The 136,306-nt window shown below is 39.4% G+C and overlaps 2 protein-coding genes across 2 annotated transcripts; both read left to right on the plus strand.

Moving 5' to 3' along the window:
- The first annotated feature begins 16,563 nt into the window (after window positions 1-16,563).
- DSG3 (desmoglein 3) lies at window positions 16,564-47,691 on the plus strand. The gene is given in 16 exon segments (XM_015542500.2): window positions 16,564-16,665; window positions 27,437-27,472; window positions 27,995-28,123; window positions 28,987-29,142; window positions 29,603-29,747; window positions 30,409-30,575; window positions 31,456-31,584; window positions 31,888-32,073; window positions 35,092-35,363; window positions 35,977-36,116; window positions 37,536-37,760; window positions 39,347-39,604; window positions 43,447-43,586; window positions 44,109-44,172; window positions 45,549-45,796; window positions 46,921-47,691. Coding segments are annotated over 16 exon segments (2,961 nt in total). The 5' UTR covers window positions 16,564-16,617; the 3' UTR covers window positions 47,539-47,691.
- A 20,953-nt stretch (window positions 47,692-68,644) lies between these two features.
- DSG2 (desmoglein 2) lies at window positions 68,645-118,657 on the plus strand. The gene is made up of 15 exons (XM_042962239.1): window positions 68,645-68,746; window positions 89,311-89,346; window positions 91,032-91,166; window positions 94,761-94,922; window positions 95,066-95,210; window positions 96,066-96,232; window positions 98,172-98,309; window positions 98,427-98,615; window positions 104,337-104,602; window positions 105,575-105,717; window positions 106,015-106,242; window positions 110,495-110,722; window positions 112,471-112,592; window positions 113,748-114,086; window positions 115,954-118,657. Exons 1-15 carry the CDS (start codon window positions 68,708-68,710, stop codon window positions 117,022-117,024), a joined length of 3,408 nt encoding a protein of 1,135 aa, XP_042818173.1. The 5' UTR covers window positions 68,645-68,707; the 3' UTR covers window positions 117,025-118,657.
- Window positions 118,658-136,306: the final 17,649 nt, after the last annotated feature.

Genomic DNA, 136,306 nt, shown 5'->3' on the forward strand with positions numbered 1-136,306 from the left:
TAATCTTCACAACGTGGCTAGAGCCAAGAGCTTCCACTGGATGCTAAAATTGAGCAGTACCTTAGGACCATATCACACAGCAAGTGCTACAAAAAATCAAGTGGAACCTTAACACTTTTCCACCACCCCAATTTCATAAAATGTATCAGTGAAAAATAAGTGATTATCTAAAGAAATGGAAAGGAAAAATCCATTACCATATTCTGGTAACCAACTGGTTTAAGTGCTTAGTGTCTTCCCTCAATCTTCAGATTTTCTGATGGTAGACTTGCTTTCTATTGGGAGGAAGCAAGCAGGAGAATCTGAAAGAGGGAGCAGTTCTTTAGTGGAACAGGAGGAAACAGGACACCTACCCTCCTGTAATTCAAGCCTCTCCCAGTCTCTCACCAAGTCAACAGTGCCTTTCTGCCCTACACCATGGGCTACTTCAGAAAGGAAAACCGAGAAGGTCAAGAAGGCAGCACACTCCTGTAGGATTCCTCTTTCCCCTAGAGAGCAGAAGAAAGGGAAGGGAGAAAAGACTACAGAAAATCCCACTGGTTTAGGAATGATGGTTTACATGGAATCAAAAGGGGTGTCCTTTCTCTGAAACAAGGGTGTGTTCAGTTCATTGCATGTTTTGGCAACTTATTTGTTAAGTGCCCTCAGCTAAGACAGAAAAGCATGTAGCTCAACAGGAAAAAGGCTGAGAAGTGAAATCTGAAGTTGGAACCACTAAGCTCCATGACAAACTGATGAGCAGTGACTACATAAAAGAGAAAAACGTCCATCCCATTGTCAACTGGAAAATCTGGCCAAAATAAAAACGGCTTTATAATGAGTTTTGTCATTTGAAGCAGTTGGCGATTCTTAGGGTTGGGTGCATAATTAATAGTAACCATACTTCCTGGATTTCCAGGATAGGTTCACAATTATTATCACCATCCCTTTCAGTCTTAATTAAAATCATTTCCCTGTTATCCACTGACATACTCATTCTTCTTAGACAAGCTGAGTTTTAGAAAATACAGTCACCATTGTAGGTATTCATTAAAATATTTGTCAATTTCACGTAACTAGTGAGTCATGTAAAATCCTTCACAACATGAAATGAACTAGTCATTTTCTTTCTTTGCCTATGTGCACACCCTGATTCAAGATTCCACCACTATTTCATTCATCTTTGTATCTCTAGGCTCAAACTGTGCCTCGTAGATATTACACACTCAAAAATGCCATGGAATGAATACTTGTTTATTAAATTACCTTCTTCAATCAATTCTTAATATTGTTTTCAAAATTATCTCTTCTACTAGCTGTAGATTATGGGAGAATCCTGCTTTCTAAAAGAAAAATCATAAAATCAAAAAACATGTATTAATAACTTACCAGGAGGTAAAAACAATTAGATATTCACCTTCTACCTATAAAGGCTTGCAGCTCTGAATAACTTTACTGAGAATTCACATTTAGGACAAATTCTTGGATAAGTCACTTACATCTATTTACCTTTCTTGGCTTATTTGTAAAACTAGAGAATTGGATTATACCACTGTTTTTCTATGGTATATACTCCCTATGACACTATGGGTCATACTCCCTAATGATGGGTCATTAAGTCAATTTAGTATACCTGTCTAGATGAACATCTTTAATGGAATTAAACAGAACAAAAAGGAAAAGGAAATAGAGTCCATCACACATAGTAAGAGTATGTGTGCATTGGTTGGTGACATACACCATATTTTTGACCATGGTTAAAAGAAGTTTGAAAACTACTAGACTAGATCATCTTAAATGTCCTCAGGTTCTCAAATGCTGAAAAAGTTGCAAGAGAAATAAGAAGGGTTTTAGTGCTAGAAATGAGGAAGCTCAGAGCAATAGACAGGGGCAGTGCCTCTTAGAGCAGAGCAAAAGCAGTGCAAGTGAGAGATACCTTAGTGCCCTTGATATTATTTGCATCACATGAAAATAAGCCCTGGGTAGATCTTTTACATAGAATACCTCTTCCTGGAAAACACTGGGAAAACAAGGAAGTTATCAGATCCTGGAAGACTACAGAAGAATTTGTAAAAATGAGCACTTGATCCTTACCTACCATAGACCTATTATAACTATTACTAACGAAAGATAGTTCGTCTACATGGAGAAAAGCCAGTGGGTTGTTGGTGCATCATATCTTCAATTAAATTGAACCTAGCAAACTCCACTGTGGGGAATAAGCTTAGGAATCCCCCAAGCTTGCATCGATGGGTTAACAAGGCATAAAGAATTAGAAAGCCATAGGATGTACACACCCATGTTTGGGTAAACAAGATTGGGTAAACGGGACAAAGGTCCCCAGTATAGGACAAAGATACAGGAATAGAGAATCTCAAGATGAAAATATCCAAGATTAAGCAAACCGCACAAAGGCCCCCAGTATAGGCCAAAGGTATAGGAATAGGGAATCTCAGGATGAAAACATCCAAGATGAGGTAAACAAGATTAGGTATTCAGGGCAGAAATGCCCCCCAACTTAATACAATGGCAGAAAGCTGCTTTCGCAGGAAGGAAGGACCAAAATAGGTAAACAGGAAAATGGGACTTTAGACCACAGCAGGGCAAAGTTGCCCAGAGCAGATCTAATTAGCAAAATAAAGGTGCCTTGTTGACCCTGAGGTAGCATGCTCTTTCTTATCCCCTAGACCAGTTCAGGTAAACAGAGGTAGCGCCTCATGTTTGCTGTAAACAACCTTCCACCCAGCACCAGAATCTTGTTTCGTACTGACCCAAACCCCTAACGCTGTAAATCTCCAAGACCCCCTTTTTCCATGCCCATGAGTTAATGTTCATGGTTTCATCATCTCTTTGTGCGCGTCCATCACACTGGTAAGCCTTCTGATCTTAATAAAAACAGAGCAAGGAGAAGCAAGAACCCTTACTTGGGGCTCTTGTCTCCTCTCGGATATTAGCCTTTCTCGCATTTTCAATCCTGCATCCCACTCTTTTGCTGGACAAGAGAGAACTTCAGACCCAGAATCTACAACACCCCACTTTTGACAATCTTTGCTTTGATCTTCATCTTTTAGAGTATGAAATAGATGGCACTTTATAGATGTTGAGACATGTGCCCATGATCTCTGCTCAGTAGCAATTTATCATCCTAACCTAGATGCTGGGGATGTGTTTCTTGCCTAATAGTAGGCAATGGTAGGCAAGTCCCTTACCTCTCTGGATTTCATGGCTACCACCTTCAAAATGTGAGTTTCTGGAACAACATACGTCCCTGGGTATGAAATTGTATTAACTGCTCTTGCTTAACAAGATAATCCCTATTAGACACTAAATCTTTCTTAAAATGAAAGTGACCTGAGGCATTCCAGGCATTCTGTTCAAGAAGAAACCAATTCTGGAGGATCCTCTGTGAGTAAAACTACATGTATATAATCCCCAGGAGGTCTTATGGTCAAGTGAGAAAGTTGGGGATGAAGCCTCTTGGGGAGCAGTGAACTATTGCACCCTGAGCAATAAGTTTTCTGAAAGAACCTCCAGAATTCCTTGAGATTTTTGTTTCCCTTTCCCTGTGCTATCTTTCTGGATGTGCTAGGGGCTGGGAGCTAGGCTCAATGCATCCACTGCCCCCACCCTCACCAGACATACACAATAGCTTGCTTTTCTTCATGCTCTAGTGGAATGGGGTTTAATAAAATTTAAAGGAACAGTAAGCAATTTTATTAGTGGGATCTTCCTTTTTGGTTGTTTCTTTAGTTGGCTCTTCTTGTAAGAGTGAGAAAACAATGCAGGGGTTTGTTCTAATGAAAAAACAACATAAAATTTCCTCTGATAAACAGACTAACACACATTTCAGAGCTACGTTCTGCCCAGAGGTTATGTAGAAGAGGGGAAAGAGAAAAGGGGGAAATAATGGAAAGAAAAGAAAGAACGGATAGTCAGAGAGAAGGGGAAAATCTAAAGAAGCAGGAGGGAGAAGGATTAGAAGGAGGGAAAGGAACAGGAAAGGAGAGAGTGGGCAGCATCCAGAGAGACAGGTTGGAGGAGGCACATATCCTGAAAAGGGATTTGGAGCCTGTCCTGGCTCACTAGCCCTAAGATGCCCGCTGTGCTCTGGAACCTGCCACACCTGCCCAACCTGATCTCTGACCTCACCAGGAAACCCACACAAGGGAGAGCAGATGTAGCCCTTGTTCTAGGAGAGACAGTCATTTCCTGGTTTGGAGCCAATGAACTGACTAGTTGCCTGATCTGATTCCTATTCCTACTTTCTACTCCATTCCTGTTGTTGTTGTTGTTGTTGTTGTTGTTGTTGTTGTTGTTGTTCCTGTTCCTGTTCCTCCTCCTCCTCCTCTTCTTCTTCTTCTTCTTCTTCTTCTTCTTCTCCTTCTCCTCCTTCTCCTTCTTCTCCTTCTCCTTCTTCTTTTTCCTCCTCCTCTTCCCCTTCCCCTTCCCTTTCCCCATCCCCTTCTCCTTCTTCTTAGTGTTGTTCTCATGCCAATCCTAAATGCCAAACTCAGCTTTTATTTAGACTGCTTGTCCCTCTCACCTGACTTGGATTTCTGACTGCTAACATAACAAGAACTTTGTCAGACACTGAAACTTGCCTGCATCCCACAGCCTGACCTGGAATCTCTGAACCTCATCTTAGCTTATCCCCCAGGACTCCGTAATCTGTCCTTTCAAGGTAACATTCAGATGCATGATTCCCAGCCCACATTTTGCTGACTTTCAGTCCACTGATTTCATTTTATCTCAACAAATATTTATTGAGTATCTTCCATAAACAGACAAGGCACCGGGGCTACAAAGAGGAACAAGACACAGTTCCACCCTTGGAGACACTACAGAATAGTAAGAGGGATCAACTCTTAAGCAAATACTTCAGCATAATCTTTAAGAAAGCTCTACCCAAGTGCTATGTACGGGCATGCAGACACAGAGCCCCAGCTAGTCTGGGAGGTCAGAGATGGTACCTGAAATACATAGGACAGGTTTTGGACAAAAATGTTTGGGTTGAATCTGACACACCTTTAGATACAGTACACAAGGGATTAGAAATTCAAGGATAGGGAGACAAGTTTAACACAAGACCAACCCAAAAGTGGGACATTTTATAAGATAACTGGCTCAGCCTATTCAACAAATTAGTGCCATTTTAAAAGAGTGGGGCATGCTACTAGAGTAAAATAAACTTAAGGTGGAAATGCAGTCCTGAGTTAGATTCTAATTTGGAAAGATCACCTCTAAAAGCTTTTTTTTTTTTTTTTTTTTTTGGCTTACTTGAGGAAATTTGAATATGGACTGAGTATTAGAAAAGATAATGCTTATTGACATGGAAAGGCAGAGAACACATAGGTAAAAAGCAAGTGACAAAAAGCATGCACAATAAACTTAAAAATGGTGGGGGCATGTGAGTGGCTCAGTCGGTTCAGCATCCAACTCTTGATCTCGGCTCAGGTCATGATCTCATGGTTCATGATTTCGAACCCCACATTGGGCTCTGCTCTGACCGTGCAGAGTCTGGTTGTCTCTTTCTCCCCATCTCTCTCTCCCCCTCCTTCTCTTTTTCTCTCTCTCTCTCTCAAAATAAATAAACTTAAAAAGAAAGCATGTACAGCTGAATCTCCTTTTGTCTAAAACAAAAAATCAAATTTATGTAAATAGAAAAGTAAGTGGAAGAATTTCAAGCAGGAAAGGAAACTTATATTTACCTTCTACCTACTTCTATGTTATGCTAGGAATTTGTTTATATCATTTGATTTTCCCAAACACCTGCAAAGAAAATGAAATTAGCCTCATTTTCCAAATGAGGCATGTATTTGAAAGCTGTTAATAGAACTAATCTCTTGGTGGTCAAAATTTGGTGACTTGATTTTCTTTTTGCTTGCTTGTATTTTCTAACTTTCTACAAAGTATGTTTACTACTTACATAATAATAAAAAGTTAGGTTTTTTTTATTAAGAAGAAAATGAAGACAAAATAGGCAAGTACAGTACCTTTCAACTTCTATGAAGTCACATTGCCTTACGTCCTTCTTTTTAGAGTCTTGGGGTTGTGGGAAAAGCATAAACTTTGAGGTCAGGCAGATCTGGTTCAAATCTCAGCTATAGTATTTAGGGTCTTGAAAAACTTACTGAGTTTTGGTTGTCTCTTCTGCAAAATGGGGTTAATAATATCTTCCTTGCAGGGTGTTTGGGTAAATAAAATAATTAAATAAACAATATAAAGAAAATAGTACCACATTTAAGCACATAGAGGGTACTCAGTAAATATCAGTTCCCCTGCTGCCTGAAATGAAAGTGTGTTTAGGCATTCAATGAGCTAGCCTCCTTAGGGATCCCTACTAGGTGCTGTTCATTCCCTACCAGGTCCTCCAGCTTTTATTTGGCTTTCCTGCTCAGTCTGGAGCTAAACTAAGAATCACAATTCAGGAGTGCAAGATGGTTTAGCGTTGATCTGGCTGCATTTCAGGGATGAGAGATGCAAAAACAACTTCCATGCTGTTCTGCCATCTTGGCCCCTCCCCTCAAGAATCACAATTCAATTCCTTTCATCTCTACCTCCTCATCCAATCATTCATCCATCCACTTACTTACTCAACAAGTGGCTATTGAGAGCCAAGCAGCAGACCAGGTGAGAAGCAGCCCCTGCCCTCTTGAAGCTTGTGGTCTAGACCTTGTGAAGAAGACCCACTCTCTTGAGCTATGTGTTGTTTCCTGGACTGCCTGTTGTTTCAGGACTTCCTTGAATTGCAATGGAGTCACCCACCTGAGGCCAACGCCTAGAGGCCCCACTGTCTACCCTTGTGAACCACTGAATGGAGATGCTGGCTCACAGCTGACTAGATGCTCCAAGAGTGTCCCCTTGGACTTGGTGATGAGGGCAGCTGCTCCCACTGTCATCTGCAAGGAGCTACCCACCTACTCCAGGCCAGACCCCCCCAACCAAGACACAAAGGATTACTTTTTTAAATCATTCGTGCTTCTAGAAATTGCCAATAAATCCCCATGCAACTAGTAACATCACTTTTTTTTTTTTTTTTTTTTAATTGATGCTCATTGCCAGAAAGGCAATGCTCTCCCTCTATCTTCAGCATTAGGAATGTTATATCCAAAATAATTAAATATGCTATTTGGGCTTTTCATTTCAAATTGCTACTAAAAATAATGGTTTTCCTTATTTTTGCCCCATCTCTTTCAATTCAAGTGCACATCTCTACCAGTAACACCAGAAAAAAATGCACACAGTTGGTCAATTCCCCAACACCTTCAACAGCATGTGCATAGCTGATTCATGTGTTTTCAGACCACATTGTTCTTATTTAGGGAAAAACGCATGACTCAAAAAAATTCAATAACTCAGTATTTCATGCTAATTTTGTTACTAGACAAAGCCCTAAAACAGTAATTATATATAACTCCTCATGTTTTTGGCCAGGTTTTTTTCCAAATGGTGTAAACATCAAATTGTAAAATCCCTACTTTCTTAATTTTTTTTTTAACGTTTATTTATTTTTGAGACAGAGAGAGACAGAGCATGAACAGGGGAGGGCTAGAGAGAGAGGGAGACACAGAATCCGAAACAGGCTCCAGGCTCTGAGCTGTCAGCACAGAGCCCGACGCGGGGCTCGAACTCACAGACCGCAAGATCATGACCTGAGCCGAGGTCTGACGCTTAACGACTGAGCCACCCAGGCTAGTATTCTCTTGCATGAAAATCCATTCTAACAGCGTAGTATTTGTGTGTCATATTTTTCCCTATGTTCAAATAATCATTTATAGTAATACGTACATACACACATACACACAGACATACACACATACACGTAACAATATTATACACACCATTTGATGTCTTGCTGTTTTCTTACCTCATACAAACATCTCTAAGTCAATAGGTATATCTTTAATTAGTCTTTTTATTGTCTGCAGAATATTCTATTTTCTGTATTCTATGTGTCTATTCCTAGAACACCCCATATTTGTTAAATTGTTAGGGAATCAACTTTAGTCACCTCCTTATATCAGAAGCAATTGAGAAATAAGGTAGAGGAGACACATACACAAAAATACGTACCAGTTTTATTATTTGTAACAACGTAGATGTGGATGATGTGGTTGAAATGAGCAGTCATGATGAGTACCCTAATATTTACTCCAGAATTAAACTTACCCACCCTGTCACAGACAACCCCCACCACCAGGACCAAAGGATGGAGCCTGCTCCTGTGAGCTTATAGCTAGGAAAAACAGAAAAGGTGTCGTGTCAATAGCTGGAAGTTTCTCCAAAAGAGGAAACCCTGGCTGGAAAGTCAAGAGGTAGGAGCGGGCGGTAGGCTGAATCCATTGTGTATAATTCTTTTTCCCAAGTTCATTAATCAGATTATGTGTTCTGCACCCACAAATAGGAGTACAGGAGAGATGCAGAATAAGGTCAGCTTTCCTGTAGCTGAATCCCCCTCATATAAAAACATGAGTCCAGAAGCAAGAACTGCATCTAACCGTTGTTTTTTGGTAATAAAAGCAGCATTATGGTTATTTTTGATATTTGATAAGACAAGACCCTTCAATATTCTTCCTAATCATTCTCTCATTAGCTGTTGAAGACATATTTTCTTCCATATGGACTTTAAGATTTTTTTTGTGAACTCCTCTGTCTTTATCCATCACATAAACTAAGAATCAAGCCTGAGAACTGCATTAATTTTTTTTCTTTGAGAAAAAGACATTTTATAACGAATTCTTTTCATCCAGGAACATAATACTGCCTTTCTATTTTCTTAGATCTTACTTTATGCCCTTCATTAATATTCTTTTGTGCATTCTTAAGAAAGTTTTTGCAGTTTCTGAGACTGTGATTGGATTATTGACCTCATTTTACTTGCTAGATCCTTATTATTAAGGTAAAGAATAGTTACTTATTTATTCTAGAAAAACCCACCTTAAAATTTCTTTTTAAAAAAGTGCTATGGACAAATGTGTGGTAATAAATTTGAAAATACTGAAAGATACCATTCCCTCTCAAAATACAGTCCCCCCCCCAAAAGTGGAAAGCCTCAACAGACCAACTGAATATTGAGGAACTTCAATATAGTGAAACTTGGAGTAATTTTCATAAGAAGAAATCACTTCCTTCAAGTGTAGGCTAACCAACCCAAAGTATTATAAATTGCATCACTTCAAAGTCTAAAGAAATCAAAAGGTGTTTCGAGAATCTGTCAATCCCGACTTCACATCGGAGAATCAGAGATTAATGCTAAATCACCACGTTTCACAAGTTAGTCAGCATGCACAAACATCTGTAAAATTGGCCTGTGTCTAACACATCAAAAATGAAGCCCAAAGTGACTCATAGAATAAGTCAGAGTTTTCTCTACCTTTAATGTCTTTCGGTGTGTTCTTTCAGAAATAAGCATACACCACAGCTGCGCCAGCACTGGATCAAAGAACATAAATGCATACTGCAAAGATGCTTTGAGAAATGTTCAACCTAAATGAACCCAAAGGAACCTTCGGAAAATTCACTAAAGGAAACTAAATTGAAACGATGTTCAAAAAAGTTAATGTGATACAACAGAAAAAAACAGAAAAAAATTCTATAGGCTAAACATTTTTATGTAAAACATGGATTTATTACCAGCTCAGGTACTGGTAATACCTGATCCTCTTCTTAACGTCAGTGAATAGAATAATGGTGTTTATTCAAAGGAGGGTCAATTAGACATGCCCAAAACTGAAGAAAAAGCATGTTCATGTGTTTGTACTGAAAGTTCAGTGCTTCCCTAAGTACTATGTGAACACAAAACTGATCCACGTGATACGAAAGTTATTCTGCCCCGGAGAAATGGCAGCAGGAAAATAAACTTGAAGTTTCTGTTCTCTTTAATTAATCTTTTCAGAAGGTTTTGTAGCTCATCAGGACACCAGTTGTAAAATGCACAGTACAGGAAGTTGTACAAGCTTTACAGGTTTTCCAAACTTTACTTGCAACTTACTAATCATAAAAATATCAGTGCATGATGCTTCACTAGGTAAAAAGCTGGTGAGACATGAGTGTAGTAGAGAAATGCACTGACCCTGAAGAATAAAAAGGCTGCTCATTTTTAGAAGCATCTCCCTTCCTTACCACACTAGAGCTAGTATTTCTCAGCTAGAGTCATTCCTGAAATCCTTGATCATTTTCCTAAATGTTCCATGCTGTTTTCAGATTCCATCTTTCTGCAGATTAGTGTCTGCAGCATAACTGGGAGCTTAGATGCAGTGTATCCATTTCCACTGGCAGTCACGCCCTGTGTGCGGCACGTGGTTCGGGAAGCTGGTGGAGCAGTCCCCACATTTCTTCCCACAGGTGGAGTGGCGGGTTGACATTTCAGCTAGAACAATCACAATTTTTTCCCTCCTTAGGAATTACCAATAATACCGGTACAATTTAATTGCTAGAAAAACAAAACATACAGCTCCCATGATACTTAAAAATACTTGAGGACAGGGGCACCTGGATGGCTCAGTAGGTTAGGCATCCAACTTCAGCTCAGGTCATGATCTTGTGGTTCATGAGTTCTAGCCCCACATCAGGCTCTGTGCTGACAGCTAGGACCCTGGAGCCTGCTTCAGATTCTGTGTCTCCCTCTCTCTGCCCTTTCCCCACTCACACTCTGTGTGTGTGTCTCTCTCTCTCAAAAATAAACATTTAAAAAAATGTAATAAAAAAAATACTTGAGGACAAGGGACCCTGGGTGGGTCAGTCAGTTAAGCATCCAACTCTTGGTTTTGGCTCAGGTCATGATCAAGTCCCACATCGGGCTCTGCACTAGGCATGAAGCCTGCTAAGGATTCTCTCTCTATCCCCCTTAGCCCGTCTCCCCTGCTCTCTCTCTCTAAAACAAAACAAAAATAAATAAATAAATAAAAATACTTGAGGACATATGTGAAATGTGCTATTTATCATCAAAAGGAAGATTAAAATATACAAATAAAGTGATCACAACAATACAACAGAGTATGGTAAATTAATATTTGACTGCATATTTGTTTTATCATTTCCTTTCCTATGTTATCATCATATCACTTGAGATAGTGAAAAGACAGGATGATGTTAGATCCAAGAAGGATGCCAAGTCCTCAGGATCTAACCAAGATCCAGAACTTACCTATCTCTGAATCCAATTCCCTAGATTGCTATATTCAGAATCTTAACTTTATTTTATTATAATGTAATAAATTATTAGAATTTAAATAAACAACATTTAAATATCTTAACAGAGATAAAAAAAATGTTTCTCCATAAGACTACTATTTTCTCATAAAAGAAGCAGAAAAGAATTATCTGTGACAAACTTTATGCCTGACAGGGAGGAAGGACCAGCATTTTCTTACACTGTCAGTAGGAATGCAAATTGGTATAGTGTTTTGGACGACGATCTATTAAAAAACTTGAATTGTATGTGTCCTTTGATCCAGCAGGTATACTTGCACAAAATTTTTAAAGATATATTCATTTGTTCACCCCGGAACGTCCTGGGGATATGCTATGAGATGAAACAGACATGATTCCTCCCTGATAGAGCTCACAGCCAAGTAGTGGAGAAAGGCAATAAAAGCAATCCAACCAATAAAAAGCAGCTTAACATATGGTGCTAAGACCGATACATGAAGCAAACTGGAATGGCTGATAAAAAAAAATAATAATAATAATAATAATGGGGAGAAGAGTGCCCAAGTGTGGGGAGTAGGAAGTAAAGACCTCTCTGAGAAGGTTGTATAAGCAACCACCCGATGAATGAGAAGAAGCCAGTCAGGAGAGAAAGAAACTGAGTGAAGGCCTAAGGCAGGAAGATAACTGAGGGTTTTTGGAGAACAGAAGAAGCCACAAGTGAGAGGGATGGAGTGTGGGGTGTGGTTGGAAGGGAAAACAAAATCAATCAGGCAGTTCCTTATAGGTCTTGCCAGGCAGTGTTGCTTCCGTTCCAAGTATACTGGAAGCCATGATCCTTTTACAAGTAGCAGCCGAGGGAGCCAAGGGAGAGGTGGATTGGGTGAGAGACAAGAAAGGAACAAGAGCTCAGCGACCAGTCCATTGCCTGAGCTACATGAGAGATGCGAGGAATTTCGCTAGTGCAGAAGCCCGTAGAGGTGGGAACTAGATGGATTCCAAATGCATTTTGTAAATAGATCCCATATTTTCAACTTTAGGAAAAACCACAGGAACCAAAGAAAAGCTATCCCTAAAGAAAACTCTTTGTTGGAGTGAGCATGCCGTGCATTTGGAAGATTCCTCCTTCAGGCTTATTACCTGACAGGAAAATTCCCACAAATAAGCAATTGCCTAATTAGATTAAATCAAAGCAAAAAGATGCTGACCCTAGTTACTTAACATACAGTGGGTGCAGTATTGGTCTCAGGAATAGAATTCAGTGATTCAGCACTTACATACCACACTCGGCGCTCATCGCAAGTACCCTCTTTAGTACCCATCACCCATCTAGCCCATCTGCGACCCACCTGTCCCCATGAACCCTCAGTTTGTTCTCCATTGTTAAGAGTCTCTTATGGTTTGTTTCCCCTGCTCTTTGTTTTTTCTCTTTTCCCCTTCCCATATATTCATCTGTTTTGTTTCTTAAATTCCACATATGAGTGAAACCATGTAGTATTTGTCTTTCTCTGACTGACTTAGTTCAAGTAGCATAATACACTCTAGCTCCATCCATGTCATTGCAAATGGCAAAATTTCATTTTTGATGGCTAATATTCCATTACACACACACACACACACACACACACACACACACACACACCAACATACCACATCTTCTTTATCCATTCATCGGTCGATGGACATTTGGACTCTCTCCATAGTTTGGCTATTGTTGATAATGCTGTTGTAAACCTCGGAGTGCATGTACCCCTTCAAATCTGTATTTTTGTGTCCTTTGGGTAAATACCTAGTAGTGCAATTGCTGGACCGTATGGTAGTTCTACTTTAAAGTTTTTAGAAATCTCCATACTGTTCTCCACAGTGGCCGTACCAGTTTGCATTCCCACTAACAGTGCAAGAGGGTTCCCCTTTCTCAGCATCCTCACCAACACCTGTTGTTTTCTTGTGGTGTTAATTTAACCATTCTGACAGGTGGGAGGTGGTATCTCATTGTGGTTTTGATCTGTATTTCCCTGCTGAGGAGTGACGTTGAGCATCTTTTCATTACACAGATCTTTTTAAAGAAATAATTCTAGGAAATCACAGAAGCATGGTGAACCACATTACACACTATCTAATAGGAAATTGGATTAGCAGTTCTGTTTTCACTAATTCTTAAAGTGCAGACCGCTCTTTACTGATGCACATTTATTACATTCTCTGACATTTCTGCAAGGCTTCAAGTATGATCGTAATGGAAGAGGTCTGATTTGCATTACCTTGAACAACAAAGAGTGACAGACCACAACTTCCACAGGCCATTTTGGGATGTATGTATACTTTTGTTCATGCATTATTTGTGGCACTAATATCTCAATTCATGAATTTGTAAATATTCAAGAACAATTAAATATCAAAAAGTAGTGATGTCTGACATATAAAACATATTACATACATGTTTCCAGTCAAAACAAACAAAAACCAGTGAAGGCCTGCCAGTGAAGGCAAAGTCTCATTAACATTCTCTACTTGGTGAATAATAGAACTGCTATAGTTAATGAGCAATGGAAACATCATGGAAACCTTGGAGGAAAGGTGTCATTGCCCACTTGAATAAATGTTCATTCTTATTGCTTCACTCCTTATGCCATGGTTCAATTTTTAACAAGTTGAGGAATGGTTTCTTTAGCTTCTTAACCTGTGGTGTGTCCTACCGTCCAACTTTTATACTTTCAACATGGCACATCAATTGAATCGCAACATACACATACAATGAAGCTCCCTTTTAATGATTATGATCATTATTGTTATGATCCTCATTTTTATTTCAGCTTCTTGAGTAAAAGCCAGTTTCAAGTTGGGCTTAGGTTTCCAAAGACATTATTCATAAAATAATAACATAACCACTCAATAGAAACCACTGGAAAATCCTCCCTTCTTTCCTTTTCACAAACAAATGAAATGGCAAGTGAAAATACTGCTTAATCCAAAGACATTGTGCAAATACACTCCCTAGCTGAAGTAACCTCCACTACCTTCCAATCACCATGCAAATCTGGCCCAAACGACACAATATTTTATTACCTTACTGAGGTCTCAAATCCTCCAAACAAAAGGAAGTGTTGGCTTAAAGCATGATCAAGAGCATATACAAGATGAGAGAGCGCTGCCTGCCTTTAGAGTGCACAATGGATTTGTCGTGGATTTCTACAATCCTCCTTGACTGGGACAAGTAGATGGAGCCAGCCTGCAACAGGCCAAGTCTGGTATTTTACTTTCTACAAGGGTGCCCACAGCTTTTATATACCACCTGATCAAGAATCTATAATTGGTATTTCAAAATACAAAAGTAAAACACTTCCTTATCTGTGTTCAGATGAATGACAATTAACATTTTTTAAGCCCTAATTAATTAAAGTTGTTGGGGCGCCTGCGTGGCTCAGTCGGTTAAGCATCCGGCTTCAGCTCAGGTCATGATCCCATGGTCCGTGGGTTCAAGCCCCACGTCAGGCTCTGTACTGACAGCTCAAGAGCCTGGAGCCTGCTTTGGATTCTGTGTCTCCCTCTCTCTCTGCCCCTCCCTGACTCATGCTCTGTGTCTCTCTCTCTCAAAAACAAACATTTTTAAAAAAATTTAAAAATAATTAAAAAAATAAAGTTGTCAAAGAACTGGAGTTGTAGAAAAGGTAAACCAGAACAAAGTCAATCATATCTAGAATTTAGATTCAATGCCACTTATGGGTATGCCTAAGAATATCATACTTCAGTGCTATCATCTTTTTAATCTTTTGTCTTTAGTCCAATACTTTGAAGAACTACACGATATTAAATTATGGGAAATAAAGAATTGAAAGTTCATTAAATTTTTGTCTTCTTCTCGGTGGCTCAGTCAGTTAAGCGTCTGACTTCGGCTCAGGCCATCTCGTAGTTCGTGAGTTCAAGCCCCACGTCAGGCTCTGTGCTGACAGCTCAGAGCCTGGAGCCTGCCTCAGATTCTGTGTCTCCCTCTCTCTCCGCCCCTTCCCTGCTCATGCTCTGTCTCTGTCTCTCAAAAATGAACAAATGTTAAAAAAAAATTTTTTTTTAATTGTTGTCTTCTTTTCTCTCTCAAAGTTTAGAATGTTATTCACAAAGGTTCTGCTCAACTCTTCAATAAAACTTTATTTACAAAAACTTTATTACAAAAACATTTTGCTGGAGATGGATGGTGGTAATGATTGCAAAATAATGTGAGTATACTTAATGCCACTCAGCTTTAAAAATGGTTTAAAGTAGTAAATTTCGTTATGTATATTTTAACACAATTAAGAAAAGAAACAAACAAAAAAACCAGAATATCTTGCTCACCAGGTGGGTTTTTTTCCCATCTTTTAGACTACAAAATTGTTTCTGCCTAAAATACTCTGATTAAGTGATTTTCCTGAAACTAAAAAGCCTCCAAAACCTGATGCATAAATACTTACAAAGATAAAATTGTTCTTCTACCAAACCTTTCTTTAAGTTGTCTGGAATGTTTAAAAGTGTTTTTAACTCTAGGGTCATAACCAAATTAAAGTGGTGTTAGTAGGTTGCCCCCTCCCCTAAGTTAGGTTGGAGTCCAAATATTTCGAAGTGCATAAAAATACAGCAGTAAGCAGGTTGACTGTTCTGGAGGAAATTTTTGAGTAATTAAAATTGCACAAAGATCATCTCTTTCACTAGACAAACCTACCTTTTAAAAAACTTATAAATGAAAAGGAATACAAGAGGAAAGGTGTCATCTGATTATTATCAAGGATCTGATTTTGCAATGCATTATTTATATATTTCAAATATCCAAAGGCACCAAGTAACTGTTTACTCCCATTTTATTCCTAATTATTTTCAATTACTTCTAATATTTTTTCGAATGTTTTTCAATTATTACTAATTGTTTTCCAAAACCTGTATTAATAGTTACTTAACTATTACTTAGGCTTTGTATTACTTTCAATGATATAAATTATTACTTAACACTCACGTTTTGCTGAACTTTCAATCTACCCACATATACTCAGACTAAAAATAAATGCTCTTCAACAAGTTAGGTTTTAGGGGATTTTTCTATGTTTTGTTTTGCTTTTCAGTTTTAATTGCAACCCTGAATAAAAGCTAACTAGATTCTTTTTCAGTGTAGTCAGGCCTAGCTTTTGCATTTCCACACCATGATTAATTTATTATTCATCTGGGACCTTCCTATTAAACCTGGTCTTTAGCCTGTGAACTTTTCTTTCAGCTTCCAACAAAGGATTTCATTGCTTTGGGAACTGAGGTGTGTCTAAGTTTTTACCTGGGAGCAAAAGTGATGCAAGCATTTCTGGTGAGACCAATCCTTGGTTTAGGGTGGGGAGGAGCCGCATAACAGGCCGGCTGTAGATTCCAGAAAGTAGAGAAGCGACCAAAGAGCTTTTCTTAGACATCCTATGCGGACAGTCGGAAGGACTGAAGCAGAAGCTCCCTTGGATTTGTCCACCAGGGAAATCAGAGACAATGACTTGGCTCCTTTTCAGAACATCAAGGGCTCTGGCCATGTTAATGGTAAGTCCTTTTTTTTTTTTTTCCCAAAATAATTGCCACTTTCCCTGTTTCCTTCCTTGTTTGATAATACAGTATTTGATTGCCGAATCCCTATTATAAATTCTAAAAAGAGTGCAGTAAAAATAAACACTTTAGAATGAAATCGTAAAGATTACCAATTTCCTCCTCTTGTGGGATTTTGATGTTGTATTTTATCTAGAAAATAAACCAGAGAGAAATAGAATGTGAAAGTCGACATTTAGCATTTCTTTAGTTAATGAGTTCATTAATCTGGATCTCAGATCTATTTTCTACCACACTTTCATTTTCTTCAAAGTAATGCTTTTATTCCTCTTTGTAATACACAAACTAAAACACTTGAAAGAGAACCAGGTCTGTTTTCCAAGGTTACATATCTCTTAAGCATATGGCTAAGAACGGTACATGTCTGGTCTTGATACCTGACTTGTTTTTAAAACAGTCAGACCGTTGAATTAAAATCAAAGCAATGCTTGACTCTAGAGAAGTTGAAAGAGTTATTAAGAAAACAATGTTTATGTTTAGCCATTATATGCAAAAAATATGCCAACTTTGGGCGACAAAAACATACAGCATTTTATAAGCCTTTTTTTTTTTTCAGGAGAACAATACTTTTGTTGGTTGAGAAAGATTTATATAATGTTATCTAAAAGAGAAGTGGAATCTGAAGAGCAAAGCACTAGCCTGGATATTACAGACTAGTTTGTTCCTTAACTATGTTGTTTCTCTGAAGAAAAAAAAAAAAAGCTCCAATTGTTTCAGTTACATTAGGATACCAAAATAGTGACATACACCATAAATGACTATTTTAAAATTCCTCATACAAATTCCCCACTTCACAATAAACCAAGTTGGCCTGGGCATAAGTTTCCCTCATCTCCTCATCTAAAACATTGAGGTGATAATTGGACTTCAAGAAGTTATAGGAAGATAGAGCTCAAGAAAGAACTTTCTAAAAATTAGAGGGGTCTAAAATTAGAATTGGCTGCCCTGTGAACCAGAGTTTCCAAGCCTTCCCTCTCACAATGCCCAATTGGAAAATAGGTATCTTTCCTTCTGTTAGGGTCTATTTTTATTATAACAGTGTAACTAATTGTTTTGGTTATCTAATGAGTTTATTTGACCCAAGAATGTTGTAAAGAGTAATGAGACAATTGTATGACTTTCCCACCTTTCCAGATGGTCATTTCTGGACTAAACTGCAAGTGGCCTGAAAATGCACATGTCTACACCGATGACCAACTCAGAAAGCTATGGGAAAGGCGGCAGGGGGTGTCAAAAGGTGTCATAAGGACACAGAACTAGAGCAGCAAAAGCTTAAGCAAGCTCTTTTCCCTGTTTTGACATAGACCATTCTCAAGTATCCCTCTGATTCTAGAGTGACCAATAAGATCCTTATACTAAGGGCTATTTCATTCATCTTTCTATCCCGAACGCCCACTATATAATGTCTCTCTTACAGTGGACACACAATTGTTTGAAAAATGGACAAATGAAAAATTAATGAAGCCTCTCTAAACTATAACTTCCCACGTGCCTCTATAATGCTAGTCATAAGGAAACTATGAAATGTAAGACATTTCCTTCCCCTCCAAAAAATTTCATACACACACACACACACACACACACACACACACACACACACACAAGCTATTTAAACAACAATGTAGGGGCTCCTGGATGGCTCACTCAGCTGAGCATCCAAATTTTGATTTCAGCTTGGGTCACGATCCCAGGATTGTGGGATCGCGCCCCATATCAGGCTCCACTCTGGGGGTAGAGTCTGCTTGGGATTCTCTCTCTCTCTCCCTCTGCCCCTCTCCTCCACTCGGGTGAGCTCTCTCTCTCCCTCTCTAAAATAAAATAAATAATTAATTAAAAATAACAACATTATAACTTCATAGACCTGCTCTGTCCAATATGGCAGCCACAGCCCATCTGTGGCTATTAACCACTTAAAATGTGGTTGGTCTGAACTGAGAATATACACCATATTTTGAAGACTTCGTATAAAAAAAAAAAGAATGTAAAATGTCAATTTTTATGTTACTATTAAAATGATAGTATTTTGGATTATTGGATAAAAGATATGTTGTTAAAATTAATTTCACCTTTTTAGGCTTTTTAAATATATTAGTATTAGAACATTGAAAATTATATATTTGGCTCACATTTGTGGTTCTTCCTACATTTCTATTGGACAGCGCTTATCTATTATTAATGCTGTTAGTGGAATTCAGTATCGGTCAAAAGTGAGGTCGGCAACCAAGGCTCCATAGACTAGGTGAGATTTAGCTGTTTTTTGATTAGTATAGATAGGTCAAGGGGGATTTCTTCAGTTGTCAGACTAGCATGAGCAAAGGAAAGAGTGATTACGGCATTTACCTAGAGGCAATGGACACACTGGTTTGGCTAGAATGACCGTTTGTGTTGGGCATGAGTTGGAAAGGTAGATGAGGGTCAGACTGAAAAGCTCACTCTGTGAAAACTAATAGAGTCCTTTTAGAACTGGGGAGCCACCCCAAGTTTCGAAATAGTGTGGTGAGAGGGAAAAAAATCCAGTGTTTTTAAAAGCATTATGGAGTGGGAATGTGCATCTTTTGTTGTAGAAGGGTGAGGTCTGAAAGCTGGAAGACATATTTGGAGGTGTTGAATTAATTCCACCACCCTATGACCATATATGGGTTGGCTAGAGAAGTGAGATATGACAGCAAAGTCACAGACTTCAGTCTACACCTGTACAACTGACTCACTCCAGGCCTTGTTTCCTCAACTGTCAAATGACGATAATCACAGCCCCCTGCCACAGTAAGAATAAAGCAGAAAGAAACATTTGCAAACAAGTGCTCTGGAAAATATAAAGTGCTTTGTAGGACTCGGATCACTTGTAATGTTTACATTAATAATACAGATGATTTTTGATAACTTGTTAAAATTCTACCTTACTATTTTACATAACCACCACCACCAGTTTTAATCAGTCAAGAAACAGTCCTTTGTTGAGTGAAAGATCCTATCAACCTATATCCTAAATTTGTATAATAGTGGGTAGGAGAAAACGGCATTTTCAAACTGGGAGCATTACTCAAAATTTCAACTGTTCAGTCTTCTAGATTAATTACTTGACAGGCAAAAGCATGGAGAACGCCTGCCCGTAGTCAAAGAAAAATGTAATAGTTATCAGTTTCCTGTGCATATTGGATCCATTTCACACAATACAAAATAAACATTTTGGGGGAAAGTCTGTGACTGAAAAACACTTATCTTCAGAGATTTAACCTTTTAAAAATAATGTCTGTTTTCAAAGGAGACCACTGTCCACAAAATCTGCATCGCAGTTTGTCATATAACACTTCTATTAGCATCTGGACAATAAGATGTTTAATTTCATGCTACTATATTACATAAAAATTTACTCACTACAAAATTAATAGCTGTGTTTGGAATCCAAAGATTTTTAAAGCACAAAGTTTTAAAGAAGTTAGTAGTATTAGCTCTGGAAAAAAAAGAAAGTAGTTTAAATATCAAGTTCTGCATTAAAATGTGTTCTAAATATAGCAGAACTATCTTCAACCACCTTCTTCTCTAGAACAAACAAAAAGCAAAATTTTAGAAAAAGAATTGTAAGTAAATGGCCCAAATGTTTTATTGAAGTTTAATTGACACACAACATCCTATTAGCTTCAGGTGTACCCCATATGATTCAGTAATTTTGTGCATTACAAAATGATCCCCATGATGAGTCTAGGTACCATACAAAGTTGTTACAATATCATTGATTATATTCCTTATGTTGTACATTACATTCCCATGACTTACTCATTTTATAACTAGAAGTCTGTACCTCTTAATATCCTTCACCTATTTCACTCATTCTCCAATCAGTCCTCCCTCTGGTAACCAGCAGTTTGTTTTCTGTATCTATAAGTCTGTTTCTTTTTTATTTTGTTTGTTCATTTGTTTTGCTGCTTAGATTCCACATATTAGTGAAATTGCATAGCATTTGTCTTTGCCTGACTTATTTCTCTTAGCATAATGCCTTCTAGGTCCATCTGTGTTGCAAATAGCAAGATTTCATTCCTTTTTACGGCTGAGTAATATTGCATTTTATCTATCCATCTATCATCTATCCCACATCTTCTTTATCCATTCATCTATTGGTGGACACTCAGGTTGATTCTATATCTTGGCCATTGTAAATAATGCTATGATGGATATAAGGGTTCACATATCTCTTTAAACCAATTTTTTCATTTTATTAGGATAAATATCCAGAAATGGAATCACTGGATCATACGGTAGTTCTATTTTTAACTTTGGGAGAACTGTCCATACTGTCTTCCACAGTGGCCATACCAATTTACATTCCCACAAACATGAGGGTTTCCTTTTCCCCATATCCTTGCAAACTTGTAATTTTTTGTTTTTTTGATTATAGCCAATCTGATGTGTGTGAGGTGTGATATAATATCGCATGCATTTCCCTGATGACTAGTGAGGCTGAGAATCTTTTCATGCCTGTTGGCTCTCTAGAGTCTTCTCTGGAAAAAAAAATCTACTCAAATGTTCTGCCTGTTTCTTAATTGAGTTTTTTAAATACTTAAGTTGTGTGAGTTGTAGAGGTTTTTTGTGTGTGAGTTTTGGATATTAACTTATCATATACATGATTTGCAAATATCTTCTTCCATTCAGTAAGCTGACTTTTCATTTCATTGGTTTCCTTCACTGTGCAAAAGCTTTTTCGTTTCATGTAGTCCCACTTGTTTTTGTTGCCCTTGCCTGAGGAGATTGTTCCAAAACAATATTGCTAAGACCAAAATCAAAGAGCCCGCTGCCTATGTTTTCTTCCAGGAGTTTTGTGGTTTCAGTTCTTACATTCAAGTCTTTAATCCATTTGAATTTATTTTTGCATATGGTATAAGTTGATGGTCCAGTTTCATTCTTTTGCAGGTAGCTGTCTAATTTTCCCCACACCATTTATGAAAGAGACTATTTTTTTTCCACATCATATATTTTTGCTTCCTTCATTACAGATTAATGAACCATATATGTGTGGGTTTATTTCTGGGCTTTATTCCATTTGATTGATCTGTGCATCTGTTTTTATGCCAGTACCATACTGTTTTAATTACTATAGTTTTGTAGTACAGTTTTAAATCAGGGAGTGTGATCCTCTAGCTTTGTTCTTTTTTCTCGAGATCACTTTGGCTATTTGGGGGCTTTTGTGTTTCCACAGAAATTTTAGGATTATTTGTTCTAGCCCATGAAAAATGTAAACGACCCAAGTTTTTAGCAGGAGGAAAATCTTTGAGGTATATTTCCTTCTCTTGATTGATGAAACAATCTAGTTTCCAGTGCTAATAAATATATGAAAATAAATTTCCTCCTGAACCTCTCCAAAAGTTAAGATTCTAAAATCAGAATAACCTTGCCAAGCAATTCTGGCCAGTCTTGCCTGACTTGGGCAAATGTCAGGAAAGATGTAATTACATCTACCAATTACCACTCCCACTTACTTAATACCTGAAACTGGTTTTCATTTGGAGCTAGAACACTTAATGCCCCATGTGGTTTCCCATAAATCTGCTAGCCTTTGGCTCTTCCTTTCCAGTTGAGAGGCAATCTGATAGCCTAAGGTAAGGGCTTGTTTTGAGAAGTTCATCATAAGAAAATTATATGGGCAATTGGTTACTATCTGTAATTATACTGTGAATAATTGAATCCATCTAATATGCACATTTTTCTTACGTGGCCTCTGCACAGTTGGCTAGGCTATACACTGCACAACTCCAGGAGGTAAACTACAATGTGAACAGTACCCCCTGAAGTTGTGCAAGGAGCAATTTACACAATTGTACAGTGGAACACTGGTTCTTGACTCTTTCTGATGCTCAAGAAAGTTTTTATGTGACCTGATGTGAATAATATAAGGTCACTTCATACTAAAGTGGATCCTTTACACCTTTTTTTTTTTTTTGAAGTTTGGTGACTGAAGTGATTAACACTTCTTAAGCACTTCCTGTGGGCTAGCACTCATCTATGTGCTTTCAACCTATTCATTTAATCTTCACAACAAACCTATAAGGTAACTAGAATTATTATCCCTATTTTACAGATGAGGAAATTGAAAGATTGAGTAATATTCCCAAGTTATACAACTGGTAAATGGTGAGACTAGGATTTTAATTCAGGGATTCAAGATCTGGTGTCCAATTTCATATTACTACACTTAACTGTATTTAAATTAAGCATTTGAGAATATCCAATTTGTTGAGAATATCTAGTATATGTTTTTCTTAGCATTTCTATCATGATACACAGCTTAACTTTTTAAATTAATTGAGTTTACTCTTTTAATCAGTTATTGAAAATTGAATTGTTCAAAATTAAATAGTAATTTCTAAATATTAAATATATACCATTTTTGTTCAATTAAGAAATTTGTCCTGATACATACCAAGTTTATTAGAATGTTTTGGGAGTTTTAAATTTTAATTTTAAACAGTGTGTGTCTGTATACACACACACACACACACACACACACATATATATGTATATGTATATAGAGAGGCTACATACCCATATATATGCTATGAGATATCGTAAAAGATAAATCACTCATTTTTTACTTATAGGAAATTTATTAATCAAACATGTATTGAATGACCTCTATGATTAAACTCATTAATAATCATTGTATATTGTATCTAACCAATTACAAGAATAATATCATCAGCCTATATATTGTTTTCCAAACATAATTAATAAATGTAAAAATTCATGTCTAAAACTTACAATAATTTCTTTGAACCACTTAATTCACTTTACAAATTTCCCAGAAGGGAGTGGATGTGATCCACTCTTATCCCATTCTAGAGGTGAGAGAGAGCTACCCTAGGTCAGCTAGCACTAACTCCCTGGATCCAATGCACAGTCTAACAGTCTATCCCTCCCCACACTAAAGTTTGACGTAACTCTAAACAAATTCTTGGCTACTCAGTAAATAACAGTTGTTATTATAAATGCCTTTTTAAAAACTAGTCACCCATATTCTCAAAACATATTTATTGTGTACCTATTATATTCAATAGGAACGTTAATGATTTAATTATATACATTTAATTAACAAATAGGGTATATGGATATTAAATTACTTTATTCCATATGCTATTTTATTAATTTAATAATCTGATTTTCTTTCAGCAAAATATTTCTAGTTTTTATCTATACCAAAGTATTTAGGCCATATTAATGCTTTAAAAATCATATAACTAAAATTATCAGGGTGCCTGGGTGGCTCAGTCAGTTAAGTGTCCGACTCTTGATTTCTGCCCAGGTCAGGATCTCACCATTGTGGGATAGAGCCAGAACCTGCTTAGGATTCTTTCTCTCCCTCTTGCTCTGCCCCTTCCCCACTCGCACACAATCATGTACACAGTCTTTCTCTCTCTCAAAATAAAATAATAAAATAAAAAAGAATAAAATAAAATAAAATACAATCATCAAGATAACCAGGAAACCAGAGGAAGGAAAAAAAAAAGTATAGGAATTCTCAAGGTAAGTAGTGCTTTCTCCACATTTGTCTTTCCAATCAAAGCCACCAGAAAAGACAGCTTAGTTGATTTATATTGTCAGAAAACTACTGAAATATTTATTAAATACTCAAAATAGTTATACTGAAGTAACTAAAACAACTAAGTAACTAATATGCATATTAATTATCTAAAATAAAGCACTATTCTAAGTAATATAAGGCTATGATTATATTTCTAAATATTTAAGAAACATTATAATATTCAGAAGTGGTTTTTACTAACTACCTCATATTCCTAAAAGCACAAATACTATCAGATTTCACAAAATTCCCTAAAATTAGAGAACATTCTTGGTGGTCTGACTTTCAATAAGAGAATGAGAAAGAGTGAAGGTTTGAGTAAATAACTTCTAAAGGCTCTGATTCAGTGAAAAGATTGAACAAATAAGAAACAACTGTCTGCAATGTTCATTCTCCATTGTTTTTAGTTTGTACTTCCTTTGCTTCCCAGGAAAACAGAAATTATGCCTTAATGTCTATTAGAAGAATCATTCTCTATGAGGCTAGTGCAAACATGATTCATATTTTCTGGATGACTCTTTCCAGTTTTCCTGTAAAGGGAAGTGTGCCTGGCCCAACCCTCCCCTCACATGTGGCTGAGTCGTCTTAATGAGCTGAGAAATTAGGGCAATTACGACAGTAATTGGGTCCCCTCTCCCAAGTAACTCATGATAGTGTTTCAGAAAAAGAAGCAAAACTGTAAAATCATTTTGAGGCCTATTATAGCCATATGTAATAGTCCCTTTTGACAACAACTTGCATACCCTTTCAAATAAGGATTTCAGTGAAATTTTTAGAATGGAAGGGTCCTGGCATCCTATGTCTGATATGGTTACTTCTTTGGTTCAGAGTTCAACCTGCCTCTTTATTATAACTTTCCAAAATCAACAATACAATAAATCTACATTGTTTCAGGAGTAACCTCAGCCTCTACCAAGAAGAAATCTAAATTGACTATCCTATAACTTTCTTTCCACCACCAGTTTTTCTATTTATTTATGCCAAGTTTGGTTAAAATCTAGTGTAGTGATGATCTACACACTTCAGAGTCAAGCTGCAGAGGCTCACATCCTGACTCTGCCAGGGCTGTTGGGGGAGGTGAGTACTCATTGTCTCCTGTCTCCATTTCTTCATCCATAAGATAGACTATAAGAATAGTGTCTCCATCAGATGGCTACTCTAAGAATTAAGTGAGATAATAAAGATCTATAAATAGCAACTGACACAAAATCCATAATAAACCTTAACTACTAATATTACTCTAATTCTTTTTCTTCTTACTTATTTTTCACAATATTTTCCCTACCAGATTCTTCTCACATAAGATAATCAGCGGGTCAGAAAATACTTGTTAAATATCTGCTGAGGGAAAGGTATTATAACAATTGTGAGAAAAAAATAAACATAGGAGCATTGCAAAGTTTACAATTCTCTTGGCTCAACATCATAATGCACCCAAAACAATAAGAAATAGTAAATCATGGCAAATCCTTATGGATTAAACTGCATGGTACAAAATATGTGTTGAAAAAACTCAGAAACAAGACATCAGTAAGGACAGTTTCATGGAGATTGTTGGAACTTGAATTGATCTTAAAGGATTAGTAATATTAAAGTGGGTAAAGGGGAGATGTCACTTTACACCAGTGAGAATAGTTAAAATTAAAGTGACAAGAAATAAAAAGTTTTGGCAAGGATGTGGGGAACAAAACCTTTGTACACTATTGTTGGGAATTGAAATTGGTACAGCCTCTATGGAAAACAGTATGGAGGTTCCTCAAAAAATTAAAAATAGAATTATCATGTGATCCAATAACTCCACTATTAGGTATTTACCAAAAGAAAACAAAAACACTAAGTCACAAAGATATATGCATCCCTATGTTTATTTCAGCATCATTTGTAACAGCCATAATATGGAAGCAACCTAAGTGTCCATCAATAGACGAATGGAGAAGGAAGATGTAGTGGAATACCATGCAGCCATAAAAACACGAGATCATGTCATCTGAGACAACATGGATGGACCTAGAGAGTATTATGCTAAGTGAAACAAGTCAGACTGAGAAAGCCCAATACCATATGATTCCACTCATAAGCAGAATCAAAAAGAGAAAGGAATAAACAAACAAAAAGCAGAATCGGAGCTGTCAATACAGAGAACAAACTGATAATTGCCAGAGAGGAGAATGGTGGGGGTTGAGCAAAATGAATGAAGGGAAGTGGGAGACACAGGCTTCCAGGTATGGAATGAATAAGTCACAGGAATAAAAGGCACAGCATAAGGAATAGTCAGTGATGTTGTAAAAGCAATGTAACAGTACAGGTGGTAGCTACACTTGTGGTGAACACAGCATAATGTATAAACTTGTCAAATCGCTAAGTCGCACACCTGAAACTAATACAACATTGCACATCAACTATACTCACATTTTTTAAAAATTCATTCCGGGTAGAAAATAAGATAGAACAAAACACAAATGAGGTTTTCATACGTTCTTGAAAATGTAAAGACCCTAGCCTGCCTGACGTCATTCTATCCTCATCTGATTTTTTCATATCAGTACAAAAATTAAGTTCAACATTTAAGTTGAAGTAACAGGGCAGAGATAAGCAGATCTGTGTCCCACAGTAAAGAGTCCTTGTGATGGGAATAGTGTATCCCCATCTTTTACAAAGTATATCCCCGTCTTTTGTATCCCCATCCACTCTCTAAACTTTACTAGTTCTAGCCCATCCTCTCCACCCATGTACAACTGAGAAAATACCTTACCCTGTAAGTGCAGCCAGCTAATAGTTTATCACAATGATGCTTGCCACTGTTTGCCAAAGCAGTATCTCCCCCAGTTCCTGGAAAGTACAGAACAGCCAGGTAAGCAATGTCAGGTTGCTACAACTGGCTGTTTGTCAGAGTTCTGCACAGTTCCATAGGTTCTTCTGTATTTCCTTAAAATTGTGTAGTCAGATTAAAAAACTGGAAGAACTCGTTTCTATCTCGAGTATTTTCTTTTTCCTGGGAGCACTTTACCCTTTGAATACTGCTTCTCCAAATCTACTTCTTTTGAAACAAAAACAAATCACAACATGAATAAGATTATCTTATGCAATTACTTATTTGAAGAATTCACATTTAATTTGACTTTATTTAAATGTCTACAGGTGCTCCTATTGGTTCACGGAGAATTGCGAATAGAGGTAAAGTATGAAAAAGTTTTTTGTAGTTAAAATAAAATAATGGTTTAGTTTAAAAAATGAAAATTGTACTTGAGAAAAATAAGTATTTATTTACTTTTTAAACTGTTAAATAATTTAATTGTGAAAATAAAATTGAAACTAACCCAATTTTAAATACCAACAAGGTATAAATGTCATTATTGTACTTTTATCTCATGCATGCTTTCTTATTTTAAACAAACCAACAGAGTTTTATTAAACAAGTCCTAGGTGCCCAGAGCAGTGAGATATTATGGAATATTTAAAGGAAAGATAAAAAATGATTAAATCTTAATATTAAAAATCATATGGTTCTGTAATTGTTTTAGTTATTAAATGTTTCTTCTTTGCTTGACAAAATGTGAGGTCAAGCAAATTAGACATTTGACAGTCCAAGATACCATGAAACATAGGGGACTCCTCAACTTAGGTGTTAATAATTAATACTCAAAGCAAAACTTTCCAACAATGCGCATAATAAAATGGGATGCCTTTTCATGTAAGACAAAAGGTCAACATGGAGAAGATGAGACTGCGTTACAAGGCAAAAGGAGATATAAACGTGAATGGGTGAAATTTGCCAAACCCTGCAGAGAAAGAGAAGACAACTCGAAAAGAAACCCAATTGCCAAAGTAAGTCATATCAGCAGGGGGACGAAGTGAGTTTTTAGAATACATGTAATAGGTATAAATTAAAATGAGATGGCAACTGCATTTATCAAAATGCAGATTGGGGAGTCTACAGAAAAAATAACCTGATAGCTTCAGCCCCAAAAAATACAATAACAATAATATAGAGAAAGTTGAAGGAACTATGGCTTCTAGGGTAATAAAAAATAACTAAGAAACATGTGGACCAATTTCAGTGAATAAGCCTTATTTAGATCTGGACTGTAGCAAATGGCAAAAGAATATATGGATAAGACAATGAGAAAAATTCTTGGGAGTCCATGTGTTCATAATTACCAAAACTGGGTGATGAGAAATATCAGGTTCATTATATATTTGAAACTTTCCATTTTAAAAAGATTAAAAATTATAATAAAAAATAAAATAATAATAGTAAGCAATTTAATACCTATTTTTAACACTGTATAATCCCTTTCCTCTTTTTCTATCCAGCTCCTCCTATTTAAACTAAAATAAATGTCTTTGTTTTAATATTATCCATTAAGAAAGGGAACATTCAGAAGTAGTCTTGTCAATATTAAGTATCCATGACTTCCAGCCTTTTAACATCACCGTGGTGGCCACAACCTGAACAAACATTGTAAAGCCAAAATGATTAACGTATATTGGTCCGTGCTGGTCAACAGAAGCAACAATTTGAATTATTTCACATTTCCAGTATTTATCAAGGCAAAAAGTAACCATCGCAGTGTCAGAAAGAGTGAATAAAATAAACAGATGACTTTAGACTATGATGGTGGAGAAAAGGGGAAGGCAAAGGTCTGGTGAATGATCACATTAACATTTTTGGGTATTTTGGGCTACAGATTACTTCAGATTTCCAAGCAACCCAGAAAATAACCTACCGAATTTCTGGAATGGGAATTGATCAACCCCCTTTTGGAATCTTTGTTGTTGACAAAAACACTGGAGAAATTAACATAACGGCCATAGTTGATCGCGAGGAAACTCCAAGCTTCCAGGTAAGTTTGTGTCCTCAATATTAGGCACCCTCACATTTGTGCCTGGTGGCTTTAGAATGTAATACTCTTCTACTGGTTAATTTAGAAGAGAGATCAGCACATGAATCAATTCACCAACAAATCACAATGTTAGGCCCTCTATGAAGAGCCTCCATTTATGGTTGTGCCCCTGAAGGAATATGCCAGGAGGGTGCGTGAGTAGGCACTGAAATCCAACATGCATCCAGCAAAGTAGTTCACCTTGCCATGGGACAGGACCAGAGTGGAAGAAGGAGCAGCTTGCCTAACTGGCCTGCCCAAGGTGGCCACCTTTTCTTACTTTGTCTACTTGTTGGGGAAATATTTTTCTTCTTTGCACAAAAGGTCTGTACATGCCAGTAGAGGCCTTATTTCTACAAGTTTTAATAGTATGCAAACTGAGTTTGTAGAGTAATGAATCACTTTTCCCTCCTTTTTCTAGATCACCTGTCACGCTCTGAATGCCCTAGGACAAGACGTAGAGAAACCACTTATATTAACAGTTAAAATTTTAGATGTCAATGACAATCCTCCAGTATTTTCACAAAGTACATTCATGGGTGAAATTGAAGAAAACAGTGCTTCAAGTAAGTCTTTTATAATACATACCACTTCTAATCTTTTTTATTTTAAAAAACAAGGATCACTATAGTATATCACTTTTAGAAGCTAATTTATTGTCTTAGTTTCACCAGTAGTTGTGCAGAAAAATTCATCAAAATAACCTGGGTCTTCCTTTGTAATATTTTGTACTTTATCCACTGCCATTGTATTTCTAGGTTGTAGTCCTGTTATCAAGTCAATAGTATCTTATTCTATATATTTAAGTCACATGACTACTTGGCAGTAGTCATAAAGCTAAAAGGGTGGTTTTAGGTAGCCTGGCTGCATCACCTGGACTTTTTTAGATTATAAAGGACAGAGACACACAATTACTTGGATAATTTGAGAAAAGGAAAGAATGATAATGCCATCCATGAAGGGAAGAAATAAAGACAGAAAATAGTCTCAACTCCAATACAGCCAAGGCGTAAGTAAGGCCAATGAGAGGATTTTTACAGAAGGCAGCACAGTTCTACCTGATTGAGACAGTAAGAGATCTCGAAAAAGACATGTAATTCGTTTTTGAGTATATCGATAGACAAGATTTTTAAAAACAAAGGTCAATTTGAAATGCTGTTGAATATTTAATGTGAACAGAATGTCAGTCTTTAAATATTCTTCAGTGAACTACTTCTGTATTCCTAGACTCGCTGGTGATGATACTAAATGCCACAGACGCAGATGAGCCAAACCACCTGAACTCTAAAATTGCCTTCAAAATTGTCTCTCAGGAACCTGCAGGCACACCCATGTTCCTCCTAAGCAGACACACTGGCGAAGTCCGTACTTTAACCAATTCTCTTGATCGAGAGGTAAAGCAAGGCACTTGGGATTATTCAATAATAAAGGATTTGATTGTAAGAAAGCCAAGAGAGGTGACCCCATTTTACCTAAGGAGAAAGAAAAAGAAGTTCTCCATACTCAACTAGGCAATCTAGGGAAACTGTTTGCATTCCAGTGTGATTCTAGCGGGGTGAGATGTGTTCCTAAGACCTGTAGAATCAATTGTACCCTAAATAAGCAAGTATCAGCATCCCAGTGAGAGGTAAAGTGGAGAGTAAAAGAAGGCATCAAAGCATCCAGGGACAAAAACTGAACTGTGACTTATTCCTTATATGGTGCAGGAAAATGAAATTTCTCAGATGAAGGAAGAAATTTCTTTCTGGTATAAAGCTTTCTCTGATGTTACACTTTTACTACTGAATAGTTTTAATTTTGCCCCTTCTTCCAGAACACTAAGGAATCCCCTTCTTCTCTTCCCCATCGTCATACCACCATAACTACCATCACCACCACCACCACCATATTTATCACCACACAATACCCTGTCAGACTTTCTATTACTTTTATGCAAATGATTCTCTGAATAGACCAATAGGAAAGCTCTATAAGCGAACTTCCCTCAAATAAGCATCCCACCATCTTCAATGCCCAATCTTGCTCCAACTGTGTACTTTCTTGCCCTAAGAAGCTCACAAAAATGAAAACCTGTTTTAGCCCCATAAAAACTTACCCAACCATCCAGAGCCCCACATGCCTCCTCTACGATGGACAATGAACAGCTCATGTGATCCTTCTCGAGAATAAACTATGAACTTGAATATTTTCACCCCCATAGGAAGCAGGTAGGTGTTATTTGTATTCTTGGTGCTGGAGATTAATTATGTTTTTTTTATTTTTCTCCAAATTTAGCAAGTTAGCAGCTATCATCTTGTTGTGAGTGGTGCAGACAAAGACGGAGAAGGACTTTCAACTCAATGTGAATGTAGTATTAAAGTAAAAGATGTCAATGATAATTTCCCAATGTTCAGAGAATCTCAGGTACACCTTGCCTCTTGAAGAATAATTTATGATTTTTTCTTAATTTTATACTACAATACTACCATCCCATTGTATTTATACAATATATTGCCATCCTAATTCAGTATTTGCCTGCTTGCTGGCTTCTATTTACGCTGTCTGCATTTTTCTTAAAAAAGAAGCTTTTGTAAAATATAAGAATTTAGTAACAAGCAAGGGGCAATACATAATTTCAGAATTAATGATATATGCTATTCAGAATAAATATACTCTCTTTAGATAAAACCTGACAATAACTCAAAATTCTGCTTCTCTCCTTTTTAGTATTCAGTACAGATTGAGGAAAATACTTTAAGTTCTGAGTTGATTAGATTTCAAGTTACAGATTGGGATGAAGAATTCACAGATAATTGGCTTGCAGTGTATTTCTTTACCTCTGGAAATGAAGGGAATTGGTTTGAAATACAAACTGATCCCAGAACCAATGAAGGTATCCTGAAGGTGGTTAAGGTAAGTTCTATTTCTCTTCAGTGGTAAAAATATTCCATATTAGCCCAAACTCTATCATTTCTACAAATAAACTTTATTCACTTATTAATAATAAACCTCTTCTTTACAGAAAACAAAGAAAACACATAAAAGTAGAGAGAATTTTTTAAAGACACAAACATAGCCCCAATACCTAAGGACAGCTTTCTTTTTACTGTATTTTTTAAGTTTATTTATTTTGAGAGAGAAAAAGAGAGAGAGAGAATGGAAAAGGGAGGAGAGAGAGAGAGAGAGAGAGAGAGAGAGAGAGGAGAAGGAGGAGACAGAGAGAATCCCAAGTAGGCTCCATGCTGTCAGTGCAGAGCCGACATGGGGCTTAAACTCACAAACCATGAGATTATGACCTGAGCCGAAACCAAGAGTCAGAAGCTTAACCAACTGAGTCACCCAGGTGCCTCAGGACAGCTTTTTTTAAACATGTTGGTTTCTTTCTTTCCAAGCTATCATAGTTTCTATAGTAAGCACACACTAATATACATATATTCATAGGTGTGCCTGCTTTAAGCACCAGAATGTAAAACACATTTATTGACTTAATCCATTTACTCTCTACAATTAAAGTTAGGAAAAGATAAGAATACATGGTATTGTGGCTTGTGAATTTATCAATTTGTGTTAAGTGGATTAGTTACAGTCATAAGAGGGGAAAAATAACAACTTTTTGGAAAATGGGACTGTATAATTAAATCTGCAAGATAAAAAATAATAATTGAGTAAACCTTCCATTTAACATGCTTAGCTATAACAGACACTCCCCCTGCCCCACACACAGAATCCAATCTGGAATAATGTAAGGGTAAGGGTATTTCTGCCTGGACACTATATAGACTAGAAAAAATAACGACTATTTGAAGAACTTCTTTGGCACAGGACACCAGACTATCTGGGACCTTCCTTCTTTATTTCCTTGAGTCCAGTAGAGTGTCAGACCCATAATATGCCCTTAACAAGGGCATAACATTGCGGGAATGCCTGATTTCTGGAAGCTGTGGAAGCAGCTCCTATTACTCTGCTTTTCAGAGAGAGGGCTGAGGCCATCCTCACTTGCAAGGGTGTATTATAAACCCCCAGCAATCCCTTAAAATGAGGTATTCTCTCTCCTGTATCAGTGTCGTCTAGTTTCCACACTAGAAACCTGGGCCATATCTTTCCTCACAACAAACAGCCAGTCCTCCAATTCTGCCCTGGAAATTGTCCTTAAAGTCTGGCCCTGGTCTTCCTTCTGCTGGCCTGTGCTCTACCTGGCCTTGCCTCCTTACCCCTAAATGTCTATAATCCCTCCTGATTGATGTCCTTTATGCCTCCTTCATCCTCCTCCTGCCACCGGTCTACTAACATGCTTTTCTTAAAACCAATTTGGATCATTCTGTTCTTCAAAATCGTTCCTTGTTCTCCATTGGCTGTGAAAGTGGTCCTCAATTCTTTTTTTTTTTTAAGTTTCTTTATTTGTTTTGAGAGAGAGAGAGAGCGAACATGCTGTGCATGAGTGAGAGAGGCGCAGAGAGACACAGGGAGAGAGAGAATCCCAACCAGGCTCTGCATTCAGTGCAGAGCCCAATGTGGGGCTTAACCCCACAACTGTGAGATCATGACCTATAGTGAAATCAAGAGTCAGTCGCTTAACCAACTGAGCCACCCAGGTGCCCCAACCCTCAACTCTTAGTGCTCACTTGAATCACCTGCAACTCTTCTTCAGCCATGGCAATGTAGGAACTATGGGTTCCGTTAGTCTGTGGGGAAGCCCAGGCAAAGGAGGGTCTTAAACACTCCTCAGAGAACTCTAATCGCAGCCAGGATTGATGACCAGCTGCTGGCCTTCAAGATGACCTTCAGCCTCCTCAGAGTTATATATAAGGCCTCTCACCACCTGCAGCCAGCTCCCTGTCACTTTCTGTAACTCTGGGCATTTGAAAACGCTTCACCTCTGCCTGAAAAAATCCTCCTCATCCTTCAGTACTCAGCTCACTTGAAACATCTCAGGATTCCTAACTGTCCCAAGTAGAAGTATTCACTCACTTTTGCGCAAAGATTCTATAATTTCTCTTGTTATTTTCCCCTTGTATTATAATTACCTGTTTATACATTCTCCTCCACTCCCTTGGGGAATGCTTGAGCTCACAAAACTACTCATTACAGACTTAAAACTCAAATCCAGAACTCTGCCCTTAATTATTTTCAGTAATATACAAATGTATCCCCAATGAACATTTCCTTATCTCATCACACTCAAAAAAATGTATTAGTGAATGGAAGAAGCTTTCCTGGGATTCCTCAGTCCTTGATTTGGGCCACATCAATAGGACGGTCAAACAAATAGTTATCATGCAAGACCATCTGAAAATGGTTCTACAAAGAGTTGGTGGGCCACCCACCCACTGCTTTTCAGATGCATATTGGCCAACCAAGTTTATTATGATGGTCCACCTTTGCCACCTAGAAATTTTTAAATCAGGAAAGACGCTATTGCACACGAATCCAATAGCTATTCTCTGAATGGCTATAACTGCCATTTTTAGGAATGCGTTTGGGGACAAAATTTGTGAAGTCCTCACAACAATCTGATGAGGTAAGATTTGGGGGTTTTTTCAGAAGTGACAACTTGAGAATCAGAGAAATTAAATATTCTGCTATGAGTCACACAGCTATTAGGCCACAGAACCAGGAATCAAACCATGCTACTATATACAAATTTGGGATTCTTTCCATCGCACCACAGAGCCTAAAGGAGCTATAATGATGTTTTAGTAGTCTACAAAGAGGTACCCTGTTTTGTAAGCATCGGTTAAGAAGCTGAAGTCTTATAAGTTAAAAATTTTAATGATTTCTCTATCTCAACATTACAATGATTTCTGAAATTGTCTTGCTATGGAGAAATAAAAACAGCCACTCATAGCATGTAACATAAAGTTCTCTTTTCCTCTTCTGGTTTTGCCAGATTGTATTTCTGTGATACATCTTCCCTTCTATTTTTTACTCCAGGCTCTAGATTATGAGCAACTACAAAATGTGCAACTTGGTATTGCTGTCAAAAACAAAGCTGAATTTCACCAATCAGTAATCTCTCAGTATCGAGTCCAGTCAACCCCAGTCATGGTTAAAGTGTTGAATGTGAAAGAAGGAATTATGTTCCATCCGGCTTCCAAGACATTTACTGTGCAGAAAGGCATAAGTACTAAAAAATTGGTCAATTATGTCCTGGGAACATATCAAGCCATGGATGAAGACACCAGAAAAGCTGCCTCATACGTCAAGTAAGACTGTTTTTACATTATTCCTTGATGTCGTTTTCATTTACAAGCTACTACAAAATAACACCCCAACATTATATGCCAAGAATACAGAGATACAAAGTGCCAACTCAAACAACTGGGTAACTCAAGAAGAGACATGTAGCCAAATCACGGAACATACTACACTATGAGTAAAGATAACATGAGCGTAAGTTAAAGTGGAAATTAAGAGAATGTCTTAGCCTGTCAAGAGAAATCGGGAAAAAATTTCGCAGAAACTTTCAGTTGAGTCTTTAAAAAGAGTAGAAGTTCACCAGAAGACCTTGGTACACAGCACCTACAAAACATTCATGACCCAATATAAGAACACCATGCAGAGTAGTTATTGTAAGAGCAAGGACACAATTATTTTATTGCACAGTGTAGAAAACTGAAAAACCAGGCTAATACTTAAGGATTATGAAATACTGCTTGTCCATGCTAATATGCTGATTTTCTGCTGCCATTTCTAAAAGTATCTTTCAATGTCTTAAATTAAATATAAATATATTAAATATAAAATGAGTCATTTTCATTAAATAGGTAAACATTCCATACTTGAAAGAAAACTATCATCTTTTCTATCATAAAACAGGTACATCATGGGACGTAATGATGGTGGTTTGCTATTCATTGATCCAAAAACTGCTCAAATCAAATTTGTCAAAAACATCGATCGGGATTCTACTTTCATAGTTAACAAGACAATCACAGCTGAGGTTCTGGCCATAGATGGTAAGAATAATATTTCAAAATGGGGCATCTGGCTCCATAGAGCATGTGATTCTTGACCTTGGGATTGTGAGTTCGAACCCCACGTTGGGTGTCGAGATTACTTAAAAAATAAAAATTAAAAAATATATATTTCAATCACTTTTAGAGAAATGTTACTCCAATTGGCATTTCTTTATGAATAGATGATTATGATTACTTAACATATTAGCTCACCACTAAATACAGTTAATTATCTTCAGGCCCTTGGGTCTCAAATCTGAGGCAGTTGAATCCAAAAAACTGAGCATTCCACTTTCTCAATGGAGTTTGTAGTACCAGTGAATTCTGTGTTCAGTCCCTCTGGTTTGCTGTGTTGAGGCAGAATCTTTAGGCCTCCAGGAATTTCTGGTGTTTAGAGGATGGATAAAGACTGATACATAATGCCTGTCAGGAAAGCTCAGCTTGAATGTGAGATGCCTTTTTGAGTTACTTATAAAGGAAGCTACTGACAGAGACCTCATGTGACTATATCACTGAACAATAAAATCTTCTCGGATGTCTTAAAAATAGTATTCATTGAGTGTTTGTGTTCCATCAAGTATAAAGAAATTGATGCCCAGGCAATAAGCAAACACAGGAAAATAAAACAAGAATAAACACCAAAAATCATATCACCTGGAAAAACAGCAAAAAGCTACACAGGAAACAACAGAAATTATTCATATAATCCCACCACTGGCAAATTTGAGATTGTCAACATTGAAAGTTTTTTCTTCAATTAACTTCTATATCTTGGATGATAAAAATAAATCATTGTTTATTTCAAATACTTTGGATCAAGGTTTAGAAGCAAAAATCTTTCACCTAGTGCCAGGTCCATGCACTAGCATGGAGAAATTGAAGAAAACTATTGTTTCTATGTTGATTTTATTGGTAATCAGTGAATGCATCACCTCAGAGGTCTTGGTTTCAAGCATGTTAACTTAATAGCCAATGCTACTAATTACAGTCACCAGCTAAGTTGACAAATTTAAATTTGCTTTTTACAAGATGTGGAAATTAAATGACATCTTTTTACTTGTAAGAATAACAAACATAATTTCTCATGAGAAGACATATTAAAGTGGCTGCATGCAAGAGACATTTGAAAGGTTTTCTCGGGGCTCCTGAGTCACTCGGTTAAGCATCCGACTTTGGCTCAGGTCATGATCTCACGGTTCATGAGTTTAAGTCCCGTATCAGGTTCTGTGCTGATGGCTCAGAGCCTGAACCCTGCTTTCGGATTCCGTGTCTCCCTCTCTCTCTGCCCTTCCCCACTTGCACTCTGTCTGTCTCTCTCTCTCTCTTCAAAAATAAATAAACATTAAAAAAAAGTAAAAGATTTTCTTGGGTACCTCTTATTCTGTATATTCCTTTAACTCTAAAATGTTATTCTTACAGAAAACACAGGTAAAACTTCTACAGGCACCGTATATGTTGAAGTACCCAGTTTTAATGAAAACTGTCCAACAATCGTCCTTGAAAAGACAACAATTTGTAGTTCACGGCCTTCTGTGGTTGTCTCAGCTAGAGCACTAGACAATAAATATACTGGCCCCTACACATTTTCCCTGGAGGAGCAGCCTCTAAAATTGCCAGTTGTATGGAGTATCACAACACTCAATGGTGAGTAATAGGAAACTTGCTTCCATAAATGAAAGTTGCTGCTGCTTTCTATTTCCAGATGGATAAAAGAGCTCATTTGGGAGCAAGTCTTTTCCCAGAATTATTGAAAAAATTATTTGCAATGAAGATGTGGTCCTAGTCTCATGAATTTCTTCTCTCTTCATAAGAGAAAAGGAATGATACGATACAATGTTAGCGCCATTTATCATTTTCTGTTTTTCGGGTGCAGTCTGTTTTACATTTTCATGCTTTTAATGTTTTATTTCTACCTCCACAGCACACCATAAAAAGAAGAGAGTCGGGCATCTATTTTATTGCAGAGCTGTTTAAATTTCTAAATATATAAACTTTTCCTAACAGGGCAGATTGTGAACAGACATGAAGCACTAGACGAGTTGCCTGTTGAAGGCTCATTGGCGGTGCTACTTAGTCTGTCACTGGTCAGGAATTTTGAGAGCATGATGGACTGAAATTCCCATTAGCCCATTAGCCAGTGAGAAAGAGTTAATCCATCCTTCCGTTTCTCCTAACTTTTATCATGCTAAACTTACATTACCTATATTTTCTAGCAGTCTCGTAGAAATAGCCATTGGACTTAATAAGTATCTTCTCATGTTTCCCCAGCTCTTTTCTGAACCAGTCTTGCCCCCTTCCATGAATGTGCTCTATCGCGCCCTAGCCATAAGTATCAGCAATTGGGATCTTGTTCTCCACGGCCTTCTTTCCGAGGGCCTTACTGATCTTGGTAGAAGTCTCGAGCTCCAAATTACGCGTGTAGAATTTGGGTCCAAACGGGTTTACTGGCACATGGCACGTGGCCAATAAAAAGGCCACACACAAAACATCAGAGACAGAGGAGAGCCAGCACTAGGCACACCTGCTTGGGTGAGGCTGCACAAGGCAACAGTGTGGACTGGGTGGCTCGGGCACAGTACCAAAGGGCAGGGTAGGATCGAGAGTGATCCAGTTGACACAACTCTGCAGCTTGCAAGAGCTGCTGCTGGACCCCACTTAGAAAGGGACAACACAGCAATGGAGAATGGAGGGTGATCAATATTCACGAGACAGACAGGCAACAGGCCGTCACTTCAGAGAATCCCATACAACAACCAGCGTTTGGGCACAGGGGATGCAAACTATCAGGAACAGCTGACGTAGTGGAAGCCAAAGCAGAAACTCAGTCTTGATAAGTCAGGCATAAAACATGAACTCAGGGGGAAGGCATACGTTCTGAGGGCCACACACCAGAGTTCAGGGGGTTGGTGCAGACATACAGGAGAGTGGTTACGTCACAGAAGAGGGGGGCTTCGTGTCAACACGATACCTGCCTCCCATCATCTTTCAAGGGAAATATCAGGGTAGGACTGGGTCTTCATGAGTGACAATAACAGAGGCAGAAAGAAGGACAAGGAGGAAGTGCAGCCTGCTTTACCCAACTGAACCCCTTCAAATCTCACCTTACTATCAGTCTCACTATTTGTGACCATGATGTTTAAGGCACCCCTGGTTCTGTTAGCAAAAATAGGTAGTTTGAAGGGCAAAAGACACCTTGTCCTGCTGTTGATTTGTATGATGTTTGTCTGCAGCTACTTCCGCCCTCCTTAACGCCCAGCAGCAGGTGTCTCCTGGAACGTACACCATCTCGCTCACAGTTACCGACAGTCAGGACAGACAGTGTGAGACACCAGAGAGCCTGACTCTACAAGTCTGTCAGTGTGACAACAGGGACACCTGTGGAAATTCTAACGGGCACAAAGACCCTGAACGCATAGGTGGAGGCTCATCATGGAGGCTGGGACCTGCAGCCATTGGCCTGATCTTCCTTGGTCTTCTGCTGTTGCTATGTGAGTATGCCAAAGTTAAATTCTGTTTTGGATGAGGAATCAGTCTCTGCGGAGGCATGCTGCACAGGATGCCACATTTGCAACGTAGAGCCATTCCTTAACTGCGTTCTAGGCAAAGATAGAGGAAAGTGGCATTTTCAGGAAGAATCTGAGATATTTAAAGTTAACGTGTCATTTGCCAACAATCTATACTCATAATACAACAAAGCATGTCATACATGTTAGACATTTAGAAAACAGTGCAAGAGAATCAACAAGAAAAAATTAAAGCATGAACTTTCTACACACTGCCAGTAATGTTCATAATCAAAATAACGCCTTTATCCACAATGCACTACTTTCTAAAATGTCTTCTCCATATTAAAATCTCATGAGATTTTAAAATAGAAGGAGAACCCTGGCCAAATAAATCTAAGGAAAAACATAGAGAATATAGAGGTTTGAACTCTATAATGAACATTAATACATCAGGGGCCCTGAAAAATTATTGCTTAATCCAGCACTTCCTGAAAATAGCTTACCACCCATATACTCACCCTCTTAACGGCTTTTACTTAATAAGATTAAGTTTATTGAACACATGTGGGGAAACTACACATGTTTTGTTTTTCAATAAAAGCAAAATTTATTTTATTTAATGGTCAGGTTTCTAAAAAGCTGCATTTAAATCAAAATCTTGTGAACGAAATATTTTGAATGTAATAGGTCTCTATGTAAAAGAACTTCATGGCAAACTCTTATATAAGAAAAACCTTTGAAAAATTCACAATCCCTTCCCAAATTTATTACAGAACCATAGGCTTTTAGAATAAAATGACTGTGCGTGATAATCAAGTCTACTCCAACCCCTTCACTTAAACTTTTTAAAAATCTGTGAAATACTTTCAAACCACAAAGAAGTACAGAAAATTACATGACAGTCACACACATAGCCATCATTCGGACTTAATAGATATTAATGTTTGCTGTATTTGTTCATATCTCTTCTTATTAAAAAAAATAGTAAGTTGTTATATTTACAACTGTGGTGTGACCTCCAGAGTCGTCCAACACACGTATATTCTCCTTCCTCCTTCCTCAGAAGTGTTTCCTATTTTGCAGTTATCACGCACCATGTCATTTAACAGCTGAAATGGACGTACCTTTCAGTTTTTCAATATCATATTACTCGATTTCAAAACCAAATTTTTCAAGTGCATCTATGTGAGTCTTGACAAGCATCCAGCTGAAAAAGGGAACCTGATTCTGGTTTTCACGTAGTTCACAGATGTATGTGTGTCTCAGTCTATGGAAGAAACTATACCATGATACAGCTATCGAAGAATTTACTACCAAGGGCTATTACTGGGGCTTCACAGAATAGGAGAATCATCAAATTGTGGCTCGAAAAATGAGTCAGGTATAAGTACAAAAAGAGGGGAAAGTGTTTCCAAAGGGTAACAGCACTGGGCAAAAGCCAGAAAATGCTTCTCCTGTTTTAGGACTCATATGTTGGGAGGCTAACAAATGGGGAAACTGTGGACAGTAAAGGAGCTGAACCTGGAGAATGCACTGGCACCAATTTGAAAGGGCTTACATACACCTGTTACGGTGTTTGTTCCTTAAGTTATGAGAAAAAAGAGCTGCTGAACGTGTCTGAATAAAAACCTAGCATGTTCATATTTGTGTTTTGGAAAGATAACACGGGCAGTGGTGTGTGCGCTAAATTAGAAATGAAATTACAGTTAGGAGGTTATTGTGATACTTTCAAGGAGATGATCGAAGCCAGATTCAGAGCTGTGATATGAGAGTGGAAAAGAAAGGGTAAATGTGTGAGGCATTGTTATATTTACAATATAACAATTATATTTGTTATACGTGTAATGGAGATTTACACGTAATCTCCATTACGTGGAGATTTGGAGACTGGTGAATATGAAGAATGGATAAGAAACCCAGCTGAACCACTGAATTCACTTGTCACTTAAATCACTCAATGAAACTGGAAATATTAGATGAGGCACAGATACATAGGGTGGCACTGATGAGCTTAATTTTGAAATGCTGACTTTAAGGGTGTGGATAAATCATAGAGGCAGGCCATTGTACATTTGGGATTGGGCTCCAGATGGCAATCAGAGAAGACACACTGTGTTATATTCTCAGTGTTATATTTGCTTCCTGTGTTGCTACCATTTGAAAAAACGCCATGTTTTGATTTTTGCGCAGGACACAACACACATTTTTCAGACCGTAGAAATGCACTCAACACTTTGGAAAACTTTTTCTGGATACATATATAAAAACCAGATATATGTTGCAGATACAGTGACAAGCAAGATCACTAAAAGATTATTCATGCCCACCTAAAAATGCTCAGCGTACAGATGTACCTTCATCACCTTAAAAACTAATTTGTCAGGGCGCCTGGGTGGCTCAGTCGGTTAAGCGTCCAACTTCAGCTCATGATCTCACGGTCCGTGAGTTTGAGCCCCGAGTCGGGCTCTGTGCTGACGGCTCAGAGCCTGGAGCCTGTTTCCGATTCTGTGTCTCCCTCTCTCTCTGACCCTCCCCCATTCGTGTTCTGTCTCTCTCTGTCTCAAAAATAAATAAACATTAAAAAAAAAATTTTTTTTTTAAATAAAAAAAAATAAAACTAATTTGTCAACTCACAGGACTCAATCCCGCACACTAACAGTCATGAAATTGAGAATGGCAATTTAAAAAAGCCTGTAGTAGTATCATTTACATGAACATTATATTAGACCTTAAGAAAATACATCAATTATGCCCAACCTATTTTATTTATATACTTGGCCTTTTTTCATTTTGTACAGAGCTAATATACAGGACTGACCTAATTTGCATAACTGATGTAACCCATCCAAACAATACCAGCAAATCCTCATAGCACTCACTACCCTTTCTTAAACTACTAACTTATTTGATCCTCACGATAAGCTATGATATAGATAAAATGCATTCTCCCATTCTCTGGATGAACCCATAGAAATGAGAAAAGATGATATAACGTATCTAGCTGGTGAGGGTTGGAGCCAAAATACAAACCCTGCAAGTCTGGCTCCAGAGGCTGTGCTCTTAAACCCCTCACTAAACCACCTCTAAATGGACAGAATTCAAACGTGAGGATTCAAGAAGACCTGACAGGCCAGACGTGAGGGTGGGGTCACTGACTACCTAGCTTTCCAGGGCTTCTTTTCAAGAAAGAGTACATTTTTCTCTTGGTCCATTAGCATGAGAATGATGTTAATCTTTATTGCTGAGATGTGACAGATATGCACAGAAAGAATGAAAATTACCCTGACTGGAAGGCCCCTCCAAGCTAGAGATTCTTAAATCACAATTAAGAATGCATTGGTATTAGTTCATCATTCTACTTGTGGAGGGAGTTTGCCGGTTAATTGCTGTTTACTAGGAGATCTGTAGAGTCCTGATTACAGGAACGTTACCCCGCCCACCTGCCCAAAATCCTGACCAATCAGGTGTGTATTCACCTGACATAATATACATAGCTCAGCATATACAAATAAATGCAATAAAAATATATATCTACTACAGAAAAGGATTGAGGAATTGAACAACCACTTTTACCATTCATCAAACAATCCCTATTTTAAGAAAATACACATATCACAAGAATGATCTATCTCCTTCGGTTTCATAATTATATGAAATTTTAGGATGCTTACACTTTATTTTGTAGAAACTAATTTTTCTTTCTATTAGATGTTCCATGAGTACTGAAAATATTGTATTTTCTTTGTAACTTTTCAGACAACTGTCACGTCAAATTGTTTCCAAATGACTCAAATGTTGCCATATTTTTTTTCCTTTATAACCAGTGGCCCCTCTTTTGCTGCTGATCTGTGACTGCGGGATGGGTTCTATGGGGGGAGTGGCAGGAGGATTTATCCCAGTTCCTGATGGTTCCGAAGGAACAATTCATCCGTGGGGAATCGAAGGAGCTCAACCTGAAGACAAGGTGAGGACCCAGTTTCTAAAACATTTCAGGGCACCTGTTAGGCTCAGTCGGTTGGTCCGACTATTGATTTTGGCTCAGGTCTTGATCTCATGGGATCGAGCCCTGCTTGGAATTTTCCCTCGCCTCTCTCTCTGCCCCTCCCCTGCTCACAAATGCACTCTTTGTCTCTCTCTCTCAAAATAAATAAATAAACATTAAAAAAATATTAAAACATTTATTTCAATCACATAGAGCAAAATCAGATTTATATTCAGATAGGAAAAACAGTAGCGGGGTATAAAAATAAGACACTCCTCGATCTTTAAAGACCTCTGTGAGTCAATGTTGAAATAAATGGAACCTTTTAGGATCATAGCTCTTCAGATGTTACATCATAAAAATGGTTAGCCCTGCAATAATTTGGGCTTCTTATAAAGTCATCTTTTGCAAACAGCCCATTTCACCCATATTGCCATGAAATTTGGTTCATTTTTAAATATATTTATTTTGGGGACATTTAAATATATTTATTTTGGTTTGCAGGAAATCACAAATATTCGTGTGCCGCCTATAACTGCCAATGGAGCCGATTTCATGGAAAATTCTGGTAAGTGAACAACAAATGGATATTTTTAAGGCAATATTGGATTAAATAAGAAATACTGAAAAATAATAAGTGTTCTAAATCATTTTCTTAATAATTTGCACATATGTACACATGCTGGGGAGATGTTATCAGTGAACAATGGGTTTCAATGAAAAGATTTACTATTAGTATATCAGTCAATTCCATGACCTAGCTCAGGTTTCAGTAGGTTCGTTGAAGTTCATTGTCCAGTGATGCCGCCATTTTTAATGTCTGAAGATTTGTTATATATTTTCCAAACTCTGATAAACTGAAGTATAGCTCTCAGTCAATTACTATTTTTTTTAATTAGGAAAGAGTTCACATGTAGAAAATGTAAAGGAAAATATAGCAAATACTGTGTACCTACCACTCAACTCTGACTATTCTTAACGTTGGTAATATTTGCAGTTAAACCTCACATGTGCACATCTTCTATATTGTTGCCCTTCTTCCTTCCCCAGAACTAACAATACCCTGATTTGAGTTCAAGTAACAGTTTCATATTCAAGCATAATGGGACAAGATCGTTTATGTTGTGACATAGGCGAAATTATTTATTTCTTTGGCTTACCAAATGACCATTTTATTCATATTATCTCAATGCCACAACTAAGGCATACACTGGAGGAACAAGAACTAATGCCTAATATTAAAATTTTTTCTTAATTCCACACATAGCAACAGATTGTTTTTAAATATCTAGCCTGCAAAGTCTGCATGAGATCACCCAAAATGTCTGCCTTTATCAGCTACCCCAGATCCTCACCTGCTTCTCCCGTTTTATTTACATAGCAAAAACTATATTCAGAATTCTCTAGAAAAAATATAATTTTCCATGAAAGTGTAATGTAAAGGTAATAGAATAGTCATAACTCGTTAAATTTTCTTTAGGCTCCAAGACACTAAATTAGTGCCTGCTAATTTGCTTGATTATATTATGCATGTTCCCTCTTTAGTTTCCATACTACAGCAATATGACAGCTTAATTTCAATTTCTTTTTTTCCTGAAAACAAATAAGCATTGCCTTAGAAGCTTTCCATGGCTATGTGCTGAATATTCTGTTTTTACTTTATTATTTCTGGCTCTTGTCACTGAAAACCTATTTCCTGTGTATATTTTTCAATTACTATGTTTGCAGAGCTACTTCATCTGCTAAGGTCCTCTGTTACAGCCTCATCTCCTCTGTTACTCTCACATATCAGACCGTAGGATGTTCTGACCACCTCTAGTCATTTAATTGTAATTTCTCCCACTTACATACTTATTTGCTTTACTTGGCATCTGTTCAGGGATATCAAAAAACAATTTAAAAAATTACAGCATAAGATGCTACAGAATTTTCTCCCGTTTTTAGAAGTTTGTATGAATACATATGCTGGAGGGACAGTGGTGGAAGGAGCTTCGGGAATGGAACTGAGCACCAAGCTTGGAGCAGCTACAGGATCTGGGGCCGCTGCAGGATTCGGCACAGGCACCGGACTTGGCATTGGTTCTGCAGGACAGTCTGGAACGATGAGAACAAGGCATTCCACTGGAGGAACCAATAAGGACTATGGGGAAGGAGCAGTAAGCATGAATTTCCTGGACTCCTATTTTTCTCAGGTAATTGGGTCGAAAACTCTGTGGCTTTGTTATCTTTACATTAGATGTCTTTTCACTTGACTATACTTCAGTTTTGCAATTCGTTTTTGTTGTTGTTATTTTATTTACAGCTTGTTAAAATGTAAGAAAAAAATAGGGTTCTTTGCCAAAATAATACAGATGATGTAAGGTGGCTGCCACAATGGGGCTACTAGTCAAAAGGAAAAATGGTATTTAGACACAAAGGGAGATCATATAACAAGTGGAACTTCATCCCCCCAGCTGGAATAACAATGGAAAGCAAAATCTTTTGCATGTCAGGATCAGCAGCAACTTCTTTACTTTGTGTTTCCTATGCCATAAAGTATGCCAGAACACACATGCATAGTTTTCTGAGACAGGGTTGTAGTATTTTTCACATTTTCAAAGGAGTCTTTGCCCCCAAAAGTTGAAGAACCATTGAATAAATGACCCAAAAATCAAAGTGGGAAAAAAGAATATGATCGAAGATCGGATGAAGCGTGAGGAAGCATAGAACTGAAAGGAACAAGGGTTCAGGAACAGAGACTTTAAGAGGAAGGTCTCGCCTCTTGATTGGTGCATCATTAGAACAGATTTCACACACAGCTTCAGTATCAGAGCTGGTAAGTCCTGGGATGTGGCCTGTTGCTGAGAAAGCAGATCCTGACACAGTGACTGGCAGGGAGAACTTGTTTGGGATGAGGACTCTTGGGATTTTCTGAGGTGTGGTGTGAGCCTTAGTTAGGGGTCAGGCTCCCACAAGGTTTGGGGAGTCTAGCATTAACAGAGGTACACACAGGAAACCCCACACTTGTCCTAGTGAATAACCTCCCGGCTTTGAACACATTCGTTTTGTAGGCCTAAATCCACGTTAGTACCTTCAAAACCCAGGATTAAAACACGAGCCTAGGCCAGATTCAATTTTGAAAGAATGTCAACTATACCGTTCTCCAAACACCAGATAATTTCTGTAACAAGACTGTCGATATACAAAGCGTGCCTTTACTTCTATGGATTACCTAAATCACACATTCATGATCAAACCTTGAGTTCTGCGAACTGTACCGTATTCTTCAACTGACACGCTTTTAAAATTCATTTTTTCCACTCTTCTCCACCTTTAGAAAGCATTTGCCTGTGCAGAAGAAGACGACACCCAGGAAGCAAATGACTGCTTGCTGATCTATGATAACGAAGGAATGGGTGCCCCCAGTTCTCCCGTGGGCTCCGTGGGTTGTTGCAGTTTTATTGCTGATGAGCTGGATGACAGCTTCTTGGACTCGCTTGGCCCCAAATTCAAAAAGCTTGCTGAGATTAGCCTCGGGATTGATGATGAAGCCAAACAATCTCAGCCACCTACCCAAGAAGGCCATTCTAGGATTGAACCCTGTGGCTATTCCATAGACATCCAACAGTCAGAATCCGTTAGGGGCCAGCCTGTGCCAGGCAGTCAAGGAGCTTCCGCTTTGCCTGCTTCCAGCTCTGTTCTCCAGCCAGCCATTGCCATGCCTGACCCTTTGCAGCCTGGTAGCTATTTGGTAACAGAGACTTACTCGGCCTCTGGTTCTCTCGTGCAACCTTCCACTACAGTCTTTGAGCCGCGTCTCACGCAAAATGTGATAGTGACAGAAAGAGTGATTTGTCCCATTGCCAATGCTCCTGGCAACCTACAAACCCCGGCAGAGCTATGAGGGTCACATAATACAATCAGTACAGAAGATCCTTGTTCCCATCTGATATGACCAGAATGAACTGGAATAAACATAGCAGCTGAAGATAGATATTTGGACCAAACTGTTCAAAGTAGCATAGCAAAGCTCACAGTATTGGTCTAATTGGGCACTAATTTGGTACTCTCATAAACTGATCATGATTAGTTTAAATTTTCTAGTTAATATCCCCAAACCAAACATGTTGTCACTCTTACTTCTCAAATACCATTCAGGTGGTAGTAAATCTTGATGTTTCTCAAAAAACCTTAAGATCGTATTCAGTGGGAAAATTTTCACTTAACAATTAACAGCTTTTAAACTTCTATTTGGGCAGTGCCAATGAAAGGTATCTGTCGCTTTAAATAAAATGCAGTGTGTTTCAGTGGATTAGGCACTTGGTGTCAAGAGCCCCAGTTCTTGTCTCTGTCACCTTTTCTTATGTCACTAATAATGATGTAAGAGTCATAAGGTCTTTGCTAAAGCATTTCGAGCTGCTTGGAAAAAGGACGTAGGTGCAGCTGAGTTTTTGCCACCTTCTCGGTGTTGGGAGACTCTAAATGCATCTTTCGCTCAAGCTAAGGGCTATTGGCTTATGCGTTAAACTTGCTGTATGTATATTCCTCGATTCTCAAAATAAGACAGTTTTGAAATAGAAATATCATAGAACATTTAGGAAAAGTTTAGTATTGTGTAAATAATATTTTGTGTTCTTGTAAACTACTTTGAAATGATCCATCCAAAGAAAATAATTTACATCGAGCTCCTTCCTACACCCTTCTCGGTACAAATCTTGTGTTAATAGTTCTTGAACTTTACTCTATTTTTTTTAATGTCAGTAGGTAGATGTAGCTTACGTATGACATATAGCGATGTTTATTACATTAACAATGTCCACAGACTTTGTGAGAATACAAAACATGTTTCTTCTCATAAGCAAAAGAGGCGTCTGACCAGAATAGCATATGGTGAAATTTTTGAATATGTGTGATAAGCACCATTTCAAGTCAAAAATGGATATGGAAAGAGATTGTCAGTAACCTCTATTAAGCCTCACTCCTTTTAAACAGCTTCAGAAATTTAATTCTCTAGCATAACAATGTTAGATTTAGAAGTTATGACTTCATGCACATGGCCATGATGGCAATGCAGTTCTTCAAATCATTTCTGGTCATTCAAGATCTTCAGCCTTTAGCCCAGAGAGAACACTCTGTCTGCTCATCAACATTTTTGTCTTAGCTGAGTCTTTACAAGGTCATTGTTGAGCTCCATTATCTCTAATTGTACATAAAATACTCTTCTCTGGGTTTGTTTGTTTGTTTGCCATATTCAAAACGTATTTGTTTTTCCAGATGGAATGCAAAGTAATAAAGTGTGTTTTAACACAGAAGGATACAGTCCTGAGGCTACCTGGGTGGGTAGAGGCCTCCTAAATGTCCCTACATCTAACATTCTTCCCTCTCCCTGGCACCATGACTGACAGGAAGGTTATGTGCTAGGAAAGAAGTGTGGGCGATCTGTTCTGTCAAGACAATCCTGCTGCTTCAACAACAGCTGCAGTGTGCCCATCTTGAAGTGAGGGGACTCTGTGGAGGGAATTAGACTCTATGGAGGGAACTTGACTCTGTGGAGGGGAACTAGACTCTGTAGAGGGAACTAGACTCTGTGGGGGGAACTAGACTCTGTGGGGGGAACTTGACTCCGTGGAGGGAACTAGTCTCTGTGGCGGGAACTAGACTCTGTGGAGGAACTAGACTCGTGGAGGGAACAAGACTCTGTGGAGGGAACTAGACTCTGTGGAGGGAACTAGACTCTGTGGGGGGAACTAGACTCTGTGGGGGGAACTAGACTCTGTGAGGGGAACTAGACTCCGTGGGGGGAACTAGACTCCGTGGAGGGAACTAGACTCTGTGGAGGGAACTAGACTCTATAGAGGGAACTAGACTCTGTGGAGGGAACTAGACTCTGTGGAGGGAACTAGACTCTATGGAGGGAACTAGACTCTGTGGAGGGAACTAGACTCTGTGGAGGGAACTAGACTCTATAGAGGGAACTAGACTCTGTGGAGGGAACTAGACTCTGTGGAGGGAACTAGACTCTATAGAGGGAACTAGACTCTGTGGAGGGAACTAGACTCTGTGGAGGGAACTAGACTCTATGGAGGGAACTAGACTCTGTGGAGGGAACTAGACTCTGTGGAGGGAACTAGACTCTGTGGAGGGAACTAGACTCTATAGAGGGAACTAGACTCTGTGGAGGGAACAAGACTCTGTGGAGGGAACTAGACTCTGTGGGGGGAACTAGACTCTGTGGGGGGAACTAGACTCCGTGGGGGGAACTAGACTCCGTGGGGGGAACTAGACTCCGTGGAGGGAACTAGACTCTGTGGAGGGAACTAGACTCTATAGAGGGAACTAGACTCTGTGGAGGGAACTAGACTCTGTGGAGGGAACTAGACTCTGTGGGGGGAACTAGACTCTGTGGAGGGAACTAGACTCTGTGGGGGGAACTAGACTCTGTGGAGGGAACTAGACTCTATAGAGGGAACTAGACTCTGTGGAGGGAACTAGACTCTGTGGAGGGAACTAGACTCTGTGGAGGGAACTAGACTCTATGGAGGGAACTAGACTCTGTGGAGGGAACTAGACTCTGTAGAGGGAACTAGACTCTGTGGGGGGAACTAGACTCCGTGGGGGGAACTAGACTCTGTGGAGGGAACTAGACTCTGTGGGGGGAACTAGACTCTGTGGAGGGAACTAGTCTCTGTGGGGGGAACTAGACTCTGTGGAGGGAACTAGACTCTATAGAGGGAACTAGACTCTGTGGAGGGAACTAGACTCTGTGGAGGGAACTAGACTCTGTGGAGGGAACTAGACTCTGGGGGGGGCGGGGAACTAGACTCTGTGGGGGGAACTAGACTCTGTGGAGGGAAGTGGACTCTGCGGAGGGAACTAGACTCTGTGGAGGGAACTAGACTCTATAGAGGGAACTAGACTCTGTGGAGGGAACTAGACTCTGTGGAGGGAACTAGACTCTGTGGGGGGAACTAGACTCTGTGGAGGGAAGTGGACTCTGCGGAGGGAACTAGACTCTGTGGAGGGAAGTGGACTCTGCGGAGGGAACTAGACTCTGTGGAGGGAACTAGACTCTATGGAGGGAACTAGACTCTGTGGGGGGAACTAGACTCCGTGGGGGGAACTAGACTCTGTGGAGGGAACTAGACTCTGTGGGGGGAACTAGACTCTGTGGGGGGAACTAGACTCTGTGGAGGGAAGTGGACTCTGCGGAGGGAACTAGACTCTGTGGAGGGAAGTGGACTCTGCGGAGGGAACTAGACTCTGTGGAGGGAACTAGACTCTATGGAGGGAACTAGACTCTGTGGGGGGAACTAGACTCCGTGGGGGGAACTAGACTCTGTGGAGGGAACTAGACTCTGTGGGGGGAACTAGACTCTGTGGGGGGAACTAGACTCTGTGGAGGGAACTAGTCTCTGTGGGGGGAACTAGACTCTGTGGAGGGAACTAGACTCTGTAGAGGGAACTAGACTCTGTGGGGGGAACTAGACTCCGTGGGGGGAACTAGACTCTGTGGAGGGAACTAGACTCTGTGGGGGGAACTAGACTCTGTGGAGGGAACTAGTCTCTGTGGGGGGAACTAGACTCTGTGGAGGGAACTAGACTCTATAGAGGGAACTAGACTCTGTGGAGGGAACTAGACTCTGTGGAGGGAACTAGACTCTGGGGGGGCGGGGAACTAGACTCTGTGGGGGGAACTAGACTCTGTAGGGGGAACTAGACTCTGTGGAGGGAACTAGACTCTGTGGAGGGAACTAGACTCTGTAGAGGGAACTAGACACTGTGGAGGGAACTAGACTCTGTAGAGGGAACTAGACTCTGTGGGGGGAACTAGACTCCGTGGGGGGAACTAGACTCTGTGGAGGGAACTAGACTCTGTGGAGGGAACTAGACTCTGGGGGGGGCGGGGAACTAGACTCTGTGGGGGGAACTAGACTCTGTAGGGGGAACTAGACTCTGTGGAGGGAACTAGACTCTGTGGAGGGAACTAGACTCTGTGGAGGGAACAAGACACTGTGGAGGGAACTAGACTCTGTAGAGGGAACTAGACTCTGTGGGGGGAACTAGACTCCGTGGGGGGAACTAGACTCTGTGGAGGGAACTAGACTCTGTGGAGGGAACTAGACTCGGGGGGGGGGGCGGAGAACTAGACTCTGTGGGGGGAACTAGACTCTGTGGAGGGAAGTGGACTCTGCGGAGGGAACTAGACTCTGTGGAGGGAACTAGACTCTATAGAGGGAACTAGACTCTGTGGAGGGAACTAGACTCTGTGGAGGGAACTAGACTCTGTGGGGGGAACTAGACTCTGTGGAGGGAAGTGGACTCTGTGGAGGGAACTAGACTCTGTGGAGGGAACTAGACTCTATGGAGGGAACTAGACTCTGTGGGGGGAACTAGACTCCGTGGGGGGAACTAGACTCTGTGGAGGGAACTAGACTCTGTGGGGGGAACTAGACTCTGTGGGGGGAACTAGACTCTGTGGAGGGAACTAGTCTCTGTGGGGGGAACTAGACTCTGTGGAGGGAACTAGACTCTGTAGAGGGAACTAGACTCTGTGGGGGGAACTAGACTCCGTGGGGGGAACTAGACTCTGTGGAGGGAACTAGACTCTGTGGGGGGAACTAGACTCTGTGGAGGGAACTAGTCTCTGTGGGGGGAACTAGACTCTGTGGAGGGAACTAGACTCTATAGAGGGAACTAGACTCTGTGGAGGGAACTAGACTCTGTGGAGGGAACTAGACTCTGGGGGGGGCGGGGAACTAGACTCTGTGGGGGGAACTAGACTCTGTAGGGGGAACTAGACTCTGTGGAGGGAACTAGACTCTGTGGAGGGAACTAGACTCTGTGGAGGGAACAAGACACTGTGGAGGGAACTAGACTCTGTGGAGGGAACTAGACTCTGCGGAGCAGCTGCCAGGTCCTAAGCAAGTTGCCTTGCTGGTACCACTGGGAAGCTCGCTCTGGGGTCTAGATCACACATGGTTGATTTGTGCCTCTATTATGCGTGGGAATTAAATAATAATCATAATTATCCTTATCCCAAGTTCAAAAGTATTTTCGGAATCCTCAAAGTATTTTAATGTTGCCTCTTAAAACCCAACTTAGGTGAGTTGGAAACGTTGCTGCATTGCCAAACTGCAGAGGAATCTATGTCATGGCAGCAAAGGCTATGTGAGGGGGAAGTGGAAATAAATGTGTTTTCTAATAAAAATAGATTAATCTTGTCTAGGAGGTCCTAACATTGATTTGCTATGTAAAAGTAAACTCAAAGCAAAAATGTATCTGTATTTTTTCACCAAAAATAAAAATTGTTTTAAGCAAAAAAAAAAAAAAAAAAAAAATTTCAAACTGTCTTTTTATTTGATGTATTATAAATTTTAAACAGTACACCCTAAAACTTTAACAGTGTAACACTGTTACAATAAAACTGTTTGGCAACAAATTTATGGGTATTCCTTAACCATTTAGTAAAAGGGGAACTACTCTCTATAATTAATAGTTATTAAGAAATATAATGTAAATAACTGACTTACATATGTATTTGTATCACTAATTTACATCTTTTTCTAGTTGATACGTTTTTTCCATCCTCCCAGTCAGAAAGGAAATACCTGGGGACTCTGGATCTCTTCTTCATGCAGGAATGGGGCTAGCAGAGGTGCTGGATGAGGTGGGGCTGTCACTCGTTTATTATTTGTTTGGTAATTTGCAACGGTCCTTTAGACAAATGTTTTGACATTCTACAATGCTTCAGAGAGAAAAGCTGGAGTAAAGAGAAGGTAAGGTCTCCAACCTAACATAATGAAAAAGGTACCACGGCTCTGGTGACCATCAGGCCATCAGTCCCAGAAGCCTGGGTTTGTCTCCCAGGACACGCCTGTTATTTTTATGTCTTCCTTTAAAGGGATGCCACAGAATAAGTATCTTCAGAACTTTAGATCTTGCTTTGGCTGACCTTCCTCATCCTTTAACTGTACAATTCACCTTGGGTGCAGACTTGCACAGGTGCAGACTTGCGGAGCAGAAACTGGATTAGAGTGGATGTTCAGTGAAGAAAAGTGGATGGTTCGACTCAGACGTTCCAGATCAACCCCCAGAAGGCCATATAGGTAAATTCCAAAAATATCCCCAGATCCTCCTATTTATACAAAGTTTGAAGAATAAGAACAGCAAGGTCAATTTACCTTAACTTTCAAAAGTCAGGTGAGAGTGTGAAAAAAAAAAAAAAACACACTCAACTGACAAGCTTCAATGTATCTAACAATTAAGAAACAAATAAAAGTTAAAGATATTTCCTTCTGGTTATTGGCAATTCAGCACTTTCTCCACGTCTTCACTGGGTCTAAAAATGAGTAACTCTGAACCAGAGATGATATGTTTTTTGGTTTTTTTAATTTTTTTTAACGTTTATTTATTATTGAGAGACAGAGCATGAGCAGGGGAGGGGCAGAGAGAGAGGGAGACACAGAATCAGAAGCAGGCTCCAGGCCCTGAGCTGTCAGCACAGAGACCGACGCGGGGCTCAAACTCATGAACAGCGAGATCATGACCTGAGACGAAGTTGGACGCTTAACCGACTGAGCCACCCAGGCGCCCCCAGAGATGATATGTTTTAACACTTGTTCAACAACACAGTCTGAGATCATTTTTAATTAAGGGGAATCACTGATAAGAAGATAATTGTTTTGAATTCCAGGTGCCAGAAACCACGTTTTCCACAAGTGAAGACCGAGATTCCTTCTGTTCTGCCTGATCCCTCTGTGACAAGACATGGGCCATTCTAGGTTGGTGTCTTTGCTTTTTTTTTTTCTTTAACAAAAATGTAAAACAGAAAAATCTAAACACAACACAGACATGGTTAAAACTCAAGGGAATGACGTCTAAAAGAACAAGTGCAAATGGATTCAGTGACCAGAGTAGGAAGAAACTAGACACTGGTAAGAACAACCAGGTGGCCAGGAGAACTACACATTCTAATTTAATTCTTACAGAAACCCTGATTGTAGTCAGGCAAACAGAGACCTAGAGAAGCAACTTACTTCCTTAGGGTCATTCAATAAAGTGACATAATGTAAAGGTTTATCTATAGCAATTCGGTAGTAATAGTACGTAATTATTACTCTGTCAAAATACTCTGCTTGCGTTCAGCTCTAAGACGGGGAGAGCATGAAAAGTTGGAAAGAATACAAAGAAAACAGTGAAAATAATTTTTAAAAGGCTAGAAATCTAGATGTAATTCTTAAGATGAAAAATGTAGTACGTTGTAGGCAAATACATCTATTTGGACATAGAGGACAGAGCAATCTATATCCATCTCTATATAGCTAAGATTGGGAGATAGAGGGATAAAAAGGTAGAGACAAAGGAATAGATAGAAAGAATGCAAATACATGATTGGCTACTATTTTGAGGCATTTGTGAGGTTCTTTTTCAGGGCACAATGACATCTCTTCCACATTTAACAAGGAAAACAAGCTACCCGAAAGTCATGGAATCTCCTTTTTCGTGAACTCCTCAAAAAGGACTTTGATAGCACACTATTTAGAAGTTACGTGACATGTAGCGAGATACAAAAATAACTTTATGGAGAGAGATTTTGATTCAATATTTTATATTATGAAACGATCGCCATGATTAGTCTAGGTAACACCTGTCACCATACGTAGTTACAAAACATTTTTTTCTTGTGATAAGGGCTTTTAAGGTCTACTCTACAATTTTCAACTATGCAATTCAGTATTAACTGCAGTGACCGAACTGGATATGATATACCCATGACTTATTTATAACCGTAAGTTTGTACCTCTTGACCTCTTTTACCCATTTGTTCTACCTCCCACCCCCCACCTCTGGCAATCACCAATCTGTTCTCTGCATCTAAGAGCCTGATTTCTGCTTTATTTTGTTTCATTTTTTTTAAATCATAACGTTAAATGGATCCTTCCACCTCAGTTGTTTCCATGATTTGTGGAGAACAACACATCTGAACAACCACAACTTTTTTAGTCCTCAACACTATCTCGATTTCCACCTTCATTCCCATGAAGTGTGTGAGACCATCATATTTCAAAATTTATGCCTTGGAACATCTCTGATGTTTTCTTTGTGCTGAATTTCTCATTATTAAATTAGCCAACAGAAAATTCTATGTGGAAACACAGAGCATCAAATTATGATAATATAAGCAAAACAGTGACATTGAAAGAATAAGTATGTCCTCATTTCCTCAGAAGGCAAAGGAAGTATTTACGTTCCTTCATAATCAAGAGAGGATTGCAAAGAACTCTCTTAATTAGAAAGCAGCACAGAATCAGGTAATCTTGTATTTATGTAAAGGGATAATGACAGGTTTCCACTCCTGCAACAAGTCATTGCTACTAAGCCAAAAATGAGTATTTAAACACAAAATACAGGATTAACTTCAGTCATGTCTTCCCATATCCAACTGACTAGTGTTGATAGTAACATTTATAAGATTTATATGGTCCTAACCTGTAGGTAAAACACACACACACACACACGCACACACGCACACACGCACGCGCGCACACACACACACACACACACACACCACTCAAGTAAGCACATAGCTTGGCACAGCTGAAGGAGTGTCTTTCCATCATCAGACCCATGGACCAGACACTGATGCTTGGTTTGTCTTGCAGATAAAAGTTTCTGCATACAGAATTTATTATTAAATAAATAATAGATTTATTATTAAAAAGAAAAGAATCACCTAGGTTTTCCACCTAACTTTCTTGAGGTAAGGCATAATGAGAAGACCTTGTTTGGCCAAACTCTTAATTATTCTTATCCAGGGCTGACATCCACAACTTTAGATTAGTAGAAAAATGTGTCATAGGAAATGGAGGTATTAGTCAACGAGTACAGTTTTTTTTTATACAAGATGAATAAGTCCTAGAGGTCTACAGTACAGCACAAAATCTATAGTTAACAATACTGTATTGTATACTTAAAATTTTGCTAAGAGGGTAAAGCTTATACCAAATGTTCTTGTCAACAACAAAAATAATAATAAATAAAAGAAAGGGAGAAAACTTTTAGAGGTGATGAATAGGTTTATGGCATAGACTGTGGTGATGGTTTCATGAGTGTATACTTAGCTCCAAACTCATCAAGTTATACACATTAATTATGTACAACTTCTTGTATGACAAAAAAATCTTCAGTGTGTGACAAACACTTACATCTAATAAGTTCTGACAGTATTTCTTTCTGCGTCTTCCCTTTTCCTCTCACCTGTTATAAATTGCTATGAATTTTTCCTCATAAGTTATGGCTGCTACAGTAGAAATATAAATGGATTTTCTAACTTGCCACTCTTCCTGCATACACTTTCTTGGACCCTGCAACATCCTCTTTTGTGCTCCTCTCTGAAGATTCTTTCAAAGAGGCAAACCAACAACAAATGCTGCCAAGATGACAGAAGCTCTTCTTCTACTCTATGCAGCTCAGTTTCACAGCAGAGCCTCCAGAACAAGCCAACGCATGCTATTGCTACTTCTGCCAATCCTGGCTAGGAAAGGATGTCTCCACTGAAAGAACAAGTCAGGACATGTCGCTGGGTATTTTGATAGGAAACACTGAGTTTTTGGGCAAAGAAAACCTGCGAAAATTTGCACAAAATCAAAGCTACCATTCTAGGACCTATGAGAAAGTTCTAAAATTTCATTCCATCTATTAATCAATCAAAATGACTGCGTATTAGGTTGAATGATTAACAAAAGATAAATTTGAAAACTTTCTGATTTGGTTTATTTTTTAATTGTGTGTTTTAAGTTAGTGGCTAAGAGTTTAAGCTTTGGAGGGGCGCCTGGGTGGCTCAGTTGGTTAAAAGCATCCGACTTCAGCTCAGGTCATGATCTCACAGCTAGTGAGTTTCAGCCCCACGTCGGGCTCTGTGCCAACAGCTCAGAGCCTGGAGCCTGCTTCAGATTCTGTGTCCCTCTCCCACTCTGCCCATCCTCCACTCATGCGCGTGCTCTCACGCTCTCTCTCTCTCAAGAATAAATAAACATTTAAAAAAATTTTTAAAAAAGAGTTCAAGCTTTGGAGACAACTCCTTGAGTTCAAATCCCAGCTTCACTGCTTCCTTGGGCAAGTCACTTAACCTCTTTGCAACTCTCTGGACTATTATTATGGAAATAACAGTCCCTACATCATGAGGTTTCTGTAAAGAAGTTACAAGAATGCATTTAGGACATAGTGCTCAGGAAGATTACCATTTTTATTACTTTTATTATTATAATTTAAACCTTCAAAATGAACTCAATTCAAAGTTAGGAGTACTGACATACAAACTAATGATACCATACAAACTCAAAACATCTATATCATCTGATCATCACAAAGTCTTGTTTTACAGATGTTCAAACAGGCTGAAAAGTAACTTGTTTCTCAAAGATAGAGTTGGGAATTGACTAGGTTATTTCTCTTTCTGAGACTTCAAACTGCCACTGTAATAATTCTTTTTCACTAATCTTTTGCCTTAGTCACAAGGCTTGTCCTGCCTAGGCTACTCCACAGTGGAAATTCCTCGGAACACACAAGCAAAGAGAAACAAATTCATTCACATCAAATTGTTATCTCATGTAGCTGAAATGATGAGAATCACCAGATGATTGTGCTTCCTTGGAAAAGGGCAGAATGGAGGGCTTTTTCCCTAAGAGTTCTAATTCCATCATTTCCACCAAGTATAATAGGGCAACTAGGTGGCTTTGGGGCGGGGGAAGTCACTTGAAAATTAACATGAAAGGAACAGTGTTCTTTTTTTTTAATACCTTTTTTTTACATTTATTCATTTTCGAGAGAGAGAGAGACAGAGACAGAGCATGAGTAGGGGGAAGGGCAGAGAGAGAGAGAGGGAGACACAGAATCTGAAGCAGGCTCCAGGCTCAGCTGTCAGCACGGAGCCCGACAAGGGGCTCAAACTCACTAACTGTGAGATCATGACCTAAGCTGAAGTTGGACACGTAACCGACTGAGCCACCCAGGCTCCCTGAAAGGAATAGTGTTCTTTTTTTTTTTTTAATTTTTTTAACGTTTATTTATTTTTAAGACAGAGAGAGACACAGCACGAACGGGGTAGGGTCAGAGAGAGAGGGAGACACAGAATCTGAAACAGGCTCCAGGCTCTGAGCTGTCAGCACAGAGACCGACGCAGGGCTAGAACTCACGGACCGCGAGATCATGACCTGAGCCAAAGTCAGACACGTAACCGACTGAGCCACCCAGGCGCCCCAGGAATAGTGTTCTTAATCCAACCTCCAGCAGGATCCATATGGTAGGTAATATCAATAGAATAATAATTACTGCACACACACACGAGACCACACTTTACATTCAGTTTCTATATGAGTTATGGTGCCAAGTTGCTAGCCATGTGAAAAAGAGTTGTGTTTGCAAAAGTTAGCTGACCCAACATAAAATGGAAGAAAATGAAATTTATCTTTCCCTTTACATGTTTCTAAAACATGATATGCCTAAAGTTTTGATAATCACTACTTCCTGCTTCCTTTAAAAAGATGACCGTAACTAGTTGATAAATTTTTAAATTGTTTGATGAGTTAATTCATGATGAAGTATAAACCACAGAATCACTTTGTTATTCCTCCTTGGAGTATATATCTTTAATACATAGAATATCTGTTGACTTAGAAAGCAAGCAAAGTGATATTCCATTTTCATTAGGTTATAGATCAGGAGGTGAGACACTTTCCAGTGTCCCTCAAATCATATATCTGGCATCTGTCCATTTAGGACCACAGAGCACACCTAGGAATCAGGTTTCACATTTTGAGCAACTGACTTAATGTATCTGGTCTCTAAGAAATAAAAGTAAATAAAATGTTCTATAGAAGTGCCATCATCTTGTTATGCCTAAAACCTAGAAGCCATAATCTTCCTCCATTTTTTTTTTGTTTCAGATGGTTTATCCATACTTCTGAAGTGAAAATCCAACATAAAAAGAACAATAAAACATACTCTAGAGACTTAAAATCCCAATTATTGAAAATTGCGAAGTGTAGACTCATTCTCCCACAGTGCCACACAATGGAAACTCACAACGGCACTTTTATGACCCATAAAGCAATTCTTTACATCAGCTTTCACTTGGGTTTTACTTTGCTCACCGGTAAGTCTTCCCTGTAATACTACTCTGCTTAATTTGTTGAGTTGTCATCAAATTTGCTGATTACTTCAGATGAATACTCTAATCCTAAAGTCAAGAAAGAAGTATGATAATACACTCTCCTCCTCTTTCATACCCCTAGAAGAATTAGTCACAAGAAGTCTTTGTTGACTGACTTACCTCTACTGTAGCTGATTCTGCATGAAATGGGTGTGACTGTCCCCAAAGGTATGACATCATTCAGATATTGTTTCAGTAAAAGTTGAGAGGTCCACCTGAGAAAAAAGATGGCAAGTAAATTAGCAGACAATTAACTAGTCAAACAAGAGGTCTATAATAATGTTCATGATAATCATCATGAATAAAAAAAAAAAATCTTTAACTGCAAATGCCCTTAGACAAGTTTCTTTAAAGCCAAATTATCAAGAGCAATTTTTTCCCATTGGCTTCTTTGTATCAACATTTTGCTTAACTGGTTTGCTTAATGATTGAACATATTTCTGTCTAATAAAATCTCTAAGTGGGAACTAGATGGGGGGGGGATGAAATTCAAATTAGGTCCACTGCCAAAGCAAAAACAAAAAACAAAACAAAAAAAAAAAGTACAGTTCAAACAAAACAGGCTTAAAAACAAACATTTTCCTAAAATGCTCAGGCACTGGAGACATTTTGAATGTCTTTTCTTATTATCGGTATTGCTTCAACTCTCCAACTCCCTAGGTGTGTATAAATGTAACTGAATTAATGAAATTAGTATTTGTCATGTTAACAGATTTTCAATTACTTATGCCACAAAAGTATGCAGAAATAATCTGCCATTCATAGTATCTAATTTGGGATTCAAGAATAACAGCATTATAACTTTAAATCAGCACAGCTCATGTAAATGTGTCCTCCTAGTGGTTCCTGATATTGTTCTTCCGCATGACATGTGTGACAGACGGCATTTGGAAGCTCATATCCGTCTCTGGACAAGATCACCTTGTGATGATGTGGATGTCAAAATGGAAGTAAGTAACATCGTTACTGAATAACTTTAAATGTGCTCTAATAATTTTAACAAGTCATTTACAAATTACGGAATTTGATTATTAACAAATTACTACATCGACTGATATGGTACTGAAATAAAAAGCCACCACCACCAAGATTAGTTCTGAAAGTAAATCAAAATGAGTAATTTAATTTTCTCAAATCCTTTTCTTTAAAATCAAAATTGTTGGGATGCCTGGGTGGCTCAGTCAGTTAAGCGTCCAACTTTGGCTCAGGTCATGACCTCACGGTTCATGAGTTCAAGCCCTGTGTCAGGCTCAGTGCTGACAGTTCAGAGCCTGGAGCCTGCTTCGGATCCTGTGTCTCCCTCTCTCTCTGTCCATCACCCACTCGCACTCTCTCTGTCTCTCAAAAATAAATTTTTTTAACGTTTATTTATTATTGAGAGGCAGAGAGACACAGAGCATGAGCAGGAGAGGGTTAGAGAGAGGGGAAACAGAATCTGAAGTAGGCTCCAGGCTCTGAGCTGTCAGCATAGAGCCTGATGCGAGGCTCGAACTCACAAACTGTGAGATCGTGACCTGAGCCAAAGTCGGTCGCCTAACCAACTGAGCCACCCAGGCGCCCCAAAAATAAATAAACTCAAAAAAAATTAACAATTCTAATTTTTTTAAAGTTTATTTATTTTGCGAGAGACAGACAGAGAGCGAGCATGAGTAGGGGTGGAGTAGAAAGAGAGGGAGAGAGAGAGAATCCCAAGCATGCTCCGTGCTGTCAGCACAGAACCTGACTTGGGACTTGAACTCACAAACCGTGAGATCATGACCTGAGCTGAAACCAAGAGGCAGACGCTTAACCAACTGAGCCACTCAGGCGATCCAAAATTGTTCATTATTTTTGAGATTCTCCTCCTCTCTACTAAAGTATTTATAATTATCATTTTGGATTATTTGGAAAAGATCTTTAAAGCCAATGTTTTACTACTAAGTTTGCTCTCCAAAGTTACTGAATCACTTCTGTTTCAAGTTTTTCATACACATAAGAACATCCCTGTCTACGTGCAAATGAATGAAACAATTGCCAAGAAACCAATACTCCTTTCTGTCTTCTGAGAGGTGGTTTGTTTTTTTTTTTGTTTTTTTTTTTTTATCTCCCTAGGCTCATTAGTCACATTGAGTCAGCGGGATGGTTTCTACCTGACACCCTCAGTAAACACTCTCATGCCTGCGGTAAGCCCTGCAAGTCCTGTCATGCTGGGGATGGATTCCAGCCCAGGGTTGCAGTTAACAACCACTCTCCTCTCTTCCCCAGCCACCGCTATTTCCCTTATCTTTCCAAGAATTCCCACAGGCAAATCCTGGGGTAAAGCCAAAGCCAGAAACTTATTCTGAAATTTTTTTCAGAAAATGTAGTCACACAGAGATAAAAATCAACATTCCCAAGCATCACACTCCTGTTAATAAATGCTTCCTTTGTTCACCTCCAGAGGGAAGGAGATTTTCCATATTGTTTATGGTTTTGCACTTTGTCCCCCTTGCAAGGAAGGGAGTCTTAAAGAAGACAGAAATGTTCTCCATTAGTCTCTGAACTTCTTCACTTTCTGCTGTGCAGTCAACCTTAGCAAGGCCCATCCTCGACAAAATTGTGAGGGAGAGGGATTTTGTCCACAGTGAAGCAGGCTTCCCACCTCAGTTGGCAACATTTACTCACACCCTCCCAGGAACATAATTGTCTCTTGTTCTTTCCCCCTTGACTCTCACTTTAAAGGCACACATGCACACATGCACACACACACATACACACACACACGCACACACCCTATCCTCCGAAATAACCTTGAGTATCTTCACTTAGTCATTCATTTACACTTTCAACTAATATTTACTGAAGACCTACAAAGGCTTAGGCAATGTTCTAGGTGCTGGATACATATCAGTTCACAGAGAAAACCCTCATGAAGTTTACATTCTAGCAAATGGTAACAGATAACACATAAATGCACAGTCTTTTAGACTGAGATGTGCCAGGAAGAAAAAGGAAGCAGGGAAGGGGTATGGGGAGCTCTAGGGGTGTAGAATTATTTGATTTGTAAATGAATGTTCAGAGAAGGCCTCACCAACAAGGTATTATTTGAGGGGGGCAAAAAGTGAAGAGTGAGGGAGTAAACCTTATACATGTCTGGAACAGAACCTTCTAGAAAAAAGGAACGGAGAGTATAAAGTCTTGGAGGTGGAGGAGCCTGGGTGGCTCAGTCGGTTGGGCGTCCGACTTCAGCCCAGGTCATGATCTCACAGTTCGTGGGTTCGAGCCCTGCATGGGGCTCTGTGCTGACAGCTCAGAGCCTGGAGCCTGCTTTGAATTCTGTGTCTCCCTGTCTCTCTCTGCTCCTTCCCTACTCACACTCTGCCTCTCTCTGTCTCTCAAAAATAAATAAACATTGAAAAAAAATTTAAAAAAAAAGACTTGGAGGTGGAGCATGCCTGGGCAACCTGTGATACCTGCTGTGATGTAAATGACTGATAAGAGATTGACATGCCACCCTCCCAGTACTCCGCCTGTAACAGTCGAGGGACCCTCCAGTTAAAGGATTTCAGACATTAGTCAATGGGAGGGAGGAGCATCTGATGGGACACCAAAGACTTGCTGAGGTTTCCTAGACATCTTGAGCTGCTGTTTTGTGCACACTGCCATCCAGCATTATTATAAAATCACATTTTAAAACTAGTGTGATTCATTTAAAAAAAAAATCTCTTAAGATGTCTTAAGTACTCTACTGAGACCCAAGTAGAGATAATTTGGGGGATTTTCTGCCAGGCCAAATACTATTTTGCAATTGTAGCATCCCCCACTAATTCTCCTCTGCCCTGTGAACGTTAACAATCTCCTTCAGCCATTTGGCTGAGGGGCTTTGCATCCAAGCGGCCAGTTCTCCTATATTGACTCACAAGGAGGAGCCTGTGGGGAAAAGCTCAGTTAGCACTGTGACTCACGCGCAGGCCTCTCTCTCTCATAAGGGTGTTGTCTGCAGCTATACTCTCGGGCTGACTACTGCTGCCCCACAGTGTGGTGACTGTTCATCAAGACATGCTGGCTCCTCTGGGCTAGACCACAGGGCTTGCAGGCTGCTAGACTTTGATTATTACTCTGTAAGTTCTAGCTCGGAAAGGCCATAAAGCTTTTTTCACCCTGTTATTAGAGGCCAGCCCCCACCCCAAGTAGAACAGTTCTCCTCTCTCACTGCCCAAGGTGGATGTGGCTCGTGATCCTTCAAACTGGAAAGTCCACGAAAATCTCAACATCCTGACTCTCTAGTGTCTGTGATGTCACTCATGGTTTGGCTTTTCTGGAAAATGACCATGGCTCCTTCCCCAGGATTAAGGGGAAAGACGATCCTCTCGCACTTCCCCATACGGAAAGTAATACCCTGTCTTCTCAACTGGCCCCTGAGCTCCTCCAACTTCACCCCGTGCCTCCCCTCCTGCCACACTCAACTCCATGTATATACTGACACTCACACCTCTTAACTATTAGCCAGGCCACTCTGCAACCCTAACTCACATCACCCTCTGCTATCCTTCCCCTGTTCTTGAGCTGCAGTGTGGTTGGGGAAAACACACATACACAAAAATAACACGTATGTGTGTGTGCCTGCAGTGTATGCATGTACACGACACACATACACAATCCCAGACCAACATTTTCTGACTAGATCCACCATTAATTCATCTACAGTAGATATTTCAAACGCCTTCCCTTATAATACTGTTTATTTATCATTAGTTCCTTCCAGCACATGAGCTTAGTTCAACAAATCAAATATTTGCTGGATACGAGAGGCTGGCCCCACTATGAATATGATATGGGCTCTGCTTTCTAAGTACTAACAACCTTGAGAAAGCAAAATGGGTGGAGTAGCAGACACAGATGAAATCACCATTAGCCACAATGTGATTGCTGCTTCAAAGGTTGTATGAATCATTCTAAATGGAACCACAGAGAATAAAGGGAAAGGTAACTAATTAGAGATGGAGAGTATGGAAAAAGGAGAATTGAGACTGACTCTCGGGTTCTTGGCTTGGGTGGCCAATTGACAAGGCATGTGAGAGGCATATGAGGAAGTTGTAAGCTTGAATTAAAGGGATTGCAGAAATCTTTTTTTGTCAGTATGTTAGTTTGACATCCCTACAAAATTATTATGGTACTTTGAGGTCCCCATGAAATATCCAAATGATAATATTCCCATGTTTGAAGCTTAGGAAAGAGAGCTGTAATGGGTTTGCACAAGGAGTGTGCCTACAGAATCATAGTACCAATTAAGAAAAACAGAAGCAAAGGAAAAAAACTCAAAAGGCATAAGCATTTAACAGGTAGGCAGACAATAAGAAATAGAGAAAGAAAATTAGGTTATTGTTTCTGCCTCATAAATCTATCTGCAGTTGTGTTTTCCTTCTCATTTCAAACTACTTGCTAGACTTTTCTAATTGGATATTGCTGTAATTATCTCAGTACAATTTTCACTGGAAAAAAAAAAAAGCTTTTACTTCTGACTTTCTTGTTTGTGTTAATGTGAGTAAAATAATGCTTTCTTCACAGAAATCTGAAGCCCCTGACTCTCCACCAACAAGCACTCAACTCTGTTTGAGTTTCTCTGTCCTGGCAGGGTCAATGTGTCCTTCACAATTATTCACCCTTTATGAACCTGCTCAGCACATCACCCCTACAGTCCCCACCTAAAGCATTCTCTAATATCATGGCACTCAGTGAGAATTAGGGATTCTCTTCCCTAGGTTTGCTTTATACCCTGCATATAGTTCTACCACTGCATTTATAATAGTTTGTAAGTTCTGCAGTTACATTATTTCCTAAGTACCTATTTTTGTTTCTTTGGATGAGGAAATACTTATTTATCTTTGCACTCCCAATAAAATGCAAATGAAATGTTTGTTGAACAGGGACAAACTAAATGTTGAATAAATGAAGGAATAAATGAGCGGAGCTAAGTCAGAAAACAGATTCCTTCTTTTACTGCCTTTTCCACATTAGGTAGCGGCATTTCACATTTTTTCTTGTATCTACATAGCTTTTATCTATAGACGCTCTATAAGTAAGCCTCCTGACCATAATGACCATTTTCTATGTTGTAACGGCCACATATTATGATTTAGAAATCAGAAATCACCCAATTTAGCTCTCATCTCTTTCACATTAATTCTGATACATATGCTCGTTGGGATTTTTAATGGATTTAAAGGGTCAGTCATCTATCAAACTATTTGCCAAGAACTGTCAACGTATAAAGTGTTCTTTGATGCTGAGAATGTGTTGGGGGTAAAGAGGTGGTGATAGTAGGAAAATGAGATGTTAATTTTTGTTTTTACAAAATTTTTGTGTTTGAGATAATAGTAAGAGATGATTCTAATAAACTAATCACTTAAAGCTTATTCTTCTCTGTGTGTATGTGTGAAGCAAAGTATTCTGGGAAACACAGCTCAGGTAGATATTTTGAATGTATCTAGATATAAGAGCTAACTATTTGCACAAAGTATAATTTGAACTGATGCATTATAAGTACATGTTTTAAGAAAAGTACATTTAATGTTCAACTAATTTAGGGGAAAATAAAAACCCCGTAAGTTAAGTCATTGACATCTTGTTAACACTCAATTTATTATAAAGCAATCAAGAGCTTTGTTAGTAATGGTATTTTTTCCTGTGTACAGAGATTTATGAAATAGATTTACTATCATGCCAGGAAAAGGAAGTCAGGAGCTAGAGAAGTGTTTCATCTGACTTGAAACAAGTTCCCTCAAGTCACTGAGTCATAAATTTCAGAACTTTTAAAGGGGAGCTAATTCAAGAACGACATACTATGGCACTGGATAGTGTATGTGTTGACACTCTCTCAAAGCCTTGGAATAAATGTCTTCTAGAAGAATACAATTCTGAAACTGACTTTGTCAGCCTCGGGGGGAGACCGAACAATCCAACAGAAATACAGTTTGCGGTAGCTATTTCTCATTCTGGAAGCTACAATTATCATCATTACTAAACAGAAAACAAACCCTTGATAATGGGGCATAAATACTTGCCTATAGGACTCAGGTACAAGAGTACTAATTTTAGGTAGGATTGATATATAGTCTTCAAGGATGATCTGTGAAAGTGTTTTGGTAAAGCCTGCCTTATTTATTTAGATTTCCCAGAGTGATGGGGAATGGGAATTATCACCAAGGTGCTACCACCCACGTCTAGCTCAAGACAAAGGAATGGAAACTAGGAGACATACTTCTCTCTTGACTCAACTATGCATCCAATGCTTAAGAGCCTCCCTGGTACTCAGCACTGTTCTAGGCACTGGAAACAGAGTGGAAACTAAGCAGACACTCTTCCTATATACTTAGTCCTCAACTAACTTAATCACTAACACTTAAGTAATGATATGAGAAAAGTCACTCAGCAGTTAAGCCCTAAACAAATAGAGGAGAACGTGGTTTCTCTCCACTCCAAGAGGGAGGGGTGCTTGGCAGCTAGGGAAGAAAGGGACTAAAGAGGACATGCCAACTTACTGGATCTGAAAAACTGGCAAGATCAGAGCTAGGGAGAGAGGGGTATAAAAAACTGGGAAAGGGACAAGAAGGAGGGCACTTTTGACTACAGAAGGAACTCTGCTATTTTGTTCACAGTGAATGCCAAACTTCTCTTTCTAGTAGGATGTCAACACTTTATACTTTTCTAGGCACCTCCACTACTCCAACATCAAAAGTTCACGTTTCGTAGAAGCTTCCTAACCTGGTGCTGATTCTAGTGCCTCCGTTTTTCAAGAAGAGTTCAACTTCACATTTATACCTGCAATAATAATTAGAGTTCTAACAACTACATTTATTGAACCCGATGTACTATAAACACCGCAGAAGGCTTCGCATGCATTTTCCGATTTAATCTTCACAACAGCCCTTTTGTGCTGGGTGTTGCTAATCCCATCTAACAGATCTGGAACTAAGACACAGAGAAGTTGTCCAGGTCACACCGCTAGGGGAGCAAGGATTCTGACCTCTAGTTATGCTTTGTGTAAGAGATTTTGTAAATCATATCAAAGAGTCCATCTTTTCCTTAACAACCCCTGGAGTTTTCTCCTAGCCGTTTCTGGTTAACAAAGAGTCAAAGAACTGTCCGTTTAGATCATCTGTGATTTTTTTGTGTCTCCTTTACCCAGATAAGCTGCAAACCTGCTGGAAGCAATGAAGAGGCCTTAGGGAGAGAGGCAAGAGGCCTTCACAGAGCCAGCCACCTACATCCTGCTCCAGAACCTCCTTTCCCAGAAGGCAGGCCGCAGGCACCCCGGCTGCAGTGGGGACGCGGATGTCCGCTGCAGTGGGGACGCGGATGCCCCCAGCACTGTCTTCTCTACTCCACCTGAGCTCCGGGCCCGCGCACATTCACAAAGTTCTGGACCCCTGGGCGGCCTCGGGTGGCCGGGCGCGCTCGCCCGGGGGCCGGCAGGTCTCGCTCCGAAGAGCCAGCTTTGCCCTAGGGCTGGCGCCGAGCGGCTCACGCTGCTCAGGCCGAGTCCCGCCGGGTGGCCCAGAGCCTCCGTTGTCCCGGCCACTCTCCCGAGAGGAGGGGACGTGAAGGAGAGGACGGCGGGGCGGGGCCTGCCACCCAAAGTCCCCAGCCCAGGGACGTCACGGTCCCAGGTGCGTGTGCGACGAGGGGCGGGAGTCCACCGCGCGCCTCCCTCCTCCGAGGAATCCCCACCTCAGCGCCCACGACTCCGGCGGGCTCCCGGTTCCATTTTTTCACGGCGGCCGCACCTGGCACCGCGCCCCGGGGCAGGGCGGCGCGGCGGTCGTGGAGAACGACTGTCGGAGCGGGGGCTCCGGGGCGGAGCCGGGGTCGCGCCTGCGGGGACGCGGGGGAGCCGGCGGCGCCGAGCGAGACGAGCCGCCCCAGGCGAGGGCGCGGCGGCGGCGGCGCAGACGCGATGGCGCGGAGCGCGGAGGGCGCCGCGCTGCTTCTTCTGGTGAGTGCGGGTAGCGGGGACGCGGAGCCCCGGGCGAGGGCGAGGGCGAGGGCGCGGGCGGGCAACTTGCCCGCCTCCGCCTGGGCAGAGCCCGGAGCCCTGCGCTCCCTCTTTGTGTCCGGAGGGTGGCAAAGGGCCGGGCAAGCTGCGGCGAGCTTGGACCTCGAGGCTTCGGGAAAACCAACCGCGACTCCGCGTTCGTGTGCGGACCTGTCTGAAGTTCTGCTCCACCGGCCGCCACGCTCCGGCCCCAGCGCCTTCCCGGGCTGTGATCTGTGGGTGTAGCGGGCCAGGAGGCGGGAGCGGCTTTCCTGGAGATCGGGGCTTTGTTTGTAGTCTTCTCCCTCCGACGGGCAACATGGAGGCAGGAGCCGGGCCTCCTTCCAGGAGGTTCGCGATGTTCTCCCCGGTCCCCGGGGCTGCCGCCTCGCGTCCGCCTCAGTGAACCGGCCACACCGGGGAAACACCTGTATTCTTAGACGGCAGCGAAGGGCTACAAATAGGGTTTTCAGAAACCGCATTTTACTATTTAATTTTTGTTTGGTAAAGCCACGGTACCGTTAAAATCACCCACACACAGGTTTAACATCAAGTTCACAAAGTTGGTGTTTTAAAGCAATGTCCTGGTGTTAAAAACAAGAAACATATGTAATGGTAAGATTTTTTTTTTTCCTTTTTAAAATGTGATAGAAAATCGAAGTGCAGGGCCACAGTCCAACTGACTTTTTGGAAGTTACGAGAGAAAAGGTCTTGAACCACTGGAAAATACTGTTCGGTCTCTGGAGCTCCGTTTCTTATGCTTGGTTTCTGTGCTCACATTGGATTTTAAATATATTTGTTTTCTGTTTGTTAAAGGAATTGCACATGATTAAGAAATGTGCCTGGCTTAGGGGGTTTTGCTAAATGAGATCTGATAAAGTGACAGTTCTCCTAAGTGTGGGTTCATTTTCCTGAGACTTAAAATATATGTTCAGAGAGATGAGATATAAAATCATACTCAGTTTTCTTATATAATGGTTAACAATTTTTATAAACCACACAAGCTCATTCATTATATTAAAAGTTCTAATTTCCAAAAGATTACCTTCTCTATTCCAGAATTGCAGTGGGGGAGGGGGAAAATATGTATTTATTTTTATATTAATATATTTATATATTGTTAATACTAGTTGATTATATTGATAGGTATTTTTTTCCTGTTTTGTGTGTGTATGTGTATATCACAGGGAAAAACACATGACTAATCCAATCTAGGGATTTCAGTGAACCCTCTCTTGGAATTATATGATAATTAAAACCTCTGGCACACCACTTTGTTTTCTCACTCTATTTACCCATTGCGTATTGTCGAAGTCATTGAGGTAATTTTCAGCTCAAGCTCATGTTGTTAATAAAACTTCTCTGCGGTAATTTAGGATTTTCTTTTTGGCCTCCAGAATAATAGAGCAACTAATACCCTCATTGTGACACCTCCTGGCTAAGGAGAATACCAAGCTAATATAGCACCTGGCTTACTCTGAGGGTTAAATATTAAATTCCTTTCACGTAGGAAAAGAAATTGCCTTTATCCTCAGATGGTATAACGGGCAGGCCAATTGAAGTACATTTATGGAGAAATAGGTAATAATTTACACATATTTTCTATGTTAGCAATCCAGTATTTTTACTCTCTTAGCCAATAGCCGAGTTCTTTATAAAGGGATTGTAATTAACTGAACTGGAACAGATTTTGGGGTATTCTTTGTATTTTCTATTATACTTTTTGTGATATAAATTTGAGTATTTCTTTTTGGTCAGTGGGCAGTGGACAGTTCAGCATTTTGCCCCCCAGGGTGTTTGAAATTCAAAGTGTCCTCTTTCGTAGAATGGAAAGCAATCATCTGCCAACTTCCTCAAGGAGTTCTTGAGGAAATGGGCCTTTCATAGAAGGGAATATAAATTGTATTCTGTATGGGTCAGAGTTCAGTTGCAGTGCTGATAACAATTCATTGTAGCCAGTTAAAGCAAGAAGGGATTTATTTCAGGGCATTAAGTTGATTGCATAAGTATAGGAAGGACTGAGGAAGGGGACTTCATTTTGAGTTGTCAGTAACGACTTCAAAGCCACACAGCCAAACCCAACCACTTAGGGAGCTGGTACCTTTCCTGTGATCAGAAACCAGCACTGCCACCCCCACAGTGTGTAAATTGCCAAGATCTAGATGCTACTTTTGCTGCCAAGTCCAGAGCAGTGCCACATTTACTAGGATGCATGCCAGCTAAATGTACCAGGACCCTACCTCTTGACACCCATTACTCTAGTGATAGACACTAGAGCAGTAATAAGATGGCTGCAGAAACCCAACTACAGCCATATCTCGGCTTGCCAGCAAGCAGAGAATACACATAGCTTCTACCTCCTTCTTTCAGATCTCATGTAAATGCTCACTGATTGAACCTAAATCATGTTTAGAACTTCAGCTGCAAGGGAGTCTATGACACGTGGTCGTTAGCTTTCCTCTGCAGTTCAGGGAGACACATCAGAAGGGTGATAGTGAGTGGCACCCACACAACTATCACATAGTCATTTGAGGCCAACTCTATCAAAATGGAAAGCAGAAATAATTTGCGAATAAAACCAATCTCTCCTCTTCAAGGGTTTTTTTTGTTTGTTTGTTTTGTTTTTTGTTTTTTGTTTTTTTTACCTGGGATCCACCAACTACCAAATACTCCAAAGGTGGAATTCAGAGGGTCCTTAGACATGGCTGGGAATAAATTACATATCTGTTTTTACTAATCTCTATCTGAATTTAGCATTTTTTTAAAATTATGAGTGTAAGAAAGACACTGCCTTAGAATTAGTGGTACATGGATGTGTGGGTGGCTTAGCCAGTTGGGAGTCCGACTTCAGCTCAGGTCATGATCTCACAGCTTCTGAGTTCGAGCTCCGCATCAGGCTCTGTGCTGACAGCTTAGAGTCTGGAGCCTGCTTCGGATTCTGGGTCTTCCTCTCTCTCTGCCCTCCCCTGCTCATGCTCTGTCTCTCTCTCTTTCAAAAATAAACATTAAAAAAAAAGTTTTGTTAATAATCCCTTTGATTTACAAAAAAAATAATAATAATTAGCAGTACCTGTGTCTTTGTCACAATAGAATTCATAAATATTGTCACATCATACTAGTTATCTGAAAGTACCCTTTATTCTCATCACTAATAAACTTTCTTTTAGATCTAATTATTAATGTGTTGATAATGCAGTGCATGATATCACTGTACCACAGATTGGTGTTTCTTAAACACTTAAACACTTAAACTTCTTAAATTTTGACAACTATTTCAATATACGGGATTCATTCATAATCCAATGCTTTTTATTATGTAAATTTAAAAATAGTATTAGGAGAAAGGGCCATAGACTTCACCAGGCTGCTAAAGAGGGCACTTGGGGGAGAGATTTTCCAGTGGCTGCCTCAATTTTGCCTTTGACTAAGTAAGCTTAGTTTTTAAAAATCAAACAACATTTTAAGGATTCCGTGATTGCAAATTGTGTTAGGAACAGTTATATTTACTGGTGTATTAGCTTGTTAGGGTTGCTATAACAAAGTACCAAAAATTGGGTGGTTTCAAACAGAAATTTATCTCACAGTTCTAGATGTTACAAGTCCGAAATCAAGGGCTACATTCCCTCTTAAATCTGTAGGTTTCCTTCCTTGTCTTTTCCTGGTGTTTGGTGGTTCGCCCACAATCTCTAGCTTTCCTGGCCTCTTAGATACATTGCTTCTATCCTCCATCTTCACTTAACATCCTTCCTATGTCTTTTCCTATCATCTTACTCTACACACGTCTGAGTCTACGTCCAAATTTCCCCTTTTTATAAATACACTGATCGTGTTGGATTAGGGCTCACATTAATGACCTCAGCTGGGTTAAATCTGCAAAGACCCTGTTCCAAATAAGGTCACATTATGAGATATTAGGGGTTAGGACTTCACCATATGTTCTTTTAAGAGATATATAGTTCAATATGTAACAAGTAAGTTCAACTATCTATAAATTATAAAAATTGCCATTATGCTTAACGTTTTAATGTACGACTGGATAACAGAATTTAGAGTAAATTCAAGTATAATTTAGATGATACGTATTGAAGCCTGTAAGAGTAATCAGTTACATCCAGGGATTTTAGAAACATATGATTTCACATTTGTTTTTGTTCCTAAAAATTAAAAAGTTATGGAAAAATGTCAGCTCTTAACAAAAAATTCTTTAATACTGAACTTAGAGGGAATTATGATTTTAAAAAAAGTGTGAGCATTCATTTGGGCTAAATTCTTCCCAATCATTAGACCTGATGAACTAAATTAAAATCCCTAAGGCTGAGGTCCAGAAATATGTATTGATAGAAACTTTACAGTTAATCTAATTATCAGACATATAAAAGAGTAAGAATTACTGCTCTCAATTTTGCAAAATAGTTTATTCATGGATGAAGCATGCCCATATTTATATGGAAAAAATTATACATTGAACAGCAATTGGTATTTTTTAAACTGCCAAATTGTAGTAAAAATCAGAAGCCTTAATTGAAATCATAAGTGAGCTTTAGATCAATTTGAGCATGTCTTAGTCACAGCTTTTTTCCCCCTGTTTTTCAAAGTGCCACAAATTTTAATAGTTGAATAACACTTTTCAAACATATATGATGAGAGATTGTTTTCTCAGTTAAGTTTATCTTAAAGTATCAAATGTATACCACATATGACATTGTACTATTTTTGTTTATTTCAAATTATAAAGATTTAAAAATTATTTAATTTAAATTATTTTATTTAAATTATTTAAAAATTATTAAGATTTTTATTATATGCAAAGCTTAGGGATTAGAGTCAAGGAATCTAGAACACCAGTATTTATACCATAGTCTAATGGTAATATGGTAATACTCACAAGAAAAGAAACTATGTAGAAACTAACCAAGGTGTTTAGTGACACCTTGCTTGATTTTAAACAACATACCTGACATTGGGAGACCATGAAAAAACCAGACATGTTCTGTCATCATGGTGTTTATGGTCTAGTAAATAAGTAAATGGCTAATTTCCAATTGGGTTATAGTAAGAAGAGCAATGATAAAAAGAATAGACACTACTATGGAGCTTACAGAAGGAGCTCCAGCACTGACCATCCCAGCCAAGATCTGAGAATAATTATAAATTAATGAAATCTGAAGAGAAGAAGGGGGAAGAATGTTCCAGGTAGAGAAAAGAGCATTTGCAAAGGCCTGAAGACAAGGGCACGTGCTTGGAAGAAATGAAAGAGTTCATTGTAGCTGGAATGTAAGGCAAAACACCATACAGAAAGATGAGTGCAGCCTTCCTGATACCAAGAGAAGCCACAAAAGACTAATTAACAAGTAAGCATTTTTAGGGAGGTGTTCAAATTATTAAGAAATTAAAAAGATGAATTTTGGTTGAGTCGGTCAGGAAAGGGTCAAGAAAGAAGAGAGAGTTGTTGGCCAATTGGGAACAATTTTGCCTCTTTTTTTTTTTCAAAAGAGATTTTTCCAAAATTTAGGATGTTGTAACCAAAGACAGGCAGAAAAGCCCATACAGTACAATGGAGGGAGGGTGCAGCCCAGTAGGAGGATTGTTTTGGGAGCAAGTGTTCTCAAGGAAATATTGGGGGACTAAGATTTGAAAGGGGCATTTTGGTTGTCATAAGGCCCAAGATGCTACTGGTAGTTAATACTTCCAATCCAGGGATGCTAAGCCTCCAGCATTCTTCAGAACCTTCAAGAAGAATTTAGCTACTCATGAATACCTATAGCACTCCCACTGAGAAATGGTGATAGACAAATAGTGAGAGATTCTATTCAGGAATTCATCTCATCTCTGTTCTCTTTTGAAAATGCAAATATCAGGACAACTGGGTTGCTCAATCACTTGAGCGTCCAACTCTTGGCTTTGGCTCAGGTCATGATCCCTGGTTTGTGGGATCTAGCCCTGTATCTGCCTCCATGCTAAGCATGGAGCCTGCTTGGAATTCTCTCTTTCCCTCTGCCCCTCTCCCCCACTAGCACTCTCTCTCTCTCTAAAATAAAAGAAAAAAAAAACAAGAAAATGCAAATATCTCTGGTTAATTGAAACTTGATACATTCATTCATTCAGCAAATATTTCTGAGCATCTACTCTATGCCAAACACATCTATGTCTCACATCAAAGTCACACCTGCATGGCAGTTATTTTCATCAGCTAAGCAGGTGCTGCCTGGCTGAATGGAGAATAAGAGGGCAAATTTGGGTGGAAATGAGATGAGAAGAGAGTTCAGATATCCGCTCTTCTAAAGTACCTCCATCCCATTACTCTTTCATGTTCCCCACAATGCAAACTAAAAAAATAGAATAAAATTAGGAGGAGGGTTCAGATGGCAATGTAGAAAAATCCTGATCTCACCTCTTCCCACAGACACAATAAATCCACAACTATATATGGAATAATTCCCTGTGAAGGGGACCTAGAAATTGGGTCAACAGAGCCTCCACAGCAGGGACAGCAACAAGGTAGGTAGAAGAGGACAACAGTAGTAGATATGGTTGCATATCTACAATGATTAGTTAAGGAATGCACAAAATAATAAGACATATAAATATCACATCAAAACCATAAAGCATGAGGTGGGGGGCAGAAATGTAGTCCTTTTAGAAAGCATTCAAACTTAAGTGACCACCAACTTAAAATAGATGGCTATGTACATAGGTTGTTATATATGAACCTCATAGTAACCACAGCCAAAAACCTATAATAGATACACAAATAAAGTGAAAGGATTCCAAACAGCACCAAAGAAAGTCACAAATCATAAGAGAAGAAGAAAAGAACAGAGAACTACAGAAACAACCAGAAAACAATGAACAAAATGGCAATAAATACATACCTATCAATAATTAATTTAAATGTAAATGGGCTACCTGCTTCAATCCAAAGACACAGAGTGGCTAAATGGGTAAAAAACATTCAGACCCATCTATATGCTGCCTACAAGAAACTCACTTCATATCTAAATACATACACAGACTGAAAGTGAAGATGTAGAAAAATATTCCATATACATGGAAACAGAAAGCAATCGGGGGGTAGCAATACTTAGACAAAATAGACTTCAAAACAAAGGCTGTAACAAGAGATAAAGAAGGGGATCACATAATGATAAAGGGGTCAATTCAACAAAAAGATACACCACTTGTAAATATGTATGCATACAACACAGGAGCACCTAAATACATAAAGCAAATATTGACAGACACAGAGGGAGAAATTGGTGGTAAAACAGTAACAGTAGAGGACTTTAACACCTCACTTACATCAATGGATAGATCATCTAGAACCAAAATTAAGAAGGAAACATTGACTTTGAATGACACAATAGACCAAATGGACTTAATAGATTATTACAGAATGTTTTCATCCAAAAACAGAAGAATACACATTCTTCTCCAGTGCACGTGGAACTCAATAAATTTAAGATTGAAATCATATTAAGCATTTTTTCTGACCACAATGGTCTGAAACTAGAAATCAACTGCAAGAAGAAATCTGGAAAAAACACAAACACATTAAGATTAAAACATGTTACTAAACATCTGTTGGGCCAATGAAGAAATCAAAGAGGAAAGGGGTGCCTGGATGGCTCTGTCAGTTGAGTAGCTGACTCTTGATGTTAGCTTAGGTCATGATCCCAGGTCATGGGATCAAGCCCTGCATCGGGCTCCACACTGATCATGGAGCCTGCTTGGGATTCTCTCTCTCCCTCTGCCCCTTTCCCCTGCTCGTGCACTCTCTCTCTTTAAAAAAAAAAAAAAAAGAGAGAGAGAAAGAAAGAAAGAAAGAAAGAAAGAAAGAAAGAAAGAAAGAAAAAATTAAAAAGTACTTTGAGAGAAACAAAAATGAAAACACAATGTTCCAAAAGTCTATGGGATATAGCAAAAGCAGCTTTAAGAGGGAATCTTATAATAATACAGGCCCACCTCAAGAAACGAGAAATTTCAAATAGATAATTTAACCTTTCACCTGAAGGAACTAGAAAAAAAATAAAGCCTGAAGTTAGTAGAAGGAAGGAAGTAATAAAGATCAGAGCAGAAACATCTTAAATAGAAAAGAAACTACGAGCTGGTTTTTTTGTTTTTTTTTTTTTTTTATTTTTTTTTTTTCAACGTTTTTTATTTATTTTTGGGACAGAGAGAGACAGAGCATGAACGGGGGAGGGGCAGAGAGAGAGGGAGACACAGAATCGGAAACAGGCTCCAGGCTCCGAGCCATCAGCCCAGAGCCTGACGCGGGGCTCGAACTCACGGACCGCGAGATCGTGACCTGGCTGAAGTCGGACGCTTAACCGACTGCGCCACCCAGGCGCCCCCGAGCTGGTTTTTTAAAAGGTAAAATTGATAAACTTTCAGCCAGACTCATCAAGAAAAATATCAGAGCCTAAATAAATAAAATCAGAAATGAGAAGTTAAAACCAATACCACAGAAATACAAATGATCATGAGACTGCTATGAACAATTTACATACCAACAAATTGGCAGCAAGGAAGAAATGGTTAAATTCCTGGAAATATACAGTCATCCAAGACTGATCATGTAAATTGGTACAGCCACTATAGAAAACAGTATGGAGGTTCCTCAAAAAATTAAAAATAGAATTACCGTATGACCCAACAATTCCTCTTCTAGGTATTTCTCCGAAGAAAATGAAAACACTAACTGAAAAATACACATGTGCCCATATGTTCATTGCAGGCCAACACATGGAATTTGCCTAAATGTCCCATCGATAAATGGATGTGATACACACACACACACACACACACACACACACACACACATACACATACACACACACACACACACACATATATCAACTGACCCACTGCATCCCTTGCAGTGCCCTACTTTTTTGTCTAGTATCTTTCCTCCCTACTCAAAAGGTTTCCCCAAGATCTAAGCTTAACAGGTTTACAAACTGCGCTCTGAGAATTGCATCCTTCTAGCCATTCAGATTTTCAGGATCCTCTCACCCCTTCCCGTATCCTCCATGTATGAAGCATTGTCACGGATTAGCTGTGTCCTAATGAAGACCTGCCTTCTCTTGGGGCACCTGGTTGGCTCAGTCGGTTGAGTGTCCAACTTTGGCTCAGGTCATGACCTCATGGTTTGTGAGTTCAAGCCCCTCATCAGGCTCTGTGTTGACAGCTCAGAGCCTGGAGCCTGCTTCGGATTCTGTCTCCCTCTCTCTCTGCCCCTCCCCTGCTCATGCTGTCTCTCTTTCTCAAAAATAAATAAACATTAAAAATAAATACTTGCCTTCACCCATCCATCCTTGTGCCATTCCTCTATGCTGTTCCTCATTTTATCTCCTCTGGCTTATTACTCTAATGTTCAAAGTGTCACCTGCCTTTCATCTTCCACAGTACTGCCAGAAAACCTCTGCAGCTCTAGTGTTAGAGTATCCCTAATCAGAAGTTGTCGATGACTCCCACTTATAAGATCAGTGAAGAATTTTAGCACAACTTTTTGTCTTTATTTTCTACGTACCACTGTAACACAGTCTAGGTGCCAAACTGCCAAACTTCTTGTTCTTTGCCCTCCATCTCCATGTAGTGGCACATGCTGCCTTTGAATGGATCGTTTCCATCCTCCCGCAATCTGCACAGATTCTGCTCCCTCTCAAGGCCAAGCCCACTGCCACCTCCTTTCCTAAACCTCTCCTGATTCCCCTAGCAGAAAGTGGTTTCTGCATTTCCCCAGAACTGTTTTTGCAGTTGTCATTTGCACAATTAACTTTTTCTACCCTATGTTATAGTTATTTATATATTCTTTATCTCTCCTACTACACTGTGAGTTTCAGAGCAGAATCTAAATGTCATTTGTCTATACACTAGCTAATTGTCTGGGACACAGAAGTAGTCTTTAAAAACCCAAGAGTTGGGGCATCTGGGTGGTTCAGTCGATTAAGCATCAGGCTCTTGACTTCAGCTCAGGTTATGATCTCACGGTTGGTGAGTCTGAGTCCCACATTAGGCTTAATGCTGATAAATGTGGAACCCACTTGGGATTCTCTCTCTCTACGTCTCTTCCCCTCCCAACTCATGCTCTCTTTCTCTCTCAAAATAAATAAAGTTAAAAAAAAAAAGAGTCAAAGCATCTTTCTATGTTTGGGAAAGCTGGAATAATAATGTGAATTTCCTTTGTTTAAAAAATATATTTACTGGGGCACCTGGATGGTTCAGTTGGTTAAGTATCCAACTTTGGCTCAGGTCATGATCTGGCAGTTCATGGGTTCAAGCCATGCATTGGGCTCTGTGCTGACAGCTCAGAGCTCAGAACCTGGAGGCTTTTTTGGATTCTGTGTTTCCCTCTGTCTCTGCCCTCACCCCCTGTTTCTCTCTCTCTCTCTCTCTCTCTCTCAAAAATAAATAAGCATTAAAAAAATTTTTTTAAACATATTTACTGTCCAATTAGTCATCAGTCTGACCTGAACTTCCAGATTATTGATTTAGTTTCATTACAAATTAGAATTTTTCTACAAAGGAAAGAAAAGAGACAAAAAATGTAAATTAAGATTTGCCTAATTTCACAGATAATAGTCCTGCAAAAAGATTCATACAACTTTCTAAAGCCCTTGATTTTCACAGTTTTTAATTTTGCCTTCACTTATTTGAGGCCAATTGAAAATGCCTGTTTTCCAGTTTGAACCTTGGAGTACAGTTGCCTTACTGACAGACCAGTGCCATCTAATGGTGAAGAGGGACAGTCTGAAGCTCTTGATTTTCTTAAACTTCGGGGGATGGAAATCTGGTTTCTTCATTTTTTTAGTGTAATTTTCAGCAATATATTACAGCAAAAAGGTGGAAACAGCATCATTTTTGTCTATCAAATTATGTGAGATAATTTATATAGATTTACTAAGATTTTTCCTGATTCCAAAAGCATTCATAGCAGTTATAGAAAACAAATAACGATAAAATGGTAAAATATTTCAAAAATAATAAATGCTCAAGATCAGCAAAACTTAAACTAAAAAAGATGTAAAAGAGGAGGAAACACTATTTAAAGTAATCCTGTTATATTGATTGCTACTTCTAAAATGAAAAATCTTCTTGTGATAGAAATCACTCAGTTCCTATATTTCCTAGTTTAGAATCTATCGTTTCACACATCTTTGTAGTTGAGGATTTATTATCCAGTCAACGAATTATCCAGGCTCATTCTTCCCTTTCCTTTGCTACTCTGGTTTTATACAATGGTTTTCAAAAGTGTGATCAGACCTGAAGCATCAACATAACCAGGAAACTACAGATTCTTATGCCCCTTGATTCACAGACTGATAACTGGAAATTCTCTGCTGGAACCTGGCAGTCTGTGTTTTAACAAGGTGATTCTGATGCCACTCAAGCTTGAGAACCACTGCTAACATCCCTATTAGAAAATAATTGGGAAGAAAAAAGATTAAATATTTTAAAAGCTTACATTTAATTACTTGTTAGCAACTCTGATTTAAAAAAAAAATGTTTTAAGGACCAAATAAAATAACATGGACTTTTCTGGACCTTCAGTTTAAATGTCTATATCCAGGAAGATATAGGAGCGGTCTATGATGACACAAAACTCAACTTGAAGTAAGAATTCGCAATGTGACCTAACAACTCAAGGGTAGCACAGCATTACCAAATCCACATTTTAAAATTTTGGGGGGCAGTTAATAATTCCAAAGAAAATATCTTCTTCTTTAAAGCTTCTTTAAAGTCATCAATATGACTCACTCAAAGCCCTATTTGTTACATTAAGATTAGCCCAAACATTATAAGAGCAGGTGAAAGGTTATGACAAATCATATAATTTATTACATTCAGTCTTAAAGTATGTAGTTTTACTATCTAAAATTCAAGCTCAGAATTGAAACATTAAAGTTAAAAATACTGCTTTTCTTGGCTATTGAGGTTTTTTTTAAGTACCAACTGTGAAAACAAATATAAGTGTATATATAAATTCAGTTTTTTTGTTTTTTTACATTTTTTTAATGTTTATATTTGAGAGAGTGCAGGTGGGGGAGGGGCAGAGAGAGACAGAGACAGAATCTGAAGCAGACTCCAGGCTCTAAGCTGTCAGCACAGAGAACAATGCAAGGCCCAAACCCATGAGCCATGAAATCATGACCTGGGCAAAAGTCGGATGCTTAACTGACTGAGCCACCCAGGTCCCCCGTGATTAGTTTTTTTAATAAAGCTACTCTAGGAATTGTCTTTAATGTATGGGTCACATATAAGTTGAATAAAATATTATAGACATTTTTAAGTTGGTATTTTCTAAATGAATTATAATGTTTAGCCATAAAAAAAAGACATTTTGTAAAAACTACGTCCCCTCCCTCAAGAAAAAAAAAAATTAAGCAAGATTAAGAGAAAGAGTATAGTAGGTGAAATTCTAACATAAATCTGACCCTATCAGGTTGATCAGAGTAGCTCACCAAAATTACTGCTCCACTCTTACTGCACTGGGTCACTTGAACCTAAGTTTATGTCATTACGGAGGTCCTGCCACGACCTTCTTGGGGCTAGTCCAGCTCTGTCTATACAAATAGAAAAATCAGGATATGAGATCATGGAAATAAACAAGTGGCATCCATGGCCCTAATGTCATTTTATTTCTATTAGATTATTTTCGCCAAAGCTGACAAAGCTTAGGAATGGATTGGGGATAAACCAAGGATCCTTGGGAGCAGTTTCTGGTTTTGCCTTCCACACAGTAAAATGGAGAAACAAAAAATTTTAACACTTTCTTCTTCTTTGAAAGGGGGGGTGAGAATGGAGAATAACACAGGTGTTTCTGTGATTATCCAGGGGATGGACATGAGTTTGACTAACTGACAACAACAGGTACATGCTAGATCATCTCTGTTTGAGTCCTTAAGATTGTCTATTGACCACACTACTGACTTGCCAGAATAGAAATAAGCCATTAGAATAGAATGCCTCAAGTTTGGAATGGTGTTTAAACTACTTTGTATCCCTCTACATTTATCTCTCATAAGATATCTACTGGTCTGAGATATTAACGTGTAAGGAGTCACCTTACTATGGACTCAGAAGCATGGAATAAATCTTCAAGATCATCTATTTCAGATCAAAAATGAATTAATCAGGAGGAGATGTCATCTAGTGACTCATAAGTCCTCCTGAATTCTGCTTGTTAAACTCATAAAGGTGACTTCATAATAGGAAGTCTTTTAAAGGTGCTGACCTTGAGAACAAACAGTACATTGACTAATCATTTTTTGCAGTGATGTTTGATTTGCCCTCATGCCTCTGCCAAAAGAAAAATTATTTTCTTGCCAGTTACCAGGAAGTCCAGTTTGACAAGATGAGTAGGATCCAGTGGTAAAAATAAAAACTTTTTTTTTTTAACTTTAGTAAATTGGAAACGCTTTTGAAGGATTTTTATGGTTTATATAAAAATACGACTTCTTTGGGTGCAAAGACTAGAAGTTTATTTTTCCTTTTCAGTCTTTTTTTTTTAAGTTTATTCATTTATTTTGAGAGAGAGAGTGCGTGTGAGCAGGGAAAGGGCAGAGAGAGGGAGAGAGAGGGAGAGAGAGAGAATCCCAGCAGGCTCTTCACTGCTAGAGCCTGAAGCGGGGCTCAAACCCTCGAACCGTGAGATCATGACCTGAGCCTAAGTCAAGAGCCAGATGCTTAACCGACTAAGACACCCAGGCTCCCCTCTCTTCAGTATTAAAGGCATTTTGCACATGAAACTTTTCTGTCGCCAAGTTCCTGTGAGAAAAAAACTATAGATTTCATACTTGGGAGAAGCCATAATGGTCATCTCGTCCAGGCATTCTTGTGATGCTTGAAACCCTTTTACCACATCCCCACAGGATGTCACTTAAACTTACAGAGCTGGAAATGTTCAAAGGCAAGTGAGAAGAAGTAGGAATGGAGGACAGAAGTCAGAATGTCAGTTATTCCACTTACATTGCCTGCAATTTGGAAATTTGCATAAATCCATGGTCTCCTGAAATTTGTATGACCTTCTTGGTTAGGTATTATAGTAGCTTCCTATCAAAGACACGTGGTCTAAATCAAGGTATTTCAACCCCAGCATTTTGTCATTTGGAGCCAGATAATGCTTTGTTGGGGGAGCCTATCCTGTGCATAATAGGATATTGAGCAGCATCTCTGGTCTCTACCCACTAGATGCCAGTAGCACCTCACCCTGGTTTGACAACCTCCCTGCCCTCCACACTCGTTTCAAAACCAGAAATGTCTGCAGATGTTACCAAATGTCCCAGATGGCTCCAGGGTGGGGGAGGAAGTTGTATATGAAATCCCCCCCCCGAGAACTGCTTGTACAAATTAAGGAAGTGCTCTGGAAACATCCAGATTATTTACTTGGAGTAAGTAGAAAGGAGTAGTTAAGATCTTAACTATTTCCTTAATCAAATAAGCAGTCTCACAATTAACAAAATGTTAGTACAATTCTCTTGGTTTTTTTGTTGTTTTTTGTTTTTGTTTTGTGCAAGTGTGGAGCAATTATTTCAGTCCATCATATTTTATTAAGTGTCTGTGAGAACAGGCTACTGCTGTAGGTGCTATAAAAATGCAGATAGCATTTACATAACTATTTGTAGAACTATTCCGTGACACCCTCAGTTTTAAGATGCACATCAATTTTTGTACCTTTTTCTTATAACACAAGAAAAAATATACAAATCACAAGTGTACTGAACTGCTATATTTTCACAAACTGAACATAGCATAGGATCAGCAACCAGATTAAGAAACAGGACGACCAGCACCCAAAAGCCCTAACATCATCTCCACTGACTCACCTCCCTCTTGCAGCATCAACCTGGATTACTGATACCATTCCTCCCCCATTCCAGACCCTTCCATTTGCCAGAAGGTCTGCCTGACTTACTCCCCCATTCCATTCCAGTCTCTATGAAGATAGAATCTCTTCTGAGAGCCTCCTCACAGTCCTAAATCATTCTCTACCACCCTGTCCCTGCTTTAATTTTCTTTACAGCTATCACAACCTATTTTTGTCTGTCTCTCGAACAAGTAAGAATCCAAGAGGATAAGAACATACCATAGCATATTGTAGAAGCTCAGGAAATTGAAGGCATGAATGAATCCAAATTTCAGAAATTTTAAGATGAAGAAAATGCAAATCATAGAATTAAGAAAATACCATCATAGTTCTATTTACTGAATGCCTGCTATATGCCAATCACTGCAATAATCACTCTTATATGTTGTATCTTTCAATATGCACTATAACCCTGCAATATGTGCTTTCAGATTCAAGTAACAAAACCCAACTGAAAGTAGATTAAACAAAAATAATGTTCAATATCTCTAAAAAATGGTCCATAGATGGGGTGGTCCCAGTTTTGACCAATTTTTTACTTCAGAGATGTTATGGTTTCAGTTTGGTTTCTCTTGTCATTTTATTAGCTCTCTCCTCGTGGTCACAGATGGCTCTAGCCATTCCAAATGTCGTGTCCTTGCTCAGCAATCTCCAGAAGAAAGTAAAAAGAGAGGCTGTGCATATACTTCTCTTCTTATCAAAGAGGAGAGTCATTTCCAGGCTCTCCAGATATCTCATTGGCCAAAATTCTCTTCTACATTGTTCTAGGTTGAATGTTTGTGTCCTCCCACCCCACCCCCGATTCCTGTGTGGATGCCCTAACTCCCAAAGTGATAGGATTAGTGCCCTTACAAGAAGAGACAAGAGAGCCCAAGCTCAAGCTCTTCCTCTTCATGTGTGGACATAGCAAGAAGGCTGCTGTCTGCAAGCCAAGAAGGGAGTCCTTATTGGGAACTGACTTAGCCAGTACCTTATGTTGGACTTTCCAGCCTCCATAACTCTCAGAAATAAATTTCTGTTGTTTAAGCCACCCAATCTATAGTGTTTTGTTATGGCAGCCTGACCTGACTAATACACACATTTACGCATAAACTAGTCACCATCGAAGTGAAGGAGACTATGACGCTTTGGCATATACCAATCATTACTCAGCTCCATCACCTGGGCAGTGTCTACCTGCTACCTGAACAAAATGGGGTTTTGTAAATGCTAAAATGAGAGGAAATGACAATTAGCTATACAATTGAAAATGTCTGCCACAGACGTATTATTAATTCTTATGTTACACATAAGGAAACAAATTAAAGCAATTTATTGAGCAGAATCAGGATTTTAATCTAGGTATGACTGTTTCCTAAGTCATGCACTTTGCACCAGCTGATACTGCTTGTCAAAAATAATTACAACAGAGTCTTTTCTGTAATAACAAAGTTAAGAAAAACTCTGTTTTTATGATTCACCTGAAAAAGGGGCTGAGGAGACTGGGAACATTTTCATAATGGGTGTGCTACATCTCTGTCCAGATCTTGGCTTCTTAATACCATTCCCCCCTATTAGAATTCAGGGTTATTTGGAGAAATGGCTCATTATAAAGCTGAAATAGGAGAAATAGAAGATGGCCCTGGAACATCTTGTGATGCTAGATAGTAAGGGAGAGCTCAAAATACAAAAAGGTGGGAACATGTCAAACATAGGAACAGAATCTAACCTGAAAGATCTTCCAGTGCCCAAAGCTGGAACTATTTGATTTGAACCACAAAATTAATAAAATAGTATTGGTTTATAACCCACAGAATAAAATAAATATGCATGAGTCCATACTGATATAAATGATTAAATGGATAAACAAACGAGGGAAGAGGAAATGAAGCTTTTCTGCCAAAGAATTCCATGTAATATGTATACGTGCCTCTCTCATAGGAAGTGAGGCTTAATCTCTCTCCTCCCCCAGTCCCCACCCTAAAGGAGAGCTAGACTTAGTGACTCACTTGCAAGGAATAGAGTACAGAAAGGGAAAAGTAGAACTTCACAGTGGAGAAACCTGCAAAGGCTACCTTAGCCAACAACGTCATATGGCTATCCTGTACCCCTGATACAAGGTGATGAAAAGGGCACTTCACCATCCATGGTGTTCTTTCCAAAAGCACATCACCCTGGTCTGATCGTGAAATAAATCAACAGATAAAACCAAATTGGAGGACATCTTACAGGATATTTGGCCGGTATCAAAACTGTCAGGATCATAAACAGGGAAAGACTGAAAAATAATCACAGACCAGAGGAGATATTCCAGTTGTAGTATGGGATGCTACCTGGATGCTGGAACAGAAAAAGGACATTAAGTCTGGAATTTAGCTAACTCTACATTCTATAAATATACCAATGTCAGCATCTTAATTTTGACAAGTGTACAGTAGCTATTTAAGAAGTCAGTGGGGAAAATGGGTAAGGGAACCCTGCACTATCTTTGCAACATTTATGCAAATCTAAAGTCATTCCTAAATCTCAAAAAAAATCTATTTTTAAATTTTTTTAATGTTTATTTTTGAGAGAGAGAGAGAGACAGCACGAGCAGGGGAGGGGCAGAGAGAGAGAGAGAGACACAGAATCCGAAGCAGGCTCCAGGCTCTGAGCTGTCAGCACAGAACCCGACGCGGGGCTCAAACCCACAAACCCACAAGATCATGACCTGAGCCAAAGTCGGATGCTTAACCCACTAAGCCACCCAGGCACCCCTTAAAAAAATCTATTTTTAAGTGTGTGCTAGCTAATTGAAACTAAGTATTGCTTTGAGTGTTCATTGTACCATTCACTGTACTTTTGCATATATTTTCAATTAAAAACTTAATGTTAAATTCATGAAATAAAAGATTCTCTGCATTCAAGATATCAGCAATCAGGAATGACAAAGTTTCTTGTGTTAACTACTGAGACAGTAGTAAATAAGGCAGACTTCATGTCTTTGATCCCAAATGAACAACTGCTACTCCTATAACATTCTACGCTTCTTGCTACTCAAGAACTGACAATGTCAGAATCACCTAAGAGTTAGTAGAAATGCAGGGTATAAGACTGAACTGCATACCTGCTGAATTGAAATCTTTATTTTTAACAAGATCCCTGGTGAGCAAAATGCATGTTAAAGTTTAAGAAACACTGTTTATAACCATATGATTGTCTACATTTCTTACAAATAACATCTAAAAACATCTAAAAAGTACATTCCAGGAAAAAAAAAATATCAATGAAGAAATACTCTCATAAAGAGTTTGCATTTGAATAGAGAACTATTTTTATTTATGTACTAATGATATTTAGGATGATAACATTTAATAAAATAACATGTAACTATTATACCTTTTTTGCTAGACCAAATAAGAGTTTAGGGAAGAATAAAAGTGGTAACTTTTTTATCAATCCCTCAATATGGCCAGTACAAAGTAAAGAAATCAATGGTTAGGCAAGGAAAACATTACATTTTAAGAGTGTCTCCTGATGATGTGACACTGAGGAATCTTGGATCTAGTCACTATTCTTCCCTTTCAAAAATTCCCACCAGAGAAACATGCAGAGAAGTATAATCCATTCAGCATTGCTTTTGCTTGTTTTTCATACCGTGCCACCTTTGAAAATACATGAACCTGGGGAGCATAACTTTGAGTAGAGATGTCTGTGGCATTCCTAGCCAATAATAGAGAGGATGAGGTGAGGAAGAAATAATATATCTGGCCATAAAATCAAAAATTAGCCGTGGTTGTTTGTCTGCCCCAGAGAAGCTCAGACTAGAGACTGAGCATCCCGGAATTTCTCTTTGCAGGGGTAGAGATAAGAACATGTCGAAGGTAGAGGAAAGAAAGAAAGATGAAGGATCCACATGTAGAACAGACCCTGCAAGGAGCCTTCAAAGAGATGTGAATAGGTGAAAGAGACCTAGAAATTTTGAAGAAAGCCTTATTTTCCATGATTTATCACCAAGGCCTTTGTGGACCCATGTGACCTGAGATGTAGATGAGAAAAGGCAAACAAGACCAAGAAAATCCAAATTGAAGGCAGATTACAATGAATTAATGCACAAATGGAAGGTGGGGAAGTGAAGGCAATAAATATAGACAATTTCAGCTTGGAGTCATAGTACAAAAAAGAATATGTAGCAGATTAAATGTTAGCAGAGACGGGGACAGGTAGAGAAGATCTTAATATATTTGGCTAGTCAACGGGAAGGAAATAAACATGTTTGATTAGCCAGTGATGAGTGAAGATAAAAAAATTAGTGGAAGGAGCGAGGTTCTTGAGAAGATAAATGTAGGAGAATAAGTAGAAAAGGTGAAGATAAATCACACAGACGATGTTTGACTTTGGAAGGGCATCAGGACACCTCTGTCTTGGAGAAGGCCGGGAAGGAAAGGAGAATTGAAGATACAATATCAAATGAGAAGTGGGGTGATCTAAGAGTGAATGCGTTCAGAGGTGTGGGTCCGTGTGGTTGGGGCAGATCTCCTGAGGTTCAGAATGGTATTAAAGGGCCACTATAAGAGAAACAAAGATAAGGCAACTGTAAAATGTATAGTCTAAATGAGCACACCTTTGAGAGTGAATGGGTCATAACAGTCGGGGTGTCAGTACAGCAGGTGTCATCCAGACTCTCCTGGGCAAATGGAAACATATGGTCACCCTAGAAAGGAGCCTCCACCCCTGAGGAGGGAGCAGCTATTAGAGAGTGAATGGATGTGATGGATCCATTCAGCCTCCATGGCCTTGTCTACCAGTTTTGCCAGTACAGGGTCAGAATCAAAGAGAATAATGAGCTTACAGAGTTAGTGAAAAGGTGATGCAGGAATGTTAGAAAGTCAAGAGAATGAGGGGTCGCAGAGTCATTGACAACATCTTTGGAATGGCTGGCAGTAATCTACTAGCATTGCCTAATGTTGGGGACGTTCTCAATCCACTAGCCTCATGTGGATAGTGAGCAAATGAATTATTAATTTCAAATAATTTAAGTGTAAATAGCCACGTGTGGCTATCACGTGAGAAAGAACTGGTCTAGAGTAAGCCAAGGGATAAATGAAACCAAGAGATTAATGGACTATAAAGAAAGGACAGCAAAAGTCAGAAGGATAGGAGTTTATTGGGCAGATTTTAGAGTAACTGCAACTATATTTACTTCTGTGTGATGATGAAGCCCAAAGTGTGACAGTGCTTGATAAGAACCAAAGAAAAGGGTTGGGGGACTTAGGTGTGAAGTCCAAACATGGGCAGTCGTGTGGGTGACCCTAGGGATGATGGGAGTTAACTGGGCCACGAGTAGAGGGTGCATCTCATACTAAAGGCCTTGAGGAAAGTTATGTGCGTACCTGAGAACATGAGATGAAGAGTTCCTGTTTTGGTTCTTCAGATATTAGTTGTGTTCTGAGTTTCCTGGAGGAGGCAGTGTGGATCAAAAGAATGTAGATTCCTCTCTCTAGCCCTGGTCGTGGCAGGGAGGCAAAGGGGAAAATTAAAATTTGTTTCCTTTTGACAAAGGAGGATAGTAATGGTGGTGGTTAAACCTGTTTTAAATATCTATAATGTGTTAGGTGGTAAGTTATTAATTAACAAGGGATTTATACTGAATTGAGTGATAAATTATATTAAACAATAAATAAATAATTTTATTTTCCAGATCTGCTTTAACTTTGGAAATGGACTCCATTTAGAGGTAAGGAACCGAGGGGATTATTTCTGTCTTTTGGACTCAGAGGCTTAATTTCATGGAAGACAATTTGGCTATGCCGTACCAGATTAAAAATGCACACTCCCTGTGCTCGCTTCGGCAGCACATATATTAAAAATGCACAGTCCCTTACACCTAACAATTCCCACTCTATCATGTGCACAGGAACATATATCCAGGGATGTTCAATGTAGCATTTTTGTGACAATCTAATTGTTCGTTAATAGAATGGTAAAACAATTTACGGTACATGAAGAATCTCCATGATGAGGTACTGAATGAAAAATCAAGGGGCAGAGTAAGATGCAGAGTATAATTCCATTTTTATAGGATGAAGAGCTTTATACATGTGCAACTGTATGGTCATAAGAAAAAATCATAAAAGATATTCATTAAGCAATTAACAGTGAATACTCTGAAGTATGAGAAAAAATAGAATAAAGTTTTAATAGTTTTACATTATGAACTTTAATGTTAATTTATTGTTTTATTACATAATTTAATTTTTTAAGTTACAGAAAAATTTTTCAACGGCAAAAAAAATCAATGACCTAGTGATAACCAGTGTCTGAAAAAAATACTTGTTATGTAGAGCAACAAAATAAATAAAATGATAAACCTAGTACAATAATCCTATCTGATCTTAATATACTAGGTCAGCTGTGTTGAAATTTTCCTTGGATAAAATATTTGTCTATTAAAGCCCAACTGAAAATATATAGAATAAATCTTTTCTACTTAAGGTTCTGAAAACAAAAGATGGGCAATTTAACCCTTTACTTCATGCTTTAAACAATAAATTCATTAACTGACACTTTCACTCTATTTTAGTTAAATTGATACCACAGGTTAGTTACTAAGATTTAGTTTCAAAACATTTAATAATTCATTTCTAAACTGTAAGCCACCACAGAAAAATTAAACTTCATTTTCAGTAAAAAAAAAAAAAAAAAAATTTAACACAGTATAGATTATTTTTAATTTGCCAATGTGTATGGTCACTAACTTAGCCTATTAAAAGAAAAATCCAACAATCACAGATCTTGAAAAGATATGGTTGGCTTTATTCAGTAATTCATGAACAGGGAAATATCCAGGCTGGAAAATGGAAAGGATCTTCAAGAATTGTGCAAAATGAAAGGGTTTTATATACCAAAGTGAGCAAGAATAGGAAGTTATACTGGGTATTTGCTGATTGGTTACAGCAGTCAGTTGGGAGCTGGGGCAGATAATGTGCTGATCTGGTAGTTCTTGATTGCTTGGCCTATGCCTTCCTTTTCTGGGAGAGCCTAGCACAGAAATTTGTTAAGTTCCAATTTGTTGATGTGAGGCTTGGCATAGGTGACTCCATCTTGGACCTTAGTCTGGACACTTTAATGAGACTTTGTGACACTTCACTCTGGGAAATCTTTTCTTACTGATAAAAACAAAACCATACTGTTCTACCAGTCTAGAGCCAATTTCCTGAATGCCTATCGAGTTCACTAGAACTCCATAGTCTATATATCTTTATTGTGTATATTTCCTCCTTGAAAATCAAACCTGTTAAAAAATACGAAATTTATACCTTAGGATTTGCAGAACTATTTTTAAAGTTTTAATAAATTACAGAATACCTTACCAATGTCTTAGGATACTTAATAATTTTTGACAATATTTTATTGTTGTAGGCCTTAAACACAAGAAATGAAAATAATCTGCTTCCTAAACACACTCACTTAATGAGGCAAAAGCGTGCCTGGATCACTGCCCCTGTGGCTCTTCGAGAGGGAGAGGATCTATCCAAAAGGAATCCAATTGCCAAGGTACCTTCTACAGAGAAATAGGAAATATATGTATATGATTGAAATACAGTGGGAGAAGACTCTCATTTTAAAATTTAAGGAAAATTATATAATGTATTTACTGAGTCTTAAAGACTCAGAATATGAAAATATTCTGAATGTAGTATATAATTTGGGGCTCTGATTCAACTAAGAGTTAGGGATCTGACACTAGATGAACCTTTATTTAACAGAGAGGGCTACAATACTCAAAAGAGGATATTCGGTGTAGGGGAGGAAAGATACTTTTTCCTGCTACCCACCCCTCCCAGGTTCTCTGACTGGCACCCTATAAATTGGATGGACAAAAGACAGATTAACAGGAAAACAACAAACAAGTTTATTAATGTATGTATTGCTCCTGTAATACATAGAGGTACTCAGAGATGAAAGACTCAAAAGCTTGGTGAGAATTGGGGTTTATAAAGCATCTTAACAAGGCAACGGTAAACTTTTAGAGAAGTGACAAGACAAAAAGAAAAAGTCCTTGAATCTCTAGGGATGATGGCAAATTGTGGGAAGGCAAGTATGTGGGAAAACAGTGGTGGAAAAGACTGGTTAATACAGTTTGTTATGTGGGTGCCTGGTGCCATCTTTAAGCGGATAAGGGTCTAAAGTTATCTCCGATGATTCACTTTTGTCCTTCCTGATAGAGAAGGAAGGGAACACAGCGTTACAAATTTATGTCCTGCTTTTAGGCACACAGAAGAAAGGCAGAGACCTTTTTTTGAATGTGCTTTTCAGTTGTCATCAGCTCAAGATCATCATCGTACACCAGAATGGAATATTCTGCCACCCTATATATAAAAAGTATATTTTTATATATATTTTCACAATGAAAAGAACTGGTATCTAATACGGAGGGTGACCGTGCATCCTGCTTGAGACAGTCTTGGTTTATGCCCATTGTCCTGGCCTAATAATTAATAACTCTCCTTTCACTCTCAAGTGTCATGTTTTTTTTAAGTTTATTTATTTATTTTGAGAGAGAGCCCCAAGCAGGGGAGGAGCAGAGATGGGGGGAGGGAGAAAGAGAGAGAGAGAATCCGTATGCAGGGCTCCAACTCATGAACCATGAGATCATGACATGATCTGAAATCAAGTCAGTGGCTTAACAGACTGAGCTACCCAAACGCCCCTCAAAGTGTCCTATTTTTTGATAAATTAGATGGTAATCCCGATACTTTTAATCTCGGATTTACACGTGCAAACCTGAGCCCTTGATTTTTCCCCTAAAGCTGTTTGTTCTCTGTCCGTTCTACCCATCTCGGTCAGTGGCACTATAATTCTATCCAGTTTGCTAAAATGTAGCAGGTACTATCAGTTCTACCCCCAAAATATATTCCAGATCTACTCACTTCTCTGCATTGCCACCCTCATCATCCGAGTCAGGGTCATCTCTGATTTACCAAAAGAGCTCCTGACTGTCTGCCTACTTCACTCATGCCACCCCCGACCCAGCTACAGTCCATTCTCCAGAAAGCAGCCAGAGTGATCTTTTGAAAAGACAAATCAAGCATGCTCACCCCCTTAGTGAAATCCTTTCAGTGGCTTCCTGCTGTAGTGGAAGGAATATTCTTTACTCTGGTCTACAAGAAGTCTTATACAAGACCTCCTCTCTAACCTCAGCTCCTATCACCCCGCATCTCCCACTCTCCTACATCCCCAAACTGACAAACTCTTTCCGGCCCCTCACTCTTTGCCCTTGTTGCTCCTTCTGCCTGGAATCCCCTCCCCACAGATAATTGCAGTATCTCACAGCATCAAGCCTCTGACCAAGTGTCATCTCCTAAAAGAGTTCCCTTCCCTGCCTCACCCTGTCTCTCTCTATCCCTTTACTCCTATTTCAGCCCGGCTGTGGTGCATTCCACTACATGACACGCCGTACGTTGCTTGCTTGTTGTCTGGCTCCCTTAGCAGAGTGGAAGCTTCCTGAAGGCAAGGGCTTAGTTCTTAGGCTAATAGCTCATGCCCTGTATCCCAACATCCAGTAGGTGCTCAGGAGACATTTGTGTGAATGAATACATGTTCATATCCTGGTGTTGTCTTTATCTTCCCAATATCGTAAACATTGTGCAGGAAGAGCTCCTTCAAAGAAGAGCGGCTCCAGAAGAGAAGACAAAAATTTCCTCTGTCTAGCAGCATGTTTTCACAAAAGCCTTCGAAAATCCAAAATTTTAGTATGTATACAAGCAATTAAGCTTTTTTGTTTGGTTTTCTGAGATGTCTGAGTCATTCACACATTCTTTCAATAGGTTTCCCCAAAATGCATTGATTCTTTGGGGTTCAACAGGCATTAGCTGTTCTTACTGTTTTTAATTATGCAAGTTGTTAAGAGTAAAATTTACATAAAAAGCAAAGGGTTTTGTGGAATTTTCCCAACTTTCTACATTCTCTATCTAGAGGTAATAGTGTGAACAGTGTAGCATCTTCCAAATCTTAGGAAATGCATAAATATGTGTATATTTACATACTCTTACGTACACACACATATATAAACAAACCAACAATTATGTTTACACACAGTTTTGTTTTATTTTTAACCTGAGTAGAATGATTAATAATATATCATTAGTACATAAAGATCTAGAATATTCTTTATAAATACTGTATGTGTGTGTATATGCATATAATTGGCAAAAAAAAAGAGAGAAGCACAGAGAAAGACAGAAAGACAGAAGCTCAGTGAAAGGTAATCATGGTAGTGCCCCAGGTTATCATTCCACTCCAGGAACAGAGCTGGTAGAACTGGAGGTTGGAGTCCCCACCCCCCACCCCACCCCCATCTGCTATTTCCTTGGTTATTCTCAGCAGCAATTTCCCAGCCCCAGTGCATGTTGGGATATCTATGGCAAAGAAATGTACCTATCCTGAGATTTCAGGACAAAGAAGTGACCAGTGAGGTGAGTGGCAATGGCTTCTATGATGTCTGAAGGAGAAAATTAAGGAACCAATAGGGGCCACAGAGACACATTTACTAGTGAAGAATTATAGACACAAATGAAATTGTTTATAGAAAATGAAGATGACAACCAGGAAAGACATTAGAAATGGGTTAGATGGATGACTTTCCTGAGGCATTCCAAGCAGGGAAGGGACTTGACTTTTTTTTTTTTTAAACCTTGAAAACTTTAATCCTTCTATAAAAGGATACATTTTCAGACTTTCCAGATGATTGAATGGATTTATAAAGGTGATTTTGACTCTGCAATTTTTACCTCATGTGCTAAATTTAAAATCTGTCCTCCCAAGATATACCCCTAATGATATCTTAATTTCATAACAACCCTAAGGGGTAGACAGTAGTATCTCTCCACTTTACAGACAGGAACACTGAGGTGCAGAGAGATTAAGTAACTCTTAGTATCATGTAACTGGTAAGTAGCTGAGACAGGATTTGAACGCAGGTTCTCTTACATAAGCACATCTTCTCTTGAGTGCTTGTGCTCCACCGCCCCCCTCCCGGCCTCCTATCAAGATTGTGAAAACTTCAGAGGGAAATTTTTCATTTAAAATATGTATATGTAAGTTATAGAGAGTTTAACTTGAGGCATTCTTCTGTTATTTTTATGTTAGATACATTCTGATATTGCAGAAGAAAGAGGACTAAAAATCACATACAAATATACCGGAAAAGGGATCACAGAGCCACCTTTTGGTGTGTTTGTCTTTAATAAAGACACTGGAGAATTGAACATTACCAGCATTCTTGATCGAGAAGAAACGCCAAGTTTTCTGGTGAGAAGAACAGCTTTACATTTATTAGTTTGTAGTTTTTCTTTGATAAATAATAGTTATGATTTGTTTTGTTTTTATATTGTGGTAATTTAATTACCTTAGCTTACATTTCATCTCTTCTATTATTTACGTCATGATTTCAGCTCGTTGGTTATGCTTTGGACGAAAAAGGAAACAACCTTGAGAAACCATTAGAACTGCGCATTAAAGTTCTTGATGTCAATGACAACGAACCAGTGTTCACGCAGGACGTCTTTGTTGGGTCTGTTGAAGAGTTGAGTGCAGCAGGTCAGAGTTTGTTATTTTTATGATTGAGTACCCCCAGTCACTTTAACCCCACTGTGTAACTGAACACTAAATCCTGTATCTTAATGGAGGCTAAGTACTACCCACAGGACAGATAGTAATAAACCTGCCGCTCTAGGTTTGGAACTGCTTTTTCTGAGATGAGTTCAAAAGGCTTTACATGATGTCTTTTTTTACCGTCAGAACAGATACGGCAGATCGATGTGACAGGTTAGGTCTCTGTAGCAACTGTTCGGCCTTGTAGCTAGAAAGCGGCCATAAACAACATGTAAACAGGTGGGTGTGGCTGTGTTCCCATAAAGTTGTATTTACAGAAACAGGTGGCTGGCAGCTCTGGCCCACCGGCAGTTGTTCACTGACTTTTGACTTATATTATTTCTCAGGTTTATTGACAGCATTGTCCAATGCAGCGGTCTCTGGGAAGACTTGCAGGAGACATTTCTCTTTGATCATAATATAAAGAATAGCTACGTTTCTCCTGAATTGTTTGTATTTTAGTAAGCATGTATTTGTATCTGTTCATTCTTCTTTCTTTGTATTGATTATTAGAGCGATTATAAGCAAATCCGCAGCCTTCCTGTAGCAAGTGTTCAGGACTTCACCCTAAGAATTCTCTGTACTGATGCCAACCTCGCCCTCCTCTTACCTTTCCTAATTCTGTGCCCCATCCACACTTATTTTCTCATCCAATTAAATTTTTTGATTTTGGTAAACTGTGATTTTGATAAGCACTTGAAATCCTTTTGGGAACAGGCTGAAGGTATGAAGAAAATAACAACGTACATATGCATGCTTACAGTTTAGTTTCATCTTAGACACTTTTTTTTCTAATGCCAGATACACTTGTGATGAAAATCAGCGCAACAGATGCAGATGAGCCCAATACCCTGAATTCTAAAATTTCCTATAGAATTGTATCTCAAGAGCCTGCTTATCCTCCGGTGTTCTACCTAAATAAAGATACAGGCGAGATTTTTACGACCAGTTTTACCTTGGACAGAGAGGTAAATTAGTATTTTATGTTGCTCATCTTTTAAATTCTTCTTTATCTTTTCAGGTTTTCCTTTCTCTTTATTTCTCTCCTCTTGTAATTTTCATACTTTCTTGTATTCCCTCATTTATAGAACAACTCCTATAAATACCCTCTTCTAGGAATGTGCAATCCAGTATGGTCGTCATTAGCCATATGTGGCCATTGAGCACTTGAAATGTGATCCATCCAAATTGAGATATGCTATAAATGTAAAAAAGTCACCAGATTGGGAAGACTTAGCATGGAAAAAAATGTAACATACCATCTTGGTAATATTCTGTTGATTGCATGCTGACATGATATTTTAGATACCATGGGTTAAATAAAATTTATTTAAAATTGGTAGTATCACCTTTTTTTTTTTTAACTTTTTAAAACCTGGCTGTTAGAAAATGTAAAACTACATAAGGACAGCATGTTCTAGGGCCTCTCCAGTCAGGATTCTGTTTGCTAGAGCGTCCTAAAGCCATGTTCTGTAATTTGTGGTTCTGTAATGAAATTAGCCCTCTGTGCTAATACGGATAGAGAAGGAGGAACAAAGACTGACATTGGAGTCCTACTTAGGATAATGGAAATACTTGTAAATAAATGAATTGTTGTAATTCCCAAATTGGAGGGAAACTTCAGTGGGATTCCTGGACAGGCTGTTCACTTTTTTCTTTCTAACCCAAAGGGAAAATTTTAGATGAAAACAGGAAATAGAAGACTTTTTAAATGTTGTATACATGAACGTTTTAACAGTGTGCATGAGTAAAATGATGATCCTAAGAACACTGTACTGTCATTAAACATAAATCATTGTCCAAGTGCAGTCATTATGTTTTATATGACTTGGGAAAATGATTCCATTCTGTCCAGAGAGGGAGAAGTCGTGTCCAACATTGCTAACAGGATCTCTGTAAAATTAAATTAAATAATATTATTACTCCTACAATTCTACTCTGTACTTTTTCACATAAAATTAGAATGGAAAAGTATTATTTTTAATTATTCTGATTTTTTAATAAGCTGCTATCTGTGAAGTATGTCGAGTTTAACCAATGGTAATGGCTGTCACTTATTGGGCATTTACCACGTGCCAGGTGCTATCCTAAGCCTTTTACATAGATTAATCCATTTAATCCAACTAAAAACCCTGTGAGGCAGATCCAGCTATTATCCCCATTTTACACAAAAGGAAACCAAGGGTCAAAAGGATTGTGTATGTCCAACACAACCAGAAAATGACAAAGCCAGAACTGGAATCCAAGCAACTGGCCCTAGAGCCTCAGTCACATAGAACAGTTCTGTCCTGCATAGAACCCCCATGCATTGGCACTGGTTGCCTCCTGCTTTTTCTTAAACTCTAGCTACACCGAATGGAGCCATCATAAGGGGACCGTGTGGCAGATAAGGGCTCACTTCGGAGTAGCATCTGAGACGTCGTTCTCTAGGACAGGTTCTCGTAACAATCGTACCTCTCAGAATGTCTGGACAAAGTCAACCACATTTTGTCCTCCCTGGCCAAGTTTTTTGAGGACTAGGTTTTCCTTGCTTAATTTTTAGCTAAAACAAAGAAGGAACCAATTCCTATAGTCCCACCATTGCTTCCACGTAGAGCAAACTACATTTTGAATGGCACTGTTTTGTGCACAGACTATTTGAAGGAGAAACTCATTTCCTGATAATGTCACCAATGACATATTTAAGAATTTGACTACCAACAACTTCTCTAGGCTTTTCCGGCCTTCTAGAAATGCTCTGACAGCAAATACACAGCATCTTCACATGAATACTAGATCATAAAACTTATTTATGAATAAAATATACTGTGGTTCCTCCTCTTGATGATGAAATGAACTAAGACCAGAAAGACAGATTTGGGAGTGATTCATTTTCATCCCAGACGGGTATTTTTCATTGCCTTGCAGGAACACAGCAGCTATACTTTGACAGTAGAAGCAAGAGACGGCAATGGACAAATAACAGATAAACCAGTAAAACAAGCTCAAGTTCAGATTCGTATTTTGGATGTCAATGACAATATACCTGTAGTCAAAAATACAATGGTAACTATTTTTTTTATAGCAAATGTATCTACATACTGATATTTCAGTCCTAACTAAAAATATATCACTTACATTTGTGCTACATTAAAATAAAATCCCTGTGTTCGCGTTTTGCAGAATGAAGGGGTGGAAGTTAAAGAAAATGAAGCCAATGTAGAAGTTACACGCATAAAAGTGTCTGATGCCGATGAAATAGGCTCTGATAATTGGTTAGCAAATTTTACATTCATATCAGGAAATGAAATGGGTTATTTCCACATAGAAACCGATACTCAAACTAATGAAGGAATCGTGACCCTTATTAAGGTAAGTACTTAGTGTTCAAAATTGGAATGGGAAAAGTTGATGCAGAGGAAGAAACGATTGTATTTTGAGCCCCGAACATTTAAAAGCGCTTTATGTACTCACCTAACACCACAGTTGTTTGAGATTGGAGACCTCCCTATTTTTCCAAGGTCTGTAATTAGTAATTGGTCACACTGCAGTCCAAATTCAAATAAGGGGACTCGAATCCTAATCTGACAACATGATGCCAGCATCATTATTGCTCAGCACACTTCCCGTCCTGCTTGTAGCCCATGCCTGACTGTAGCATCTTTACATCATGACCTCTTGCCTCTCCTAAGTGTCCCCAGTTTACTATGTGTATTTGATCAACTTAACATAAAACCAGACTTCACTAATAATATCTAAAAACAAAAGCTGTAATAACTTCACAAAGCTCTAATTCAGTCGCCCTCATACTTAAATATGCCTAAGAGTTACCTTATAAAGCTACGTGCCCAAAATGCAGATTCATGGGCCCCATGATCAAGTCTGATGATGGCAGAGCTCAGGAACTTGCCTTTTATAACAGAAATCCACTTGTGATTCTAATGTAAGTAGTATGCAGGTCACATTTTGAAACACAGTGATTTAACTTCTTACTGAATTGAATCAATGAAGGAAAAATCATCTTATTAAGCATGTGGATATACATTTGAAATTTATTACCCCCACATAATTTTTTAAAGAAAAATTGTAAGATGGATTTTTATCTAATAGAATAAGGAAGAATATCAATGTATTTTTAAATGGCTTATGATAGAATTGCCTAACCAGATTTTGAAATAAAATACGAAGCTACAGCTTTCAAAATACTATTCCATTAAGTCGCACACAGACAAAAATTGATTCTGGAAGTTTCTAAACTTTTACAAAAAATACATGGAATAATGATAAAATAAATATATAACAGAATAGAGAAAATTAACTTGAATTTTCATGGTAATAATTATGTGCACTATTTATTATATGCACTGAGACTACTGCTTTGTAAAGCAGAGGAAACCAGAATAAAATTACCTCACACTTAATATAATTTTTTAAGAGAGAGTGAGCAAAGGAAGGGCCAAGGGAAAGAGAGAGAGAATCTTAAGCAGGCTCTGTGCACTGGTGCAGAGCCCAATGCAGAGCTCGATCTCACGACCATGGGATCACAGCCTGAGCTGAAATCAAGTCAGACACTTAACCGATTCTGCCACCCAAGCACCCCAAGATTACCTCATGTTTAAAGGGAAGACATGTCTTATGATTATGGAAGAAGTGGATAATGGCATCAGAGACAAAAATAGATTGGCCTGCTTATATAGAAGTAAGCATACTTCTTAGTCATAGAATAGTCATAGAATGGTCATGAATGATAGAAGTACTAGAAGTATTCTCACCATACCATGGTAGCACTAAAAGAGATAGAGTTATTTCTACCAAAGGAGGCATGGCAAAAAATAGTAAAATTAGTATTTTCTTTGGTTCTCGAATATGTATTTTTCACTGAAAAAATCATTCATAAATTAGCATACAAAAATGTACAAACACATGAGTAAATAATGTAATGACAAAGGACTATTTTTGTGAAAAGTGTTTCTAAAACATCTTTAGATTTCAGCACAAAAGTGTACCCCTGGCACCTCTTAAAACATAAGAGGAAGCTCAAAAAAAAATGTAGTGACAGAAGGATGCTAGCTAGCTATGTTCAGTCCATCGTCAATGGCGAGTGGACATAATCAGTACATGTTAGTAAAATTAGTATCAATGTGACAACAGCAGATTGAGAAAATTATAAATTACTGTCTCAATTGTAGAAGAATTGCTTCCAAATTTTGAGAGCAATAATCAGATTCCATCAAAGGAAGTTAGACAAAGAAGATATACAAACAGCAAACATTCACAGAAAGGATTACTCAACATCATTAGTCATTAGGGAAGATGCAAATTAAAACTACCAGAGATGCCACCATGCACCTCCTAGAATCAAAAAGACTGACAACACCAACCGTCAGCAACAATATACAGAATCCGGACTGGTGGAAAACGAAGTGCTACAGCTAGTTTGGCCATTAAAGTTTAAACACAGAGTAGTTACTCAGTGACGCAAAAATTAAGTCCAAGGCATCCACCCAGGAAAAACAAAAGCATATATTGTAATACCTTGTATGATGTTAGGTGGTAACTACATTTATCATGGGGAACATTGCATAATGCATAGAATCATCCATGCTGCACACTTGAGACTAATAAAACATTTGTATGTCCAGAAAGAAAGAAATCTATCCGTACCAAAACTTCTATGCAAATCTTACAAGCAGCTTTTATTCATAATAAAAGCTGGTAACAATAAAAATTCCCATCAGCTGGCGAGCAGATAAAATGTAGTATATCCATATAATGGAATACCATTGGTTAAGAAAAAGGAATGGAGTACTCACACATGCTACAACATGGATGAACCTCAAAATCGTTATACTTTGTGTATGAAGCCAGACACAAGGGTGCCTGGGTGGCTCACTCGGTTGAGCCTCGACTCTTGATTTCAGCTCAGGTCATGATCCCAAGGTCGTGGAGTTGGGTCCCTGCATTGAGCTCCATGCTGAGTGTGGAGCCTGCTTAAGATTCTCTCTCCCTAGGGGCACTGGGGTGGCTCAGTCAGTTGAGCGTCCGACTTCAGCTCAGGTCATGATCTCACAGTTCGTCAGTTCGAGTCCCACATCAGGTGAGCTTGAGCCCCACTTCTCAATCTCTCTCTCTGTCTCTCTCTCTCTTTGCCCCTCGTGGGATTCTCTGTCTCTCTGCCCCTCGCTCACTTGTGCCCTCTCTCTCTCAAAACAAAACAAAAGATTCTCTGCCCCTCTCCCCAGCTCGTGCTCTCTCTCTTGAAAAAAAAAAATTTAATTTTTAAAAATTAAAAAAAAAAGAAACCAGACACAAAATACTACATATTGTATGATTTTATCTATGTGAAATTTCTAGAAAAGCAAAACAATGGATATAGAAAGATCAGTGGTTGCTCAGGGCTAGAGATACAAGTGATGATTGACTACAAACAGGCAAAAAGGAACTTTTTGGGGTGATGGAAGTGTTCTAACACTGGATGGTAGTGACATTTGGAAAACTATACAGGTTTGCTAAAAATCACGTTGTACACTTCCAATGGGTGAATTTTATTCTTTGTAAATTATACCTCAGTAAAGCTGTCAAAAGGACAACAGGTACTTTAAACTGTGGAAATATAGATCATATATCATCACATGAGAAAAAGCCACAGCTCTTTTAGCAAATTAACAAATATATTTAAAATCTTTAATGCTATTAAAAATAGCAAAAGTAGAAATAGTAAAATATGTTGACAGTTTTAAAAACAGAGGTATTTGCCCTCATTCATTGTTCACAACGCTGAAATTGTTTTTCATTCTCTGTGGAGTATTATGGCTATTTATAACAACCACCATGAAACAGTTTTTATGGCCCTAGTACCTACCTCATTTTTTTTTTAACATTGCTGTGGCCTTCCATGGCTTTTGAATACTAATGACATCTGGCTGGAATATTTTTATTTTACTTTATTTTATTTTATTTTATTTTATTTTATTTTATTTTATTTTATCTTATTTTTAGAGAGACAGAGAGAGAGAGAGAGAGCGCGCGCGCGCATGCGAGCAAGGGAGAGAGGCAGAGGGAGAGAGATAGAATCTTTTTTTTAATGTTTACTTATTTGAGAGAGAGAGACAGGCAGAGAGAGAATCCCAAGCAGGCTCCACACTGTCAACACAGAGCCTGATTTGGGGGTCAATCCCATGAACTGCGAGATCATGACCTGAGCTGAAATCAAGAGTCTGACACTCAGTGATCTGAACCACCAGGCACCCCGAGAGAGATCATTTTAAGAAGCCTCCATGTTCAGCAGGAAGCCCGACTCAGGGCTCCATCCCACAACTCTGAGATCACTACCTGAGCAGAAATTAAGAGTTGGCCACTCAACCAACTGAGTCACCCAGGGGGCCCTGGCTGGAATATTTTATTTATCATCCAGCATACATCAGGCCATCAAAACAAGCCTGTCAAGTCCAAGAACAACTTAAAAAGAAAATAATTTTCACAAGGATTCTACAATCACAAAGAGTATATTTTTTCTACTCATTTTTGTTGAGTCCTTGTCTCAACACCACAGTGGCCCATTTTAAAAAGAGGCCAAAAGTTGTTATCCATCCAGAATCCTACCGAAAGGAAAACAGATTTCTTAATAAATCATTGAAAAATAAAGGGAGCAGTTTTGCAGAACTTGCTATAACCACAGGTAACACATTTAATGTTACATTGAAGAAATAAGCAAAAATGGCCCATGCATCTGAATGGTCAGGATCACTAGAAATAAAAGTCAACAGGACCTATATAAACTATGACTAGGCATTTCTTTTAGTAATGGGATGTAACTCAACAGAGGAAAAATAATTTGTGTAAAAATGTTCAGAGCAGTATTAATTATATTAAAAATTATATATAGTCCAAATGCCTAGTAATCAAATGGCTACATAAATTAGGTATATCTAAATAGCAGAATACTATACAAATGTTTATAAAAAGAAAATGGGCAAATTGGAACATAAATATATGTATTCAGTGAAAAACTGACTTTATCAAATGTGCTTTATAATTTCCACAATTCACAAAGAACAATATTTGGAGGAAGGTTAATCTTTTATGGCATTAATAGCAAACCAAGTAGTAATAGACATTATGCTAAAAAGGTAGGGGTGGATAGGTTGTTTGTTTAAATAAATTTGAAAACCCTTGGGTTTAGCAAAATTAAATCAGAAGTCTCAGCTCTTTGTCTGCTAATGTGAAGTGAAAGTCTCTATACTGGGGGGACAGCTGGCAGTGCTACAATTAGGCATATGGCCCTTTTCACCAAAACAAACCCATAGAACACATTTTAAGGAGTATTATATTGAACATCCATTAACTTTCTTTCAGTAAAAAAATGACTTCAGATTGTTAAATGTGTGTGTGTGTGTATTTTAAATAATTTGGAATTTAGGGGCGCCTGGGTGGCTCAGTCAGTTGAGTGTCCAACTTCCGTGCAGGTCATGATCTCATGGTTCATGAGTTCGAGCACCACATCAGGCTCACTGCTGTCAGCGAGAGCCCATTTCAGATCCTCTGTCCCACTCTCTGTCTGCCCGCCCCCCTCAAAAATGAATAAATATTTAAAAAAATTTTTTTTAAATAAATAATTTGGACTTTAAAAAAATAAATTGGCTGGGGCGCCTGGGTGGCTCAGTCAGTTAGGCATCCAACTTCGGCTCAGGTCAGGATCTCGCAGTTTGTGAGTTTGAGCCCTGCGTCGGGCTCTGTGCTGACAGCTCAGAACCTGGAGCCTGTTTCAGATTCTGTGTCTCCCTCTCTCTGCCCCTTCCCCGCTCATGCTTTGTCTCTCTCTGTCTCTCAAAAATGAATAAACGTTAAAAAAAATTTTTTTAATGAATTGGGGATGCTCCCTAATAATCTTTAACATCTGTGAATTTCCAAAATGACAGAGGTTTTAATTGCTTGGTATCAATATGAGTTAGAATACTGAGTGCTGCTGCATTTCCCCATATGTTAAGTTGTTACATCTAACATTAAAACTACGCGTGTGTATGTGTGTGTGTTTTATGTAGGTTCTAGTTGTTTTCTTTTTTAAAAGAATTCCCTTTGATGTTGCCTTCCCAGGAATTAGATTATGAAGAAACGAAGAGTCTTGATTTCAGCATTATTGTCACTAATAAAGCAGCTTTTCACAAGTCAGTTAAGAATCAATATAAGCCTACATCCATTCCCATCAAAGTAAAGGTGAAAAATGTGAAAGAAGGCATTCATTTTAAAAGTAACACAATCTCCATTCATGTTAGTGAGAGCATGGATAAATCAAGCCTAAGTCAAATAATTGGAAAATTTCAAGCTTTTGACGAAGACACTGGACAAGTAGCCCACGTAAGGTAAGAGATGGTTATGAATATATTTCATTATTTTAAATTATTTTAAATTCCTGTCTTCAAAAATGAAATTTGAACACTTCATTCCTTCCCTCCCAGCATTATAATTCCCCAAAGGTCTGGAGATTGAATTTCCCAGAATTGTACCTGCAACTGAGAAGCAGGGAGATATATCCCCCGACCCCAGACCACCTTCCCTCCACCAACTGAGTGTGAGGCAGAGGCTGGCTGGGTCCTTCACCTCAAAAATAATTCTGGCTAGAGAAAGCTAAAAAGCAACAAAGAAAGAAAGAAACTTACTGTCTTATTCTGTCTAAATCTTACATCCTGAAAGAGTTTAGAGGTAAGAAAGTAGCAAATAAATTTTCTCCACCAGTTCTTGTTGGGTGACTAAGTCATTCTCCAAAGGTTTACCCCCCAAAAAAGCTATAGGATAGACTACAAAACAACTTTCAAACTTCCTGGGTTTGTAGGCAAGAATTGGTCGCCCTTGCATATATGTCTTGGGTATGTTACAGAAATACAGAAGGTTCCAGATAAATGTGATACACAGTAAAGAGTAAAGAGAGGTGGGGGCGCCTGGGTGGTTGAGTCAGTTAAGCATCCAACTTTGGCTCAAGTCATGGATCTCACATCACAGTTCACAAGTTCTAGCCCCACATCGGGCACTGTGCCTGGAGCCAGCTCAGAGCCTGGAGCCAGCTTCGGATTCTGTGTCTCCCTCTCTCTCTGCCCCTTATCTGCTCATTCTCTCTCTCTCTCTCTCAAAACAAACAAACAAACAAAAAAAGAACATTTAAAAGAGTAACGAGAGGGGACTTTTAGGACAGTTTCAAACAGTTCAAAGCATTTCAGACTAATGCCTGTAACAAGAACATAGATAATGAACCAAAAATTAAACTTGAAAGAGTTATAGATGTTAAAGATTATGTTTATACAGAAGTGAAAATTAATTTTATGTTTGTGTTATAACAGATATGCCAAATTGGAAGACATAGACAACTGGATCTCTGTGGATTCTGTTACATCTGAAATTAAACTTGTAAAAATTCCTGATTTTGAATCCAGATATGTCCAAAATGGTACATACACTGCAAAGATTTTGGCAATATCAGAAAGTAAGTTATTAAATATTTTTTTTTCTTGGTTATAGATACTTAGATAATATTTTTTAACATCAGAGACCTTCATTTTGTTCTTGTAGGAAAACCAGATCTCTCTAATGGACAAACCTTCACATTTCTACTTATTTAGTGGATTAAAAAACATGATTTGAGTATGAAAACATATCTAGGATAGAAAGTGCTGTAATTTGTTAGTACCTTCTTCTCACCAAATCGGAAAGATAATTCAAACTATATCCATTGTCAACAATATAGGCAGCATATCCATATTGCTTCTTTATTATTTTTCAGGTTATCCAAGAAAAACTATCACTGGCACCATTGTTATCACAGTGGGAGACATCAATGACAATTGCCCCACTCTGGTTGACCCAGTGCAGAGTATCTGTGAGGACGTGCAGTATGTGAATGTGACTGCAGAGGACCTGGATGGGCACCAGAACAGTGAGCCTTTCAGTTTCTCCATCATCGACAACCCAGCTGGGATGGCAGAAAAATGGCAAATAGTGCACCAAGAAAGTAAGCAAAATCACTAGACTACATATTTAAATATTAAACAGGATAGAATTCTGAAATCTTTAAAATATAGACTGTGCTTTCTTTTTTCATAAATTATATTTCCAATACAATTTTTTTAAATTTTTTTTAATGTTTATTTATTTTTGAGACAGAGAGAGACAGAGCATGAACAGGGGAGAGTCAGAGAGAGAGGGAGACACAGAATCCGAATCCGAAGCAGGCTCCAGGTTCTGAGCTGTCAGTACAGAGCCCGACGTGGGGCTCGAACTCACAGACCATGAGACCATGACCTGAGCCAAAGTTGGAGGCTCAGCTGACTGAGCCACCCAGGCGCCCCTCCAATACAGTTTTTTAAAGAAGTTTATAAAATGAGGTTCAGAAGCTCAGGTATAGTGTCTTTCATCAGCCTATAGTTAATACTTGATTTGGAGTAATAGAAGAGGGAGAGACGAAAAATAACTTGATGTCTTAAAGATCGCTAGGTATTCCCTAAACTGCTCTTGAAGTACTTGTTTTGTCTCGTAAGCTAAGGAGTACGTCGTCTGTCTAGGCACAGCAACCAGAGTAGATGTCTTCTAAAATCTTAAGCTATGATAACAATTCCATTAAAAGAATATTTATGGATCACTTACATGCACGAGGCACTCTGCTGGCCTGTCATATGCATTATCTCATTCAGTCCTTTAATCTATAACGTTATTCCCTGATTACAGCTGAGGAATCTTGGCCTAACTAGAATTAAGCTGGTAAGTGATGGACACAAGATAAAGAAGGGTCTGTCTGACCCTCACCCCATTCCAGATGGCCATGTGCATATATCCATATCTTGGACATACCCCCTTGTTGACATGAGCTTTTGGGTGTTTTTCAGGGTGGTTTTGAATGCCAAAAACTATCTAGAAGACTATTTTGTTTTAAACAATTAGTGGCCATTTTAGAAAAGTGTCAAATATAGTACCCAAGCTTTTCTTACTTTACAGGTGTATTGTTATTTTAAATCTAACAAATTTTTACAATCGTTTTAAGAGGCTTTGAATAATGTTTGGTCCAATTTACAGAGTAAACACCTTCAACATCTCAGACTACATTTATAAATTAAGTATATTTCATTTTTTTCCTATGTATTTCAGTGATCTGAATTAACAAATAAAATGCATTATCTACTTCATGTGATCTATATACTCTAAAGTTCCAATACATTTGACTTATAAATACCCTAAACCAGAAATCCTCTTCAGTGTTTCAATACAGAACAAACGAGTGATATTTCAACCTACAGGTACAAAGCGATGACTGTAACATATTCACACATTTAAATTGGAGTTAACAAAGCTGTTGCATTAATAGGGCTAATTTTCCAAACAACATAAAAACACAGTAACAAACACAAATAATTTCCATATCATACACAAATATTAAAACTATGTCTTCAAATTGCATAAATATTCTATACGTAATTCTAAATCTTCTTGGGGTTTATATATTCACTGGCAAAAGACAGTTATGCCCTCGGTTAACTAAATTTGCCTCCCCTCTAAGGATGAAGTACTTTTTTAGTCAGTCACCATCCTAATTAGTTGATGCTTCTTAAGATCAAGTGCAGCTAGCATGAGCCCAAGGTGGCAGACATCCAGATGATTCCTCTTATGGTAATTAAATCACAGGCTTCAAACTCCAACAAGTGGTTGGTCTTCTTATTCACAGTGTCTAATTCTGTACCCACAAAAGTCTGGGACTCCCACCTATGCTGAATGCTTGATTGGAGCTGGCCTTTCTTTGACTAAGATGTGTAAATGTGTTTCACATTGAACTTGCTGGGTTTCCAAGTCTTATTTATTTTATTTAAGAAACACGTGATGTTTGGGAGATGCCAGTCACCGTCCTAAACACTCAACAAATGTTAACCACCCTAGTAGTTTGGAACAGATGAAGTTTCTTCACAGATGAAGAAACAAGGGCAGAGAGTTTTATTAACATTCTCAAGGTCACAGTTAAGAGCTGGAACTAGGATTTGAACCCAAGTGATCTGCCTCTGGAGTCTTTCTGGGTACAAAAATGAATTTTCTATCTAAATATCAAGATGTTTGAATTTGATGGGTTCTTGAATTTTTTGTAGTCTTAGGAACATGAAATTCTTAAGGATATACATGTTGGAATGTTATAAGAGGAAGTCACTGAGATTTACACTTTATATATCTAGATGGTTTAGAGAGAGAGGATTCTATAAACTAAGCTTTCTTCCCCTTGATTACAAAATAAGATGATTGGCAAGCTGTCATGATAATAAACAGTACCTATCTATTTTTATTTATTTGGGAAATTTTTAAAGTACAGAAAATTCCAGAGACCGATGTGGCACATCTTTGTACCTACCACTTAGAATGAAAGGAATATTAACAGTTTCTCATATTTGAATAAGACCTCTTTTTTTATAATGATGGATAAAATAGAAGTCCTCTTTGTGACTTTCCTCCCGTCTCAACTTGCCCCCTCAAAGCCAATCACAAATTTAATTATATTCTTCCAGGCCAAGTCTTCATGGATTTTTTTTTTTTTCTTGAGTTCAAGTTCCTTTAAACGATTAGATGCTTTTCTCACTTCTCCAAAGCTTTGAGGATAATTTAATAAGTATATTCTAGCTATGCAGATCAGATCCCATGAAATTTAACCTCAAAATGAAGAGAAGCTATTTCTTATTTCCAAAAATAAATAATTAAAATAAAACAAAACAAAACCTAAACATTTCATTTTTAGCTTTGTATTCAATCAGGTTTACATGTCTTGCAAGTATATTCTTTTTAAGTAAGTGTTATGAAGATGTCAGGACAATTTTTGAGCTCTTCTAACTGATCATTATTTTTACTCATGTGAACACTGGTCATTATTTTTATTCATATGAAAGAAAAGTTTGAAAATAATCATCAGTCACATTTTAAAAAATGACAGAAGGTCATTCATACAGCACTTTTTGTGTCATGTTCTTGAGAAAAATGAATCCAGTCATAAGGAAATAATCGAATAAATTCAAACTGAGGAACATCCTTTCAAATAAGTCATCTTCAAAAATGTCTGGGTCTTGAAGGCCAAAAAAAAAAAAAAAAAGGTGGAACTGATCTAGATTATTCATAGAGATTAGCATGATAACTAAAAGCAGTTCATAATTTTTTATTGAATCTAGGATCAAGGGGGGAAAAAAAACAGAAAGAAAGAGAACTATAAAGGGCATTATTACAATTGAAATGTTTGACTGTGGGTTATATCAATACCAAATTTTTTGAGAGCACTAATGTCCCTTGGTCTTAGAAGGTATATGCTGATATGTATCATAATATCTGCAACCTACTTTCAAGTAGCTCAGAAAAATGTGTATGGACCAACTATTGTTATAGAATGTAAACAAGTCATGAAGAGTATATAGATATTTATTGTAATATTCTTAGAACTGTTCTGTAGATTTGAAACTTTTCAAAATTTTGGATATATAGTGATAACAGTGTCAGGAATAAAAAGGAAGGAACTACATGAAATGAGATTAGCCCATTGCTGAAAATTATTAAAGCTGGGGATGGGTACCATGAGGGTTAACTACCCTCTTCTATTATTGTCTGTTTGATAATTGCCTTGATAAGGTTTTTTTAAGAAATGGTAAAATAAAGGTCATTTAATGGAAATGTCATTTAACTTTTAACTTGTTTGTTATTGTATTCCCAGTACATAGAACAGTTCCTAGCATTTGGTAGACATCACACACAATTGTTTAAAGTAATAAAAGGAAGATGTATTCACATCTAATCCTTTGTTATTAACCTTCCTCTTGGAAATATCTGGACTAATTTTAACAAGTGTAAATTCAATTCAAATTTTAACTAATTTTAACAGTGTGAATTCAATAGAAAAGTTAAGCAATGGGGCACCTGGGCGGCTCAGTTAAATGTCCAGTCTCGGCTCAGGTAATGATCTCATGGTTCGTGGGTTCGAGCCGGCATTGGGCTCCACACTGATAGTGTGGAGCCTGCTTGGAATTCTCTCTCTCCCCCCCCCTCTCTGTCCCTCCCCAACTCGCGCTTTCTCTGTCTCAAAACAAATAAACTTAAAATTTTTTTAAATAATTTTTAAAAAAAGGCTAAGCAAGAATAAAGCTTCTAACTGGAGCTAAATATTATTAGCAGTTAAAGAATGTTTCTGTGATTTAATCTCACCCCTTCCTTGGTAATCACTCATTTTCCTTTCCTTTTGCCTCCTACCCTTGTAGGTACCAGTGTGTTACTGCAACAAAAGGAACAAAAGATCGGGCGAAGTGAAATTCAGTTCCTGATTTCAGATAGTCAGGGCTTCGTCTGCCCTGAAAAGCAGGTCCTTAAACTGACAGTTTGTAAGTGTCTGGACGGCAGCAATTGTGTGGAAGCTCTGCGTGACTCCTATGTGGGCCTGGGACCCGCAGCAATCGCGCTAATAATTTTTGCCCTTCTGCTGTTGCTACGTAAGTATTTTGAAAGCCACTCTTTAGTTCGTCTAGTAATTTCGATGCACTCCCAGTGTTCTTTTACCATAGTGGTCATTGATTTCTTTACACGTATTCTTTAACCACACTAGAACACTTGTGAGGGTGATTAGGGGAACAATAAATGATCATTGATAAATTCACCAAAGGTTATTCTAGCCCTCTTCAGATGTGCCTTGCACATCGTAGGCTCTCAAGCTCTCTTGTGTGAATTTGGATTATGGATACAAAGGTTATTTTACAAATCCGTCTTATTCCCACCAGTTCTTGCTTTGCACATTCAACTTGTCAGGGCTCAACCTCCTTATACCCTCTGCTTTGCTTGCCCCTTCACCTGCGCCAACAGTAGCCAGATGCTCTGAGCACTTCCGTGCTTCCCTGCAATGACAACCAGTCCTGCCTTCCCTGCATGACCTCCAAAGACCTCAGGTTTCCTTTCACGAAATAACAAAGTACTGCAGACTGGGGTCGTGTGGAATACCACTCCACTTGGCCACTGAACAAGGGCAGAGGACCACCTCCGAGGCAGCCTCAGCGATTTCAGTGATGAGGGAGGAGCTTGTCAAAGCCAGTAGTAGGTGTGCAATTAAATGCAGCACTCGCCAGTTTACGGTGTGCTTTTATGCCATCGTCTCTGTTTTATGAGTAAAAATACAGACATAGTCACCAAGAAGTGACTTGTCTCAGCTCACCAGTCTGCAGGTGGGTACTGGAGCTGGGACTACATTTTTTACCCAGAGACCCCTTGCATTGCTTTCTCATCTCAGACTCCCCGGGGCCAAATGTGGTACTCGGCGCATGATAGACCCTTGATAAGCATTTGTTAAATTTGTTGAAATGATTGAGTTGCTTGCCACTGGCTAATTTCAATTTTTTTACTCACAGTGGCTATATTTACTGAGCTGTCAACTATTTAACACAAAAAGGAATCTAGGAAGTAGTCAGTTCATCTTTGGAAGCTGCCAGATGGAAATGGCAATAAAACCTAATTTGAGATGGACTGCTTACAGGTGTAGTTAATTCTTTACTACATCGATCAAGAAGACAACATTGGCTTTCACTTCCTCCCTGAAGCGGAATAGAATTTAAGAAGGGAGCTCTGAAATTTTACTGAATTCTAAATGAAATGTTATGTATATTTTAAGGGTTTTTAATGTAGAGTCATTTTAGAAAATAATACTCAGGTAATTCAAATGTTAATTTGAACCTCAGTGAGTCATGCCTTCTGCTGAATTCTACCCCAGGATAAAGTGGTGAAGTATTATAGAAGTTCCAGTGTTCTAGAATATTTGAACATATTAAAATTTTCCTACCCTGGGAGCTTTTGATCTTTTTAACAAATATATTTTGGGGGGATAGTGAATTTTCTCATATTAAAAAAAATCGGTTTAAAAGAACAACAAGAGATTTAAATCTTTAAATTAGTTTTGATGATTCATATGCTATCAAATCCAGACTTGGTATGCCACCCAGCAACAATACACAGGTTGCTTGTGAGGAATGAGGACTCTGAATTTACAATACTTCCTCATCCTGCTTGTTAGGCTTTGGTACAAGCTTGTCTTGGGGACTTTGGATCAGCGTGAAGAAAAGAAAAATGCAAAAATAAGGCTGTGTATAAGTGAAGACTGAACTCTAAGAACCGATATGCAAATTCCAAAATTTGAAGATACGTTTAGAAATATCTGGGGACTAACCTGGTCCTGATGCATTTTGTTTCTGTCCAGTTGTACCGCTTTTACTGCTGATGTGCCATTGTGGAGAGGGTGCCAAAGGCTTCACCCCCATTCCGGGCACTATAGAGATGCTGCATCCTTGGAATAACGAAGGGGCGCCACCTGAAGACAAGGTCAGATCATCAGATGTCAATGGAACATGTCTTCTTTTCTGATTTTAAAGGGCCCTTGGGAGGTGTTTCTAACATTTTAAGTCATGAGAGAGTAAAGTGGCCATTATGGATTTCATTCACACGTCTTTGTTAAACAGAGGGTTCAAATGACAACATACTTTGCACTTGTTGCCGGGGCAGAGTTGAAGTGGTTTTGCTCTACTGTGATAGGTTCTATGTTACCGAAAATCTAGAAACAGGGTCAGGTCGGGTAATGACGCAGGGAATGAAGGATGTGCTTCTCCATTTCCATTCCCTTTGATACATAGGGCTGGCAGAGGTAAACCCACCACCCCCGTGACAATTATAAAATGTCGCCAAATCCCCTCTCCTCTTGTCTCTCCCAACTTCACCCCGGGTCTGTCATCACCATCTGCAATAAGCATCATGCTCAATAGGATATGATTTAGCATCAAGTGCCAGAGAACTCAGAAAAACAGAGGCGTAAATATAAATGTGAGCAGTCTAGGTCCCATGTGGTGATTCCTGTACAACTGGCCCCAGGTGCCTCCTTTCTTGTTGTTCCTCCATGAATGAGTTCCATTCCCATATGGCCTTCATGCTCCAGACACTAGCTGCTGTCCCCACATTCCAACAAGCAGATCAGAAAACTGCTCTTGAAAAACATTTCCCAAAAGTTGCGTACCCCATTTCTGCTTGAAATCATATTAACCTGAACTTGTCAGGTCACTATTCCTAATAGCAATGGAGGCTTGGAAATACAGATTTTCCTTGAAGCAGCCATGTATATCTCCAGCTAGAAAATAAATAAATAAATAAATAAATAAATAAGTAAATAAATAAAGGTTTAATAACCATAGAAGAAGACATTACACTCTAGAGGAAAGTTGAAATGCCGTTGATGCCCATAGAGTAAATGAGCTGAGAATATATTTAAATAATTTTTTTTCCTCCTTGGGTTATAATCAGCTAACAAAACAAGAAGGTGGAGTGGAGATCTTCAGAAGGCTCAAATAGAAGTTACTCAAGCCAAAATATTTTTCCTAATTTGCCTCTGTGGAAATAGCTTATTCCCTTGATAGGCCCACTTGGCTCAGATCCTCCTACCAACTGTACTCCATCCTTCTCAGTTCCCAACTGTATTTGCTGTCACAGGTGGTGCCACTGCTTCTGACAGCAGATCATGGAGAGAGCGTAGCAGCAGGCAGTGGAGTGGGAGGAGGTATGACAACCAAAGAAACCATCGTGAAAGGAAGCAGCTCTGCTTCCTTCGTCAAAGGGCAACATGAGATGTGTGAGGTGGATGGAAGGTGGGAAGAACACAGAAACTTCATTTCTGCTGCAGTTGCCCAAGTGACAGGGACAACAGGAGCCAACATGGGTGCTGAAACTTTAAGGAGCACAAGAGTCATGGGGTCTTCCAGAGACATGGCCGGAGCTCGAACAGCTGCTGTTGCAGTGAGCGAGGAATTCTTAGGAAGTTATTTCGCTGAGGTAAGGGTTGGTTTTTATATATGCCAGGTGGGGGAGGGGACATTTAGAGGTGAATGTGGTATTATTAGGGTAATCATTGCCTTGGATCTAAATAGGACTTTGTCATCGTTTAAGAAAAGGTTTCTAGGCAGTGAGGAAAGAGTGACGTGGCCCAGTACACGAGTTAGCTCAGTTACTCAGTGATAACAAACGACCCCATAATCTGACTTCTTGCAGAGGCTTTTTTCTCACATTCGTGTCTTTGCCAGTTGACACAGCTCTGCTCTTCTCCATGTTGTCTTCATTCCAAGCCGTATGCCGAGAGAGCAGATTGTACCAGGGCACTGGGCAGCTCCATCCTTGGGAAACAGGCAAGAGTCACACAGAACCAGGCAATGATGGATCCTACAGCGGCTGCCTTTTTGTGCTCACATTTCATTGGTCATAGCAAATCACATGACCAAGCCAGATGTCAGTGGGTCAGAAAGTTCAGTAACTCTGCAGGAGCAGACTTGACAGACTTGACCCCGCCAGGAGCAGAGGGAATCTGTGACCTAAAAACCACAGTCTATTATGTCCATTTAAATTTTGCCTATGTAGCTTCACTATTGAGGCAGTTTACAAAAAAAAATTAGGAGGAAAATTGCCAGAAAGATGATGGGATACAGTCAGAAAGCTCATGCCTGGAATTAGGAATTAGAAGCAGGGCTTGGGGGGCGCCTGGGTGGGTCAGTCGGTTAAGCATCTGACTCTTGATGTCAGCTCAGGTCATGACCTCACAGTTGGTGAGTTCAAGCCCCACATCCGGCTCTGTGCTGACAATTTGGAGCCTGCTTAAGATTCTCTCTCTCCCCCTCTTTCTCTGCCCCTCCTCTGCTTACTCTCTAAATCTCTCTCTCAGAATAAATAAACACTTAAAATTCTGAATTTAAAAAAAAGAAAAAGCAGAAGCAAGGCTGGATACCTTTCTTGAGAACAAGGTCCCTGTGCCCCACACAGGAGTGGGCAGAATCAGAGTGCTGAGCATCTGAAGGACACTTGAGACAAGGAAGGAGATGGGCTTCTGTGGAGACCAGTTTATTTCTGTCCCCTCTCTGCGTGGTTGCAAATTACAGGAGTGCTTTCCCACTTCCTGTCTCCCTCCACCCTCCCTTCTTTCAGATCATCTGCCCACCCCATTAGCTTGACAGGGTGGTGGTGATGTGGTCAGGGTCAAGGAGAACCACTTCTCATCCCCCTTCTGTCTCGCTGCCGAGCTCCGTTCTGGTGCCCTGTTGGTTTCATTTGGATAGTTTCCCCTCTCCACTCTAACCCTGCTCAAGTCAGTCTTCGTTGTGTATGTATGTGAACAGTTTTTAATTCAGAAATCATTTCAAACTTTCCAGAAAATTTTCATGAACAGTAGAAATTTTGAACTCCTGTATATTCTTAACCCAGATTACCCAATTATTAACCCTTTCCCACATTTGCTATTTGCTTTTCTCTCCCTCCCTTCCTCCCTCCACCCCCCTCACTCTTTCTCTCTCCCACACACATGCACATGACACACACACATGCACATTTTCTTACACAGTACAATGAACAAATTTTGAGACATAACAGTGACATATTCCATATTTTGATTTTACCAATGATCATAATAATGCCATTTATAGCCATTGTTTTTCCTGTCCAAGACCCCATCCAGAAGTCCTGCCTTTCTTACCTTTCAGAACATGAATATTTTTTTAAGAATACAGGCCAGTTGTGTTGTAGAATGCCCAATTTGTGTTTCTCTGATGTTTCCTTGTAATTAGACTCAGGTTGTGCTTTTGGGGCAGGAATATAGTCTCATTCTTAAGTGAAGTTGTGTCACTAATTTGTGCCTCTGTTTTTATTTCTATTTTAGAAAGCTGCTTCTTATACTGAGGAAGATGACATTCACATAGCCAAAGATTGCCTTCTGGTTTATTCTCAGGAAGACACTGCATCTCTACACGGCTCCATCGGCTGTTGCAGTTTTATTGAAGGAGAGCTCGATGATCACTTTCTAGATGATTTAGGCCTTAAATTCAGGACACTAGCCGAAGTTTGCTTGGGTCAAAAGATAGACATGGATGGGAAAGTTGAGCAGAGGCAAAAACCTGTGGGAGAATCAAGTATGAAGGCAGCTTCACATTCATTCGATGAGAAAACTAGGATTCACGCAGAGCATGCCTACTCCTCGGGCAGTAGCTTTCAAGTTCCCAAACCTTCGCATGAAGCAAATGCGGAGAAAGTAACTCAGGAAATAGTCACTGAAAGATCCGTATCTTCTAGGCAGAGTGAGAAGGTAGCTACACTGCTCCCTGATCCATTGGCTTCTGGCAATGTTGTAGTGACAGAAACTTCCTATGCCACAGGCTCCACGATGCCACCAAGCACCGTGATCCTGGGTCCTGGACAGCCACAGGCCCTCATCGTGACGGAGCGGGTGTATGCTCCAGCCCCTCCCTTGGTAGACCAGCACTATGCTAATGACGGTAGTGTCGTGGTTACCGAGAGAATAATACAGCCTAACGGGGGCATCCCTGGTCCCCTGGAAGGCACTCAGCCTCTGCCAGATGCACATTATGTGATGGTGAGGGAGAGAGAGAGCTTCCTCGCCCCCAGCCCAGGCATGCAGCCCACTCTGGCCGTGCCTGGTGTGGCAGCAGGACAGAACGTGACAGTGACAGAAAGAGTACGAACAGCTGTCCCCACGCTGCAATCCAGTTACCAGATTCCTGCTGAAACCTCTGTGATGGCCAGAAAGACAGAGGTTTCTGGAGCCAGAGGCCCTGGCCCTCTGCCAAATTTCAGTTTAGAGGAGTCTGGTCATTCTAATTCTACTGTAACCACATCTTCCACCAGAGTCTCCAAGCACAGCGTCGTGCAGCATTCCTACTCCTCAACCCCTGTCGACCGCAGTCTGACCCAGAGTTTAGCTAGCAGTGACTGACTTCATGTTTCCAACGGACCTCTCTTTTGATGAGCCTCCGGTCGTAAGACACGTACACACGGGGCTTGACACTTTTCTCAGTCACTAACACACAGCCGACCTCGCTGTCCCAGCCTCCAAGTGTGTCCTTCACAAATGCTCCAGGGCTCACTGGGGGCATAACGATGAGACTGTGTCTTAAGTGCCTTTTAATGAGTTATGTCCAGACAGTTATGGCCAGAAAGCAGGTTAAAGAGAGAGTAAATCTGGCTTTAAGAGTTTGCCACATTGACACAGAGTGTCCACTGCATGAGCTCTCCAGTAGAGCCATCCCTGAAACTGACTGGGAGTCTTTGCATTCACGGTCCACACTGCCATTCTCTATTCCATGCTTTACTGCACCTGGCAGGTTATCCACACGTTTATCCAAAAATATGAGCACAGCCTGGACAACTGGTTTTGCTTGTTTTCTTTCTAGACTAGGAGCCGGGCCTTTTAATCTGTTAGGCTGACTGAATTATGGAACGTTGGCATGATAAAGAACACACGTAGATTTCTGTGCATATGTGTAGTAGGACTTTAGAAATAGCATTATCGCTTCCCTTTGCCTCCCCAAAATCATGAAAATAATGAATACTTCAAATTCAGTTGAATGATCCAGGGCAAAATTCATAAATATAAAATCGCTCTACTTTTTATAGTAATAATACACTATTTTTTTAAAACTCAGGATACATTATCTTCTAATCTTGTACAGCTAAATTAACCACGAGACTGGATTCTCCACTGTGATAAGAACCTGCCCGTTTGATTGCTATATATCCTTAGTACATAACATGAGTGCCAAATAAATATTTGTGGAATTAAACCAAATTTTGGAAACCATTCTCTTTTATATACAATTATAAGAAAAATACTGGAAAACCCTATGGTATCAGTAATTATGAGTTTGAAATTATGATTTTATTCTATGTCTCAAGGTCACTGACTGGCCAGTCATGACTTACTTCATGAATATTAAATATTCAGTTGAACTATTGAACAAAGCCTGAATTTGTACGTTATCCTCGCCTTTCATTGTGAAAAGTTATTTGGGTATTTTGGCCTTTAAGTAGGTTGTGTTTTCATTGCTCCTTGAAGAAATAGAGCATTTAAGGTTTCAAAGTATATATATAGCCATATATAGTCAGAAATATTTTTGACTTGAATTATGTTATACAAAAGATTGATATGTTTTGCTCCTACTGACTGTGTATGGGTAAAAGACAAATATTTTTAAATATCGTAAGTCTGTGGCCAAGATGAAGGTCAATCTTCCATGATCTAAATTTTTTACTCTCTACTTAGTATTTGCAGCTTTTTTTTTCATTGCAGACTTAGTAGTTATATTTTGCCACGTATGCAACAGGAATATCATTACTGCGTGGAATGTAAATATGACCTATGTACCCCAAACAAACCAAAGATGGTCTTAACCATCCTCCCCGGACAGACTTGGAAAACCTAACCTGTCTCCTGTATGCAGCATAATCACATTTTCTAAACGGTTTTTTGTACCTGAAACGGTGATTTGTATTAGGTCTTACCTTTGCTCCTTGGGAGATTATATTTGTATGTGTATCATCATAAAATATTTAAATAAAAAGATGACCTTTGAGCAACCCTTTTCCATATTTTTTACTGTTCCATCATATTTTACAAGGACTATAATTGTACATTAGAGGAGAGAGCACCCCGAAAGCAGGCGTTTGTTCGACTTTGGCACTTGAATTAGAACTGCTTACATTCAGCTCAGCCAGCCTCCTTAGAAGAGCATCATTTCCAGAAGGCCCAGGTAAATTTTAATTTCAGGTATATTTTAGTGTAAATGTGTCCCATAGTAAAAAATGATCTGTTGTTTACCTGAAATTCGACTTTAGCCGGGCACTCCCTTTTCTATTTGCCCAGTCTGGCAACCTTGTTCCTAAGGGACTGGAGTTGGCCCTCTGCCCACAAAGTGACATTTGGGGAACCTACTGGGCTCAGCCAAAGAATGCTTACACATCTAACCCAAAGAGGTGAGACCATTCAATGAATGGTAAAAAGCTGTTTTAGTTACTTGTTACAGTTTACAAGGGAAAAGATCAGAGTTTCTGTGTATACTATAATGTCACATTAATAAATATTTCACAACACTGGTGCATCAAGACACCCTAAAGCATAAAGACCATGTTGCATTTCTGTGACCTCAGGGCTCCCACCCCAAGTGGCACATGGGAGCAATTTTTGGTTGATCTTATGAGTCTCTAGAGACCATATTCCCATCACCACCACATCAAAAGGTATTCAGTAAAATGTTGCTTATGAAGTAACACCAAGAAATGAGGGGCTTCAAATAACAATATTAAGATAACTAAATCTTACCTCTTTGGGGCATCTGGGTGGCTCAGTTAAGTGTCCGATTTTGGCTCAAGTCATGATCTCACGGTTTGTGGGTTTGAGCCCCGCGTTGGGCTCTGTGCTGACAGCTCAGAGCCTGGACCCTGCTTTGGATTCTGTGTCTTCCATTCTGCTCCTCCCCGACTCATGCTCTCTCTTCAAAAATAAATAAACATTAAAAAAAATTTTTTTTAATAAAAAAAATAAATAAATCTTACCTCTTTAACATACCAAAATTTCCTGGCTTCACTATTTTAGTGTAATTCAAGTCCTCTATCATTACTGATTTTTTGGTCTACTTTTTCTATTAATTGCTGAGAGACGGATATTAAAATCTCTGGCTGATTGTGGCTTCACTTATTCCTCATTTAATATTTTCTAGTTTTGCACCCTGTATTTTTAAACTTGTTTTCCCTGCATTAATAACATAAATACATTTAGCATTGTGTCTCTTCAGAGAATTGACCCTTTTTTATCTTTATGGAACATCACTCTTTGATTATATTCTTTGTCTTAAAATCTGCTTTGCTAACATTAACATTGACACACCGTTTTTCTTATGCATGGTATATCTTCTAACTTTTTACTTTCAACTTTATAATGTATTTCTTATAAATATAGACATGGGTCTTGCTGTTTTGTCCATTTTAACACTTTGAATGAATGGAAGTCTACTTGCTTCAATTTTTAATATTGACGAGCTTAAGCCTTCCATCTTGGTATTTGTTTTCTCTTGGTCCTATCTGGTTTTTTCGTTTCTATGCTCCTTTCCTGCCTTCCTTTGCATGTTGAACATTGGAGGATTCCACCGTAGCCCTTCTACTGATCTTTTAACTAGTTGCTCTTGTGAAAATCCAATTAAAAATATCTCCTGCCAGTAGGGGCACCTGGGTGGCTCAGTCGGTTAAGCATCCGACTTCGGCTCAGGTCACGATCTCTCGGTTCATGGGTTCGAGCTCCATGTCGGGCTCTGCACTGACAGCTCAAAGCCTGGAGCCTGCTTCAGATTCTGTGTCTCCCTCTCTCTCTGCCCCCCCCCCCCACTTGTGCTCTCGCTCTCTCTTGCTCTCTCAAATAAATAAATAGACATTAAATAAAAAATCTGCCAACCAAAACAAATTCTCCACAAGAGTAGAAGAGAGAGAGAACAGCTTTATTATTGAATAAGCATTATGCCAGAATGGGAGGTGCATCACAAGCAACCCACAAAGAAACTGAAATCTCATAGATAGCCAGGCAGTCACAACCGGTTACATGCATGTTCACAAGGTAATGAGAACTTGTCTTCAAGCAAGAACTTTCAGCATCACTGGTCACATACAGCTCATCTTAAATTCACCTGGATTGGGGTGGCCATCGTATTGCTGATTGCCTGCATCCAAACAAATAAGATTTCTAATATCTCTATGACAGGTAGCTAGTGACAGCCTAGAGCCAGATGCTCGTGGAGAAAGGGAGATAGAGGTGCTATCTTCCTTGATGTTCGCACCTTTGGTGTTCAGAGAGAAGGCTCCCAGGTTTTAGACAAAGACATTGCTGCTTGTAAAGCTGACAAAAAGCTCGTTTCGTTTTTAAAAGATTTGTATAGTATCTGGGGCACCTGGGTGGCTCAGTCTGTTGCACGTCTGGTCTGACTCTCGATTTTGGCCCAAGTCTTGATCCTAGGGCTGTGGGATCAAGCCCCGCGTCAGACGACATGCTGAACGTTCTCTCTCTCCCTCTCTCTCCCTCTGCTCCCCCTCCCTGTCTAAAATAAAATAAATTTTTTAAAAGGTTTCTATAGTATCGGAAAGGGGCAGAGAAAGAATTAGCAATTGTAAGTTTTCTAAAGTGAATACTCTGAGAAAGAGGAGAGCGGAGGGAAAGTCTCTCCCTTTTTGCACCAAGAAAAACAGAATCTTTTCTTTCTTAGGTTTGTTTTTACCCTCACACTTTAGGGCTATGCTTCATGTGGCAACTGGCTACCAACTGGACAGCACAAATTTAGCCCATTTCTTTCATTGTGGAAAGGGTTTCTTGGCAACATATTTCTAGAAATTGCAATATGTATGTTTAATTATCACAGTCGACCTTCCAATATCCTTCTACTCCACAAGGTACTTAAACCTTGAACTTTCACTGTGGATCTTGCTATGTCGCTGGATCTCTGACCTTCACGCCCATATGCTTATGGAGAGGACTTCAATCATTGCTTCCTGTCCCCCACACCTTCCTGCACACCCCTGCCCCCCACTGGCTGCAGTGCATTATTGGCACGAATATTCTGAAACCTGCATCAAGTCCATTAGTGAATGGAAACGGACATCTCGTTATTCCACAGATTACAGAACTCCACCAACCCATGAGCCGAGTAGAGAAAATGAGATGAGGAAGGTGTGCCTCTATTAAAAATCCAGAAACACCCGTAGCTGGAGATTTTCCATTTGCCTCTTTGTATCCACTCCCTACCCCTTTTCACCTTGTTTTGAGACCCAGGAGCTTGTCCTCTCTGGATGCTTCAGCAGGCATCCTTGCCCTCTGGCTACTAGTTGGGCGTAGTTCTTGGGAGGCATTGGCTGGAGATTGGAGAGAAAGAAATACAAGGTCAGGGCATGTTTTTCCTCTCTCCCTCTGCCAGCACCAGTCAGTCATCTCTCTATGGGCAGAAACTCCTCTTCTGAGTTCCAGGACCCACTCCCTCTCCTTGCTCCTTGAGGCAAGGTGGTGGTGATTGCCCCCTCCTCGACGGATGTCAGACTCAGCCAGTGCCCTGGACTATCCCTTGAGGTTTTCCTCACCTGCTTCACTTTGTGTAAATGATCCACTAAACTCTCTTCACTTCCATCTGCTTCCCCCTTGAACACTCAGTGACACAGGAAAAACCCTGTTGTATTAGTCTGCTTGGGTTACCATAACGAAATCCCGCAGACTGGAGGACTTAAACTACAGACATTTATCTTCTCACAATTCTAGAGGCTAGACATCCAAGATCAAGGTGTCCGCAGTGTCTGTTTCTTCCAAGACCTTGTTCCCTGGCTTGTAGATGACTGTCTTCCCCCTGTGTTTTCACGTGGTCTTCCCTCTGTACGGATCTATGTCCGAATTTCCCCTTCTAATAGACACCAGTCATGTTGAATTGGGATTTTAACTTAATTACCTCTGTAAAGACCTCATCTCCAAATATAGTCACACTCTGACGAATTGGTGGTGAGGATTTCAACATACGAATTTTGAGGGAACACGACTCAGCCCGTAAGACCAGGTAAACAAACAGGCTTAACTAGAAAAGCTGTGCTATTTTTTCCCATGAAAGGCATGAATTTCTTCATCCCACGATTTGATTAATTATCAATAAAAATTGCTTGTCACAGCAACAAAGTTGAGTTGAAAGCAGCCTGAATGAGGAGACTGCAGAGTTACCCCTTGAGCCCTCAGAGAAATTTCAAAGGTAATCAAAGCAAAAGCACATTTGCTTGTACTGAGCCATGGACCCAGGGAGGGTTGATAGCAGTTAACATTCCCAGCTTGGTGGCCGAGGTCACGTGCTTTGTATTGCTTTTCAGTTTCCTCAGATATTTTCAGTACACACACTGCCAACGACTCTTCAATAAGCTGGGGAAGCTTAATGATCCTCTCCCTTGGAACTCATGCTAAGGATTAATTTTTTTTTCCTTACTTGCTTCAGAGGCTTCTATACATAGCACATGTGGCCTTTCCTGGGTTTCTTTTGTATTCTAAATTTAAGTCAGTACAAATTATTCTCTCTCTTTCCTTCTAGTTATAAAAAAAAAGGTTGCTACAAAGAGCTTAAAACAAAATATATTGATTTGCTTCTTCATTATGACTGTTGTGATGGCCATGAAGTAATTCACTTCAAAATTACTTCAGTATGAGGTATGTGATAAACATGTGTACAAATTAATTCTAACTTATTCCCACCAGTGGTTAGTATTTGAAGAATCCTAATCAGAAATGGACACTCCAGGGGTGGCTACCTACCCTTCAAATATTCTTAAAATCCACATTAGAGGGACACCTGGGTTGCTCAGGTGGTTCAGCGTCCCGACTTCGGCTCAGGTCACGATCTCACAGTTCACAAGTTTGAGCCCCGCCTTGGGCTTGTTGCTGTCAGTGCAGAGCCCGCTTCGGATCTTCTATCCCTCTCTCTCTCTGCCCCTTCCCAGCTTGCACTGTCCCTCAAAAATAAATAAGTCTTTTTTAAAAAGCCACGTTAGAGGGCTTGCTAATTAACATAGGGATGGAGGTGATGATTTTCCTTTGGGGAGATGAGTGGTTTTGCAACTGGCAACTGTTGAGGCAGTGGATACAGCCCCCGCTGCACTTCCGGAAATGAGGCATGAGGCTGTGACAGGCCTGAGTCTAAGAGCTCCTGTGAAGCGCTTCAGGTCTAGAGCCTCATCAGTCCTGTGTCCTTCCACCTCCTGGAGAATCCTGCCATCTGACCAACCAACAATGCTGGCTCATCCTACCATCTGAACGTACTAATTCCATCTGCCTCAGAATGAACCTCTTTCATCAACTGCTGGTCAGAAGAGACTATGGCAGAGAAAGAAAGTGCCCTGAGTGACAAAATTTGGTTATATGACTGCTTTTGTGCCTGTGTGCTAACAAATACTTATCCATTTTGTGGAATTGGTTTATTTGCTTGTTTTATAATAAACCACTGGTATAGCCCCCTATCTATCCCTAACTAGCAGAAATTAGCAATATTTAAAAATGTCTAAATTGTCATTTGCTTGATGCTCAGATGGCTTAGGAAAATTAGCAGTAGCCTATTTAATTTAATTATTTTTCTTGGAAGATGTACTGCCTCGGTTCAACCCCTTCTTTGTTTCCCTCCAACTTTTCCTTTTAAAGTGCTATTTTACCAAAATATTTTCTTGTATCACATGCACTTTTTTGGAAAAAGGCAAAATGTAGATTAAAGAAGAAAAAGCAAATGATTGTCTGTATTTCTCTAATTGCTTCACATATCTTATCCTTGTTTCATACCCCCCATTCCCCAGAAATTGAGATCACTGAAGGCAGAAACAGACCTTTTTTATCTTTGTCTCCTCATGACACAATTCAAACCAGACAATTATGAATTTTGAAAATCTGACAAAATTTCCAAAATGGATTTCCTAAGCCTGTACGTGATGGATGATGTCAGTGTCCCCGCTGTCCATCCTTCATGTAATTTGCAACCTCTAATGAACTGCATCCCAAACCCAAGTCTGTTTTCATTGCAAAATCTTAATCAATGGACTCTGAGAAGAGTTTGGGGGGGGGGGGGGTGTTGGTATGAAGAGAACCGTGAGATTTTAGTGCATAAAAGGAATGATTTGCAATGGCTCAAAGATTTTTATGTTTATTCCAGAGTTTCTTTCTATCTGCTGATTGCTTGGACTATCAGAGATTTTCCTCAGTGTCATATTTGTTTTATTATTCTGTCCTTTTACCCAAGGCTGACATTAGGACAGAGCCCACATGAGGATGGAACCCACATATCCCTCTTCTCTTCATCTCCTGCTTTCAGCTTCCTCTAGCTGAAAGTTTGCATTGACAAACCTCTTGAGGTGAACCCTGCTGGAGCTTTGTCGTTCCCAACCCCTCTGAGAACCACTGGTACCATAGCCCCAGTTTCACATGGCACTGTCTCAAGAGAAAAAAAAAAAACTGGGTTGAGGAGGAGAAAACAGTTCTTGGGGAAAAACCATAAAAGGCTTAAGAAAGTGCACAAAATATAAACTGCATAAATGCTTCTAAAAATACTCCTGCTAGATAAAGCCCAAGTTGACTTGGCTTAGCGGTAAATTATGTGTACATTCCCCTAGTAATAATTCACGTGTTTCTCTACCTGGAGGTCTTCTGGACTACGGAAACAGAATGACAGAAGCACAATTTTCTAAGCCGGTGCACATCCGACAACCATTGCCTCACTAGCTTTTGGAGTAAATGCATGTTATGCGCTCTCTGGCCACAAGATGGCACTATGCATGCAGCAAAAGAAGCCAAGTCAATCTGTCAAAGCTCCCAAGGAAAAGAATTAAGCAATTTAATAAGGTGATAAGCAGTGCAAACTCACAAATGCAGATACCTGCATTTGCTAACTGTGCTTCTCCAGATAAAGTGTGATATGTTTCAGGGTTGCCTGGAGGTCTTTCTGAAGGTCAGTCATGAGCCTTTGGTTCTATCAAAAAGGCTGCACTTTGGAGGAAATGATGTGGCCAATGCATTTACAAATAATACACTCACCCTGGTGTGGGCTAGTCTTAAGAATAAATGTTGAGATTCAATTAAACAACACCTGTTGAATTCTCACTATATGCTGAGCACTGTTTAGTGGCTTTAAGTTCATCCAAAGATGAGTAAGACCCACCCCTCGCCCTCCAGGGGCCCACAGACAGGGTAATGGAGGTGGTATTTATAAACACCTTTTTCTGAAAACCAAAATGACCTGTAATAAACAAGCCATCAAAGGTAGACAGAAAATTCCAAGACTGCTTGGAGAGAATGCTCTGAAGATGGAGTGGGAATATCTAAGAGGCCTTCTTAAGAGATGGACTTTTCATGAAAAGTGAAGATAAATAAACAAGAATTAGCTGGATCAGAGGCTCACCTCACACCGGTGAGGGTGGCTAATGTCTGGAAAATGACAGGTAGTGGGCCCAGCAGAAACTATGGATGGAAAGGCAGGTACAGACCACCGGCTAAGGCCGTAAAACTACTACATTATGCAACAGGGAGGAAGATGGGCTGCAGAGGGAGATACCAAGGAAGAAGGTGGAAAAAACTGATAATTCCACCCCACGTGAATGTTAAATATTAATCTCTTTTCTTCTCTAACTTTCATTGCCTTTTCTATGTTTTCTCAGTGCCTCTTTCCTTGCTGTAAATTTTATTGTTTTTAAGTTTATTTATTTTGAAAGAGAGAGGGTGAGCCAGGGGAGAGGCAGAGAGAGAGGGAGAGAGAATCCCAAGCTCCGGTGGGGCCCAGTCCCACAAACAGTGAGATCATGACCTAAGCTGAAACCAAGAGTTGGACACTCAACTGACTGAGCCACACAGGCGCCCCTAAAATTTAAATGTTATGTCAACAAAGTCACAGAACCAACAGAAAAGTAGGATACAGTGATGGCAAAAAAATTTTACTAAACAAAATTGGATTAGACAAGAGATTTGCATTTGACAAGAGATTTTTTTTCTCTAATTTGTGATCTTATTTGTATAAAAAGTCTTACAATGTTAGGCAATCAAAATAACATTGGCTATTTACTTAACAAATCCTTTAACATTTAAAAATAATAAAAGTATTTGAAATTCGACTATTCCAGAAAACTGTTGGCATATGGTTTTTCCTGATAGTCCGATTTCACTTTGGTTTCCCTTATGAAATTGTAAGCTTTTTTTTTTTTTTGCTTTTTTTTTTTTTCTTTTTCTTCTCTTTTTTTTTTAGAGGGAGGGGGTCCAAGGAGGAGAAAGAAAGAGAGAGAGAGAGAGAGAAAGAAAGACAGAAAGAAAGAAAGAAAGAAAGAAAGAAAGAAAGAAAGAAAGAAAGAAAGAAAAAGAAAGAAGGAATCTTAAGCAGGGTCCACACTCAGCATGGAGCCCGACATGGGGCTCAATCCCATGACCCTGGGATCATGACCTGAGGCAAAAGCAAGAGTTGGAAATTCAACCAACTGAGCCACCCAGGCACCCCCAAAATTGTAAACTTTTTGAGCCAAGAACTTAGTCTGTATTTATTCTTATATCCTCAGTATATATTATCATTATAATGTATAATATAGTATATAAGTGTATATAATATATATTATGGTAGATACTCAATTATTATTGTTTATTGTTGAATTGCCCTTAAATTAAACTGAGTACTATTGAAATTAATGGAATGGCATATTTTGCATTTCTAGGCTTTCTCCCCAAAATTCTATTAGGAAACTTTTCACACTCACAGCAAATTTGAAAGATTTTTCATGAATACCCACATTCCATCACCTAGATTCCACCATTAAACTTTTTTCTTTTCTTGCTTTATCACATATCTACCCACTCATTTCTCTATCCATCCATCAATCCATCTTATTTGTCATGAATTTCAAATTAAATAATAGCCATACTTATACGTTGCTCTAAATATGTCATGTGCATATCTTTTTTTAAGTTTATTTGTTTATTTTAAGAGAGACAGAGACAGCGTGAGCTGAGGAGGGGCTGAGAGAAAGGGAGAGAGAGAATCCCAAGGAGGCTCTGCACTGCCAGCACAGAGCCCGACACGGGGTTCGAACTCACAAACACTAGATCATGACCTGGGCCGAAACCAAGAGTCGGATGCTTAACCAATTGAGCCACCCAGGCACCCCTGCCACATGCATAACTTTAACTAGAGTTCAAGATTTGTCTACATTTTTTTCCTCTGAGAAAACATTACATACAATGAAATGCACCAATTGTAAGTGTACATTTGCTATGTTTTGACAAGTGCATACAGCTGTGTAACCCAAGCCCCTTTCAAGATACAGAAATTGCTATCACAGCAGAAATACTAATGCCTCTTTTTGCTCAGTCCCCACTCCCACCCCTGAGAAGCAACAAATTTTTATCATATTTTTATTATTTTGTTTTGTTTGTTTTGCCTCTTCTAGAACTTCATGTAAATGGAGTCCTATAGTGTGTGCCCTTTGGGATAGGCTTCTTTCACTCAGTGTAATGTTTTAGAGATTCACCAGGTTGTATCAGTGATACATTTCTTTTCATTGGCATTAGTGTTCTATAGAATAATTATGTCACAGTTGCTTATCCATTTTCATTTTGATGGATACCTAGGCTGTTTTACAATTCTGCGTTATCAAGAGTAAAGCTAAATGAATATTCAAGTCTTTGTGGCCACATGGTTCCATTCCCCTTGGGTAAAAACTAGGATTGCAACTCCTGCATCAGAGGGTAAATGCTTGGATATTTTCAGGATCTCCTTTTCACCAAATGCCTGGCAGTTCTTGTCATGCTTTATCTCCCCCAGTTTAATAATCTAAGAGAAATCCCTGAGTAAGAGCACCCCTACTGGTCCATTGAATGCTATATACCACACTCAAAATTCCAGAACAGTAGTAATGGGGTCTTTCCACTCCATGCGATGCACACCTGCTATAGACTGAATGTGTCCAACCTTCAGTGTGATAGTGTTAGGAGGTGGGGCCTTTGGGAGGTGATTAGGTCATGAGGGTGAAGCCCTCATAAATGGGATTGGTGCCTTTACAGAAGAGACCCCAGAGAGCTCTTCACCGCTTTCACCATGTGAAGACACAGAGCCTATCAAGCAGGAAGCAGATCCAGACACTGAATCTGCCAGCACCTTGGTCTTGGACTTTCCAGCCTCCAGACTTGTGAGAAATAAATTTCTGTTGTTTTTAAGCCACTCAGTCTATGGTATTCTGTTATAGCAACTCAAATATACTACACACACACACACACACACACACACACACACACACACACACGACTGACAGTTGATTGGGAAAAGGGATGCTTGACCCAAGAATAGCCTTCGATAGGCTGCCTAGAAGCCCAAGAAATAGACCGATTCAAAGATCCACCCACAACATAATGATGGTGAATACCTGGCCTAGTTTATTCCTTTCTGAAAATTGAAATGGAGACACTGGAAAGGGGCATTTAGTTAGAGGTGAAGGCAGAAGGAAAAGACACACAAACAAAGCATTCTTCAGATTTCTTTGAGAGCTGCTAAATCAGTGGTTAAAGAGATAGATGTCCTCATCTATCTCGCTTTTCCAAAGGAAGGATAAGCTCGTCCATCCAGAAGTTTCCCTTGCAGATGAAGAGAAATAAAATCCCCACATAATCTGGAACATTCTCAGGAAGGGTAGTATAATTGACTATGTTGTTATTAGTGTAGGATTTAGACTTAAAAATTAGAAAAATGGTCTAGGGACCCATTTATCTAACAGTCAAAGGCAAGGATGAAATAGAAATAAAGATAATGATTGAAAGAAATGTTCTCTCTCTCTTTCTTCAATAATATTTGGCCATAAGTAAAAACCAGAAAGTTAAAATAAGTAGAAAGAACCTAGAGGCAAATTCTCTGGATCTTTTCCCCAATTCTCATATGGTCCTAGGAATGGGGGATGAAGAACATTTGCTACCAGATGCATCCTATGATAATTCTAACAACTCATCAAAAGATAATCAGATTCTGCAGCTCAGCTTCCAAAACTTTTTTTAAGCTTACTTATTTATTTTGAGAGAGAGAGAGAGTGGGGGAGAGATAGAGAGAGAGAATCCCAAGCAGTGCAGAGCCCCACGTGGGGCTCAAACTCACAAACCGTGAGATCATGACCTGAGCCAAAATCAAAAGTCAGAGGCTTAACTGACGGAGCCACCCAGACGCCCCTCAGCTTCTAAAATTTTACCTCAAGAGATAATCTTACAATTATGACAAGATGTGTATATAAGGATGTTCATCACAGTGCTGTTTATCACGTTAAAATCGTAAACAGCAGGTTACCAGCAGAGTTCATTAAAAATCAGTTCTGCGTAAAAAAACAAAACAAAACAAAACAAAAAAAACATAAATAAAAATAAAAATTTTTAAATTTTAAATAAATAAATAAATATCAAAATAAATATCAATTCTATGCAGCGCTCTGTGTGGATGAAGGAGGCATTTTAAAGTTACAAGACAGAGATGCTCCTAAGTTACTTTCAGTAATTGCAAGGCAACAACGGAACGTGGAACAGATGTTGCCGCCACTCCATCAGCCCTTTCTAACCGCGTGTGTCAGCTACAGAAGGCTTAAGGGCCCGCTTTTCAGACCAGCCACCAAGGGAGCGCTCACAGGTGTTCTGCGCATGTGCACACACCGCAAGGTAAAGCGTTCAGCTGCACTGACCTTCACTCTCCAGTGGTTCTCACTCGGGTCAAAAATTGTCAGTGCAGGCAGCCTTTAAGAGACAGAAATAAATGTGCATTTCACTTTGGAATAATGACACTCTGGAGCCACACAGAGACACTGACATACGATAACCGTGGTTATAATCATAATGGGATGCATTATTGACTGGGTACTTTCTATTGGCAGGCACTAGGCTAACTAAGCATTTCTCATACTATTATCTGGTTTTATCCTCCGCAATCTTAGAGATACATCATATTATTTTCTCCCGTGTAATGGAGGCGTAAGCTATGGGTTAGAGCAGGTATGCAATATGTAGTTGAGCTAGTTCAGGCTTTATCATCACACATGTATGCAGCCTTAGCTAAAGAAATGATAACAGGCAGGAGAAAATCTAGGAGTGAGGGGTGCTTCAGTATGGCAGAAAACCATTTATTGCCTCGTTGAGTTTGTTGGGACAGGGAGGGACTTTTTTAAAAACAATTCAAGGGTCAAAGACATAGAAGAAGTTTTGTGGTTTTTTTTTTTTTTTTTTTTTTACTTTTCCCTCAAATACCCTAAACTATTTTTCATCACTGCAAACAAAAGCACAGGCCAGAAATTTCCATTCACCTATGATCTATGATCGCTAATCTTCTTTAGCTATCACTTAGCAACGGGTAACAAATGGAGGTTGGCAAAGCTGGGCTGATTAGCATTCTTTTTTAGTCAAAAGATCAGAGTTTTTACAAGGTACAGCCAACCGCCCTCAGGCTTACAGGGGTTTTAAAGGTCAGGCAAAGTTGTTGTTGGTTTGGTTTTTTTTTTTTTTTCCTTCAGCGCAAAACAAGTTTTCTTTGTTTGGCCTGTAAAACTCATATAGGTCTTTGAAAGAGGCCAGATTCCAGACTGTTAGGGGGTCCCCAACTCGCTCAGTCTCTGAACCCCCTGCAGGCTTGTTCAGTCAGGTTGTGTTCAGGAGAGGAGAGGTGCCTTGAGTGCTGTGGGATAAGATTTAGCGTAGGGTTAGACCTGACACAATGGTGGAGGGACTTGGAAAGAAAAATCTGGAAGGCGAGTGAGAGAATCACCAGCCCATGATAATGAAGAGCTATGAAATGCTCTGAAGGCTACAAAAACATTGTCAAGGCTAGCTTTCACCAGTGCTGAAAACAGCAATGATTTGCAGTATGTGAGGAAAACAGCATTCACAGTCTCAGAGAGCTGAGTCAGGCTTGGAAGGGCAGCTAGCCTATCCTCCCATTCAGGGGCACCTACTGACCAATGAAGGGGGGGGGGGGGCACTATCCTTCTTTGTTATCTACTCCCATTCACGGCTTCTGTGTCTGAAGGTCCTTCCTTGAGTCTCCCTGGAATACCTCATGCTACTGTTTCAAGCCATTCTCTTCTTGTACTCTTCGTAACAGAGGCGTCTATCTTTCTTCAGATCTTTCTTAGCCTTTTATTAACTTGACATGCATCATGAATTCATGTGGACCTTTCTGTTCTCCAGGCTCAATTTTTAAATAACTCACTAGAATGACATTTACTGGGCCGACCCTAGACAAATCCTGGGCACACAAAGATCATTATGACACATTTCTTGCTTGCTTACGGGGCAAAGCAGTTATTTAAAGAAATAATGGCAGCTAGAGTGTGATGTGTGAAGTTCAGGACTTGCCTGTTTTTGAAACTTGGCATTTTGATAATTGTCCATTCGAAACTACCTTAATTTTTCCATCTCAAAGATTTGGCTGTTTTTATCACTAAGTGGCAGCAGATAGGGGGAGCCATAGCAGAACGGATGCTCCAACCAGTGGCAAAATGAGATTTAAAAAAGAACAACAAACTTGTATCTTGTACCTTTGTATCTACATGGAGTGGAAGCAAAAATACATTTCCTGGATTCAAGGTACCATAAATTATAAGATGCTTTAGTAATGGAACAAAAGGTCAAAAGTATCATCCCTACTCTCTCTCTCTCTCTCTCTCTCTATATATATATATATAGATATATCGATATATCGATATATCTATATATATATATATACGGATTCTAGAAATCCAAGGGAAAGTATAAGTACAGTGCATCTTAAGGAAATAGAGTGATGTGTTTTTAACTCTTTTGCTTCTTAGCACTTGACAGTTAATGATGAGTGGTAGATATGCCTGATGATGGATTACCCTGCACCAAGTACCTTCTATATGCTGAATATTGCACAACCATCCTGCAGAAGGGCTAGCACTATCCCCATTTAACACCTGAGGAAAGCAAATCTCGAAGAAAGGATAGACCTTCGACCCTAGATATGCAAGATTAAATTCAGGAGGTTGGCCAGCAAATCCATGATTATTTTATTCTCTTGGGCTTCTTTCTGCTTTTCCCCAAACCCTCGGGCTTCCTGGATGCTCTCCTTGAACGCTCTCCCAGGCACACTCAACAAGGCAAGATTCCACTAAGGAAGGTAACTTCCCCCGGACTCCATCTCTACCCTGTTAGACTCCCACTCCTGCTGAATACCCTTGAGCCTGGCAGTTTCTGGAACTGCTCCACCTCAGAAACCTCAGTTTCTGTTCCCTGCTTTCACAGGGCACGTCTCCATTCCCACTACGTCTACCCTTCAACCTTCTGGAGACTTCTAGAAACCTTTTCCTCCCTGCTTGTGGATTCCCCCTAACCCTGTAGGAGCCTCCAGAATGGTTCTGAGGTAGCACCCTGCTTTCCCCACAGCCTTGGGATGGAATTCAGGAAACCAGGAGTGCCCTGCTAGAGGAATGTGCAGATACTGGGAGGACAGGTGAGCCAGCGGAGACCTGGGGCCAGGAGATGAGGCCAGACAGTGTGGCCACCTAATCAATGGAGGCAAATATCAGGGCCCTCAGAATTCAGTGGCAGGTTGCAGCACATTGGCCCAAAGAAGCGTGTGCAAGTAGCCACATCTCAAGAGAGAGCAGTGCAGGGCATCCAGGGGCAGCCCAGCCACACCTCAGCAGAGGTTGTCATGCTGAAAGAGTGCTGTCCCACCAGGAGTATGGGACGTTTCCCCTCAAACCCAGGAAAACTGCACGTAGAAAGAAGAGGAGAGAGGGAAATCCCAAACAGTTTAAGTTAGCCCAGAAATGATTGCTTTAAACTATAAGAGATGGGGGCACCTGGGTGACTCAGGCAGTTAAGCATCCAACTCCTGATTTTGGCTCAGGTCATGATCTCACGGTTCATGAGATCGAGCTCTGCAATGGGCTCTGCGCTGAGCATGAAACCTGCTTGGGGTTCTCTCTCTCCCTCTCTCTCTGCTCCTCTCCCACTCTCTCTCTCTTTCACCCTCTCTCAAAATAAACTTTAAATAAACTTAAAAAAAAAAACTATTAAGAAACAAAACTTCCTTACTTTGGTGACTTTCAATAGTATCCCACCCCCTCTTATCATTGGTAGAAACAGGGCTTTTAAACTTGGCTTAGAGAACATAACTGAAGACTCACTTTACGTTCATTCAGGTAGTGGCACATCTCAGTCAGGTTGTGTTCGGGAGAGGAGAGCAGCCGTGAGTGCTGTAGGATAAGATTTAGCGTAGCGTTAGAACAGACATAATGGTGGGGGGACTTGGAAAGAAAAATCTGGAAGGCAAGTGAGAGAATAAGAGAAAACTCACTGCCCAGGCCTCCTGAAGCACTAGCTGCCTGGACTGGTCAGAAGTGGCTGGGAAACAGGAAAGCCGGATGCTGTTTAGTCACTAAGGCAGATGACAGGAAGGTGGGGAAAGGGAGGTGGGCGGGGGGTGTTGGCCACTGGGGATCCACAGCCATGTGGCTGGTGGTGGACTGTCAGTCAGCTGGGCCGACAACCAGAGGAAGAGCTGGGCAGTGGAGGAGTGCAGCAAGAACAGGACAGAATCCCCTGGGCACCGCCCATCCTGCTACCACTCTATCAGCCTGCGAAGAGCCTCAGAGAAAAACGGCCACTTCTTCCCTCTGCCTGTCAAATCCCATGCCAGCGTCTCTTTCTTGGCCACCTCTAAATCTGAATGATACAGGGATCAGGGGATCCTGGAACACATAGTTCTTCAAGTAACAAAGCTGGATATAGAACAATCCAGCACAGGGGCACCTGGGTGGCTCAGTCAGTTAAGCGTCCAACTTCGGCTCAGGTCATGATCCCCCTATTCCCAAGTTCGAGCCCTGCGTCAGATTCTGTGCTGACAGCAGGGAGCCTGGAGCCTGCTTTGGATTCTGTGTCTCCCTCTCTGCCCTTCCCCCACCCATGCTCTGTCTCCAGCTCAAAAATAAACATTAAAAAAAAAAAATCCAGCACATTGTATGTAAATGTTGATGCTGCTACAGGATTATCATCAGACACATGCACGCATAGCAATGCCAAGTAAAGTCAGCTGAATTCACAGAAAGCCATGGGAAAAGTTGACACTGGACCTGATACTAAAACTCATTTCATAGCCTGTATATTTGTCATATGGTAGCTGGCATGTGACAGATTTTTTTTTTTAATGTTTATTTTTGAGAGACAGAGAGAGACAGAGTGTGTGTGGGGGGGGGGGGGGGGCAGAGAGCGAGAAAGGCACAGAATCTGAAGAGGCTCCAGGCTCTGAGCTGTCAGCACAGAGCCCGACGCGGGGCTCAAACTCACAAGCCGGGGAGATCATGACCTGAGCCGAAGTTGGACGCTCAACCGACTGAGCCACCCAGGCGCCCCTGGCATGTGACAGATTCTTTGATGAGCAATATAATTTATAACTGACACATTCCATTACTGATACCAACATTTCCCCCCAAACCTTCCTTCTTCCTTAGCACAGAGTTCTCGATCATGACCTGCCATCTACAGTTCTGTCACAATTAGCAACAAGATATGGGCAACAGCAGGATAGGAAATACCAGCTTCTTGTTCATCCCATATTTAGGGTTTTCAAGGATAGTTCTGGTGCGTCCACAATTGTTCTTTCAACCAGGATGAAGAACAATTCAAAAGGTAAGCTGAGATATGAAATAGCAAGGAGGTGGAAGTTTGTTATTACCTGAACAAAACCTTAAAGACCCCAGGGCATTAAAATGTCGAAAATGCCAGACACTGGCTTTAATCCCCTCCCTTGTAGTCAGGACCTGGGTTTGTGACCCCATCCTGGCTCACAGGCTCAGAGGGAAAAGTTGAGGAAAGACTTTTCTCCCTGATAAGCAGAAATGCCCTTCGGCCTCAGGCTGCTGCTGTAGAAAGACACAACGGGGACAGCTGTGGTGGCGACCTTGAGAGTCAATGGGGAAAGCCAAGAGAATCACCCAGAAGCTGGCCCCGGAGCTATGAACCTGTTGTTGAAGCCACTCTTGCCTAGGTGGTCTGTTACATGTAGACTCACACTTAAGCTTCGTACAATTTTAACATTCCCAATTTTGCAAGGAATTCACTATTCCTTCACAGCCCCTTATCTGAGCAGGCCAACCCAGCAGCCATACACAAAAACCTGGGTGGCCTGCACTGGACCTCCATGACTTCCTCAGGCCACCTCTCAATTTCCCCATCAGAGTCTGCCCACTCCCAGTTGGCTGCTAGCCTTTGCCGAAGATTTGGGGTGTGCTAGCCACCTACTCTTTTACATCAACCATCAGCCTTTGGATATATTAACACAACTTTGACCCTGGTTCTCCTTTACAATATGACTTCCATGTCCCACTCAGGTCAGCCTGCACCCCAGATAACCTCATGCCCCAGACCTGACCCCCATGCTCTCCAAACCTACCCCACTCCCTCCTCCTATGGGCAGAAGAAAGGATAAAATGGAGACATACAGGGTTTCGTCCATACTACTGCATGTAGTAAAGCTTCATGGGGATTTTTCTTGATTTATAATATACTCTCACCATGTGATTCTTTAGAGTTGAACATATATACACCATAAAAGGGGGAAATTTGAAAATCAGATTCATTACCAAGAAGAAATCAATGCCCAGAGAAGGAATAATATCAAACTCTTTTAAGTCTTGGACATTCTTCAGTATCAATTCTAGTT

This window comes from Panthera tigris, chromosome D3 (assembly GCF_018350195.1).
Source record: "Panthera tigris isolate Pti1 chromosome D3, P.tigris_Pti1_mat1.1, whole genome shotgun sequence".
In the NCBI taxonomy this organism is placed as follows: domain Eukaryota; kingdom Metazoa; phylum Chordata; class Mammalia; order Carnivora; family Felidae; genus Panthera; species Panthera tigris.

Bases quoted from the DNA above. Each gene is read 5' to 3' on its own strand.
- DSG2 (XM_042962239.1), top strand. From the start codon at position 68,708: ATGGCGCGGAGCGCGGAGGGCGCCGCGCTGCTTCTTCTG. The intron at 110,723-112,470 runs GTAAGTATTTTG...GTTTCTGTCCAG, and splicing joins TGCCCTTCTGCTGTTGCTAC to TTGTACCGCTTTTACTGCTG. The intron at 114,087-115,953 runs GTAAGGGTTGGT...TTTCTATTTTAG, and splicing joins TAGGAAGTTATTTCGCTGAG to AAAGCTGCTTCTTATACTGA.